Raw genomic sequence first — 144,179 nt, 5'->3', positions numbered from 1 at the left:
CCTCCTTAGTTTCATGTTGTCTCCTTAGTTTCATGTCGTGCCTTCTTAGTTTCATGCAGTGCCTTCTTAGTTTCATGCAGTGCCTCCTTAGTTTCATGTAGTGCCTCCTTAGTTTCATGTAGTGCCTACCTAGTTTCATGTAGTGCCTCCTTAGTTTCATGTAGTGACTCCTTAGTTTTCTGTTGTCTCCTTAGTTTCATGTCATGTATTCATAGTTTCATTTAGGCTCCTTAGTTTCATGTAGTGCCTCCATAGTTTCATGTAGTGCCTCCTTAGTTTCATGTAGTGTCTCCTTAGTTTCATGTAGTGCCTCCTTAGTTTCATGTAGTGCCTCCTTAGTTTCATGTAGTGCCTCCTTAGTTTCATGTAGTGCCTCCTTAGTTTCATGTAGTGCCTCCTTAGTTTCATGTAGTGCCTCCTTCGTTTCATGTAATGCCTCCTTAGTTTCATGTAGTGTCTCCTTAGTTTCATGTAGTCTCCTTAGTTTCATGTAGTGCCTCCTTACTTTCATGTAGTGCCTCCTTAGTTTCATGTAGTGCCTCCTTAGTTTCATGTAGTGCCTCCTTAGTTTCATGTAGTGCCTCCTTAGTTTCTTGTAGTGTCTCCTTAGTTTCTTGTCGTTTCAAGGCAGGTTGACACTCAGGACACAGTCATGGCCTCACTGCAGATGAAACCTTATTTTAGGCTTTGCTCTGTCATTCTCTTCCATCCCATTCAGGCAGACTCCTGCATGGTTTCCCCTTCGCACCATAAAGTCTCTTCCACTTCTTAGTGGAGGTTTAATTGAATTGTTTTATTCCAAAAGAAAAGCATATTTTACCTTAAAGGCGTTCAGAAGTTAATTATTATACCTTGTGACATAATAGTCACATACGAGTGTGTCAGTATACTGCCCAGTGGTTCTCAACAAGGGAATTACACAGTTTATGGGAAACTGATCATTCAGATCAAACATTAACATGATGGGATGCATGACAAGTCCAAGGAAAGAACCAGGCAACCTGTACATGGAAATAACATGACTGGTGGTTCAGATAGAACTCAACAGAGAGGTGCATGTCTTGGCAGGAGACCAGCACGTTTGATAATATAGTCTATGTGCTGGACACGTTTAGATGGTGAATAGTGGATGGGGCAAGAGGAAATGATTCAATCTTTATAGGGCAATTACCACACCAAGAAGAATAACTTGCGATTTACTTGTAGAACTGTCAGCCAGTTCATAACTTCAGAGGGAGTGTGTGTGTGTGAGTGAAAAGAGGTAATACAATAATACAAGTGTGTGTATCAATGTGTGACACATCAGGATGAGAGAGATGATTCATTGCCCCGTTTTGTGTCTGAGTCACTCTAATGGAATCACCCAACGGCTTCCTTTCCTGGACAGTTTGTCTGGAGCTTTTCTTTACAACAACAACAACAACTACAGCCTATGATATAAGAGGACAGAAAACCAACACTGTCATGCCATATTCAAAATCTAATCAACCGTTTATTGGTCGTGTACACAGTTTTGCAGATGTTATTGCAGGTGCAGCGAAATGCTTTTTATTATGAACACACTGATCTCTTTATCAACTAATAAATAAAAAAACAGTCTGTGTATGAACTGGCCCCATATTCCCTTCAGAGCCTCTGGTCAGTTGTAGTGCACTATTGGGGACTGTCCTGTTGAGAGTATTCAACCCAGACCCTACAGAGGCGGACAATCAGCAGCCATCCAGCGCCCTTTTGACCTGCTGGATGTGTTGTGTATGAACTGGCTACAGACAGACAAAGCCAGACAGGTGCGTTAGTGATGCGTGGATCAGCTGTTCACCTGCACCCACTCGCAATTGCTAATAACCCATCCACAACCCATTTGACTATAAAGTGAAAATCTGAGGCCCACTGACCCCATATATCGCAAATATAAAACATGTGCGGTAAAGTCTTCAACATTTCTTCATTTATTTATTGAATATTTAGGCCTATTGAACAGTAGCGTAATGTTTTGCTGAAACAAAACATTTCGAACAATAGCCTAAATTGACAGGCTGCGCATTCTTTTATGAAAAAGGCTTACGCCAGCTAAAACATAATTAAAGAAAAACCTCAATGTGGCCCATAGATATGAATTGCACAATAATTATTACATTTATAGATCAATCTTATTTTTGAAAATATTTGTTTGGGCATTTTTTTGCAAAGCCTTGTAAAGCCCCACCGGCCAAACCCTCACCTAACCCGGATGACCCTGGGCCAATTGTGCACCATCCTATGGGACTCCCGGCCACAGTCGGTTGTGGCACAGCCCGGGAAGTAACCGGATTTGTAGTAATACCTCTAGCACTGCGATAGAGTGCCTCATTTATGAATTTAAGGTATTGTTTTGCCTGCCCGCCAACCATCTGCCCTTCATCCACACAATATTTAAATACCCTAAATCCGCCCGCAGATATAACCGTGTGGACTGCGGGTTATGAGTCAACTAACGTATTACTAGCATGTGTGCGTTTTTGGTCTGTGTCTGTGCACGTGCGGCCGTGCAAGAGTGCGTGTAACAGACCTGGGTTCAAATACAAGTGTAGAGTGCATTTGGAAAGTATTCAGACTTCTTCCCTTTTATCCACATTTTGTTGCCTTTTTCTAAAAATCTATTAAATAAAAAAAATGTCCTCATCAATCTACACACAATACCCCATAACGACAAAGCAAAAACAGTTTTAGACATTATTGTAAATGTATAAAAACACCGAAACAGAAATACCTTATTGACATAAGTATTCAGACCCTTTGCTATGAGACTCGAAATTGAGCTCAGGTGCATCCTGCTTCCATTGATCATCCTTGATGTTTCTACAACTTGATTGGAGTCCACCTGTGTTAAATAAATTGGACATGATTTGGAAAGTCACACACCTGTCTATATAAGGTCCCACAGTTGACAGTGCATGTCAGAGGAAAAACCAAGGAATTGTCCATAGAGCTCCGAAACAGGACTGTGTCGAGACACAGATCTGGGGCAGGGTATCAAAACATTTCTGCAGCATTGAAGGTCCCCAAGAACCCAGTGGCCTCCACCATTCTTAAATGGAAGAAGTTTGGAACCACCAAAACTCCTAGAGTTGGCCTCCCGGCCAAACTGAGCAATCGGGGGAGAAGTCCTTGGTCAGGGAGGTGACCAAGAACACAATGGGTCACTGACAGAGCTACAGAGTTCCTCTGTGGAGATGAGAGAACCTTCCACAAGGACAACCATCTCTGCAGCACTCCACCAATCAGGCCTTTATGGTAGAGTGGCCAGATGGAAGCCACTCCTCAGTAAAAGGCACATGACAGCCTGCTTGGAGTTTACCAAAAGATACCTAAAGGACTCTCAGACCACGAGAAACAATATTCTGTGGTCTGATGAAACCAAGGTTCAACTCTTCTGCCTGAATGCCAAGCATCACGTCTGGAGGAAACCAGGCACCATCCCTACGGTGAAGCATGGCAGTGGCAGCATCATGCTGTGGGGATGTCTTTCAGTGGCAGGGACTGGGACACTAGTCATAGAGGGAAAGATGAATGGAGCAAAGTACAGAGATCCTTGATGAAAACCTGGTCCAGAGCACTCAGGCCATCAGACTGTGACGAAGGTTCATCTTCCAACAGGACAACGACCCTAAGCACACAGCCAAGACAACGCAGGAGTGGCATCGGGACAAGTCTCTGAATGTCCTTGAGTGGCCCAGCCACAGCCCGGATTTGAACCCAATCTAACATCTCAAGAGAGGCCTGAAAATAGCTGTGCAGTGACGCTCCCCGTCCAACCTGACAGAGTTGAGAGGATCTGCAGAGAAGAATGTGAGAAACTCCCCAAATACAGGTGTGCCAAGCTTGTAGTGTCATACCCAAGAAGACAGTAATCGGTGTCAAATAAAATAAATTATCATCAACATTTTCTAAAAACCAGCATTTGCTTTGTCATTACGGGGTATTGTGTGTAGATTGATGAGAATTTTTAATCAATTTTAGAATAAGGCTGTAACGTAACAAATTGTTGAAAAAGTCAAGGGGTCTGAATACTTTCCCAATGCACTCTGAGTGCAATTATATTTTAAATACATTTTTTCCAAATATAAACTCAGCAAAAAAAACATCCCTTTTCCAGGACCCTGTCTTTCAAAAATAATTTGTAAAAAACCAAGTAACTTCAGATCTTCATTGTAAGGGGCTAAAACACTGTTTCCCATGCTTGTTCAATGAACCATAAACAATTAATGAACATCCTGTGGAACAGTTGTTAAGATACTAACAGCTAACAGACGGTAGGCAATTAAGGTCACAGTTATGACAACTTAGGACACTAAAGAGGTCTTTCTGCTGACTCAGAAAAACACCAAAAGAAAGATACCCAGGGTCCCTGCTCATCTGCGTGAACATGCCTTAGGCATGCTGCAAGGAGGCATGAGGACTGCAGATGTGGCCAGGGCAATAAATTGCAATGTCTGTACTGTGAGACTCCTAAGACAGCGCTACAGGAAGACAGGACGGACAGCTGATCATCCTCGCAGTGGCAGACCATGTGTAACACCTGCACAGGATCAGTACATCCAAACATCACACCTGCGGGACAGTTACAGGATGGCAACAACAACTGCCCGAGTTACACCAGGAACGCACAATCCCTCCATCAGTGCTCAGACTGTCCGCAATAGGCTGAGAGAGGCTGGACTGAGGGCTTGTAGGCCTGTTGTAAGGCAGGTCCTCACCAGACATTAACCGGCAACAACGTCACCTATGGGCACAGACCCACCGTCGCTGGACCAGACAGGACTGGCAAAAAGTGCTCTTCACTGACAAGTCTCGGTTTTGTCTCACCAGGGGAGATGGTTGGATTCGCGTTTATTGTCAAAGGAATGAGCGTTACACCGAGGCCTGTACTCTGGAGCGGGATCGATTTGGAGGTGGAGGGTCTGTCATGGTCTGGGGCGGTGTGTCACAGCATCATCGGACTGAGCTTGTTGTCATTGCAGGCAATCTCAACGCTGTGCATTACAGGGAAGGCATCCTCCTCCCTCATGTGGTAGCCTTCCTGCAGGCTCATCCTGACATGACCCTCCAGCATGACAACGCCACCAGCCATACTACTCGTTCTGTGCGTGATTTCCTGCAAGACAGGAATATCAGTGTTCTGCCATGGCCAGCGAACAGCCCGGATCTCAATCCCATTGAGCATGTCTGGGAACTTGCAGGTGCCTTGGTGGAAGAGTGGGGTAACATCTCACAGCAAGAACTGGCAAATCTGGTTCAGTTCGTGAGGAGGAGAGGCAGTGCAGTACTGACTGTTACTTTTGATTTTTAACCCCCCCTTTGTTCAGGGACACAGTATTCCATTTCTGTTAGTCACATGTCTGTGGAACTTGTTCAGTTTATGTCTCAGTTGTTTAATCTTGTTATGTTCATACAAATATTTACACATGTTAAGTTTGCTGCAAATAATCGCAGCTGACAGTGAGAGGAAGTTTATTTTTTTGCTGAGTTTACTATTTCAAATATCCCTAGTACCAAACAGAATTAGGTTTTAAATGTAAATAAAAAACACTTGTCTGTGTACTTGACTTTTTTCAAATACATGCCTATACTTTCCTAGGGTATTTCCAAATATACACGTCAATATTCAACTACTTATATTTTCAAAGAAAAAAATATCCAAGTACTTACTTAGAAACGCCTTTGAAGGAAATTGAAATACCCTAAACAGTATTTGAACCCAGGTCTGGCGTGGCATGTAAGCGCATGCGTACGTGTCTGAGGGAGCGCTCAGTCATTCCAGCATCAGACCCAGGTGCTGTCCTGCCCTCAACAGCACTGTGCTGGGGGGGATTAGCTTGGTGGGCACAGCCGCTGCTGTGACAACAGGTAGAGAGGGATTGGCGGCTTGCGGTCGTATCGAGCACAGCCAGCCTAATGAGTATCGTACCGGACAAGACAACCTATAACATTCTCAGTCTTATCGGAGTTGGGACTTTTAGTCCATTAGTCAAAACACATTTATATACAGCAGATTACAAAACACTTGCTGTCCGTTTTGTCTACCTTCCATTAAAAACCATGACAAAAGCAGTTCAATAAAGGTCTAATATTATGGCAATTAGGGACTTGAGCAATCCAACAAAACAAGGGAGGTCACCTTTAAAAAAATATGATTCCTTTTTCTATTATATTAATTCTATCATGGCGACAACAAGGTATGATACACACCATAGTAGCCGTGTACATCTGAAGATGGTGGATAATATTATAGAGAGAAAGATTTGAGGGTTGGATTTAGGGTTTTGCTAGAGACGCCTGCTGACAGTTGGCATAGAGATGGGACCTGATACCCACTTATCTAAACAGCAGTGCAGTCCCTCCGACTGCAATGTCAACAGTGTACAAAGACAAGGACTCCATGGCAGGCAAGTCAGTGGCATCCCCACTGTGGCTTTGCACTTCTCAATTCAAAACCCATAAAAAGCATACTAGTCAGAAAAGTTATTTATCTTGCGGCGTCATGATTATATATTTTTTTACCATCTGTTAGGGCAGTTATTGTTCAGAATCAGAACAGTTATTATAGAGTTTTGAATAACACAGAAAGGTGCAGTATTACATTGTGTAGCAAAGTTTACAAGTGTTGCCGCTGACTCAAAGCAACCAACGCCAGGCAAGAATATGGTAAAATGACGTAGGCCTAGGTTGTAAAAATGATATGACACCCACCCACGATTCAAACTGTATAGCTATGTCATCAGAAACTTTCACTGGAAAGCACTGTTGCATAGTTAGAGGGAAATAGGTGTAATATTTGCATTTATTTTAATTAACTACACATCAGATTAATACTCTCCATCAACGGAGAGATGACATGACGGGGAGGAAACACACACACACACACACACACACACACACACACACACACACACACACACACACACACACACACACACACTGTTTAGAAGACTATGGGCCTTGCCATATTTTTTTTGGAGAGAGAGGTTTGGTTCTCACCAAAAAAGACAAAACAAGGTTGAGGTATTGGTTTTCATTTGCTGAATGTTGAAACCAAAACCCACTGAGAGATCCACCCAGGGCCATTAAAATGCAACTCTATCGCTCTGATACTCCTAGTAGGTTATTTGGAGAGCCTGGTGGGCAGGATTTGCACTTTTGGGACTACTTCATTAGTCCCATTGTGCCAGACAAGCTAGCTTTGCATGTACTGTCCTCTGAAGAAAACCTAAGAGGTCTCAGTCTCAGATCCCCATTCTAAAGTCCTTGAGTCAAATCTCGCTCTTATCTGTTTCCAGCATCATCACCCTCACCCTCATCACCCTCTCCTCCCCATGCTGGTGACGACTACTCTACGCCTTCACTCCTCCACTCCTCTCCTACTCCACCCTACTCTACTCCCCCTCCCCATGCTGGTGACGACTACTCTACGCCTTCACTCCTCCACTCCTCTCCTACTCCACCCTACTCTACTCCCCCTCCCCATGCTGGTGACGACTACTCTACGCCTTCACTCCTCCACTCCTCTCCTACTCCACCCTACTCTACTCCCCCTCCCCATGCTGGTGACGACTACTCTACGCCTTCACTCCTCCACTCCTCTCCTACTCCACCCTACTCTACTCCCCCTCCCCACGCTGGTGACGACTACTCTATGCCTTCACTCCTCCACTCCTCTCCTACTCCACCCTACTCTACTCCCCCTCCCCATGCTGGTGACGACATCTCTACGCCTTCACTCCTCTCCTACTCCACCCTACTCTACTCCCCCTCACCATGTTGGCGACGGCTACTCTACACTACTCACCATGCTGGTGACGGCTACTCCACTCCTACTCTACACACCATGCTGGTGATGGCTACTCTACTCTACTCACCATGCTGGTGATGGCTACTCTACTCTACTCACCATGCTGGTGATGGCTACTCTACTCTACTCACCATGCTGGTAATGGCTACTCTACTCTACTCACCATTCCGGTTGAGGGCATCTCTACTCTACTCACCATGCTGGTGAGGGCTACTCTACTCTACTTACCATGCTGGTGAGGGCTACTCTACTCACCATGCTGGTGAGGGCTACTCTACTCACCATGCTGGTGAGGGCTACTTCACTCCTACTCTACTCAACATGCTGGTGAGGGCTTCCCTACTCTACTCACCATTCTGGTTGAGGGCTTCTCTACTCTACTCTACTCACCATGCTGGTGAGGGCTTCTCTACTCTACTCTACTCACCATGCTGGTGAGGGCTATTTTACTCTACTCACCATGTTGGTGAGAGCTACTCTACTCTACTCACCATGCTGGTGAGGGCTTCTCTACTCTACTCACCATGCTGGTGAGGGCTACTCTACTCCTACTCTACTCACCATGCTGGTGAGGGCTTCCCTACTCTACTCACCATTCCGGTTGAGGGCATCTCTACTCTACTCACCATGCTGGTGAGGGCTACTCTACTCTACTTACCATGCTGGTGAGGGCTACTCTACTCACCATGCTGGTGAGGGCTACTCTACTCACCATGCTGGTGAGGGCTACTTCACTCCTACTCTACTCAACATGCTGGTGAGGGCTTCCCTACTCTACTCACCATTCTGGTTGAGGGCTTCTCTACTCTACTCTACTCACCATGCTGGTGAGGGCTTCTCTACTCTACTCTACTCACCATGCTGGTGAGGGCTATTTTACTCTACTCACCATGTTGGTGAGAGCTACTCTACTCTACTCACCATGCTGGTGAGGGCTTCTCTACTCTACTCACCATGCTGGTGAGGGCTACTCTACTCCTACTCTACTCACCATGCTGGTGAGGGCTTCCCTACTCTACTCACCATTCCGGTTGAGGGCTTTCTCTTCTCTACTCTACTCACCATACTGGTGAGGGCTACTCTACTCTACTCACCATGCTGGTGAGGGCTACTCTACTCTACTCACCATGCTGGTGAGGGCTATTCTACTCTACTCACCATGTTGATGAGAGCTACTCTACTCTACTCACCATGCTGGTGAGGGCTTCTCTACTCTACTCACCATGCTGGTGAGGGCTTCTCTACTCTATTCACCATTCTGGTTGAGGGCTTCTCTACTCTACTCTACTCACCATGCTGGTGAGGGCTTCTCTACTCTACTCTACTCACCATGCTGGTGAGGGCTATTTTACTCTACTCACCATGTTGGTGAGAGCTACTCTACTCTACTCACCATGCTGGTGAGGGCTTCTCTACTCTACTCACCATGCTGGTGAGGGCTACTCTACTCCTACTCTACTCACCATGCTGGTGAGGGCTTCCCTACTCTACTCACCATTCCGGTTGAGGGCTTTCTCTTCTCTACTCTACTCACCATACTGGTGAGGGCTACTCTACTCTACTCACCATGCTGGTGAGGGCTACTCTACTCTACTCACCATGCTGGTGAGGGCTATTCTACTCTACTCACCATGTTGATGAGAGCTACTCTACTCTACTCACCATGCTGGTGAGGGCTTCTCTACTCTACTCACCATGCTGGTGAGGGCTTCTCTACTCTATTCACCATTCTGGTTGAGGGCTTCTCTACTCTACTCTACTCACCATGCTGGTGAGGGCTATTTTACTCTACTCACCATGTTGGTGAGAGCTACTCTACTCTACTCACCATGCTGGTAACGGCTACTCTACTCTACTCACCATGCTGGTGAGGGCAAATCTACTCTACTCTACTCACCATGCTGGTAACGGCTACTCTACTCTACTCACCATGCTGGTGAGGGCTAATCTACTCTACTCTACTCACCATGCTGGTGAGGGCTACTCTACTCACCATGCTGGTGAGGGCTACTCTACTCACCATGCTGGTGAGGGCTACTTCACTCCTACTCTACTCACCATGCTGGTAAGAGCTTCTCTACTCTACTCAACATGCTGGTGAGGGCTACTCTACTCTACTCACCATGCTGTTGAGGGCTACTCCACTCCTACTCTACTCACCATGCTGGTGAGGGCTTCCCTACTCTACTCACCATTCCGGTTGAGGGCATCTCTACTCTACTCACCATGCTGGTGAGGGCTACTCTACTCTACTTACCATGCTGGTGAGGGCTTCCCTACTCTACTCACCATTCCGGTTGAGGGCTTTCTCTTCTCTACTCTACTCACCATACTGGTGAGGGCTACTCTACTCTACTCACCATGCTGGTGAGGGCTACTCTACTCTACTCACCATGCTGGTGAGGGCTATTCTACTCTACTCACCATGTTGATGAGAGCTACTCTACTCTACTCACCATGCTGGTGAGGGCTTCTCTACTCTACTCACCATGCTGGTGAGGGCTTCTCTACTCTATTCACCATTCTGGTTGAGGGCTTCTCTACTCTACTCTACTCACCATGCTGGTGAGGGCTTCTCTACTCTACTCTACTCACCATGCTGGTGAGGGCTATTTTACTCTACTCACCATGTTGGTGAGAGCTACTCTACTCTACTCACCATGCTGGTGAGGGCTTCTCTACTCTACTCACCATGCTGGTGAGGGCTACTCTACTCCTACTCTACTCACCATGCTGGTGAGGGTTTCCCTACTCTACTCACCATTCCGGTTGAGGGCTTTCTCTTCTCTACTCTACTCACCATACTGGTGAGGGCTACTCTACTCTACTCACCATGCTGGTGAGGGCTACTCTACTCTACTCACCATGCTGGTGAGGGCTATTCTACTCTACTCACCATGTTGATGAGAGCTACTCTACTCTACTCACCATGCTGGTGAGGGCTTCTCTACTCTACTCACCATGCTGGTGAGGGCTTCTCTACTCTATTCACCATTCTGGTTGAGGGCTTCTCTACTCTACTCTACTCACCATGCTGGTGAGGGCTTCTCTACTCTACTCTACTCACCATGCTGGTGAGGGCTATTTTACTCTACTCACCATGTTGGTGAGAGCTACTCTACTCTACTCACCATGCTGGTGAGGGCTTCTCTACTCTACTCACCATGCTGGTGAGGGCTACTCTACTCCTACTCTACTCACCATGCTGGTGAGGGCTTCCCTACTCTACTCACCATTCCGGTTGAGGGCTTTCTCTTCTCTACTCTACTCACCATACTGGTGAGGGCTACTCTACTCTACTCACCATGCTGGTGAGGGCTACTCTACTCTACTCACCATGCTGGTGAGGGCTATTCTACTCTACTCACCATGTTGATGAGAGCTACTCTACTCTACTCACCATGCTGGTGAGGGCTTCTCTACTCTACTCACCATGCTGGTGAGGGCTTCTCTACTCTATTCACCCTGCTGGTGAGGGCTTCTCTACTCTACTCACCATGCTGGTGAGGGCTATTCTACTCTACTCACCATGTTGATGAGAGCTACTCTACTCTACTCACCATGCTGGTGAGGGCTTCTCTACTCTACTCACCATGCTGGTGAGGGCTACTCTACTCTACTCACCATGCTGGTGATGGCTACTCTACTCTACTCACCATGCTGGTGAGGGCTAATCTACTCTACTCTACTCACCATGCTGGTGAGGGCTACTCTACTCTACTCACCATGCTGGTAACGGCTACTCTACTCTACTCACCATGCTGGTGAGGGCAAATCTACTCTACTCTACTCACCATGCTGGTAACGGCTACTCTACTCTACTCACCATGCTGGTGAGGGCTAATCTACTCTACTCTACTCACCATGCTGGTGAGGGCTACTCTACTCACCATGCTGGTGAGGGCTACTCTACTCACCATGCTGGTGAGGGCTATTTCACTCCTACTCTACTCACCATGCTGGTAAGAGCTTCTCTACTCTACTCAACATGCTGGTGAGGGCTACTCTACTCTACTCACCATGCTGTTGAGGGCTACTCCACTCCTACTCTACTCACCATGCTGGTGAGGGCTTCCCTACTCTACTCACCATTCCGGTTGAGGGCATCTCTACTCTACTCACCATGCTGGTGAGGGCTACTCTACTCTACTTACCATGCTGGTGAGGGCTTCCCTACTCTACTCACCATTCCGGTTGAGGGCTTTCTCTTCTCTACTCTACTCACCATACTGGTGAGGGCTTCTCTACTCTACTCACCATGCTGGTGAGGGCTACTCTACTCCTACTCTACTCACCATGCTGGTGAGGGCTTCCCTACTCTACTCACCATTCCGGTTGAGGGCTTTCTCTTCTCTACTCTACTCACCATACTGGTGAGGGCTACTCTACTCTACTCACCATGCTGGTGAGGGCTATTCTACTCTACTCACCATGTTGATGAGAGCTACTCTACTCTACTCACCATGCTGGTGAGGGCTTCTCTACTCTACTCACCATGCTGGTGAGGGCTTCTCTACTCTATTCACCCTGCTGGTGAGGGCTTCTCTACTCTACTCACCATGCTGGTGAGGGCTATTCTACTCTACTCACCATGTTGATGAGAGCTACTCTACTCTACTCACCATGCTGGTGAGGGCTTCTCTGCTCTACTCACCATGCTGGTGAGGGCTACTCTACTCTACTCACCATGCTGGTGATGGCTACTCTACTCTACTCACCATGCTGGTGAGGGCTAATCTACTCTACTCTACTCACCATGCTGGTGAGGGCTACTCTACTCTACTCACCATGCTGGTAACGGCTACTCTACTCTACTCACCATGCTGGTGAGGGCAAATCTACTCTACTCTACTCACCAGGCTGGTAACGGCTACTCTACTCTACTCACCATGCTGGTGAGGGCTAATCTACTCTACTCTACTCACCATGCTGGTGAGGGCTACTCTACTCACCATGCTGGTGAGGGCTACTCTACTCACCATGCTGGTGAGGGCTACTTCACTCCTACTCTACTCACCATGCTGGTAAGAGCTTCTCTACTCTACTCAACATGCTGGTGAGGGCTACTCTACTCTACTCACCATGCTGTTGAGGGCTACTCCACTCCTACTCTACTCACCATGCTGGTGAGGGCTTCCCTACTCTACTCACCATTCCGGTTGAGGGCATCTCTACTCTACTCACCATGCTGGTGAGGGCTATTCTACTCTACTCACCATGTTGATGAGAGCTACTCTACTCTACTCACCATGCTGGTGAGGGCTTCTCTACTCTACTCACCATGCTGGTGAGGGCTTCTCTACTCTATTCACCATTCTGGTTGAGGGCTTCTCTACTCTACTCTACTCACCATGCTGGTGAGGGCTTCTCTACTCTACTCTACTCACCATGCTGGTGAGGGCTATTTTACTCTACTCACCATGTTGGTGAGAGCTACTCTACTCTACTCACCATGCTGGTGAGGGCTTCTCTGCTCTACTCACCATGCTGGTGAGGGCTACTCTACTCTACTCACCATGCTGGTGATGGCTACTCTACTCTACTCACCATGCTGGTGAGGGCTAATCTACTCTACTCTACTCACCATGCTGGTGAGGGCTACTCTACTCTACTCACCATGCTGGTAACGGCTACTCTACTCTACTCACCATGCTGGTGAGGGCAAATCTACTCTACTCTACTCACCATGCTGGTAACGGCTACTCTACTCTACTCACCATGCTGGTGAGGGCTACTCTACTCACCATGCTGGTGAGGGCTACTCTACTCACCATGCTGGTGAGGGCTATTTCACTCCTACTCTACTCACCATGCTGGTAAGAGCTTCTCTACTCTACTCAACATGCTGGTGAGGGCTACTCTACTCTACTCACCATGCTGTTGAGGGCTTCTCTGCTCTACTCACCATGCTGGTGAGGGCAAATCTACTCTACTCTACTCACCATGCTGGTAACGGCTACTCTACTCTACTCACCATGCTGGTGAGGGCTACTCTACTCACCATGCTGGTGAGGGCTATTTCACTCCTACTCTACTCACCATGCTGGTAAGAGCTTCTCTACTCTACTCAACATGCTGGTGAGAGCTACTCTACTCTACTCACCATGCTGGTGAGGGCTTCTCTGCTCTACTCACCATGCTGGTGAGGGCTACTCTACTCTACTCACCATGCTGGTGATGGCTACTCTACTCTACTCACCATGCTGGTGAGGGCTAATCTACTCTACTCTACTCACCATGCTGGTGAGGGCTACTCTACTCTACTCACCATGCTGGTAACGGCTACTCTACTCTACTCACCATGCTGGTGAGGGCAAATCTACTCTACTCTACTCACCATGCTGGTAACGGCTACTCTACTCTACCACCATGCTGGTGAGGGCTAATCTACTCTACTCTACCACCATGCTGGTGAGGGCTACTCTACTCACCATGCTGGTGAGGGCTACTCTACTCACCATGCTGGTGAGGGCTACTTCACTCCTACTCTACTCACCATGCTGGTAAGAGCTTCTCTACTCTACTCAACATGCTGGTGAGGGCTACTCTACTCTACTCACCATGCTGTTGAGGGCTACTCCACTCCTACTCTACTCACCATGCTGGTGAGGGCTTCCCTACTCTACTCACCATTCCGGTTGAGGGCATCTCTACTCTACTCACCATGCTGGTGAGGGCTACTCTACTCTACTTACCATGCTGGTGAGGGCTACTCTACTCACCATGCTGGTGAGGGCTACTCTACTCACCATGCTGGTGAGGGCTACTTCACTCCTACTCTACTCAACATGCTGGTGAGGGCTTCCCTACTCTACTCACCATTCTGGTTGAGGGCTTCTCTACTCTACTCTACTCACCATGCTGGTGAGGGCTTCTCTACTCTACTCTACTCACCATGCTGGTGAGGGCTATTTTACTCTACTCACCATGTTGGTGAGAGCTACTCTACTCTACTCACCATGCTGGTGAGGGCTTCTCTACTCTACTCACCATGCTGGTGAGGGCTACTCTACTCCTACTCTACTCACCATGCTGGTGAGGGCTTCCCTACTCTACTCACCATTCTGGTTGAGGGCTTCTCTACTCTACTCTACTCACCATGCTGGTGAGGGCTTCTCTACTCTACTCTACTCACCATGCTGGTGAGGGCTATTTTACTCTACTCACCATGTTGGTGAGAGCTACTCTACTCTACTCACCATGCTGGTGAGGGCTACTCTACTCACCATGCTGGTGAGGGCTACTCTACTCACCATGCTGGTGAGGGCTATTTCACTCCTACTCTACTCACCATGCTGGTAAGAGCTTCTCTACTCTACTCAACATGCTGGTGAGAGCTACTCTACTCTACTCACCATGCTGGTGAGGGCTTCTCTGCTCTACTCACCATGCTGGTGAGGGCTACTCTACTCTACTCACCATGCTGGTGATGGCTACTCTACTCTACTCACCATGCTGGTGAGGGCTAATCTACTCTACTCTACTCACCATGCTGGTGAGGGCTACTCTACTCTACTCACCATGCTGGTAACGGCTACTCTACTCTACTCACCATGCTGGTGAGGGCAAATCTACTCTACTCTACTCACCATGCTGGTAACGGCTACTCTACTCTACTCACCATGCTGGTGAGGGCTAATCTACTCTACTCTACTCACCATGCTGGTGAGGGCTACTCTACTCACCATGCTGGTGAGGGCTACTCTACTCACCATGCTGGTGAGGGCTACTTCACTCCTACTCTACTCACCATGCTGGTAAGAGCTTCTCTACTCTACTCAACATGCTGGTGAGGGCTACTCTACTCTACTCACCATGCTGTTGAGGGCTACTCCACTCCTACTCTACTCACCATGCTGGTGAGGGCTTCCCTACTCTACTCACCATTCCGGTTGAGGGCATCTCTACTCTACTCACCATGCTGGTGAGGGCTACTCTACTCTACTTACCATGCTGGTGAGGGCTACTCTACTCACCATGCTGGTGAGGGCTACTCTACTCACCATGCTGGTGAGGGCTACTTCACTCCTACTCTACTCAACATGCTGGTGAGGGCTTCCCTACTCTACTCACCATTCTGGTTGAGGGCTTCTCTACTCTACTCTACTCACCATGCTGGTGAGGGCTTCTCTACTCTACTCTACTCACCATGCTGGTGAGGGCTATTTTACTCTACTCACCATGTTGGTGAGAGCTACTCTACTCTACTCACCATGCTGGTGAGGGCTTCTCTACTCTACTCACCATGCTGGTGAGGGCTACTCTACTCCTACTCTACTCACCATGCTGGTGAGGGCTTCCCTACTCTACTCACCATTCCGGTTGAGGGCTTTCTCTTCTCTACTCTACTCACCATACTGGTGAGGGCTACTCTACTCTACTCACCATGCTGGTGAGGGCTACTCTACTCTACTCTACTCACCATGCTGGTGAGGGCTATTCTACTCTACTCACCATGTTGATGAGAGCTACTCTACTCTACTCACCATGCTGGTGAGGGCTTCTCTACTCTATTCACCATTCTGGTTGAGGGCTTCTCTACTCTACTCTACTCACCATGCTGGTGAGGGCTTCTCTACTCTACTCTACTCACCATGCTGGTGAGGGCTATTTTACTCTACTCACCATGTTGGTGAGAGCTACTCTACTCTACTCACCATGCTGGTGAGGGCTTCTCTACTCTACTCACCATGCTGGTGAGGGCTACTCTACTCCTACTCTACTCACCATGCTGGTGAGGGCTTCCCTACTCTACTCACCATTCCGGTTGAGGGCTTTCTCTTCTCTACTCTACTCACCATACTGGTGAGGGCTACTCTACTCTACTCACCATGCTGGTGAGGGCTACTCTACTCTACTCACCATGCTGGTGAGGGCTATTCTACTCTACTCACCATGTTGATGAGAGCTACTCTACTCTACTCACCATGCTGGTGAGGGCTTCTCTCCTCTACTCACCATGCTGGTGAGGGCTTCTCTACTCTACTCACCATGCTGGTGAGGGCTATTCTACTCTACTCACCATGTTGATGAGAGCTACTCTACTCTACTCACCATGCTGGTGAGGGCTACTCTACTCTACTCACCATGCTGGTGATGGCTACTCTACTCTACTCACCATGCTGGTGAGGGCTAATCTACTCTACTCTACTCACCATGCTGGTGAGGGCTACTCTACTCACCATGCTGGTAACGGCTACTCTACTCTACTCACCATGCTGGTGAGGGCAAATCTACTCTACTCTACTCACCATGCTGGTAACGGCTACTCTACTCTACTCACCATGCTGGTGAGGGCTAATCTACTCTACTCTACTCACCATGCTGGTGAGGGCTACTCTACTCACCATGCTGGTGAGGGCTACTCTACTCACCATGCTGGTGAGGGCTACTTCACTCCTACTCTACTCACCATGCTGGTAAGAGCTTCTCTACTCTACTCTACTCACCATGCTGGTGAGGGCTTCTCTACTCTACTCACCATGCTGGTGAGGGCTACTCCACTCCTACTCTACTCACCATGCTGGTGAGGGCTTCTCTACTCTACTCTACTCTACTCACCATGCTGGTGAGGGCTTCTCTACTCTACTCACCATGCTGGTGAGGGCTTCTCTACTCTACTCACCATGCTGGTGAGGGCTACTCTACTCTACTCACCATGCTGTTGAGGGCTACTCCACTCCTACTCTACTCACCATGCTGGTGAGGGCTTCCCTACTCTACTCACCATTCCGGTTGAGGGCATCTCTACTCTACTCACCATGCTGGTGAGGGCTACTCTACTCTACTTACCATGCTGGTGAGGGCTACTCTACTCACCATGCTGGTGAGGGCTACTTCACTCCTACTCTACTCAACATGCTGGTGAGGGCTTCCCTACTCTACTCACCATTCTGGTTGAGGGCTTCTCAACTCTACTCTACTCACCATGCTGGTGAGGGCTTCTCTACTCCTACTCTACTCACCATGCTGGTGAGGGCTACTCTACTCCTACTCTACTCACCATTCCGGTTGAGGGCTTTCTCTTCTCTACTCTACTCACCATACTGGTGAGGGCTACTCTACTCTACTCACCATGCTGGTGAGGGCTATTCTACTCTATTCACCATGTTGATGAGAGCTACTCTACTCTACTCACCATGCTGGTGAGGGCTTCTCTACTCTACTCTACTCACCATGCTGGTGAGGGCTTCTCTACTCAGTTGCTCCTGAAGTGTGAAAAAAAAGAACTAAACAAAATGGCCACCTTCAGGACCCACACACAAACAATGCCGAGCACCCCAGCTGTGAAAACCTCCGGCCACATGAGACGGAGTAAAAGATTCCTTGGAGTCCCATTACTCCCCTTATTGTATTTTTACAACCTGTTGAGCTGCCAGGTCTTGGCTGGCACCATCCTTCAATGCCCCTGCCAGCTTTCAGTCCAGGAAAGCAGAGCCCAGAGTTAATTTGTCTTTAACCAGCAACGCTCTTTTATGACCTCAGTCTACCTTTACTATTGACTGATGGTGGTTTCAGTTTCAGTCGTCTCGACTGGAGATGTTATGAGATGTGATTGAACACATCACCATCACGCAATGTGTGTGTGTGTAATTATTAATAGTAATAATGGTTGGTTATCCCGGTAGTGGTCTCAGTAGTGGTCCCGTTGGATATCCCGGTAGAGGTCTCAGTAGTGGTCCCGTTGGTTATCCCGGTAGTGGTCTCAGTAGTGGTCTCGTTGGTTATCCCGGTAGTGGTCTCAGTAGTGGTCTCGTTGGATATCCCGGTAGAGGTCTCAGTAGTGGTCCCGTTGGTTATCCCAGTAGTGGTCTCGTTGGTTATCCTGGTAGTGGTCTCAGTAGTGGTCCCGTTGGTTACCCGGAGAGTGGTCTCAGAAGTGGTCCTGTTGGTTACCCCGGTAGTTATCCCGGTAGTGGTCCCGGTATTGATCCCGTTGGTTATCCCGGTGGAGGTCCTGGTGGTGGTCCTGTTGGTTATCCCGGTAGTGGTCTCAGTAGTGGTCCTGTTGGTTATCCTGGTAGTGGTCTCAGTAGTGGTCCCGTTGGTTATCCTGGTAGTGGTCTCAGTAGTGGTCCCGTTGGTTATCTCGGTAGAGGTCTCAGTAGTGGTCCCGTTGGTTATCCCGGTAGAGGTCTCAGTAGTGGTCTCAGTAGTGGTCCTGTTGGTTATCCCAGTAGATGTCTCAGTAGTGGTCCCGTTGGTTATCCCGGTAGCGGTCTCAGTAGTGGTCTCAGTAGTGGTCCTGTTGGTTATCCCAGTAGAGGTCTCAGTTGTGGTCCTGTTGGTTATCCCGGTAGTGGTCTTAGTAGTGATCCTGTTGGTTATCCCTGAAGACGTCTCAGTACTGGTCCTGGTGGTGGTCCCGTTGGTTATCCCGGTAGAGGTCTCAGTACTGGCCCTGGTGGGGTTCTTGTTGGTTATCCCAGTAGAGGTCCTGGTGGTGGTCTCGTTGGTTATCCCGGTAGAGGTCTCAGTACTGGTCCTGTTGGAGGTCTCATTGGTTATCCCGGTAGTGGTCTCAGAGGTGGTCCCATTGGTTATCCCGGTAGTGGTCTCAGTAGTGGTATTGTTGGTTATCCCGGAGTGGTCTCAGTAGTGGTCCTGGTGGTGGTCTCATTGGTTATCCTGGTAGAGGTCTCAGTAGTGGTCCAGTTGGTTATCCCGGTAGGGGTCTCAGTACTGGTCCTGGTCTCGTTGGTTATCCCAGTAGAGGTCTCAGTAGTGGTCCTGTTGGTTATCCCGGTAGTGGTCTCAGTACTGGTCCTGGTGGTGGTCTCGTTGGTTATCCCAGTAGTGGTCCTGGTGGTGGTCTCGTTGGTTATCCCGGTAGAGGTCTCAGTAGTGGTCTCGTTGGTTATCCCGGTAGAGGTCTCAGTACTGGCCCTGGTGGTGGTCTCGTTGGTTATTCCGGTAGAGGTCTCAGTACTGGCCCTGGTGGTAGTCTCGTTGGTTATCCCGGTAGAGGTCTCAGTAGTGGTCCCGTTGGTTATCCCGGTAGAGGTCTCAGTAGTGGTCTCGTTGGTTATCCCGGTAGAGGTCTCAGTAGTGGTCCCGTTGGTTATCCCAGTAGTGGTCTCGTTGGTTATCCCGGAGAGTGGTCTCAGAAGTGGTCCTGTTGGTTACCCCGGTAGTTATCCCGGTAGTGGTCCCGGTATTGATCCCGTTGGTTATCCCGGTGGAGGTCCTGGTGGTGGTCCTGTTGGTTATCCCGGTAGTGGTCTCAGTAGTGGTCCTGTTGGTTATCCTGGTTGTGGTCTCAGTAGTGGTCTCAGTAGTGGTCCTGTTGGTTATCCCAGTAGAGGTCTCAGTTGTGGTCCTGTTGGTTATCCCGGTAGTGGTCTTAGTAGTGATCCTGTTGGTTATCCCTGAAGACGTCTCAGTACTGGCTCTGGTGGGGTCTTGTTGGTTATCCCAGTAGAGGTCCTGGTGGTGGGCTCGTTGGTTATCCCGGTAGTGGTCCTGGTGGTGGTCTCATTGGTTATCCCGGTAGAGGTCTCAGTACTGGTCCTGTTGGAGGTCCCATTGGTTATCCCGGTAGTGGTCTCAGTAGTGGTATTGTTGGTTATCCCGGTAGTGGTCTCAGTAGTGGTCCTGGTGGTGGTCTCATTGGTTATCCCGGTAGAGGTCTCAGTAGTGGTCCAGTTGGTTATCCCGGTGGAGGTCCTGGTGGTGGTCCTGTTGGTTATCCCGGTAGTGGTCTCAGTAGTGGTCCTGTTGGTTATCCTGGCAGTGGTCTCAGTAGTGGTCCCGTTGGTTATCCCGGTAGAGGTCTCAGTAGTGGTCCCGTTGGTTATCCCGGTAGAGGTCTTAGTAGTGATCCTGTTGGTTATCCCTGAAGACGTCTCAGTACTGGTCCTGGTGGTGGTCCCGTTGGTTATCCCGGTAGAGGTCTCAGTACTGGCCCTGGTGGGGGTCTTGTTGGTTATCCCAGTAGAGGTCCTGGTGGTGGTCTCGTTGGTTATCCCGGTAGTGGTCCTGGTGGTGGTCTCATTGGTTATCCCGGTAGTCGTCTCAGAGGTGGTCCCATTGGTTATCCCGGTAGTGGTCTCAGTAGTGGTATTGTTGGTTATCCCGGTAGTGGTCTCAGTAGTGGTCCTGGTGGTGGTCTCATTGGTTATCCCGGTAGAGGTCTCAGTAGTGGTCCAGTTGGTTATCCCGGTAGGGGTCTCAGTACTGGTCCTGGTCTCGTTGGTTATCCCAGTAGAGGTCTCAGTAGTGGTCCTGTTGGTTATCCCGGTAGTGGTCTCAGTACTGGTCCTGGTGGTGGTCTCGTTGGTTATCCCAGTAGTTATCCCGTTAGTGGTCCTGGTGGTGGTCTCGTTGGTTATCCAATTTGTAAGTCGCTCTGGATAAGAGCGTCTGCTAAATGACTTAAATGTAAATGTTATCCTGGTAGAGTTCTCAGTAGTGGTCTCGTTGGTTATCCCGGTAGAGGTCTCAGTACTGGCCCTGGTGGTGGTCCCGTTGGTTATCCCGGTAGAGGTCTCAGTAGTGGTCTTGTTGGTTATCCCGGTAGTGGTCTCAGTAGTGGTCTTGTTGGTTATCCCGGTAGTGGTCTCAGTAGTGGTCCTGGTGGTGGTCTCGTTGGTTATCCCGGTAGAGGTCTCAGTAGTGGTCCTGGTGGTGGTCCCGTTGGTTATTTAGGTGGTGGACCCGGTAGCATCGGAGGGAATCTTCCCAGCCATCAAGATGCCCTCCCTGGGGGAGGAGGTGAGACTGGATCTCCAGGCAGAGTGGGACATGGAGGAAGTGAGACTGGACCTCCAGGCAGAGTGGGACATGGAGGAAGTGAGACTGGACCTCCAGGCAGAGTGGGACATGGAGGAAGTGAGACTGGACCTCCAGGCAGAGTGGGACATGGAGGAAGTGAGACTGGACCTCCAGGCAGAGTGGGACATGGAGGAAGTGAGACTGGACCTCCAGGCAGAGTGGGACATGGAGGAGGACGACTGGATGGATGGACAGCCACCAGGCACAGTAAAGTCACCGACACGGTAAAGACAAATACAGAACAGTGTCCTCTGTCATTCCCTCACTTCCTTTTTATAAATGGGTTGTGGAAAAGGGTACACAGCCAACAGAGGACTGACATATGAAAAACATAACCAGCACTCAAAAATTAAATATAGGGAAGTGGTTACAGGGATGGGGATTTGGAAAGAGGGTCTGTTACTAGAAGTGGTTACAGGGATGGGGATTTGAGAAGAGGGTCTGTTACTAGAAGTTGTTACAGGGATGGGGATTTGGGAAGAGGGTCTGTTACTAGAAGTTGTTACAGGGATGGGGATTTGGGAAGAGGGTCTGTTACTAGAAGTTGTTACAGGGATGGGGATTTGGGAAGAGGGTATGTTACTAGAAGTGGTTACAGGGACTGGGATTTGGGAAGAGGGTCTGTTACTAGAAGTGGTTACAGGGACTGGGATTTGGGAAGAGGGTCTGTTACTAGAAGTGGTTACAGGGATGGGGATTTGAGAAGAGGGTCTGTTACTAGAAGTGGTTACAGGGATGGGGATTTGTGAAGAGGGTCTGTTACTAGAAGTGGTTACAGGGACGGGGATTTGGGAAGAGGGTCTGTTACTAGAAGTGGTTACAGGGATGGGGATTTGGGAAGAGGGTCTGTTACTAGAAGTGGTTACAGAGATGGGGATTTGGGAAGAGGGTCTGTTACTAGAAGTGGTTACAGGGATGGGGATTTGGGAAGAGGGTCTGTTACTAGAAGTGGTTACAGGGATGGGGATTTGGGAAGAGGGTCTGTTACTAGAAGTGTTTACAGGGACTGGGATTTGGGAAGAAGGTCTGTTACTGGTTGTGGTTACAGGGATGGGGATTTGGGAAGAGGGTCTGTTACTAGAAGTGTTTACAGGGACTGGGATTTGGGAAGAGGGTCTGTTACTTGTTGTGGTTACAGGATAGATATTTGGGAAGAAGGTCTGTTACTGGTTGTGGTTACAGAGACGGGGATTTTGGAAGAAAGTGGTTACAGGGATGGGGATTTGGGAAGAGAGTCTGTTACTACAAATGGTTACAGAGATGGTGATTTGAGAAGAGAGTCTGTTACTGGAAGTGGTTACAGGGATGGGGATTTCGGAAGAGAGTCTGTTACTGGAAGTGGTTACAGGGATGGGAATTTCGGAAGATAGTCTGTTACTACAAATGTTTACAGGGATGGGGATTTCGGAAGAGAGTCTGTTACTAGAAGTGGTTACAGAGATGGGGATTTCGGGAAGAGAGTCTGTTACTGGTTGTTGGTTACAGGGATGGGGATTTGGGAAGAGGGTCTGTTACTAGAAGTGGTTACAGGGATGGGGATTTGGGAAGAGGGTCTGTTACTAGAAGTGTTTACAGGGACTGGGATTTGGGAAGAAGGTCTGTTACTGGTTGTGGTTACAGGGATGGGGATTTGGGAAGAGGGTCTGTTACTAGAAGTGTTTACAGGGACTGGGATTTGGGAAGAGGGTCTGTTACTTGTTGTGGTTACAGGATAGATATTTGGGAAGAAGGTCTGTTACTGGTTGTGGTTACAGAGACGGGGATTTTGGAAGAAAGTGGTTACAGGGATGGGGATTTGGGAAGAGAGTCTGTTACTACAAATGGTTACAGAGATGGTGATTTGAGAAGAGAGTCTGTTACTGGAAGTGGTTACAGGGATGGGGATTTCGGAAGAGAGTCTGTTACTGGAAGTGGTTACAGGGATGGGAATTTCGGAAGATAGTCTGTTACTACAAATGTTTACAGGGATGGGGATTTCGGAAGAGAGTCTGTTACTAGAAGTGGTTACAGAGATGGGGATTTCGGGAAGAGAGTCTGTTACTGGTTGTTGGTTACAGGGATGGGGATTTCGGAAGAAGTTCAGTTACTGGAAGTGGTTACAGGGATGGGGATTTCGGAAGAAGTTCAGTTACTGGAAGTGGTTACAGGGATGGGGATTTCAGAAGAAGAAGTTCAGTTACTGGAAGTGGTTACAGGGATGGGGATTTTGGGAAGAGGTTTCACCCCGATTATGACTCCCCCTCCTTGCCCTAGCTTCTTGACTCCAGAAGACCTTGTTGGTCTCCCATAAAACTGTGTTAATTAGTGATGTTGTTTGCTGGAATTTTTCTGCATGCATGTGTGCATTTGTGTGCCAAGGTGAAAGAGTAGCAGGGGTCGGGATGGATGTTTCCTGTTGTCTCTGTCAGTTTCCCAGCAGTGTTTAGGAAAGTTAAGAGTAACATCCTGGGCTGTGTTTGGTTTTGGGTACGGAGATCAGACCACCGTCATCTATAATACAGAGAGATTCAAATAATCCAGGTTACAGATGTTGGCACTAGAGACTGAGACGCGCACACACACACACACACACACACACACACACACACACACACACACACACACACACACACACACACACACACACACACACACACACACACACACACACACACACACACACACACACGCACACACACACACAACGCTGCCTTGGGAAGAGGGCATCATCACAGTGGACATAATCACAGTGAACGATACTGTTAGAAATGCTTGTGTTCCTAGCTCCAACAGTGCAGTAATATCTAACAAAACTAATGAATCTAAAATAATGGAATTAAGAAATATATAAATATTAGGATGAGTAATGTTGGAGTCCGGAGTACATACAGCGCATTCAAACTCCTTGACTTTTTCAACATTTTGTTACGTTTCAGCCTTATTCCAAAATGGATAAAAATAATTCTCATCAATCTAAACACAGTACCCCATAATGACAAAGCAAAAACAAGTTCAGATTTTTTTGCAAATGTATTAGAAATAAAACACAGAAATATTAAATTTACATATGTATTCAGATCCTATACTTGGTACTAACTAGGCTGGATGGGGAGCGTCGCTGCACAGCTATTTTCAGGTCTCTCCAGTGATGTCTGATCGGGTTCAAGTTCGGGCTCTGGTTGGGCCATTCAAGGACATTCAGAGACTTGACCCGAAGACACTCCTGTGTTGTCTTGGCTGTAAAATGGTCAAGGGGTCAGAATATTCTCAGAATGCACTGTATATACTATATAAATGAGATGTTCGACGAGCAGGTACACACACACACACACACACACACACACACACACACACACACACACACACACACACACACACACACACACACACACACACACACACACACACACACACACACACACACACACACACACACACACACACACACATAAAAGTATGTGACTGGATGTATATACATTATGGACAGTATGTGGATAGAATATGTAGTATATCTGAAGAATACGTAGATAGTATATATACAGCAATAGTTGAATAGCATGGCCTTGACTGGAATACAGGATATACATATGTAAATGGGTAAAACAGTATGTAAAGTGACCAGTGTTCTATCATTAAAATGACCAGTGCTCCATGTCAATGTACATAGGGCAGCAGCCTCTAAGGTTCAGGGTTGAGTAACCAAGCGGTAGCCGGCTAGTGACGGCGACTAAGTTCAGGACATGATACTGATGGGAGGCCGGCTAGTAATGGCTAATTAACAGTTTGATAGACCTGAGATAGAAGCTGTTTTTCAGTCTCTCGTCACAACTGTGATACACCTGTACTGACCTAAACAGGCCGTGGCTCGGGTGGCTGACATCCTTGATGATTTTCTTGGACTTCCTGTGACACAGATGTAGATGTCCTGGAGTGGGTCCCCGGTTATGCGTTGAGCAGACCGCACCACTCTCTGGAGAGCTCTGCTGTTGTGGACGGTGCAGTTGCCTTGACAGGATGCTCTCAATTGTGCATCTGTAAAAGTTTGTGAGGTTCTTAGGGGCCAAGCCAAATTTCTTCAGCCTCCTGTGGTTGAAGAGGAGCTGTTGCGCCTTCACCACACTGTATGTAGATGGAACACTTCAGATTGTCAGTGGTATGTACTCTGAAGAACTTGAAGCTTTTCTCCTTCTCCACTGTGGCAGTGGGTCTAGGGTGTCGGATAAGGTGGAGGTGATATGATCCTTAACTAGCCTCTCAAAGCACTTCACGATGACAGAAGTGAGTACTACGGGGCGATAGTAATTTTGTTCAATTACCTACGCCTTCTTGGGGACAGGAACAATGGTGGACATCTTGAAGAAAGTGGGGACAGACTGGGATAGGGAGAGATTGAATATGTCCGTAAACACGCCAGCCAGCTGGCCTGAGCATGCTCTGAGGATGTGGGACGGGATGCCGGCAGCCTTGTGAGGGTTAACACGTTTAAATGTCTTACTCACGTTGGCCACGGAGAACGAGAGCTCACAGTCCTCGGGAGCCGCCCAGGTGTGTGCCACAATGCTGATGTTTCACAATTAGATTGTGAAGTAATGAGATGTACAGGCCTAACAGAAAATCAAACAGTCAACAGTTACTCTGAGAGTTTCACTGAGTCACAATTTTAAATGGAAAACTACTGTCAGGAGCTGCTATTAAATCATTGACTTTCCAACCCCAGCCTCTCTCTCTCTCACACACACACCCTGGCTGGCCCTACCTAGCTGTCTACAGCTGGACAGCCCGACCGCCTCCCCAGCGTGCCCACTGCCCTGGGTAACCACCCCACTCTGCCCTCTCAGCCAGCCAGCCAGCCAGCCAGGGAGAGCCAGAACCACAGCTACAGTTAGAGCCAGTGGCCAGCAGGACAAAGCCAAGCAGAATTAGGTGAAAGGTGATCCAGCCCATACAGGAGGGGGTAGTCCTCCTGCGTCTCTGGCTGCTAACCTGTGCAAGTATTTCCCCCTCTCAGGCACACATACAGTAACATCTTTCACACAGACCTACCTGGGTTCAAATCATGCTTCAGTTGTGATGGATTGAGCTGGATTGAACGGAACCAACACGATAGTCCCAAAAGTGCAAATCCCGCACTTTAGGCAAGCTCAAACACATGTTTAAAACAATTACTATTTAAACCAAGATTCTGGCCTGGATCCCGCATGAGTATTCACAGTTTGAAACTGAACACCTTCGGTTATTCACAGTCTGAAACTAAACTCCTTCGGTTTCCTTGAGTGAAAGTCCAGGGCTCATTCTCCTTCTTTCCTATGTACTCCCAGTTCAGTTCAATCTGTAGGCTTTTACTGTACTGGCTGTACTGCACTTGACAGGTTCTACTGACTACATTCGTAGAAGGTACTTTAAAAGGTTATACATGTCTGAATGAAAGATTTACAGATGCACCTGGGCTTAGATAGGCTGATGAAATAGGAATGGAGTTTGAATCGATTGGAATGGAATTCAAATACATCTGTTGAAATAAGTGGAATGCCACAGATCAAAGATGTTCTTCTGCTAGAATCGCAGAGGACAGATAAGCCTAGATTTGAGTACACAGGGGCAGTGTCTGACGGAGGTGAAATGAATCACTTGTGAAAGCGTAATGAGGAAACATGAAGATTCCAGTGACGCATATTCTGACAGGAACATGACCTTTATGGGGAAAGAAAGCTCCCGTACTGTCCATATCTGGGGGAATTTTATAGGATGTGCGTCATGACAACGGAGAATTGATAACGACATCACAAAGTATGGATGTGGAGTTCTTTATTGGTCACTCTAAACTTCTAATATCAAACTAATTGAATCTTACCTGCAGATAGCTATCAGACTCGTATGTGAGAATTATTGTGTTACCCTTTGATGAAGGGGGTTCAGGTTCTGAGAAACTTGCTTGGAAAATGGCCTCCATCTCGCACAAGTACACATCTCACATTGGTCAGGAATATGAGGAACATCACCTTCAACAAACTGTCAGCCCTGACGCTACTGAGAAAAGATTTATGCATAAATTGTGCATATAATTACAGTACACTGCACTGTTAATATTCTCATAGTAGGCTTAGTTGCAAATCAGTTGTGAATACTTGCAGGCGTCGCAAATCCTTGCAGGAGGCTATAGGACTATTATGGTAACACTTTACATACTTAAAAGGATTTATAAAGAGGTTATATGTAGGCCTAACATATAAACTTTCCATAATTATCAACTACATATAAAACCTTTATCCTTAAAGTATACCTAATTTTAAGTGTTACCACAAGTTTGAGCTGCTGTGTTGCTCTTTTCCACTAAACCGGAATGAAAAGAAACCAGTGTCTACCCATTCCTTGAGATCTTGGTAGAGGTTTGTGTGCACAGCCTAGGGCCAGGCAGGATAATGTTTAGTTTCCAACTCTAAAACCCAGGAGAGGAAGTCCATCAAGCTTGCCCAACTTGCCACTAGAAGAATACATGCCACTACTCCTCCTGCCTGCCTCACTTTCACTTCCACATTCAGTCTCATAAATTACCGTGCTGCAACCCTTCTCCCATCCTCTAATTTACAACAGAATGCTAGCAGGCTTTCCTGTGCTAAATCACCAGGACACTTTGTGCAAACTGGGTTGTATGACAGAGAGGAGGGAGCTGTTGGTCAGGCTAGGTTATAGCCTTAGCCTACATATGAGCACATCAGCTGAATAAATGCAGAGCAATATTCTCTGACTCAATTGAATAACAACTGCATCTCAAGCAGCAGAGACCTTCAGCGAGCGATGCCCGCCACTAACCCTCCCTCACACACACACACACACACACACACACACACACACACACACACACACACACACACACACACACACACACACACACACACACACACACACACACACACACACAGTGGGACATTTTTGAGGTAGTGGCTTCACATTGATGAACAGAGACAGCAGGGGGCTCTCAGAGGGAATTTAATATGACTTTTAGAAAATGGTCAGCAATAAGATTCCAGGAGGATAAGATTACTGAGGATGGATGGAAAAGCAATCTTGGGCACGACCATGAATGATGGTATGTAGAGAGAACCCTCTCTCATATTGTGTGTAATCCCCAACATTTCAAAATGAATGATCGGGAGAACCAACATTTTTACTGTTTAAATGCACATAATATTGAAATTCCCTTTAAATGTGAAAAAGATCTGGTTGAGTGGTCGTTGGCTAAATCTTTGGATGCACGAATGACACATCATGGAAAAATACAAAATATGTTTTATTTTACACATACTCCAGGTAGACCATACAATAATAGATTTTTTAAATTTTTTAAATGCAGCAAGGCAGACACACAAAGTTAAGATGATGCCTTTCACTTGTCAGTCTGGTACACACATGATGCTGCCAGTCTAGTTCACACACACGATGCTGCCAGTATAGTACACACATGATGCTGCCAGTCTAGTAGACACATGATGCTGCCAGTCTAGTACACACACACATGATGCTGCCAGTATAGTACACACATGATGCTGCCAGTCTAGTAGACACATGATGCTGCCAGTCTAGTACACACGATGCCCTTCACTCACCAGTCTAGTACACACATGATGCTGCCAGTCTAGTAGACACATGATGCTGCCAGTCTAGTACACACATGATGCTGCCAGTCTAGTACACACGATGCCCTTCACTCACCAGTCTAGTACACACATGATGCTGCCAGTCTAGTAGACACATGATGCTGCCAGTCTAGTACACACACACATGATGCCAGTCTAGTACACACACATGATGCCAGTCTAGTACACACACATGATGCCAGTCTAGTACACACACATGATGCCAGTCTAGTACACACACATGATGCCAGTCTAGTACACACACACACGATGCCCTTCACTCACCAGTCTAGTACAGTCTACCTCCCTGTCATAAGACAGTTTAAGACATGGGCCCTAAACTATGTCCCAAATGGAACCCCATTCCCTACTTTATTGAGCAAAATGTACTTACTACGACCGTGAAATGTGGTTGTCTCACCTAGCTATCGTAAGATGAATGCACTAACTTCGGGGTGGCAGGTAGCCTAGTGGTTAGAGCGTTGGGCCAGTAACCAAAAAGGTTCAAATCAAATCAAATCAAATTGTATTTGTCACATACACATGGTTAGCAGATGTTGATGCGAGTGTAGCGAAATGCTTGTGCTTCTAGTTCCGACAATGCAGTGATAACCAACAAGGTTGCTAGATCGAATACCTGAGCTGACAAAGTAAAAATCTGTCATTCTGCCCCTGACCAAGGCAGTTAACTCACTGTTCCCCGGTAAGCCGTCATTGTAAGGAAGAATTTGTTCTTAACTGACTTGCTTAGTAAAAATAAATATTTAAGTCGCTCTGGCTAAGAGCTTCTGCTAAATTACTAAAAATGTGTATAGAAAAATAGGGTGCCATTTGGGTCGCAGAAGCCCATCTAACCATCTTTTCATAGGACAACCCTGTTTTTATTGAGACAGCATATTGATTTGAGGAACTGTACTTTAAGGCCGAATTCGTGTTTGTGAAGAAACCAAAGCACGCAGATTGACCACATGAAAACTACCACTTGCCAGTCTGCCTCTGTCTGTGACAGTTTAATTCATTGTCATGTGTAACGGATGTGAAATGGCTAGCTAGTTGGCTTGACTGTTGATGTGTGCAGAGGGTCCCTGGCTTGTGCCTGGGTATGGGCGAGGGGAAGGTCTAAAATTATACTGTTACACATGCATGGTAGGCATAACCTCATCCCCAGATAAGGGCACACAGCTTGGGGAGAAACCCTGTTTTTGTTAAGACAGTATATTGATGCATTAGCCCAGTGGTCCCAGCGCTGTAATGCTCTTGCCAATTCTGTTGCTGTCATTTGACAGGCCAAACATGTTTGGAATACAGCGTTAGCCAATCAGCACCTTTATTGTTCTATGCGATGTGCCATTCCAAAATGGCTGCAGTGGCAACCACTACATAGCATGAGGACAAAAAGGGACGTTTCTAGGGGGGAAAAAATGGAGCAGTGTGGATAACCGCAACATTTGAAGTACAGTGGCATATCCCATCCCTGCATCGAGGGATGTAACCATGACTGCGTTCTGACCCCAGTGCAGCTCAGTGTGAACAAGCGTAACGGTAGGGCGGGTATCTTCTGGCAAGCTAGCTGTTCACATCAGACACACTAGCTACTTGCTGTATAGGCACTGCTCTAGCATACCACTATTCTTGTGAAATGCTTACCTTTTGTCCAGTATCTCATTAATTAATTTAGAAAATGCACTTGTGTTCATTAGGCAAGACTCCAAAAAGCTACAGTAGAAAAACTGCAGAAGTATAGCGCTTCCTAGTGACTGTTACGTACAACAACAGAAGTCAGGAAGCAGGTGCAGAAGGTGAGTTTAAAAATGAATAAATGCAGAACAAGAAAAGAATACAGAACGTGAAACAAAACAGTACTACCTAGTGAACCATGGCTACTGAGGGCTAAATAAAGGGAGAGAAATCAAGGAAATAATGATGTCCAGGTGTGGGTAATGATGGTTGCCAGGGCCGGTGGTCAGTTGACCGGCGACGTTGAGCACTACAGTGAGTCATTCATAGCAAGCCATGAGAGAGACTGACAATCTGTTAAACCAATTCCATATCAAAAACATAAAATGTGATCTATAATGAAATAGAATAGGTCAGTCGGTCTGTCTGTCTGTGTACAGAGACCTGTTTCCAGAGGAAAAATGAGTAATCCAGGGAGTGTGGAAAAAGAGAGCCCCCATTGGTCTGGCATGTCTCTTGGATTCTCCTGACAAAACATGTGGAAACAGACTAGCTAGGGCTGTAGCTGTTGTAGCTCACTGATGGGAACATAAGACTGCAGGTGATTTCTGCTCTTAGTGCCAAGATCAATCATCCCTAATAAGAACACCAGGCGGCTGACGACTAAACAAGTTTTCACCAAGTGGGGTTCCCGGAACTATTGACATCTTTCTAAATCCTGTTTTGTGCTCTCTGAAATGATGTCATAATGTTCATGTTGCCTCGTGACAACAATATATAAACACAGAATCTTGTCCTTACAGGATTCTCCTCCATGGTAGTGGTGGAAATGTACCCAATTATCATAAAGGTAAAGATACCTTAATAGAAAATGACTCAAGTTAAAGTGAAAGTAACCTAGTAAAATACTACTTTAGTAAAAGTCTAAAAGTTTTTGTTTTTTTAAATGTACTTAAGTACAGTGGTAGAAAAAAGACTCAATTGTCATAGTTAAGTAAAAGCACAAAATAAAAGTAAATGCTATACATCAAATTCCTGATATCAAGCAAACCAGATGGCACAATATAACTTTTTATATAATTTAGAAACACAGTATTTTTGTTTAGTGAGTCCAACAGATAAGAGGCAGTAGGGATGACAACACATTATATTGACAGGTGTGTGAATTGGACCATATTACGGTTCTGCCTGAGAATTCGAAATGTAATGAGTACTTTTGGGTGTCAGGGAAAATGCGTGGGAGTAAAAGTACATATTTTCTTTAGAAATGTAGTGGAGCAAAAGTAAAAGTTGTCAAAAATATAAATTGTAAAGTACAGATACCCTCCCCAAAACTACTACTTAAGTAGTAATTTAAAGTATTTTTACTTAAGTGCTTTAGGCTACACCATGGTAGTAAGACAAACTACAGCACCCAACACAATGACAAAAATGCTCTATAGATAAGAGTGGATTTTTAACCTATGGAGCTCTAACCCATATAAATAGATGAGTCAATCTAATTCTATGGTCTATTAGAGTCATTCTAATTCTATTGAATCATTCTAATTCTATGGGTACATTAGAGTCATTCTAATTCTATTGAATCATTCTAATTCTATGGGTACATTAGAGTCATTCTAATTCTATTGAATCATTCTAATTCTATGGGTTCATTAGTGTCATTCTAATTCTATTGAATCATTCTAATTATATGGGTTCATTAGAGTCATTCTAATTCTATTGAATCATTCTAATTATATGGGTTCATTAGAGTCATTCTAATTCTATTGAATCATTCTAATTATATGGGTTCATTAGTGTCATTCTAATTCTATTGAATCATTCTAATTCTATGTGCCATCATATGATCCTCCAGCAAAGGCTGGTTTATGCATTATATTGTTGTTTGATGTATTTGGACAAGACCAATAAAATGTACTCTAATATGCATTATACCCCCATCTCTTTTGCTATTCTATGCCTAATATGTGTAAGTGGTATGAAATATGAAGATTTGTGAGTCAGGATGGGTGAGAGTGATCTCTTGAAGATCGCGCCCGTGAAGCAAATGTTGAACGGTTGAATGGATAGATGGATTGCATTATTAGCTGCTGCCTGCCTCAGCCCTTTCTCTATTATGGTCAGTATGTACACTACCATTCAAAAGTTTGGGGTCACTTAGAAATGCCTTTGTTTTTGAAAGAAAATACATTTTTTTGTCCATTAAAATAACATCAAATTGATCAGAAATACAGTGTTGACATTGTTAATGTTGACTATTGTAGCTGGAAACGGCTGATTGTTTATGGACTATCTACATAGGTGTACAGAGGCCCATTATCAGCAACCATCACTCCTGTCTTCCAATGGGACGTTGTGTTAGCTAATCCAAGTTTATAATTTTAAAAGGCTAATTGATCATTAGAAAACCCTTTTTCAACTATGTTATCACAGCTGAAAACTGTTGTTGTGATTAAAGAAGCAATAAAACTGGCCTTCTTTAGACTAGTTGAGTATCTGGAGCATCAGCATTTGTGGGTTCGATTACAGGCTCAAAATGGCCAGAAACAAAGCACTTTCTTCTGCAACTCGTCAGTCTATTCTTGTTCTGAGAAATTAAAGCTATTCCATGCAAGAAATTGACAAGAAACTGAAGATCTCGTACAACGCTGCGTACTATTCCCTTCACAGAACAGCGCAAACTGTCTCTAACCAGAATAGAAAGAGGAGTGGGAGGCCCCGGTGCTTGTTCTCTTGCTCAGTTGTGCACCGGGGCCTCCCACTCCTCTTTCTATTCTGGTTAGAGCCAACTGTGTTGTGAGACAAAACTACACATTTTGGAGTGGCCTTTTATTGTCCCCAGCACAAGGTGCACTTGTGTAATGATCATGCTGTTTAATCAGCTTCTTGATATGCCACACCTGTCAGGTGGATGGATTATCTTGGTAAAGGATAAATGCTCACTAGCAGGATGTAAACAAATTTGTGCACAACATTTGAGAGAAATATTTTTTTTGTGCGTATGGAACATTTCTGGGATCTTTTATTTCAGCTCATGGAACATGGGACCAACACTTTACATATTGTGTTTATATTTTTGTTCAGTGTATAATGTGTTAAATACCCAGTCTGACCATCATCAAGCCCTGTCATCCCTGGTCTCAACGATCACGTTCACTATAGTTTGTCAGGAGGTGGGATAGTCCCCCTGTTGGAGCGATACCAATCCATTCAACATTGTTTGATATGGAAAAAGTTGAGCAAACCAATGGGCTATAGTTATGCACATGCATTACACAAGGTAAGAACAAGATACACCAGCTGCTGAAACATGTTTTTCATGGCAATACACTTTCAGTTTATATTAAAACACTTCTACTTCTGGGAACCTTTCTTGACTAACGTTTGGCACACGTCTAGGTAGATCATTATTACATTGTACTGATAAAATAAGCTATTTGTTTGGTTATTTTAACTTTCTCCTGTACACGGACAGTTCATTATCCTCTCTGCAATTCAATCAACTTTTGTCATTTTAATTTATTTATCAAAGTTATCTTTTTATTTAGTGCCTGTTTTGCAAGATCCAATCAGTACTCTGTATTCTTCTCTGGTCGGGGTTGACAGAGCATTAGAACAAGTCTTATAGTGCTAAACATTGCTACCATGGAAAATATGACCAGAATGGTCTCACAACCAAGTATAATGGGGAGAAGTGTATCTTGCACAATGTATACTGTTTAATGGGGGGAGGGGTTGGGGGGTTGAAAGGAAAAGGTGGGGGAGATTTTGATAATTTCCAAAAGGAAAATAATCCACCCCCACCTCTTCCTCTACTCCCTCTCTGCCTTCCTCTCCCTCATCCTCTCTCTCTCTCTCTCTCTCTCTGAGTCCCAGCCCCTGAAGGTGTCATAACTGTGTTCTCTCTCTCCCTCTCTATCACCGCCTTTCAGATCTTTAAAAGCTGCTGCTTTGCTGTGTCTCGGTCTCCGTTTGTCTCCTCTAGCACTGCAGAGGACTCCTGGCTGTCTTGAGATTAAACCGGCTAAGCATCAAGCAAAGCTGAAGAGACGGAAAGAAGACTGAGAAACAGGAGAGAAGAAATAGCATTAGCCACATTTGACTGAGAGAGGGAGGGAGAAAGAGAGAGTGTGGAGCTGAACCTGAGACCTGGACAGAAAATGCCTCTCCTTTCTAACTTAACGACTATTATCTTGTTGTTGATTGCTCACTGCGGATCTTCGACTCTAGCTAACCGTTTGGGACCCTACAAGGGTTGTTTCTCGTGTAAAGAACCAGGTCGGGCCCCCCGCGACCATGTTGGGCAGGCAGGCAGTACATCAATGTTGGTCCAGGGAGAGCCCTGTGGTGTGTACACCATGAGCTGTGCCAAGGGGCTGCGCTGCGTGCCTCTTCCTCAGGAACACAGCCCTCTCCAGGCTCTGTTGCAGGGCAGGGGCTTCTGCACCAAGCACAGCAGGACCAGTCCCACGGAGAGGCCCCACCCCACAGGTAAGACTGAGACACACACCACCAGCACCTCTAATAGTATTCAATTCAGCTCTGTGTTGTGTGTGTTAGGGCAATTATACTACAGATTAGTTTATTAAGGGGGTAGCTGTGGTAGCATGTAGTAGGACACACAATCTCTCATCATCAGTGTGAATATTGCATGTGATGTTGGCATGCACCAAATAGAAATGCTAGTACTGTATTATCATATGAGTATGACATTTAATGTTAGATGCATGACAAGCACTAAACATGATTTTGAAAGGGCTGCATGATCTTGATTTCTATGCTGCAGTGTCTCTGGAGTCATGTGACTAGGGTTGCACAATTCCGGGAACTTTCCATAAATTCCCTGGTTTTCCAGAATCCTGGTTGGAAGTTTCCTATTTTCCAACTGGGATTTCAGGAAACCAGGGAATTTATTGAAAGTTCACGGAATTTTGCCATCCTACTTGTGATCAAAATCTAATTTGAGGGACTTTGGAACTAGAAGTCTCAAACGTTGCCTTGAGCAGCATATCATCAGTCATGGAATAAATGGAATTTAGTCTACACTATGATGAACAGACATTTGTGAGGATCTGTTAAGGCATATTAGTACGTAGTAGCTTGTGTAAATATGTGTGTGTGTGTAAGTATGTGTGTTTGTGTAGGTATGCCTCATGATACATGTGATGTGTATGGTTATGGTACTGTACATGCATTTCAAAGAGAGGTTGTGATCTGTGCGTGTGCATTTTCTTGACAGCACTGAATGAGTGTCACGCTGTCACCCACATTCAGATTATGCTGCTTTTCATTGCAAGCTCTCCACCTACTGTTCAGACTAAGCCACTGCGATCCCTTAGTGAGGACATACTACAGGAACTATACTCGTGGGAAATATACACCGGTATCCAGTATATGCTTGATGATTCATGTCTTGCAACAGCTTGAAATAAAATACTTCTAACTTATATAATGATATTAGAGATGGGTTAAGGTTCCTAATAATGCCCTGATTTAATGCATTATTGTTAATATGCTGCTCTCTCCTATAGGTCCACATCCTTCGCATAGTGGTGAAATAGAAAAGGTATGTTTTATCCAAGTATGAAGATAATAATGATTTATATGTACACTTACTCACACCTGCTTAAATGTGAGAAAATATGTAGAGCTGATTACATAATGTGTTCATATTCATACAGATAGATACTGTATGATGGAAGGAGCCTGGGAGAGTTAGTTATTACTGAAGCTGCTGTGCTATCTGGGTGATACAGTGACAGCATTCTGCAGCCATATGGGGCATGATGTGTCTGCAGCTGCGTGGCAGAACTAATAAGCCATGATGTGAGTCAGTCAAGTTTAGACTCGACTGTGGTGGCCTTGGATTTTTCACTTTACAAAAGGAGGTTGATCTGCGATCAAACACAACACACAATTTGTTTCTACAATTTAACAAATATAGTGCATTCGGAATGTCATTTTTTCCACATTTTGTTACATTACAGCCTTATTCTAAAATGTATTAAATATTTTTTTTCCCTCACCAATCTACACACAATACCCCCATAATGACAAAGCAAAGAAATGTTATGAATACTTTCCCGAATGCACTGTACTGTCTATATCGTCACAGTTGCTTCAAACCACTGTCACAGTGACCTGAAAAGGCACAGCCTTTGTCTAACAATATCATTATATAATGACATGATAGTATGTGATATATAATATGTTTAGCTTCTGGCTTCATGCTCCATCACTGACATACATGTCCTATGATATCCACACATGTTGTAGCTACTTCAATAGGCTACTTAAGGGCTCTCTGCATTTTCTGTCATTTAATAAGCATTTCTGCTTGTGTAGTTCCTCTATTGACCAATGTGTAGTTACTGTATTGACCAATGTGTAGTTACTGTATTCATCAATGTATAGTTACTGTATTTATCAATGTGCAGTTATCGTATTCATCAAGGCGTAGTTACTGTATTTATCCATGTATAGTTACTGTATTTATCAATGTTTAGTTACTGTATGAATCAATGTGTAGTTACTATTTTTATCAAGGTGTAGTTACTGTGTTTATCAATGTATCCTTGTTTTGTTTAGGCACCCTGCCGTAAGCTGCTCAATAGTGTTCTGCGTGGTGTTGAGCTCACTATCTTCCTGTCTGATCGTGACATCTATATCCCCAATTGTGATACTCTGGGCTTCTACAGGAAAAAGCAGGTAGATACAGGGCGACATGTTTGCTGACGTGAATATTTGCATGTGTATGTATATTTGCCTGTGTATGTGTTTATGCTATCCATCTATTTAATTGCATAATATCTCTCTAATTAGTTGCATGCTATCCCTCTATTTAATTGCATGCTATCTCTTTATTCAGTTGCATGCTATCTCTCTATTCAGTTCAGCCCAAAAATATCTCCACAGCCAGAGGCTCTGGATAAAGAAGACTCTGGGCATGCAGACAATAGTTCTGTGGTGTGATGACATATCATTCTCTCTCCTGTCACACAACACAGTGTCGTTCCTCCAAGGGTATACAGCGTGGCCTCTGTTGGTGTGTGGACGAGCTGGGTACCGCCTTGTCCTCACGTGCCAGCGAAGACGGCACTTTACCATGCGATGGAGATTGAGGGAGGTCTCTGTCCCACAACTTTGAGCCTAGAGGAGGGGAATAGGAGGAGGAGGAGCAGGACATGGAAAGGGGGTGGCTTTAGCTTGTGCTAGACACTGCCTCGACAGGAGAAACCAGGGATTAACCACTTCCTATGGAAATTACCCAAAATTAGGTTACAGTCCTCTAGTCAAGAAACATCTCAACAAAGACACACACCTACAGTACTACAGTAGCAATATCCAGCTTAATGTTCAACAGTTTGCAGCTACAATACCAGTCCTCTGAATCATTCAGTGTGACAATGTGCTATAGTTTACCTAGCTCACATTACCACTTTGTTATTCACTGCCTCAACTAACTGATATCTCAGCTGTATTTCTCCATAATTAATTCCCTGGCTCTTATCCTGGCTTTGTCCGTTCGTTGTAGATGTTCTGTTTTATAGGATAGCTGACACTGCCTGTGTTTGTTATTGACTCAGTAGGCTGAAATACTGTCACGCTGGTGTTGGTGTGACACAATGTTTGAAAACATGTCTACGTCACCATCCTCTCTCCCTCTCTCCAAAGATACACTGACATTATGATATTTAATTAATACAATATAAGAATATTCCTTTTCTATTTAATTTATTTTGGAATATGTAGTACTGCTTGAATTTGACACTTATCCTATAATCGCGTCAGAAAAACAGTGATGTGAAACAGTCCATTGTTGTTGAAAGGACGTTCCGACTGCTCTGATAGCTGATTGTTTGTACATATGTTGGATTTTTGTGGTTGACAGTGTGTTCTGAAGTGGCAGACAAAAGACGCTTATGGCTGTTACGCTTTTCAAGAAGTTGTTAAGCATATTTTTATATACATCAATATAATATTTTATATATAAATTGTTGGTTTATTTAATGAACTACAATGCCATGTATTTTTATATTGTCAGCATTTTTTTCATTTTTCAAAAAACAAAGGTTATTTTATTTCATTGCTAGGGACAACATTGTGCTTTGGCGGCAGTAGTACCCTCATGGCAAAATTCACCACACACATCTGAGCAATTCAACTGTTATGATTTTTACTTCAAGATTTCTATTTTATTTATACTTTGACCATTTAATATTGGAATGTATCATGGTAATGATTTGCTTTTGGCACATCCTATTACAATGCTCATTTTCGTAAATGAAGTTTAAATATGTTACAGTTACTTAATTGTCTTTCCCAAGTCCTCACAAAAAAAACATTAAATTGTGTGATGAACTGTGTGATTAGATGGTGTCTATTTCCCACCAATCTTGTTGTGCCAATCTCTTTGCTGTGATGCTAGGTCCATGCACAGGGGGCCTGTAAGAGCTCAAATCAAATATAATGATATCAAACTGGATAACAATAAATAAATACATATATTAATATAACAGAGCATTACGGTGTGTTTTATTTGTGAGCTCCACCAGTGTAGTGGCTGTAGTGGGATTGGATCGCATTCATTTTACAAAGGTGCTTAGTCATAGTCACAGTTTGAAGCACCACACATTTACATTACATTTAAGTCATTTAGCAGACGCTCTTATCCAGAGCGACTTACAAATTGGTGCTTTCACCTTATGACATCCAGTGGAACAGCCACTTTACAATAGTGCATCTAGGTCTTTTAAGGGGGGGGGGGGGGAGAAGGATTACTTTATCCTATCCTAGGTATTCCTTAAAGTGGTGGGGTTTCAGGTGTCTCCGGAAGGTGGTGATTGACTCCGCTGTCCTGGCGTCGTGAGGGAGTTTGTTCCACCATTGGGGGGCCAGAGCAGCGAACAGTTTTGACTGGGCTGAGCGGGAACTGTACTTCCTCAGTGGTAGGGAGGCGAGCAGGCCAGAGGTGGATGAACGCAGTGCCCTTGTTTGGGTGTAGGGCCTGATCAGAGCCTGGAGGTACTGAGGTGCCGTTCCCCTCACAGCTCCGTAGGCAAGCACCATGGTCTTGTAGCGGATGCGAGCTTCAACTGGAAGCCAGTGGAGAGAGCGGAGGAGCGGGGTGACGTGAGAGAACTTGGGAAGGTTGAACACCAGACGGGCTGCGGCGTTCTGGATGAGTTGTAGGGGTTTAATGGCACAGGCAGGGAGCCCAGCCAACAGCGAGTTGCAGTAATCCAGACGGGAGATGACAAGTGCCTGGATTAGGACCTGCGCCGCTTCCTGTGTGAGGCAGGGTCGTACTCTGCGGATGTTGTAGAGCATGAACCTACAGGAACGGGCCACCGCCTTGATGTTATTTGAGAACGACAGGGTGTTGTCCAGGATCACGCCAAGGTTCTTAGCGCTCTGGGACGAGGACACAATGGAGTTGTCAACCGTGATGGCGAGATCATGGAACGGGCAGTCCTTCCCCGGGAGGAAGAGCAGCTCCGTCTTGCCGAGGTTCAGCTTGAGGTGATGATCCGTCATCCACACTGATATGTCTGCCAGACATGCAGAGATGCGATTCGCCACCTGGTCGTCAGAAGGGGGAAAGGAGAAGATTAATTGTGTGTCGTCTGCATAGCAATGATAGGAGAGACCATGTGAGGTTATGACAGAGCCAAGTGACTTGGTGTATAGCGAGAATAGGAGAGGGCCTAGAACAGAGCCCTGGGGACACCAGTGGTGAGAGCACGTGGTGAGGAGACGGATTCTCGCCACGCCACCTGGTAGGAGCGACCTGTCAGGTAGGACGCAATCCAAGCGTGGGCCGCGCCGGAGATGCCCAACTCGGAGAGGGTGGAGAGGAGGATCTGATGGTTCACAGTATCGAAGGCAGCCGATAGGTCTAGAAGGATGAGAGCAGAGGAGAGAGAGTTAGCTTTAGCAGTGCGGAGCGCCTCCGTGATACAGAGAAGAGCAGTCTCAGTTGAATGACTAGTCTTGAAACCTGACTGATTTGGATCAAGAAGGTCATTCTGAGAGAGATAGCGGGAGAGCTGGCCAAGGACGGCACGTTCAAGAGTTTTGGAGAGAAAAGAAAGAAGGGATACTGGTCTGTAGTTGTTGACATCGGAGGGATCGAGTGTAGGTTTTTTTTCAGAAGGGGTGCAACTCTCGCTCTCTTGAAGACGGGAGGGACGTAGCCAGCGGTCAGGGATGAGTTGATGAGCGAGGTGAGGTAAGGGAGAAGGTCACCGGAGATGGTCTGGAGAAGAGAGGAGGGGATAGGGTCAAGCGGGCAGGTTGTTGGGCGGCCGGCCGTCACAAGACGCGAGATGTCATCTGGAGAGAGAGGGGAGAAAGAGGTCAGAGCACAGGGTAGGGCAGTGTGAGCAGAACCAGCGGTGTCGTTTGACTTAGCAAACGAGGATCGGATGTCGTCGACCTTCTTTTCAAAATGGTTGACGAAGTCATCTGCAGAGAGGGAGGAGGGGGGGGGAGGGGGAGGAGGATTCAAGAGGGAGGAGAAGGTGGCAAAGAGCTTCCTAGGGTTAGAGGCAGATGCTTGGAATTTAGAGTGGTAGAAAGTGGCTTTAGCAGCAGAGACAGAGGAGGAAAATGTAGAGAGGAGGGAGTGAAAGGATGCCAGGTCCGCAGGGAGGCGAGTTTTCCTCCATTTCCGCTCGGCTGCCCGGAGCCCTGTTCTGTTCACATGTGTAGCAGCCAAATGTAGCACAGCATATCTACTCAGCTAGCCACTTTGTTATCTTATGTCAGAGTTGATTTAAAATCATGGCCCTGATTTGAAGTATTTGTTTTCTGTTCAAATTAAGATCTAATAATTGTCTCTCCAAAAATATCTAATAACTGTACCTCCAGATCAAGTTACAAATAAATCAACAGGTTAGGAATTAATAGAATGAATAGGCATCAGTATGATGCAGGTTTTCTACCATGTCTAGGGGATACAAAGGACCATTTTCTCTGGCACTTACAGTACACAAGGACACATGCCTGTTTCCAAGGAAACCGCATAGAATATCCAATTTGTCCATGCATAATAATTTGAAATACAGGTCTCGCAGAAGATGATGCAGGAAAGTAAGCAGCTCCCTTTGTTAAATCACACCACATGTCCTGCTTCTGTATCTAGGATGGTTACATTTGCTATTCGTAGGAGAGTGAATATAGGAGACATCACCTTCTCTGTGCACAGAATCAACTATTTAAAATGTGCTCAGATGGAAGACAGATCAAAATGCTATGCCATTAACATTGCTTGTGGTATATCCTCTATTATAAACCGGGTGGTTCGAGCCCTGAATGCTGATTGGCTGAAAGTTGTGGTATGTAAGATCGTATATACCACGGGTATGAAAAAAAAAAAACTTTTTACTGTTATAATTACATTGGCAATTAGTTTATAAAAGCAATAAGACACCTCTGGGGTTTGTGGTATATGGCTAATGTACCTAGGCTAACGGCTGTAACCAGTCACTCCACGTTGTGCATAATAACAGCTCTTAGCCGTGGTATATTGGCCATATACCACACCCCTTCGTGTCATATTACTTACTAAGAGCAATGCTGGTGCAATGATTTAGATATTAGTGGCCAAGGCATATGAGAGATGGTATGTCAGAAGTGCTAACCGAGAGGAGGGTCTGTGTCTCAAATGGCACCCTATTCCCTAGTGCACTATATATTCTGCCCTGGTCAAAAGTAGTGCACTAAATAGGGAATGGTGTCATTTGGGATGCACACATCTCCCCACTGGGCACATAGTGGTAGAATCAACGTTGTTTCCACGTCATTTCAACCCCCAAAATCTCTTCAATCTAATTTAGCCATAGGTGGTGGCAGTGGTGACCCATCATTAGGGACAGTGATTTAATAAAGCCTCCATACCAACATGGTCTCTTTTTTGCATTCTTGAGTAAGGCAGCTCCAAAATGAAGGTGTTTCAGCCTAACTCAGTGCTTTCTGTGGTGGTGGTGGTGGTGGTGGTGGTGGTGGTGGTGCAACCAGTGGAATATAAGGGGCATAGGGGTTGGTAATGTTCTCTAGTTGCGGCGTGATTGACTCAGTGTTCTGTCACTCATGGGGACTCTACATCACTGCCAAGTCTAAGGGTAGAGCTCGAAAATTCAAGCCCCTTGGATGCTGCCATTGAGTTACATTAGAAGTGCCCATCCAAGAAGGCTCAAGGTCATTGGCTACAGATAAAATGACGTCAAATCACGTTATATCTACAGTAGCTTTGATTGGACTGATCATGTCAACATCACACTTTCAAAATCTTAGCTAGCAGTCATTATCATGAATAAAGTAGACAATCTACTGGCAATCCTTTTTAAACCTTGTCATATGAAGAGAAATAACGAAGAGAAAAGATAGATTAAAATGTATCAGTGCTCATCGGCCATAAACATTACACAACAAGTTGGAAATCGCAAACTCAACAATGAGTGGTTTGGAAGGAATCAGTGGCTAACTGCAAGTATTGCAAAGCAATCACTAGCCTGCTATACAGTGGAGTGGGTGTGTGGTCCCGATTCTCAGTATAAGTTTCTCTTTTGCAAGCTTAAAATTATAAACATTCAACATTGGCCATGCTGTCAATCCAGCATGATTTCTGCCATTGTAAGTCGGGAACTCAGGCCTCTTTCAAGAGCCACGACCTGAAGATCACTGACGTCATTATGATTTGACCTTGTTCATGATTCGACCTCGAGTTCCCATTTGTCTTGAAAGCACCATAAATCCAAAGAAGGCCAGACTTTGATGACAAAGCTTGATTACAAAATGTGCTCACGAAGGACCATCGGGCCACCTTCCTGTTCAAGTGAGCACAGTACAACAAGGTGAGTCCAAAAATGTATTGTATGCTGCTGCATACATGATGTAATATGCCAGGGAGATATGTATACTGTAGCTAAGAAAGTAATACTAAGTGTATGTTGTGTAGTAAGCTGTAGCCAATGTGCCTCTCCCTAATAATCTGATATTTGTTCCCCTCTAATGTTGCCTACTGTTCTGACTTGGTGGTGCACATGTAGCCTATAACCAGTTTTCAGAAATGTAATCATCGAATATTGTAAGAGCTTTCATTGTCTGCTTATATGCCCCCTTTATTTATCATACGGTTCTGACTTGGTGTACAAGGAGAACACTGTAAGAAGAGCCCATGTTCTGAATCCTGTCGCTGTACATTTCAAAAGTGCTGAACAAATAGTTATATTGACTACATCTGTCCTAGCTCGCTCATTAATGTCTTAATCGGAATTATGGGTTGCCTCTTATCCGCTTGTTGCCCGCTTATGCCATAGTTTGTACATATCAATTGTCAGTAGAAACCACATTTGTTTAAGCAAGTCAGCCATATCAGCTATGCTTTTTTTAAAGGCAGGAATTGAGGCTGAATGAACTGTTTCGCTGCCAGACAAGGCTCCACTGACAGCCAGGTGGAGCAGTGGTAAGGTGTTGGGACTGCTGTTGGGACAGCTTTATGTAGGCCCTAACCGTTTATGGGAACTGTTTTTCACCGTTATAGTGCAATTCATGTATTGTTTAGTGTTGTGTTGTGTAGTGGTTTTGCTGGCATGCAACGGCCACATTTTTTCAGGGTTTGCCCCACCAAGATGTACATGCTAAAATCGCCACTGGGTGGTGGCCTATATGGGTTGGCAGAAAGTTCTGCACAAAGCACTGCTTTGAGAGAGGTCGCATGAGGGCTGCAATTCCTCTATGATCAATTAATCAAAAAGTACAATTTTGGCTTCAATGGAATACATTAGATACATGACTTAGCTGACTTACTTTCATAGCCTGCTTTTATTCTCTGCATTGCTACAGTAATAGCAGAAATACTGTGAAAGGATAGTTATAGTAAGTAAGAACTCATGAAAGTGACATTATATTATTTGTAACACATATCTTTGGTTTATCACACCTGGACAGTTGGACTGCATGTCAGTTCCCCATAATTGTTCGAGAATAGCTGGACTGGAATATATATTGAGTAGACAGACTAATTTGAAATCCAAAATGAGTGTTAGAACAAGCACAAATGTTGCCTACAACTAACTTACTAACCTGAATTTAGAAGGAACAGCTACAGGTGTTGCTGAAATTCTGTGCGTGGCACGGTTAACCTTTGATTTGCATTACGCGGTGACGAGGAAGTCAGTTTGCAAAAGATCAGAATCGGGAGAAGAGAAAATAAAGTGAGTTTGCGGAAGATCAGAATCAGGATAATTTTTTTTTTAAGTTCCCAAGCAAGGCAAGCTTCGCGATGGCCTCTATCGGTAACGCTGTTTCCAGTCCAATGGTGATATTGGCCCCAAAAACCAAAACCAAAAAGAAACATTTTGTGCAGCAGAAGGTGAAGGTATTTCGTGCCAGTGACCCAGTCTTGAGCGTTTTTATGTGGGGTGTAAACCATTCGGTGAGTATAACACGTTATGTTGTCATTGTCCGTTTTGATAACGTTAGCTTAGCCTATTAGCTAGCTAACGTTAACCAACCCAGCTAATTTTGACATTCCGTTAGCTAGTTACCAAGCTAACTTATCTAACCTACCTAGCTAACGTTCTTTATCACATGTAAATGCGCATTCAGTAAAAATGTAGCTAATGTTTACGTGAGCTAAACGAACTGTACCGAGAACAAGCTAGATAGCACTAGGAGGCTAAGTAACGTTAGTTAGGTTAATGTTAGCCAACTTGCTGCTGGCTAACTATTATTGACCATTGACTGTCAAGTGTGTGTCACATCATAATGGACTGTGTTATGGGCTTTGTTCATTATATAAAAGTTAGCCAGTGTGGTCTCTAGAAAGCAATGACAGGGCCGTAGACTGCCATACACATGAGATATACTCAGTCCTCAGACTCATCTCCAGCTTGTTTGCTTTCTATCAACTGCATGTTTACACCTTCCATGTACCTCATGATAAGCTATAGACCACACTATCTACCAAGAGAATGATCTATATTATTCATAGCTGTCTTTACAACCACAAACCAATGCTGTCTCTAAGACCGCACTCAACGAGCTGTATAAGCCCATACGTAAACAAGAAAATGCTCATCCAGAAGTGGTGTTCCTATTGGCCGGGGACTTTAATGCAAGCAAACTTAAATTAATTTTTACCTCTTTTCTACCAGCATGTCACATGTGCAACCAGAGATGCGTATAAGCTCTCCCTCGCCATCCATTTTGTAAATCTGACCATAATTGTATCCTCCTGTTTCCTGCTTACAAGCAAAACTAATGTAGGAAGTACCAGTGACTCGCTCAATATGGAAGTGGTCAGATTACATGGACGCTACGCTACAGGACTGTTTTGCTAGCACAGACTGGAATATGTTCCGGCATTCATTCAATGGCATTGAGGAGTATACCACCTCAGTCATCGGCTTCATCAATAAGTGCATCAACGACGTCGTCCCAACAGTGTCCGTACGTACATTTCTCAACCATAAGCCATGGACTGTTAGGCAACATCCGCATCGAGCTAAAGGCTAGAGCTGCCGCTTTCAAGGAGCGGGACACTATTCCAGACGCTTATAAGAAATCAGTTTTTGCCCTCAGACGAACCATCAAACAGGCAAAGCGTCAATACAGGACTAAGATTGAATCCACCGGCTGACAGAGCTTGAAAAATATTACAGACTACAAAGGGAAACCCAGCCGCGCACTGCCCAGAGACGCAAGCCTACCAGACAAGCTAAATGCCTTTTATGCTCGCTTCAAGGCAAGCAACACCGAAGCATGCATGAGCGCACCAGCCGTTCCCGGACGACTGTGTGATCACGCTCTCCGTAGCCGATGTGAGCAAGACCTTTTAAACGGGTCAACATTCATAAAGCTGCGGGGCCAGACGGAGTACTCAAAGCATGCGCGGACCAAATGGCAAGTATCTTCACTGACATTTTCAACTTCTCCCTGACCGAGTCTGTAATACCTACATGTTTCAAACAGACCACCATAGTCCCTGTGCCCAACAAAGCGAAGGGAACCTGTCTAAATTATTACTGCCCCGTAGCACTCACGTCGGTGGCCATGAAGTGCTTTGAAAGGCTGGTAATGGCTCACATCAACACCATCATGCTGAAAACCCTAGACCCACTCCAATTCGCATACTGCACCAACAGATCCAAGGATGACCCATCTCAATCGCACTCCACACTGCCCTTTCCCACCTGGACAAAATAAACACCTATGTGAGGATGTTGTTCATTGACTACAGCTCAGTAGTCAACACCACAGTGCCCACAAATTTCATCACTAAGCTCTAAGGACCCTGGGATTAAACACCTCCCTCTGCAATTGGATCCTGGACTTCCTGACGGGCCACCCCTAGATGGTAAGGGTGGGCAACAACACATACGCCACGCTGATCCTCAACACGGGGGCCCCCCTGTTCACCCATGACTGCAAGCACGACTCCAACACTATCATTAAGTTGGCTGACGACACAAGTGGTAGGCCTGATCGCCGACAACGATGAAACGGCCTATAGGGAGGAGGTCAGAGACCTGGCAGTGTGGTGCCATGACAAAAACCTCTCCCTCAATGCGAGTAAAACAAAGGAGCTGATGATGGACTACAGGAAAAGGAGGGCCAAACAGGCCCCCATTAACATCAACAGGGCTGTAGTGGAGCGGGTCGAGAGCTTCTAGTTCCTTGATGTCCACATCATCAATGAACTATCATGGTCCAAACACACCAAGACAGTTGTGAAGAGGGCACGACAGCACCTTTCCCCTTCAGGAGACTGAAAAGATTTGGTCCCCAGATCCTCAAAAGGTTCTAAAGCTGCACCATTAAGAGCATCCTGACCGGTTGCGTCACGGCCTGTCATGGTAACTGCTCGACATCTGACCACAAGGCGCTACAGAGGCTAGTACATACTTACTGACTTTATTGTCCCCATGGGGAAATTTTGTTGCAGTGTCATTTACACATTTAAAGTGGCATTTAAATACAAAACAAAATTGACAATACAACTTTCATAACAGTCACATAATAATATGGCCCAGTACGTCACTGGGGCCAAGCTTCCTGACATCCAGGACCTATATACTAGGCGGTGTCAGAGGAAGGCCCAAAAAATTGTGAACGACTCCAGTCACATAAATCATAAACTCTTCTTTCTGCTATCGCACGGCAAGCGGTGCCAGAGCGAGCGCTTGCCAAAAGGCTTCTTAACAGCTTCTACTCGCAAGCCATGACTGCTAACCATTTAATCAAAATTACGCTTCACCATCTGGCAGTCCGACGAACAAATCTGGGTTTGGCGGATGCCAGGAGAACGCTACCTGCCCCAATGCATAGTGCCAACTGTAATGTTTGGAGGAGGAATAATGGTCTGGGGCTGTTTTTCATGGGTTGGGCTAGTTTCCTTAGTTCCAGTGAAGGGAAAGAACTTGACTGGCCTGTACAGAGCCCTGAACTCAACCCCATCGAACACCTTTGGGCCTAATCGCCCAACATCAGTTCCCGACCTTTCTAATGCTCTTGTGGCTGAATGAAAGCAAGTCCCCGCAGCAATGTTCCAACATCTAGTTGAAAGCCTTCCCAGAAGAGTGGAGGCTGTTATAGCAGCAAAGGGGGGACCAACTCCATATTAATGCCCATGATTTTGGAATTGGATGTTTGATGAGCTTTTGGTCATGTAATGTACATTGTTTTAAAGCGCACGTTTACAAGTCTGTCACAAATGATAGTTCCAATAGCCCTCTATGGTGAACGACATGTGAACCAGAGACTTGTAGAATCATGACTATTAAGTTTTCAGTTCGTCGGTAGGGGGTGTGCTCTGTGTGCTCTGGGAATTACTGACTCAAATGAAAGAAATGAGTAGATCTGTTCTTTTGACTGAACGAGTCAAATATTTTGTCAGTAAAAAGAGCTGAACTTCCCATCACTAGTTTATAGTTAAAGATGGCAGCCCTGTGTGGCTAATGGCTTATTTGCATATATGCCTGAGGTATCTCTGATTGGCTATGGTGTAGAGTCTGGTCCTGGACAAGACCATCTTTTTATTAGGTTTTATTAACTGCAGTGTCTATTAATTGTCCTAATGCACGGCTGCTTTCCCCCTGTATAATTTTCACATACTCTACGTAATTCCCAAACATTCTATGAATTGAGTGCTCGCTTGTTGCTAAAACACTGTCAGTAACACTTTAAGGTAAGGGTTAGATTTGTGGGTAGGGACTTCCCAAGGGTCCCTGATAGCACTAACCATGATGAAAGTCTTCTAGCTAATGGGAGTACTTATTTCTGCAGATAAATGACCTAAACCAAGTGCCTGTTCCTGTCATGCTATTGCCTGATGACTTCAAAGCCAACACTAAGATCAAAGTCAACAACCACTTCTTCAACAAGTAATGTTTTCGCTCACTCATGTTAATACCTACTCTAAATATACATAATACAATTGGCCTATCTACCAGCAGGTCAATGTTACTACTCTGTTTAAAATGCCAAAACGAATGAGGCTTGGACAGAAGTATGGAGGGAGAGAGGGAGCGATGGAGAAGGAGAGGCTAGTAAACACTGCAAATGTGTGAATTCCATCCCTTTTTTTCACAGAGAGAATCTACCAGGACATTTCAAGTTTAAAGAATACTGTCCTCAGGTGTTCCGGAATCTTAGGGAGCGCTTCGGAATTGAGGATCTCGACTACCAGGTACGAGTGTTGATGTACAGTGCCTTCAGAAAGTATTCAGACCCCTTGACTTTTTCCACATTTTGTTAGGTTACAGCCTTATTCTAAAATTGATTAAAAAAACAAAAAAAAAACAAATTAATCTACACACAATACCCCATAATGACAACGAAAAACAGTTTTTTAAAAATTGTTCAAATGTATTAAATAAAAAAACTGATCACATTTACAAAAGTATTCAGACCCTTTACTCAGTACTTTGTTGAATCACCTTTGGCAGCGATTACAGCTTCGAGTCTTCTTGGATATGATGCTACAAACTTGGCACACCTGTATTTGGGGAGTTTCTCCCTTTCTTCTCTGCAGAGCCTCTCAAGCTCTGTCAGGTTGGATAGGGAGCTTTGCTGCACAGCTATTTTCAGGTCTCTCCAGAGATTTTCAATCGGATTCCAGTCTGGGCTGTGGTTGGGCCACTCGAGGACATTGAGACTTGTCCCGAAGCCACTCCTGCTGTGTGCTTAGGTTTGTTGTCCTGTTGGAAGGTGAATCTTCACCCCAGTCTGAGCACTCTGGAGCAGGTTTTTGTTAAGGATCTCCCTGTACTTTGCTCTGTTCATCTTTGCCTCGATCCTGATTAGTCTCAGGCCAAAGAGTTGAATCTTAGTTTCATCAGACCAGAGAATCTTGTTTCTCATGGTTTGAGAGTCTAGGCGCCTTTTGGCAAACTCCAACCGGGCTGTCATGTGCCTTTTACTGAGGAGTGGCTTTCATCTGGCCACTCTACCCTAAATGCCTGATTGGTGCAGGGCTTTAGAGAGAGTTTTCCTCCTGGAAGTTTCTCCCATCTCCACAGAGGAACTCTAGAGCTCTGTCAGAGTGAACATCGGGTTCTTGTTCACCTCCCTGACCAATGCCCTTGTCCCCCAATTGCTCAGTTTGGCCGGGGGCCAGCTCTAGGTAACTTCTTCCATTTAAGAATGATGGAGGCTACTGTGTTCTTGAGGGCCTTCAATGTTGCAAGTTTTTTGGCACCTGTGCCTTGACACAATTCTGTCTCTGAGCTCTAAGGACAATTCCTTCAACTTCATGGCTTGGTTTTTGCTCTGACATCCTCCGATAACCAAGCCGCACTGCTTCTTAACACAGCGCGCATCCAACCCGGAAGCCAGCCGCACCAATGTGTCGGAGGAAGCACCTGGCAACCTTGGTTGGCGCGCAGTGCGCCCAGCCCGCCACAGGAGTCGCTGGTGCACGATGAGACAAGGATATCACTACCGGCCAAGCCCTCCCTAACCTGGACGACGCCATGCCAATTGTGCGTCGCCCCACGGACCTCCCGGTCGCGGCCGGTTACGACAGAGCCTGGGCGCGAACCCAGAGTCTCTGGTGGCACAGCTGGTGCTGCAGTACAGCGCCCTTAACCACTGCGCCACCCGGGAGGCCTGTAAATGTAAATGTAATCCATTTTAGAATAAAGCTGTAACATAACAAAATTTGGAAAAAGTTTCTGAAGGCACGGAGCATACAAAACATTATTAAGGACACCTTCTCTTTTCATAACAGACTAACCAGGTGAAAGATATGATCTCTTATTGATGTCTCTTGTTAAGTCCACTTCAATCAGTGTAGATGAAGGGGTGGAGACAAAATAAATAACTATTTTAAAGCCTTGAGACATGGATTTTGTATGTTTTTCATTCAGAGGGACAATGGGCAAGACAAAAGATTTAAGTGCCTTTGAGCTGGGTATGGTAGTATGTGCCAGGCGCATCGGTTTGTGTCGAGCTGCACCGCTGCTGAGTTTCATGCTCAATAGTTTCAAAGGTATCAAGAAAGCATTGTATTCAACAGCATCCCTGTAGAAAGCTTTCGACACCTTGTAGAGTCCATGTCCCGACGAATTGAGGCTGTTCTGAGGGCAAAAGGGGGGACGCAACTAACTATTAGAAAGGTGTTCCTAATGTTTGGTTTAGAGGTCGACCGATTATGATTTTTCAACGCAAATACCGATTTTTTTATTTTTATTGGAGGACCAAAAAAGATGATACCGATTAATTGGCCGATATAGAGGACTATTTTCCTCTATACCATTTGTATTTCATTAACCTTTGACTATTATATGTTCTTATAGGCACTTTAGTATTGCCAGTGTAACAGTATAGCTTCCGTCCTTCTCCTCGCTCCTCCCTGGGCTCAAACCAGCAACACAACGACTACAGCCACCATCAAAACAGCGTTACCCATACAGAGCAAGGGGAACAACTACTAGAAGTCTCAAGAGTGAGTGACGTTTGAAACGCTATTAGCGCGCGCTAACTAGCTAGCCATTTCACTTCGGTTACACCAGCCTCATCTCTGGAGTTGATAGGCTTGAAGTCATAAACAGCGCAATGCTTGACACATAACGAAGAGCTGCTGGCAAAACGCAAAGAAAGTGCTGTTTGAATGAATGTTACGTGCCTGTCTCTGCCTACCACCGCTTACTTAGATGCTTGTATGCTCAGTCAGATTATATGCAACGCAGGACACGCTAGATAATATATAGTAATATCATCAACCATGTGTAGTTAACCATGTGTAGAAAAGATCAGTTTAATGCTAGCTAGAAACTTACCTTGGCTTACTGCATTCGCATAACAGCCAGTCTCCTTGTGGAGTGCAACGAGAGAGAGGCAGGTCGTTATTGCGTTTGGACTAGTTAACTGTAAGGTTGCAAGATTGGACCCCCGAGCTGACACGGTGAAAATCTGTCGTTCTGCCCCTGAACGAGGCAGTTAACCCACCGTTCCTAGGCCGTCATTGAAAATAAGAATGTGCTCTTAACTGACTTGCCTAGTTAAATAAAGGTGTGTGTATATATAAACATTTATATATTTTTAATCGGCAAATCGGCCCCCAAAAATACCGATTTCCGATTGTTATGAAAACTTGAAATCGGCCCTAATTACTCGCCCATTCCGATTAATCGGTCGACCTCTAGTTTGGTTATACTAATTTTGTGTGTGTATAAATATATTTGATACATCTTGACACAGCGCATTATTCAAAAGGAGTATTCCTCTTCATCCACTCCCTATGTGCATGTATGGATGCCAGTAATCCATCCAGAGCCAAATGACTACTAAAGCAATAGGTTAAATATTAAGATCGTCATCAACAGAAGAAAACGGACTGATATGGGGTGGGACTTCCTGAACTTTTCCAATCAATCAGGAGTATTTATAAAGCCCTTTTTACATCAGCAGTTGTCACAAAGTGCTTATACTGAATGTAAAACCCCAAAGAGCAAGCAATGCAGATGTAGAAGCATGAAAAAAGGTGCGAACTAATGAATACGACCCTATTTTTCTCTCATCCCTGTAGGTCTCTTTGACCCGTAGCCCTCCTGTAAGAGGTGGGGACGCCCAGGGGGAGGGGATCCTCCTGACCTCCTATGACCGCACGCTGGTCATTAAGCAGATCTCTAGTGAGGACGTGGCAGACATGCACGGCATCCTGTCTGAATACCACCAGGTAATGTAATTACCCCCGGGCTGTGGACAGCTCAATTAACTTCATTTCAAAACCCAATTTATTCATCCCAAAAGGCATATCTCCTTTATAGTGCACTGCTGTTGACCAGAGTCCTATGGGCCCTGGTCAAAATTTGCGCACTACATAGGGAATAGGGTGCAATTTGTAATACAGGCCAAGGGAGGGTAAAGTTACCCTTTTTATAATGGTCAAGTGTTGCAATGCTCTCTAGTACTGCTGGATGAAATGAACAGTGCATTTGATAAACAAAAACATTGATTGGTTGCATCAAAAGCATTAAAGCAACATGGGCTTCCTTGAATTGCAAATTAGCATCTTCTACTGAGTCATATTGTCTGGTCTGTGTACTCTGGCGGAACTAGTGTTAGGTTGTAGTAGTAGGGGGGTATATCATCTAGGACTGTTCATCCATGCCTTGTGTTTTGCATAGCAAGCCGTTCACTAGGCGAGGAGAGAATTTTTTTCAACCTCAATACAGTTTCTATCTTTGGAATGGAGAAAATTGAGTTAATTATACTTTAACACAAATTTAAGTCTCATTGAACTTGGTGTTAATCAATTCGTGTTCATGAGAGGGAAAACATTTTGGCTACATTTGAATTTGAAAGCCTTACATTTACATTTTAGTCATTCAGCGGACGCTCTTATCCAGAGCGACTTACAAGTAGTGCATTCATCTTAAGATGGTTGGGTGAGACAACCACATATCGGTCATAACTATTTTGAGGGATAATGTACTTGCTATCAGCGAAGTCAGTTCTTTTTTTATTTGTTTATTTGTTGGGGTTTGCCGTTAACTTAAAATGATACAACGACTAGGTTCCAGTTTAACAACGTTTACTTCACCGTATTTCCACAGTACATAGTCACCTTCGCACTCCAGCCAGGTCCATCTCCAGTGAGACTACGGAGCAGGCGTACTAATAACAGAGTGATAGCACCGTAATAACAGCAATATAGGGATACTTAAAACATGAACTTACCAATCTCCCACAAATAAAACATCAACAAAATAATTAAATGTCCCAAGTATTATTTAAGTTGGGTTGTGTAACAGTTTTTATTTTTATTTCTCAAGCTGCCACTTTCCATTACTGGGTGCCTTTAGGAGCACAAGACCGGATGCTCCCTTTTTAGTCAGGCAGTCAGACAGCTGCTCCTTTGTGGCCAACCTGGAAAACAGCTTTGAGGTGTGGAATCACAGTTGTAGCAAAGGTCTGTGAGCCCCACCCCCAGATGAAGCCATCGACATGACTGGTAAGTACTCCAGTCACATTGCAGTCTTGATCAAGACAATAGAAGACTGCAGGATCCACTTGTGACATTTTCCCACCTGTACTCAGCATTGTTGCCTTGACTTTGTTGTACCAGTAGAGTGATGCATCTGCCAGGCCAAAGAATAAAAAAAATAAAAGTTTCCACAGTGTCCGGACACGTCGCGTGCACAGGCGTTGCAAAATAAATGTACACGTTATTCAATCATTGCACCCACACTGCTTGCATGCATGTCCATGTTCTCGTGTCCATGTTCTCAGAATCTCCATGTTCTCTGTGTCCATCAGAATCAAATTTGTACATGGACTCAGTGTGTTCTCTTTGTCTAAAATGTTTAAACAATAGCGGCCTGAGGTAGTAAGTTCAAGGGTCACTGGTTGTTTAAACATCACTGCCTTGTGATTTTTTATGTCTAGTACAGCCCCTGCCTTCTTGAGGGAAGCTTTGCTCAAAACTTCTTATGGGTTGGGGGCAGTATTTCGACGTCTGGATGAGAAGCGTGCCCAAAGTAAACTGCCTGTTACTCAGGCCCAGAAGCTAGGATATGCATATAATTAGTAGATTTCAATAGAAAACACTCTAAAGTTTCCAAAACTGTTAAAATAATGTCTGTGAGTATAATTGAACTGATATGGCAGGCGAAAACCTGAGGAAAATCCATCCAGGAAGTGTTTTTTAAATTTTTATGTGGGTATTTTCAATTGAATGCTTATAGAGCTGGCTGGTGTGTTTACGGACATATTCAATCAGGAGGCTGAAGAAATTTGGCTTGTCACCAAAAGCACTCACAAACTTCTACAGGTGCACAATCGAGAGCATCCTGTCGGGCTGTATCACCGCCTGGTACGGAAACTGCTCCGCCCACAACCGTAAGGCTCTCCAGAGGGTAGTGAGGTCTGCACAATGCATCACCGGGTGCAAACTACCTGCCCTCCAGGACACCTACACCACCCGATGTCACAGGAAGGCCATAAAGATCATCAAGGACAACAACCACCCGAGCCACTGCCTGTTCACCCCGCTGTCATCCAGAAGGCGAGGTCAGTACAGGTGCATCAAAGCAGGGACCGAGAGACTGACAAACAGCTTCTATCAATGCCATCAGACTGTTAAACAGCCACCACTAACATTGAGTGACTACTGCCAACATACTGACTCAACTCCAGCCACTTTAATAATGGAAATGTATGGAAATTGATGTAAAAATGTATCACTAGCACTTTAAACAATGCCACTTAATATAATGTTTACATACCCTATATTACTCATCTCATATGTATATACTGTACTCTATCATCTACTCCATCTTTATGTAATACATGTATCACTAGCCACTTTAAACTATGCCACTTTCTTTACATACCCCACATTACTCATCTCATATGTACAGTGGGGCAAAAAAGTATTTAGTCAGCCACCAATTGTGCAAGTTCTCCCACTTAAAAAGATGAGAGAGGCCTGTAATTTTCATCATAGGTACACTTCAACTATGACAGACAAAATGAGAAAAAAAATCCAGAAAATCACATTGTAGGATTTTTTATGAATTTATTTGCAAATTATGGTGGAAAATAAGTATTTGGTCAATAACAAAAGTTTATCTCAATACTTTGTTATATACCCTTTGTTGGCAATGACAGAGGTCAAAAGTTTTCTGTAAGTTTTCACAAGGTTTTCACACACTGTTGCTGGTATTTTGGCCCATTCCTCCATGCAGCTCTAGAGCAGTGATGTTTTGGGGCTGTTGCTGGGCAACACGGACTTTCAACTCCCTCCAAAGATTTTCTATGGGGTTGAGATCGGGAGACTGGCTAGGCCACTCCAGGACCTTGAAATGCTTCTTACGAAGTCACTCCTTCGTTGTCCGGGTGGTGTGTTTGGGATCATTGTCATGCTGAAAGACCCAGCCACGTTTCATCTTCAATGCCCTTGCTGATGGTCTTCCCAGCCTGGTGCAGGTCTACAATTCTGTTTCTGGTGTCCTTTGACAGCTCTTTGGTCTTGGCCATAGTGGAGTTTGGAGTGTGACTGTTTGAGGTTGTGGACAGGAGTCTTTTTATACTGATAACAAGTTTAAACAGGTGCCATTAATGCAGGTAACGAGTGGAGGAGAGAGGAGCCTCTTAAAGAAGTTACAGGTCTGTGAGAGCCAGAAATCTTGCATGTTTGTAGGTGACCAAATACTTATTTTCCACCATAATTTGCAAATAAATTCATTAAAAATCCTACAATGGGATTTTCTGGATTTTTTTTCTCTCATTTTGTCTGTCATGGTTGAAGTGTACCTATGATGAAAATGACAGGCCTCTCTCATCTTTTTTAAGTGGGAGAACTTGCACAATTTTTTTGCCCCACTGTATATACTGTACTCAATACCATCCACTGCATCTTGCCTCATCTGTTCTGTACCATCACTCATTCATATCTTTATGTACAAATTATTTATCCCCATAAACTTGTGTGTGTGTGTATAAGGTTGTAGTTGTGGAATTGTTAGGTTAGATTACTCGTTGGTTATTACTGCATTGTCGGAACTAGAAGCACAAGCATTTCGCTACACTCGCATTAATATCTACTAACCATGTGTATGTGACAAATAACATTTGATTTGATTTAGAGTATCTAATGGGTTCGGACCCAGATTGCAGTTCCTATAGCTTCCACTAGATGTCAAGTCTTTAGACATTGTTCCGGCTTGTTTTCTGAAAAATTAAGAAGAATGAGACCTTTCTGTCAGTGGAGTGTAGAATCATGTATTGCTGGTTTGCGCGCGTGACCGATTACCCCCCTTCGTTGTTTTTCCTTTTAATTGAATACGCTATTGTCCGGTTGAAATATTATCTATTATTTAGACAATTAACAACCTGAGGATTAATTATAAACATAATTTGATATGTTTTGACGAACTTTACCGGTACTATTAGGATGTATTCATCTGCATGTTTTGACCGGCTTTGAGCCAGTGGATTACTGAATGAAACGCGCCAACAAAACAGAGTTTTTGAGATATAAAGAGGGACTTTATCGAACAAAACAAAAATGTATTGTGTAGCTGGGACTCTTGTGACTGCAACCATATGAAGTTCTTCAAAGGTAAGTGATTAATGTTATCGCTATTTCTGACTTTTATAATTCCTAAAATGTTTGTATGCTTTTGTAAGCCGTGCGCTGTCCTCAGATAATCGCATGGTATGCTTTCGCCGTAAATCCTTTTTGGATTCTGACAAAGCGGCTGGATTAACAAGAAGTTCATCTTTAAACTGATGCATAACACTTGTATTTTTTATGAATGTTTATTATGACTTTTGAATTTGGCACTCTGCAATTTCACCAGATGTTGTCGAGGTGGGTCGCTAGCGGAACGCCTGCGCCAGAAAGGTTAATAGTAAGGAGATATCTGCAGGGACCACCTCTGTTTCAATTTGACACTTGGTCTGACACATTTTTGATCAGACTAAGTGGGGACATATTTGTAACCTGGAAAGAGCGAAAGAGCAAGATAAAGAGAAAATGTAAGCGCAAGTAATTCGTTTCCAGTGTAGAAAAATGTTTCATTTTCATATTCAACCAGAGGTGAAAGGAGTCATGTGAATGTATAGTACTGATGTGTTCCAGATGGCATCCTATTCCACATAGAAGCATTTCCCGGACGCTTTATGAGAAGTTGTGAGCGCGGTTTGGAATCAAAAAGCTCTGTTTACCTAGCAGTGGATATGATCACGTGCAACTTCAAATGCAGCTCATTCAAGTTAACAAACATGTAATCAGATACATCACAGATTTCATCAGAGGTTTGATTACCTACTGTAGCAAGCCAGCCAGGCAAGGTAAAATATCACAAATAGAGATGGGTATAGCCAGAAGAATAATATACTTGTTGAACAGAGCTATAGCCGTCAGTCTTGCATGTTTTTATTTTTTAATCACTCACTCACTATTAGTCAAGGTCTCGACTTAAGCGTTAGCTATCCTGCTACAGAGGTTTTTGGTGTGGGATGCGTGTGCATCCCTCAAACGTGACGTTTGCTTGTAATTTTTTTAAATGGCTCTATGATGCACTACTTTTGACCAGGGCCCTTGGAGTAATTTCAGACACAATCACAGTCTATTCGCCATTAATTTGTCCCCCTCTTCTCCCTGGCTGCAGCACATAGTGAAGTGTCACGGCAGCACTCTGCTGCCCCAGTTCCTGGGGATGTACCGTGTGGGTGTAGAGAATGAGGAGACCTACCTGATCGTCATGAGGAACATGTTCAGCCACAGACTGGTGGTGCACAGGAAGTACGACCTTAAGGTGAGACTGAACGAAAAACACAAACGCGTACACACACACACACACACAGTACTACCTCCAGATGAGAGAGAGACACACCTAGGGTTGCAAAATTCCTGTTACTTACTGAAAATCCCCAGGTTTTCCAGGAATCCTGATTGGAGGATTTATTTCTTAAATACTTTTGGGGAAAGTTACTGGAATTTTGCAACTCTAGTCACCTGTTGTATAATGCTTGTACACCTGTAGTGTTCTGTAATGCTTGTTCCTTACGCTACTTCATGATTTACACTCGTATAATCCCTGACCTTGCCTATTAAACTCTAATCTTATTGATACTCAGGGCTCTCTGGTGTCTCGTGAAGCAAGTGACAAAGAGCGGGTAAGCCAACTAAGAATGTCTATGTCTATGTCTCACCCAACCAACCATGCATGTGAAAATTGCCTTAAGGACTAGTTCTGTTAGGCACCCACAGTAGTGTTGCACGGTATACCGAAAGTGCTGAACTTTTTATATCCTATAACATTTAAAAAACAGTTTGGTACTAGAATTTGTTACTTTCGGTACTTCTATCATACGCGTTTCACTTTGTCTACTGACTGAGAAAGGATCAAGTCTGTAGACAATATCACCTTATGGCCCGAGAGCACCGTGCCTGCTCCAGTTATCCATTGCTAGATCTAGCCTGTATTGAGGAACCACTGAACTCACTGGGAGTCTGGGATGCATCATGTTAGCTCCCCTCTCATGCTGTACAGAAGCAAACAGTTGAATAATGTAGAAATGTTGCAACTGTTAATTACTGTTCGCAAAGCAATGTCCTTTACAGGCTAGAACACTTTACAATGCAAGAACAGAACATACCAGTAGCTTCCAACTTTTTTTGCTATCTTACAGATGACGCTAACATCAATTCACTACCATAGTACTTTGTTTGTGGTACCATAATGCAAAATGTGCTGATTGTCACCAAAAAAACATAATCATTAACCAGGTTTCCATCCAATCTTTTAATGTCGACAAAACAAAATACGCCAGACAAGGTGGGATCTTTTTGGGTTGGTATTGATATAATAACCATCATATTGAATTAAACTTAGTCACGTGATAACCTGTTCTGTGGTCCTCCCTCTACGACTCATCGGGAAAGCATGCAGTTTATTAGGGTACAGAGGAACTAAATTATGAGCTAAACAGGGTGGTGAAAGTGCAAGGTGATGAGCTTGATGCCCCTTTCCAATAAATATCAAGGGCCTTATTTTGGTGACATGATAATCGATGCTTGGCTACCATTCTTACTATTTTGTCCATAATATAATCTCGCTATATAAAACAATGTTTTGTGAGAAACATCATTAGAGTTGAAAATACGATGGAAACCCATTTAACGATGAGACAGCCTATACGGAGGAGGCCAGAGACCTGACCATGTGGTGCAAGGACAACAACCTCTCCTTCAACGTGATCAAGACAAAGGAGATGATTGTGGACTACAGGAAAAGGAGGACGAAGCACGCCCCCATTCTCTTCGACGGGGTTGTAGTGGAGAAGGTTGAGAGCTTCAAGTTCCTTGGTGTCCACATCACCAACAAACTAACATGGTCCAAGCACACCAAGAGAGTCGTGAAGAGGACACGATAAAACCTATTCCCCCTCAGGAGACTGAAAAGATTTGTCATGGGTCCTCAGATCCTCAAAAGGTTTTACAGCTGCACCATCGAGAGCATTTGACGGGTTGCATCACTGCCTGGTATGACAACTACTCGGCCTCCGACTGTTAAACTCCAGCCACTTTAGTCATAAACTGTTCTCTCTGCTACCGCACGGCAAACAGTACCGGAGTGCCAAGTCTAGATCCAAGAGGCTCCTAAATAGCTTCTACCCCAAGCCATAAGACTCCTGAACATCTAATCAAATGGCTACCCAGATGATTTGCATTGCCCCTCTCCTCCCGCGAGAACAATTGCTACTCTCTTATCTATGCATAGTCACTTTAATAACTCTATCTACATGTACTTATTACCTCAACACCGGTGCCCCCTGTATATAGCCCTGCTATTGTTATCTACTGCTGCTCTTTAATTATTTGTTATTCTTACTTTTATTTATTTTTTGTATTTTCTTAACTTCATTGTTGGTTAAGGGCTTGTAAGTAAGAATTTCTATACCTATACCTTCTATAGTAAAATAAATTCACTGTATGGTCTACCTACACCTGTTGTATTCGGCGCACGTGACAAATAAACTTTGATTTGATGATAAAAGGCTGCACGTGACATAATACCTAAAAATTCTGTACCAAATGTAAATACATGTTAAATCAAATTTTATATGTCACATGTGCCAAATACAACAGGTGTAGGTACATTTACATTTACATTTAAGTCATTTAGCAGACGCTCTTATCCAGAGCGACTTTTGGTATTAAGACATCCAGTGGAACAGCCACTTTACAATAGTGCATCTAAATCTTTTAAAGAAGGATTACTTTATCCTATCCTAGGTATTCCTTAAAGAGGTGGGGTTTCAGGTGTCTCCGGAAGGTGGTGATTGACTCCGCTGTCCTGGCGTCGTGAGGGAGTTTGTTCCACCATTGGGGGCCAGAGCAGCGAACAGTTTTGACTGGGCTGCGCGGAACTGTACTTCCTCAGTGGTAGGGAGGCGAGCAGGCCAGAGGTGGATAAACGCAGTGCCCTTGTTTGGGTGTAGGGCCTGATCAGAGCCTGAAGGTACTGAGGTGCCGTTCCCCTCACAGCTCCGTAGGCAAGCACCATGGTCTTGTAGCGGATGCGAGCTTCAACTGGAAGCCAGTGGAGAGAGCGGAGGAGCAGGGTGACGTGAGAGAACTTGGGAAGGTTGAACACCAGACGGGCTGCGGCGTTCTGGATGAGTTGTAGGGGTTTAATGGCACAGGCAGGGAGCCCAGCCAACAGCGAGTTGCAGTAATCCAGACGGGAGATGACAAGTGCCTGGATTAGGACCTGCGCTGCTTCCTGTGTGAGGCAGGGTCGTACTCTGCGGATGTTGTAGAGCATGAACCTACAAGAACGGGCCACCGCCTTGATGTTAGTTGAGAACGACAGGGTGTTGTCCAGGATCACGCCAAGGTTCTTAGCGCTCTGGGAGGAGGACACAATGGAGTTGTCAACCGTGATGGCGAGATCATGGAACGGGCAGTCCTTCCCCGGGAGGAAGAGCAGCTCCGTCTTGCCGAGGTTCAGCTTGAGGTGGTGATCCGTCATCCACACTGATATGTCTGCCAGTGAATTTATTTTACTAGGCAAGTAATTTAAGAACAAATTCTTATTTTCAATGACGGCCTAGGAACAGTGGGTTAACTGCCTGTTCAGGGGCAGAACGACAGATTTTGTACCTTGTCAGCTCGGAGATTTGAATTTGCAACCTTTCGGTTACTAGGCCAATGCTCTAACCACTAGGCTACCCTGCCGCCCAGGGTAGCCTAGGCTCTAACCTATAGTGCAAAAAGTAAATGTGATAGAAACACATCTCTGGTGGGAAAATGTGCATATAGTTGTTATACAGATTTTTTAAATATTCGCATGAAAATCTGTCGCCAATTGGATGGAAACCTAGCCATTCCCAAAATCTTTATTAATTCACTTTGTGTCCCTTGCCATAGTCACATCTCTCCAGTCTTTTTCACTGTGTGTGTGTGTGAATGATGTCATTAGCTCATAGATATAGAGCATGCATTTATAAAAGAAGGCATTGCTGCTTTTATGCAAATGTTGTTGATTCCTCTGTAGCCCCATAAAATCAGCCAAAACAAGCTCAAAACATCAATGCATGCATACACTCTTATTGAATATGCATTCACCTGTGTTGTGAATAGGCCTATATCGTGATATACCTGGTTTATCAATAGATATAGCATTCAAATAAATGATTACCATTATGTTATGTAGCTACATTGGTAAAAATGAAGTCAAATTGATTGTATGATGCAATTAATTCATTAATACAGCGTTTCCCGAACTCTGTCCTCAGGAAACCAAGGGGTGCATGTTTTGTTTTTTCCCGTTAAGACTGCACAGCTGATTCAAATGATCAAAGCTTGACTATTTGAATTAGCTATGTAGTGCTAGAGCAAAAAACAAAATGTGCACCCCTTGGGGTCCCGAGGACAGAGTTTTGGATTCTGCATTAATGCATACATGGCTGTCTCTGAAAAATGTGATGAGTGTAATGAGTTTGAGCTCAAAACATTTGTCTGGATCAAGTGCCATTCTGTGACTTTGGCTAATACACCTTCTTTTGCCATGGTATCGTTCTGGTATCGAGCATCGTGATACTAAACCTGCTATTGGAATTAAAGTCAAAATTCTGGTATTGTGACACTAACCCACAATACATGTGACCCACCACCTTGACTCGGTCTTATGTAGCAAAAAAAAATTTTTTTATTTTTTATTTTGGGATAAAAGTAAAGACTCAGCGATTATAAAGTTGTATATCATACACTGCAGTTGAGGAACAATGGGAAAGTAATTCTGCATTGAAAGTTGTATATTGTATATACTGTATCCTACATGATTGCATCTTAGCCACTCTGTCACTGCTGATCCATATATTTTAAACTTATATATTCTTATCCCATTCCTTTACTAGATTGTGTGTATTAGGTTTTTCTGTGGAATTTGTTAGATATTACCTGTTAGATACTCCTGCACTGTCAGATCTAGAAGCATAAACATTTTGCTAAACTCACAATAACATATGCTAACCATGTGTTTGTGACCAATAAGATTTTATTTGAAGAGTAAGTTAGTTGTTTTTTTCCTCATGAGGTTGTGGCAATCTACTGGTGGCGACTAGAAACAATTGCAAAATATTACAAATTGATGATCCTTGAAAAATTACAAAAATGTAGTGGAATGGTCTTCGAGGTCCAGAGTTTAGTTTTAGGGGCCACTTGACATGCTTGGGAAAGTTCTCATGCGTTTGTTTCATAACGGTTCCTCAGGTGAAAGAGCTGCCCACCTACAAGGACATGGACTTCAGAAACAACATGCAGAAGGTGTATGTGAACGAGGAGCAGAAGGAGAAGGTCATGGAGAAACTCAACAGAGATGTGGAGGTAATGTGACCTCCACAGATTTAGAACTAGAATTCAGTCTATTTCTATGTTGACCTCTCAAGTTCTAGAAACTGTCATCCTATTCTAACACAAGGTGGCAGTAGAAACATTCTCGCTGTTTGTTGCCATTATACCACCATCTCCATTCATAGTAATCATCTGGTGTGTGTGTCCTGTTCTATAGTTTCTTGTCAAGCTAAAGATTATGGACTACAGCCTACTCCTGGGTATCCATGACTTGGGGCGGGCTGAGCGGGAAGAGGAGGAGGGAGAGGAACCCTCTATTGAGGAGGATGGGGAGACTGAGAATGGCCTGATGCAGGTCCCTAACGCGTGCTCCTACAGCACGTCTCCTGAGGGCATCGCTGGCTACATGGCCTCCTGCAAGCCCCTGGGGCCCGGGGAGTTTGACCCCTATGTGGATGTGTATGCCATAAGGAGTGCCCCTGGTAGGTTCAAGGGAAGTTGGGAAATTACAGGGTTTGGATCAAGTCAATAATTTTAAGCCATTGGATTCTCAATTTCCCTACTGAATTGAATGATTTTTAAATGGAATTGACTCTATTCCTGGATTTTAAGTTACACTGGAAGTTGGGTCATTTGGGTTTTTAAGCAGTGACTTTATTCAGCATCTGGTCTTTCCCCCCCCCCCCCCAGGAGCCCCTCAGAAGGAGGTGTACTTCATGGGTCTGATAGACGTTCTAACACAGTACGACACCAAGAAGAAAGCCGCTCACGCAGCCAAAACTGTCAAGCATGGGGTGAGTGAAAAGGGCGAAGGGATGAGATACTCAGTGCATACTGTAATGTTAACCTTTATTTAGCTAGGCAAGTCAGTTACGAACAAATTCTTATTTACAATGACGGCCTGCACCGACCAAACCCAGACGTCGCTGGGCCAATTGTGCGCCACCCTATGGGACTCCCCATCATGTGATACAGCCTGGTGCATACTGTGCATTTATTGCTTTTTCTAACATCATTCCCTATTAATCGATAATTGAAAGTGACCTATTCCCAATGCAATTTCTTGTTTTCCCTGGTTTCAATGTTGTGCTGATCACATCTTTGAAATAAGAGGGTTAAGGCTCTCCCATTAGATTACAGGGCCTTCAGAAAGTATTTACACCCCTTGACTTTTTCCACATTTTGTTGTTACGTCCTGAATTTAAAACGAATTACATGTATATTGTTGGTCATTGGCCTACACACAATACCCCATAATGTTAGCATAATTTGTTTTTGAACATTTGACTAATTAATAAAAAATGAAAGTTAGACTCAAGTATTTAATCCCTTTGTTAGGGCCCAAAAATGTGGCTTAACAAGTCACGTAATAAGCTCACTCTGTGTGCAATAATAGTGTTTAACATGATTTTTGAACGGCTACCTTGTCTCTGTACCTCACACATACAATTATATGTAAGTTCCCTCTATCAAGCAGTAAATTTCAAACACCAATTCAACCACAAAGACCAGAGAGGTTTTCCAATGCCTTGCGAAGAAGGGCACCTATTGGTAGATGGGTAAACACAAATTATCCCTTTGAGCATCAAGTTATTAATTACACTTCGGATGGTGTATCATTACTCCCAGTCACTACATGTTTAGTCGTCCTTCCTATCTCTGTTGCCGGAGAGGAAGGAAACCGCTCAGGGATTTCACCATGAGGCCAATGGTGACTTTATAACAGTTACAGAGTTTAACTGGCTATGGCTGTGATAGGAGAGAACTGAGGATGGATTAATAACATTGTATACTGAACAAAAATATAAACATAACATCCAACTGCGTTACCGTTCATATAAGGAAATCAGTCAATTGAAATAAGTCCATTAGGTCCTAGTCTATGGATTTCACATGACTGGAAATACAGCTATGCATCTGTTGGTCACATACCTTAAAAAAAGGTAGAGCCGTGGATCAGAAAACCAGTCGGTATCTGTTGTGACCACCATGCTGCGTGACACATCTCCTTCGCATAGAGTTGATCAGGCTGTTGATTGTAGCCTGTGGAATGTTGTCCCACTCCTTCAATGGCTGTGCGAAGTTGCTGGATATTGACGGGAACTGTAACATGCTGTCGTACACGTCAATCCAGAGCATCCCAAACATGCTTAATGGGTGACTTGTCTGGTGAGTATGCAGGCAATGGAAGAACTGGGACACTTTCAGCTTCCAGGAATTGTGTACAAATCCTTGCGACATGGGGCCGTGCATTATCATGCTGAAACATGAGGTGATGGTGGTGGATGAATGGCACAACAATTGGCCTCCCAAGATCTCGTCACGTTATCTCTGGTCATTCAAATTGCTATTGATAAAATGCAGTTGTGTTTGTTGTCTGTAGCTTATGCCTGCCCATACATAACCTGATTGCCACCATGGGGCACTCTGTTCACGTTGACATCAGCTAACGCTCGCCCACACGACACCATACACGTGTGCTGCGGTTGTGAGGCCGGTTGGAGGCACTGCCAAATTCTCTAAAACGACGTTGGAGGCGGCTTATGGTAGAGAAATGAACATAACGTTCTCTGACAACAGCTCTGGTGGACATTCCTGCAGTCAGCATGCCAATTGTACGCTCCCTCAAAACTTGAGACATCTGTGGTGTTGTGACAACTACACATTTTAGAGGGGCCTTTTGTCCCCAGCACAAGGTGCACTTGTGTAATAATCATGCTGTTTAATCAGCTTCTTGATTTTCCACACATGTCAGGTGGTTGGATTATCTTGGTGAAATGCTCACTAACAGGGATGTAAACAAATTTGTGCTAAATGTTTATGGAACAATTCTGGTATCTTTTATTTCAGCTCATGAAACAAGGGACCAACCCTTTATATGTTGTTTATATTTTTGTTCAGCGTATTTACTACACAATACAAACTTAATTGACTGATTTGAAAAAAAGGCTGTACAGAATAAAACATATTCCAAACCATGCACCAAACCTGTTTGCAACAAGGCACTAAAGTAATACTGAAAAATATACCTTAATATACAGCCTGGTCTAATAAACTAATAACATATTAAAAATACATCCGGGACAATCAAAATAGTATATGTTATGTTTGGTATGGTTACATAAGACGGATGGTTGCTTAAGGCAAAAACTAAAGTAGGGTGGTTTGTCGGGATGGGTGGGCATATAACGTGAACGTCTAGCAACCCAAAGGTTGCGAGTTTGAATTTCATCATGGACAACTTCAGCATTTTAGCTAATTAGTAACTTTTCAACTTCTTGCTATTTTTTAGTTACTTTGCAGCTACTTAGCATGTTAGCTAACCTTAAACCTTTTAGCTAAATCTAACCCTTTAACCTAAATCTAACCCTTTAACCTAACTTCTAAACTTAACCCCTAGCCTAGCTAACATGGCCACCTAGCTAGAATCTGTAATATATTGTACATTTTACAAATTCGTAATGTATAATATGGATTGTAATTCGAAAAATATCATACAAAATAGGACATCCAAAAATTAATACATACCAAGTGGAGGTATTGGATTTATGTACAGAATAATACAAAATGCTCTGAGACAAGGTTTGAATACAAAGTATTATGTTTGGGTCAAACCCAATATAACACATTACTGAGTACCACTTTCCATATTTTCAAGCATAGTGGTGGCTGCATCATGTTATGGGTATGCTTGTGATTGTTAAGGACTGGAGAGTTTTGCAGGATAAGAAAGAAATGGAATTGCACTAAGCACAGGCAAAATCCTAGAGGAAAACCTGGTTAATTTTGCTTTCCACCAGACATTGGGAGATTAATTCACCTTTCAGCCGGACAATAACCTAAAACACAAGGCCAAATCTTCGTTGCAGTTGCTTACCAAGAAGACGGTGAATGTTCCTGAGTGGCCGAGTTAGTTTAGACCTAAATCTACTTGAAAATCTATGGCAAGACCTGAAAATTGTTGATCAACAACAAATTTGACAGTGCTTAAAGACAAACAAAATGTGGAATTAGTCAAGAGGTATGAATACTTCCTGTAGGCACTATCTTATTTGTTTAACTTTTATCCGGAAAATGAGCATTTCATTGACGCTTTTCATTCCCATTTATATGAGCTACTCGGTCTGACGTGTACCCTTCTCTATGCCTCTGTCTTCAGGCTGGTGCTGAAATCTCCACTGTCCACCCAGAACAGTACGCCAAGCGATTTCGTGATTTCATCGCCAACATCTTTGCATAGCAGGACATTATAACCACCACTGATACAACCAACCTTTTCCCATTTAGATTGGATGGTTTGTATTGTTCTTTTGTTCTTTCTCTTTTACTTTTGTTCTGGGACTTTCTGCCTTGTTTTTCTTCTGATGTACATTTATATCATGAAACATTGACCCAAAAAATCTAAACACACAGATCATGTTATTTTGATCTCACACTTTACTGTTTCCATTGTTGTAATGTATTACTGACTGATACATATTTATTTTTAAATTGATAAGATGAATGTGATTCCATATTGATAAGCACTCTTGACTGACTTTGTAGCAAAAGGCTACTTAGGCTAATACTGTTGCTTTGTGTCCTCAGAGAGATGTTACACTGAAAAGGATAGAATAGACTTAAAGGGACAACCTGGGATTGATATATCGACCACTTTGTTGTTTGTTTGAATCCCAGATTGCCCCTATAACTCAGTCAGTTGAAATCCTGGGTCGTGTCCATTAAGCACCAAACAGAAGGAAGCGGCGGGAAACTGGGAGGTGCTGTACTACCAATGACTAACTACCTGAACTTGTCCAATAAGAAATCATGGTTATTTACGGGCTACTGAACACAACCTTGGATTGGTCTGATGTACTGAATATACTAATATAACTGGACATAGGAACATATCATTGTAGTGAACCCTACAGTAAATATCAGAGCAATTTGTCTCTGTCTTCTGGGATTTGCCATGAACGTCCCTCATCATCTCACATTGGATCATGTGTAGCATTATGCTATCATGAGTGGACTTGGAACCAGACCCTGTTGTTGGACTGACAGTGTCCTTTTGAATACCTTTTGGTGCCTCAAACTGAGTCATTTTTAAAGGACTTCTCAAGATCATTGTTATGGGGAATATAAGTATAATCATTCCAACTCCCTCTCACACATTGTCATGCCAAACATGTTTTCTTGACAATGACAGCAATGGACCAAGGTAGAATAAAAGATGAGTAGAGGTAGACGATGGTCTATGCTTGGTCAGATTTGACGACGACTATTATTATGACATTTGAAGAGACTCCACAGAAGAGCTAGCTTGGGTATTATGTGTCACTCATAGAATATAGCATTACATTTCAGCTGCTTTATGCAATTTGATTGCCTTAAAGATGTGATGAGTTTTCTAGTATAGAAGTTGAATACATTGACGGGCTGAATAGTTACAGTATGAGTAAGTGAAGCCTTGTAACCATTGTGATTGCACATCTTGTATTTTTGCAAATCAGCTTTTGGATCAAAAATATATTTTACAAAGATTTTCTGAAATTGTTTTTTTTTTATATAGATTTTACATTATAGCAGTCACACACACATCTCTCTTTGTGTGTGGTTAGTGGTACAGTTGATATGGTTGTGAGTTTGGTATTTTATTAGGATCTCCATTAGCTGTTGCTTTCGCAACAGCTACTCTTCCTGGGGTCCACATAAAACATGGAACATGACATAATACAGAACATTAATAGACAAGAGCAGCTCAAGGACAGAACTACAGTACATACATTTCAAAATGGCACACAGCCTACAAATCAATACAATATCTAGGTCACGTAGGGGAGCGAGGCATTGCTTTTTTGTGTTAGTTTGGTTAACGTTACAGTTGATAGGGGAGTTTGGTTAGCGTTACAGTTGATAGGGGGGTTTGGTTAGCGGTACAGTTGATAGGGGAGTTTGGTTAGCGTTACAGTTGATAGGGGGTTTGGTTAGCGTTACAGTTGATAGGGGGTTTGGTTAGCGTTACAGTTGATAGGGGGTTTGGTTAGCGTTACAGTTGATAGGGGTTTGGTTAGCGGTACAGTTGATAGGGGTTTGGTTAGCGGTACAGTTGATAGGGGGATTTGGTTAGCGGTACAGTTGATAGGGGGATTTGGTTAGCGGTACAGTTGATAGGGGGGTTTGGTTAGCGTTACAGTTGATAGGGGGATTTGGTTAGCGGTACAGTTGATAGGGGGGTTTGGTTAGTGTTACAGTTGATAGAGGGGTTTGGTTAGCGGTACAGTTGATAGGGGGATTTGGTTAGCGGTACAGTTGATAGGGGGTTAGTTTGGTTAGCGGTACAGTTGATAGGGGGTTAGTTTGGTTAGCGTTACAGTTGATAGGGGGTTAGTTTGGTTAGCGTTACAGTTGATAGGGGGGTTAGTTTGGTTAGTACTACCACTAGGGTTATTTGAGTATTACGCTGGCCACAGATAACAGGCTGAGCCCAACACGTGGACTGGAGGAGGTCAGGAGGCATAATTCTGCTGACAGACCTCTTCCTGTTGCTTTGGGAAAAGAGAGGAATTGACAACTCTTAACAAAGGGACGTAAGCAGGATGGGCAGACTCGGGAGATAAAAAAATATCAGCCTTAAACTAACAGAAATGCTGACAACCCGGAGAGCGGTGGAAGTTGAAACACTGCGTTCAGAACATGTCCCATGAGCCTCGGCCAACACAAATGTCTTCCCTGTGCTGCTCCTTATCACGCCGACCCCTGGAAGGCTGTGGTGGCTGTTGCCACTTGAACTCTTCAACAGAACAATAGTGCTGACTGCTCATTCATTTAGTTTGATTTATTTAGCCAGGATAGTCCACTCATTGACAATAGCCAGTGCTTTACAGGGAGCCCTGGGTCCCATAAAATCAATGAAAACAAACAAATTACACAGATATTAAATGGAGCTGGTGGTGAGAACTGGAGTTATATTACATCAAAAAAGCACCAAATAAGTTGATGTAATGCTATGCCAATGATGTCAAGTGGTTTCCAAATGCTGATATCATGTCCTTTGCTTTGTCACCTAACCTGACAGGTGTTGACGACTTAATGATCTGACTCACTATTTCAATAGGAAAACTGACTAGGGGTGATTCCCGCCCAAATTCATAGCACTAAAGTTCATAGATCGGCCAAAGGATGATGTTAATGCTACGGAGCTTTCAGGAAATACACCCCTTCCAAGGTAGATGAAACAATCCATTGACATGTTGTAAGTAAAATAATTGCCTACAACTGGCTGTACAGAGTGGCTGCCAAGCTACTGTAGTTGAAGTAGTGATTTCAAAGTGAGTGCTGAGACGAACATCACGGACCGGGAGAGATGGAGGGGGGTTCAGATTAAAGGGCTCTCTCACGCCAGTGAGGTTTGATGCTTCCAATATCCCCCTACTCTGCTATTCATCACTCCTCTATGGCTAAAGGGGCTTCCTGGGATTGTCTTATGTTAAGCGGCTGTTTTTTTTGGTTTATCACACAGCCCCTTCATACCAACTAAGCTGTGTTTTTACTGAAGTTTCATCTTAGAAGACAATTGGTAGAATTATAGAATTGTTGTTCGCCGCAGAATAACTGGACAGAGAAGTTCAGAAAGTATTCAGACCCCTTAACTTTTTTCACATTTTGTTTTACGTTACAGCCTTATTATTATAATTTTTTAATTCCTCAATCTACACACACTACCCCATAATGGCAAAGCAAAAACAACAAACTGAAATATCACATTTACATAAGTATTCAGACCCTTTACTCAATACTTTGGGGCGGCAGGTAGCCTAGTGGTTAGGGCGTTGGACTAGTAACCGAAAGGTTGCGAGATCAAATCCATGAGCTAACAAGGTAAAAATCTGTCTTCTGCTCCTGAACAAGACAGTTAACCCACTGTTCCTAGGCCGTCATTGAAAATAATAATTTGTTATTAACTGACTTGCCCAGTCAAATAAAGGTAAAATAAAAAACCGTTGAAGCACCTTTGTCAGCGATTACAGCCTCAAGTCTTCTTGGGTATGATTCTATAAGCTTGGCACACTTGTATTTGGGGAGTTTTTCACCTTCTCTGCAGATCCTCTCAAGCTCTGTCAGGTTGGATGGGGAGTGTTGCTGCACAACTATTTTCAGGTCTCTCCAGAGATGTTTGATCGGGTTCAAATCCGGGCTCTGGCTGGGCCACTCAAGGACATTCAGAGACTTGTTCCCGAAGCCACTCCTGCGTTGCCTTGGCTGTTGTTGTCCTGTTGGAAGGTGAACCTTCGCCCCAGTCTGAGGTCCTGAGCACTCTGGAGCAGGTTTTCATTAAATCAAGTTTTTGTCACGTGCTGAATACAACAGCGTGAAATGCTTACTTACAAGCCCTTAACTTTATTGAACTGCATTGTTGGTTAAGAAAATATTTAAAAAATAAAATTAAACACAATTAAATAAAAATAACGAGGCTATACACAAGGGGTACCGGTTAGTCAAGGTAATTTTGTACATGTAGGTAGGGTTAAAGTGACTATGCATAGATAATAAACAGTGAGTAGCAGCAGTGTAAAAACAAATGGGTGGGGTGTCAATGTAAATAGTCCAGGTGGCCATTTGATTAATTGTTCAGCAGTCTTATAGCTTGGGGTAGACTCTATTAAGGAGCCTTTTGGACCTAGACTTGGCACACTGGTACCGTATGACCTGTGTGACTGGAGTCTTTGACAATGTTTTGGACCTTCCTCTGAAACTGCTTAGCATATATGTCTTGGATGGTAGGAAGCTTGGCCCCAGTGATGTACTGGGCCGTACGCACTACCCTCGCGCCTTTCGGGCGGATGCCGAGCAGTTGCCATACCAGGCGGTGATGCAACCGGTCAGGATGGTCTCGATGGTGCAGCTGTAGAACTTTTTGAGGATCTCAGGACCCATGCCAAATCCTTTCAGTCTCCTGACTGGTAAAAGGTGTTGTCGTGTCCTCTTCACAACTGTCTTGGTGTGTTTGGACCATGATCGTTTGTTGGTGATGTGGACAACAAGGAACTTCAGCCCGTAGATGTTAATGGGGGCCTGTTTGGCCCTCCCTTTCCTGTAGTCCATGATCAGCTCCTTGGTTTTGCTCACGTTGAGAGAGGTTGTTGTCATGGCACCACACTGCCAGGTCTCTGATCTCCTCCATATAGGCTGTCTCATCGTTGTCGGTGATCAGGCCTACAACCTGTTGTGTCATCAGCAAACGTAATGATGGTGTTGGAGTTATGCTTGGCCACACAGTCGTGGGGTGAACAGGGAGTACAGGAGAGGACTAAGCACGCACCCCTGAGGGGCCCCCGTGTTGAGGATCACCGTGGCAGATGTGTTGTTGCTTACCCTTACCACCTGGGGACGGCCGTCAGGAAGTTCAGGATCCAGTTGCAGAGGGAAGGTGTTTAGTCCCAGGGTCCTTAGCTTAGTGATGAGCTTTGTGGTCACTATGGTGTTGACCACTGAGCTGTTGTCAATGATCAGCATTCTCACATAGGTGTTCCTTTTGTCCAGGTGGGAAAGGGCAGTGTGGAGTGGGATTTGAGATTGCGTATTATGCGGATCTGTTAGGGCTGTATGCGAATTGGAGTGGGTCTAGGGTTTCCGGGATGATTGTGTTGTGACCCATGACCAGCCTTTCAAAGCACTCCATGGCTTTGAAAGGAAACATGCTACGGTTCTGTGGTGATTTAGGCAGGTTACCTTCGGTTTCTTGGTCACAGTGATTATGGTGGTCTATTTTTTTTTATTTGACCTTTTATTTAACTAGGCAAGTCAATTCTTAATTTCAATGACAGCCTAGGAACAGTGGGTTAACTGCCTTGTTCAGGGGCAGAACGACATATTTTTACCTTGTCAGCTCGGGTATTCAATCTTGCAACCTTTCGGTTACTAGTCCATTGCCCTAACCACTAGGCTACCTGCCGCACCCCGTCTGCTTGAAGCATGTAGGTATTACAGACTTGGTGAGGGAGAGGTTGAAATTGTCAGTGAAGTGAGTACACGTCCTGGTAATCCGTCTGGCCTTGTGAAAGGTGAACTGTTTAAAGGTCTTGCTCACATCGGCTACGGAGAGCGTGATCACACAGTCGTCTGGAACTGCTGGTGCTCTCCGTGCATGCTTCAGTGTTGCTTGCCTTGAAGCGAGCATAAAAGGCATTTAGCTTGTCTGGTAGCTCGCGTCACTGGGCAGCTCGCGGCTGGGTTTCTCTTTGTAGTCCGTAATAGTTGCATGCCCTGCCACATCCGACAAGCGTCAGAGCCGGTGTCGTAGGATTCAATCTTAGTACTGTATTGACGTATTGCCTGTTTGAGGGCATAGCAGGATTTATTATAAGCGTCTGGATCAAGTATCTCTGTACTTTCCTCCGTTGACTAGTCTACCAGTCCCTGCCGCTGAATAACATCCCCACAGCATGATGCTGCCACCACCAAGCTTCACCATAGGGATGGTGCCAGGTTTCCTCCAGACGTGACTCTTGGCATTCAGGCCAAAGAGTTCAATCTTGGTTTCATCAGACCAGAGAATCTTGTTTCTCTTGGTCTGAATGTTCTTTAGGTGCCTTTTGGCAAACTCCAAGTGGGCTGTCAAGTGCCTTTTACTGAGGAGTGACTTCCGTCTGGCCTACCATAATGGCCTGATTGGTGGAGGGTTGCAGAGATGGTTGCCCTTCTGGAATATTCTCCCATCTCCACAGAGGAACTCTGGAGCTCTGTCAGAGTGACCATCGGGATCTTGGTCACCTCCCTGACCAAGGCCCTTCTCCACCGATTGCTCAGTTTGGCCGGGCGGTCAGCTCTAGGAAGGGTCTTGGTGGTTCCAAACTTCTTCCATTTAAGAATGATGGGGACCACTGTGTTCTCTGGGACCTTCAATGCTGCAGAATTATTTTGGTACCATTCCCCAGATCTGTGCCTTGACACAATCCTGTCACGGAGCTCTTTGGACAATTCCTTTGACCTCATGGCTTGGTTTTTTCTCTGTCAACTGTCAACTGTGGGACCTTATATAGACAGGTGTGTGCCTTTCCAAATCATGTTACCACAGGTGGACTCCAATCAAGTTGTAGAAACATCTCAAGGATGATCAATGGAAACAGGATGTACCTGAGCTCAATTTTGTGTCTCATAGCAAACGGTCTGAATACTTATGTAAATAAGGAATTTGTTTTTTATATTTAATACATTTGCAAATCTGTTTCCGCTTCATCATTATGGGGTATTGTGTGTAGATTGATAAGAAAAACATTTATTTAATCAATGTTTGATTTAACAAAATGTGGAAAAAGGCAAGGGGTCTGAAAACTTTCCAAATGCACTGTATTTACCACTTACTTTATATGTGAAGGAAATATAAGGGTTGATAGAGGAGCATACAATATGTGTGATGTACTAAGCAACAATGTTAAGTTTGCAGCTGTTATGGAGGTAATGGTAGAGATTCTAGATAGGCTGCATTCCCTGTTTCACCCAGTCACACTGACCCCGTAACAGCTTTTCAAATGGCACCGTATTACCTATATAATGCATTAGTTTTAAACAAGGCAATAAAAAGTACTCCACTAAATTGGGAATGGGGAGCTATTTGGGACACAAGCCAGTATTTCCCCCCTGGCAGCTCCACAGTCAAGGCTTTCCTGCTCTTCACACTACCAACCCCCACCCCCCTTCTTAGGATGTCCTGTCAACTCTGGCACTGAGAAGACAGGACGGGGGAGGAGAGGGCTTTGTCTGTCAGCCTGAACTAAGCACAGATTCTCCAGGACCCCAGAGTCAGTCCAGCCTCCTCGCTCCTCCAAGCCTCAGCTAACTCCCCAGGCAGGCAGACCACCAGAACCCCCTGCCCTGAGGGACCTTTCCTAACCACTCATCATCTATCACCAGGTTCTCTTCGCCACAGCACATCAAGGTACTGTATGTATCACAACAGTACGGCTTCCTGCTGTTCTTCACCTCTAGTAAAATTTAACGATTTGAGTTTAGACTTGATACACTAAGAGTGAAAAATGAAAAACTTAATTTGTGAATATTTAATTACCTCATGATCTACATAAAGTAATTTATTCATGCATTGTTTGGCTGTATTATTATGATAAGAGGAAAACTGGGGGGAGAACAGCAAATTAGGATTATCTCAAATTAGCTGGTGTACACATACGCCATAGTGTCTGACTTTGTCTCAGGTTGATTAAAAAAATAAACTATATATATATTCTTCATGACAATTCTCTGGTGTGAAATGCTCCTCACATTTCATCTTGCAGCTCAGAACCAGACAGAAATGCATGTTTCACCACTGCACGTCCTCCACTGCTTACATTACAGTCTGATTTTAATCTGATTATACCAATTCTGAACTCCTAACACGGCTAACAATTTCCTCTGCTTTCAATAGACAATGAACGAATTTGACTTGCACAACTCCTCGTTAAATTTCTTCAATGGCACGCCCTGGTTCGTCTACGAGTGCACCCTCAATCTGGATAAGGACTATCAGCGGATCGCCTTGTTCCTGCTCTACCTGCTGCTGTTCATGGTGGGGCTGGCTGAAAACACCCTGGTGGTCTGGGTCAATTGGCGCCGGCGCCACTCGGCCAACGGCGTCTTGTTCTGCGTCATCAACGTGAGCTTGTCGGACCTGATGGTGGTTCTGATGTTGCCCTTCTACATGCTGGAGGTGACCATGGACAAGGTATGGCTGTGGGGCCGCTTCCTATGTAAAGTCACCCACCTCATCTACGTGATTAACTTCTATAGCAGCTCCTTCTTCCTGGCCTTCATGACCCTGGAGCGCTACCTGTCCCTGTCCAGGCCCTCGTCTCCTGCCTGCTTCCCCGTAGCCAGACGTCGCCGCTGGCTACTCTGCGGTGGTCTCTGGCTCCTCTCCCTGTTCCTGGCTCTGCTGGAGAACGTCCATATGGACCTGCTGGAGTGGGACGAGCCGGGCTGCTACATGCTGCCAGAGAACAACTACACTGAGTGGTTTGTCTCCGTCTCCTTCCTCTGCCTCATCTTCCAGTTCCTTGGCCCGGCCTCCATCATCGTCACCTGTAACATCTTGATCGCCCGAGCGGTGCGCTCCGCTCCAGACGTGCAGGGAAAACGGGACGTCTGGCTGGTGCATGTGTACTCCCTGGTGTTTGTCCTCTGCTGGCTGCCGTACCACATCGTCTTGTTCCTGATGATGGTGGATGATCTGGACCCTCACGTGTTCAGCTGCAACACAGTGGAGGTGCTCTACAACTCCTATGGTGTGGTTGAGGGCCTGTCGCTCTTCCACTGCATCGCCAACCCTATCCTTTACAACTTCCTCAGCAAGAGCTTCCGTTCCAACCTGATCAACGCTGTGGTCCACTATGTACCCAGGGAGTTCCCAGGAGGGTCGAATCCCCAAGAAACTGCACCCAACGCAGGAGGACCAGACACTAGGAAGAAGGAATGCAAGCTTAGCAACATGAGCACCAGTCACTCTGATGTTGCTGGGTTGTAGAAAAAGGAAGCACCACAGTGTTACATTGAGACTTAACTAGCCATCATCACCGAAGGACAATGGAGGAAAGGGGAACTTGAAAGCTGTTACTGAAGCGTGTGCTGCCTTCACAGGCTAGACATGTCACAAGACAAGGTTTCTTAGTCTGACTCTCTTGGGTCCAGATTGTTCACCCTTCTCCCAAAGTGCACACTTGCACACTTTCATTTCAAAGTATTTGATTGGTGTAAGCATTGGCTGAAGGGAGTTTCTTACATTATAAAACAAAAGAAAACATAACCAGCAGTGTGCAAGTACACATTTATGGAGAATTGTGGAGAATCAGGATTCAGCCTTGGTCACTAAGAAATAGTCATGTAAATGATGGGCTCTCTGTCCCTCTCATCTGTCTCCCATTTTTCTCTTTCAGCGCATCAATAATGTTGTAAACAGAGGAAGGAAGGAAACGCTTTCGGAATTTTTTCTTTGAACTTCCACAGGAACTTGTGGCACCAATATCTAGGAACTTCTGGAGGACAGAATTAGTCATTACATCGCTGGGTGAAGAGAAGCTTCCTCGCAAATAAACATTTTCCTCTGTGTAACAGATGAGATTTAAAACTTATAACTATTGAGTATAAACAACTTGTAAAATTGAAATGCAACTGCTAAATGTAAAACATTTTGATTACACAAACATATAAACAGATCTTAATTTCCACAGCAACTTTCTTTTTCTGCTGAATTTGTAAATGTGTTGAATAAAAGTATTTCAAACAGGATGATTGTGTTAATATCAAAATCAACTTCCCCTTTTGATTATTTTTCCCTATTGTAAATAAAGGCAAGATTATGAATAGCTCCCATAGTAGGAGGCAGGTAGCCTAGTGTTGAGCCAGTAACCAAAAGGTCGCTGGTTCAAATATCTGAGCCAACAAGGTGCAATTAACTGTTAACGTGCCCTTGAGTAAGGCACTTAACCCTAATTTGCTACGGGCTGCCTTACTACTATGACTGACCTTTTAAAACATCACATTTCACTGCACCTATCTGGTGTGTAACAATGCAACATCTTTACATTTTTGATGGGCTGGTTTCCCAGAGATTAAGCATAGTCCTGGACTAAATAGCACTTTCAATGGATATTCTCCATTACGGTAAATAAACTTTTCAGTCCAGGACTAGGTTTAATCTGTATCTGGAAAACATCTCTTAAAATGGTATAACTTTTATTTTATGCAGACCTGGGTAAAATTATATTTGATTAGTTACTTAAATACTTATTTTCTGTTTGAGTATTTTCAAATCTGTCCCAAATCAACAGTGAAAGTATTTTAAATTTCCTATAAATAGCCTACTATTTTTAAGGACTTATTTTCAAATGCATGGGTTATTAAATGCATGTTAGTGTGAGTATTTCCAAATACATTCCAATATTCAACTACTTGTCTTTTCAAATAAATATCTAAATACTTCCAAATGTCTGAAAGTAATATAAAAAAATACCCTGAGTATTATTTCAACACAGGTCTGATTGTACAAAATCAGTCCTCATTTTTTAGTTGAATACTTGCCTAAGTTTGCTTTCACTGGGAAGTCCGGAAGGAATTTTATGTTGGTTTAACGATGTTGACATGGTAATAAGAGGGAGAAAGGCTTAGGTTTCACTTCACATACAGCACAATGGGAGGAAGCAGCATACCAAGAACAGAACAGCATTACAGGTTCAAAGGTCACCAGTCCCTACAGCAGGATCTAGATAAACACGCAAATTGTGCATAAATGCATATGCATCATTAAAATGCAATGATGAATGTATTCTGTGGCAGCAAACATAACAGATCAAATACAATAAAGAAAAAACAAAGCATTAGGGTTAGGAGCGAAAAGTAACTAGACAGTGAGATCAACATTTGTTATATTTACTTTATTCTTTCCAGAACTAGAAACGAGATATATAAAGGCCAACGTTCATAGTTCTCATTAAAAAAAAGTACATAAAATAATAAATATAATAAATAGTTTAATCCGACTGATGAGGTGAGACACCAAATAGTTGTTTAAATGTCATCATGCCCAAAGTGAGCACTTGAAGGACCACAAGTCTACAAAACACAATACTCATAACGTAGTGCCTTTGAAATGCTGAGACAAGGCAGACATGATTTCCTGTGACTTTTAAAACTCTCGCGTGACTAACTGGCACTCTGGTTGGAAACTACCGTTCATACCATCTGATCAGTAACACATATGAACTACTATATAATGTCTGCATTATAGTCTATCACTACATAAATGCTTTGAGGAAGATGTACCTAAATGGTTTCCTAGGGAACAGATACAACAAGGCCTCATTCATCCTCCCATTCTTCAGTTACAAAGTATGATGGGTCAGGTACACTTAACCCATGTTAATGGGTACATATGCTTGGTGCAGCGTGGCAAATATTGTTTCACTCAGACATACATGAATGGTCTGTCACATGTTTAATATAAAAATGGATGTACACATAACTGACAAAATGCGTACAGTGATAGAAAAATGTAATTCATTTTTTGTAAAACTGAGTAATAAGACACTTAAGACCACGTTTGACTGCAACTTAGGAAAAGCCAATGGACTTGCGTTGAAAACAGTCAGTAAACAGTAGCACGTCCTTCCTTCCATAGACCACAATAGATATACTGCCACCAAGTGGCTAAGCTTCTTCCAAGAAAAGATGACCTTTCCGGCTACACTATGCTACAAAACAGGTCTCTTCGATCCATAATACCATCTGAAATACAGACATAAAACAAGTGAAATACATTCTACACGGCTATAGATATGGTCCACAACCAGAAAGAGGTATTGAAAGCGAGTGGAAAAGAGGAAGAGAATGGGCGAGAGACAGGCAGACAAAGAGACGGAGGGAAGAAAAGGAAGTGAAAGACAGACACCAGAGGAGTAGCTGATCAGGTGTCCAGGGCGGGGAGGGGTTCTTTGGAGTGGTCGTTGTACATGAAGGTCTGCTCTATGTTGAAGTCTGGAGGCAGGTGGTCCTTGTGGATGTCCATGTGGGAGGACACAAGCTTGAGCGTGGAAAAGTAGAGGCCGCAAATGGTGCAGCGGTACATGAGTGCCCCGGCGTGGGTCTTCAGGTGGCAGATCATGGTGGAGCGCCCTCGGAAGAACCTCAGGCACACCTTGCACTGGTACGGCTTCTCCCCAGTGTGGATGCGCAGGTGGTAGGTGAACTCGCCAGAGTGGGCAAAGCGTTTGCCGCAGAAGCGACAGCGGTACCATTTCTCCCGGGGGATGGTGCCACCCAAGGAGTTCCCATTGGACAGGAGGCCTGTGGGAAAGCCAGCTGCCACGGCCCCCTGGAGCAGCTTGTCTGAGAGGCTGAAGGAGCCCAGGCCGAAGCCCATGTTGCCCAGCTTCCCCAGGCTGCCTGCCTCCAGGGGGGAGGAGGAGGAGCAGGAGGAAGGGTACTCTATCTGGTCAGCCTTTCGTTTCCCTGCCCACCCCTGGCTGCCCTGGGCCTCGTTGGTGTGAAAGCTCAGGTGGTACTGGAAAGCTGAGGCAGAGCGGAAGGTCTGTGGGCATAAGAAGCAACGCAGCTCCTCCTCTCCCTCTGGTCCGGCTGCTTTATGAGCCCTCATGGCCTCTCTGTCAGTGGCGGCCTCCTCAGCATGCAGGAACATGTGTCTGTCCAGCAGAGGGCGATCTAGGAAGCCGCAGGCGCAGAGCGGGCAGGAGTAGACTGGCAGGGAGAGGTGGGTGAGGGCGTGCCACAGCAGGGCACATAGGGAGGGCTGGGGCAGCTGGCACACACCACAGCTCAGTGACTGGATGGACACGTGACTCAGCAGGTGATCCCTGATGACCTGGGGGAAGGAGAGAGACAGTATGTCAACAATACAAGGAGGGAAAATAGATGTCTTAGCCACCTCGATGCAATAGGTGTGCTCGAGTTCAATGAATTTGATGGAGCTATGTCAATCTATATATTTTACCGTCGCTATTAGCCAAAACGCAAAATCACTCAGGAAAAATGGAGCAAACCAAACTGACCTGGAAGTCCTTGGTGAGGGCTTTGTTACAGACAGCACACTGCAGCTCCCCGTTGTGCCCCTGGGTAGCGTTGTGGAGCTGACTGGGGAGGGTGTACCTGGCTGCAGCTTGGCGCCGGTGGCGTACCAACTTGGCCTGGCTGTTGAACTGGAGATGACACATGTCACAAGAGAACACCACATGGGACAAGGCGTGGGTGATGCTGGCGCCACGGTCTCCGGGGAAAGATGCCCCACACACCCTGCAGGCCCCTGTCTCAGTGAGGTGGGTCTCTGCGTGGGCCCTCAGGGAAGCAGAGTCGGCCAACAGTGCCATTCCACAGGCTTTACACGCCATTATACCCTGCACCGATGACACCTGGCCAGTGTTCACACCCCCTGCACTGACCGCTGCTCCGTTCTCCACACACACCAAGTCCTCGTCTTCATCCTCCTCCTCATCTTCCTCCTCCATGTAGTTCTCACCATCGCTCAACTCGATGATCTCTCCAGCCAGCTGTCTCCACTGGTCCACTCCTCCATCAGTCCCTTCTTCATCTCCCTGCAAATGCTCTCTCTCTTCCTCGTTCTCTTCATCATCGTCTTCATCATCCTCCCCCCCCCCAAAGATGACCCCTGCATGGTCAGAGCTCACACCTCCCACCCCAGCCTCCACCACTCCCATCTGCAGGCTGTCCAGGGGGTCTCCAGAGGAGGACGAAGGGGCCTCCCTCACCCCACAGATATCCCCTCCCAGCTGGGCTGACGAGTCTGGGTAGGAGCAGGAGTCAGATACACATGGAGGTACAGAACCAGCCCTACTCCCACTAACTACCATCTGTTCCTCCTCACCGTTATCAACCCCGTCTCCCACCACCACCTCCTCAGTCTTCAGCTGCAGGGGAGGTCCAGGTGTAGCCTCAACAGCTACAGTGGACATGTCTACTGAACTCTGCTGATCTCCTGTCAGCTGTACCCGTTTGTCTTCGGCCATCTGTCCATAGCCCAGGTGAGACTGGACGTCCTCTGCTTTGAGGGACAGGGACAGAGGGGCTGTGTGTCCACCACCCCGGCCCAGCCTGGCCACCCTGCTGCCCTGGGGGAGAGGTGAGGGGGCCGCCGCTGGAGTAGGAGCAGCCGAGGGACCAGCAGATGATGACAGGGAGGAACAAGACGCTGCAGAGGATGAGCACACGGATGACCCAGCAGCAGTAGCTGCAGCAGCAACCATGTCAGGGTCCAGGTCTCCATCCACCACACAGTCTGCAGAGCCAGAGCCCGGTTGCTGCAGGTCAGGGAAGGTAGCGTGACAGGCCCTCACCAGCTCTCTCACCCCCAGCCTCTCTGCCAGCTCATACAGCACTCCTACATCTATCAGGTCTGTGAAGATCTCTCCAGTGTAGATGAAAGTCAGCACCTTCTCAAAATTGGCCGGGGACACAAAATCCAGAGTGTACGTTGTCGTGGCTCCTGAGGTTCCGATCTGGGTCCCCCTGCCCGAGAACATGCTGCGGAAGTGGGTTCCGGCGCACGCGAGCACGGCGCGGTGCGCTGCAAAGGCGCGGCTCCCCACCTGGAGGATGACATCACAGAAGAGGCGGGACAGACGGCAGTGGTTGAGCTCGGCAAGGAGGCCAGCGGCGTGGCCTGAGCCCTGCAGCCGAATCCTCATCGCTCCCTGGCGGTGTTACTCAAATCCCAACTAGGAGAAGAGACAAGGGGAAGCCAACAGCGTCATTGTCTAGCCTAAATCAGTCCGCAATAACATAATCCAGTATCAAGCGCCATTGATTGATTGTGAGATTAAGGGGAGTGCAGCTTTGTCGAGTGCCATGCTTGTAAAACAAATATATAATACTTATTGAACTAACAGATAGTTATTAGAGCTCGAATACATAATAAACTAGGGAAACATTGTAACATTTCAAGTTTCATTGAATGCTAATTTGTTAGGCTATCTAGCTTGCCAGCTAACGCTAGCTGCTCATCAGTTTTCTACGTTTGCCATGATCCAATTCCAAACTCTACAAAATGCAAACCTATAAACACCTTTCTACGAGGATAGACAAAGTCTTTCATAAATCATGTTGATATTATATTCTTTACCAATAGAAGGCAGTATGTTCGACCATTTAGTCAACGTTTTCAATAGCTTCCTTTTTTATTATCGGTCGTTTCCAGTCGCACAGCAATGACGTAAAACAAAATAATGCCTGGAAGGCTGCTTGAAAACCAAATATTTGGCAGTATTGCCCCCCAGCGGTTGGATGACAGTGGCACACAGGAGCCAGAGGGCCATAAAAACAGACTTTTGGAGATATTTTATTTATTTTACTTACGGTTCATAAAGTTTCAAATAGAAACAGTGAGAAAAATAGATGACAAATAGATACATTGTAACAAATAACAAACAGAAAATGGTTGAAAGTATACAGTCAGATAAAATCCTATGGTCTATTGATAAAGTACTCTGAAAATCAAAGAAAACAATTGCAGTCAATTTTGTTGAATTGTAAATGTTACCCTGCATGGCTACAAACAAGTCTTAGATGTTCCAGCAGGCAGAATTACATAAAAGTACAGTATATATTACTGATTTGATTTGATTTGAAAATCATTATAATCGGTCATTGTATGTCAGTATGACTTCTCAATATTGTAAAACAGGCAAATGTATTATCTAAACAGATATAGTTTGTTACAGATTTAACCCACATATTTTCTCATTTGTTTTGTATTTGTAAACAGACAACCATTGACAATTTCAGCAATATATTTGCCTTTAAAAATTGAATGAATATTGCTTTTTTAGTTGCTTGATATGTTCTCTTTCTGTGCTTTACTTTTGTAAGTGGAGTACTTTCTTTATATTCTTGTTACCTTCCTCACTTTCAAAACCACATCCATAGAAGCTTTTTTCACCAGCCTTTGTGTGCTACCATGGCCGTTAAAGATACGAAACCCTCTTCCTGGAATTGGTATGAGCCAGGCTGCTGAGGCTGGAAGTGCTAAGTCTACGGGAGACACCAAGTGTGGGTCAATTAGGTGAGACCTCGTTAGGGCAGCCATGTTGCAGGAGGATGTCAGCACACTCTTTGCTCCCAGTTTTTCTAGCCATGGTCATGGCTGTCCGGCCCTGAGGATCCCTGGCCTTCACATCACTTCCATACTGCAGGGAGGGAGAGATTGAACAATTCACCATTTACATTCTGTATAAAATTACCCCAAAATATAATCATTGAGAATATGTGAATTAATTAATTAATTATTTTAATGTGACAACATTTGACTTGGGCTAAAGGCCAACAATTTGTGTTTGGGGAAGATCATCATCAACAAATAATTTGTCGAGACCAGGGCCTTACCCAGACTAGCAGCTGTGTCATTACGACATCACCCAGCTGACAGGCAGCGTGCAGGGAGGTGTGAGGCTGTGGCTGTGAGGGTGTTCCTCCGTTGGCCAGGGCAGTGTTGATCTGCTCCTTGTTGCTGTGGGCCAGGAGCAGTAGGAGCCTGGGCAAATCCCTCTCTGTCACCGCGGAGAGCAGGCACACAGACATCGCAGTGTCCGCTGGGCCTGTGGGGCTTGGAGCAGGCAGGGGTGCCACAAACACACGCTGCTCGTATTTTGCACGGATCCATGATTCTCTCTCCTCTCTGTGAGAGAGACACAAGCATACAGTTGAGTTACCACGGAAACTGCTCATGGATCAAGAGAGAGATCTCTGTGGCAACATACAGTATCTTCCAGGACGTGTGCTCCGGGCATGGGCTGACCAACTGGAAGGTATCTTCACTGACATTTTCAACATGTCCCTGATTGAGTCTGTAATACCAACATGTTTCAAGCAGACCACCATAGTCCCTGTTCCCAAGAACACGAAGGCAATCTGCCTAAATTACCACAGACCCGTAGCACTCACGTCCGTAGCCATGAAGTTCTTTGAAAGGCCGGTAATGGCTCACATCAACAACATTATCCCAGAAACCCTAGACCCACTCCAATTTGCATACCGCCCAAACAGATCCACAGATGATGCAATCTCTATTGCACTCCACACTGCCTTTTCCCACCTGGACAAAAGGAACACCTATGTGAGAATGTTATTCATTGACTACAGCTCAGCGTTCAACACCATAGTACCCTCAAAGCTCATCACTAAGCTAAGGATCCTGGGACTAAACACCTCCCTCTGCAACTGGATCCTGGACTTCCTGACGGGCCAACCCCAGATGGTGAGGGTAGGTAGCAACACATCTGCCACGCTGATCCTCAACACAGGAGACCCCCAGGGGTGCGTGCTCAGTCCCCTCCTGTACTCCCTGTTCACCCTAGACTGAGTGGCCAGGCACGACTCCAACACCATCATTAAGTTTGCAGACGACACAACAGTGGTAGGCCTGATCACCGACAACGAAGAGACTGCCTATAGGGAGGAGGTCAGAGACCTGGCCGGTGCCAGAATAACAACATATCCCTCAACGTAACCAAGACTAAGGAGATGATTGTGTACTACAGGAAAAGGAGGACCGAGCACGCCCCCATTCTCATCAACGGGTCTGTAGTGGAGCAGGTTGAGAGCTTCAAGTTCCTTGGTGTCCACATCACCAACAAACTAGAATGGTCCAAACACACCAAGACAGTCGTGAAGAGGGCATGACAAAGCATATTCCCCCTCAGGAAACTAAAAAGATTTGGCATGTGTCCTGAGATCCTCAAAAGGTTCTACAGCGGCAACATCGAGAGCATCTGACTGACTGGTTGCATCACTGCCTGGTACGGCAATTGCTCAGTCTCCGACCGCAAGGCACTACAGAGGGTAGTGCATACGGCCCAGTACATCATTGAGGCTAAGCTGCCTGCCATCCAGGACCTCTACACCAGGCGGTGTCAGAGGAAGGCCCTAAAAATTGTCAAAGACCCCAGCCACCTCAGTCATAGACTGTTCTCTTTACTACCGCATGGCAAGCGGTACCGGAGTGCCAAGTCTAGGACAAAAAGGCTTCTCAACAGTTTTTACCCCCAAGCCATAAGACTCCTGAACAGGTGATCAAATGGCTACCCGGACTATTTGCACTGTGTGCCCCCTCCCAACCCCTCTTTTACACTGCTGCTCCTCTCTGTTTATCATATATGCACAGTCACTTTAACTATACATTCATGTACATACAACCTCAATTGGCCCGACCAACCAGTGCTCCCACACATTGGCTAACCGGGCTATCTGAATTGTGTCCCGCCACCCACCACCCGCCAACCCCTCTTTTACGCTACTGCTACTCTCTGTTCATCATATATGCATTGTCACTTTAACCATATCTACATGTACATACCACCTCAATCAGCCTGACTAACCGGTGTCTGTGTGTAGCCTCGCTACTTTCATAGCCTCGCTACTGTATATAGTCTTTTCACTGTTGTTTTTATTTATTTTCTCACCTATTGTTCGCCTAATACTTTTTTTGCACTATTGGTTAGAGCCTGTAAGTAAGCATTTCACTGTTGTATTTGGCGCACATGACAAATAAACTTTGATTTGATTTGATAATCTACAACACATTCTTGGATTCAACTATTTAAATCTTATTCTAGTCAAATAATGGTCTTCATTGGACAAAAATATTGGCTTTTCTTTTGAACTCTCACGAAACAGGTGACCATAAATAAAGCATCCAGATGTTTCCTATCTATTACACTGAACCAGGACCCTCACCGTGTGGAGTTGGGTGTAGGTTTGTGTCTGCCCTGGGTGTGGCATTCCCAGATGCTATTGGCCAAGTGGTTGCCGATGGCAGTCAGGACCTGTGTCAGCTCCCTGGGCCAGTCATCCAGGTCCAGAGAGCGGACGCGGGACAGGTGTGTCCCAAGATTACGGTGGATCCCTGAACACTCAATGCAGATCAACGCCCCCAGGTTGAGGCTGGCCCAAGTGGGGTCTGGAGAGGACATCCAAACCAGAGCAGAGGGATTGAGATCGAGAGTAAGGGATTGAGTAAAATAAAGGCTGCTTCTAACGTAATCAATCATTTTGCACTAATGACTCCTTTTTCATTACTACTGAAAAAAATGAATGGCTGTATCTGGTACATAGTATAATACTGACCTCTTTGCACATGCATGGACATTGAATAGAAAACGTTTTTAACTAGAGAGTTAGAGATATATATAAAGAGAGTGAGAGAGGAGGTCAAGTCTAGAAACCCACTTGGTGCTTCACAGTCCACACAGAAGCTGTTGCCCTTGGCATTGCGAATGGCCTGTATGGCCACCGCCTCACTCTGGCTGCTCCTCCGTGCCTATGAAAGAACACATAGTTGACATTTCACAAGTATGAAGTGGATGTGCATTGTGACTGAATACGTCTCTAAGGAATCAGCAACTTGGACCGCAACGCCTGTCAGTACACAGCCAATCAGCATTATCTTCACTCCCCAGTAGGGTTCCACAGGGAACATATATACATGTTATATACTATAAAACATTCAAAACTATTTCAACTATTTCCATTTATATAGTCTATTATAAGAAATCAACTTTGAATACTATTTTTAAACAGTACATATTTCCACACATCCCAGGCTGCTGCCCACTCAGTTCCTTGCCTTGTTCCTGAGGCTCTCACAGGATTGCAGGCTGGATAGTATCTGGCTCTCTATGGCCGTCACCCAGGCATCTCTGTCCTCCAGACTCTGGGCCTCAAAGTGCCACGTCTGTCCGGTGCTGGACACGATGATGAAGCCAGTATTCTCCTCATCTACAAAGACACGTTGAAAATGTAATACCATTAGTCCGCCATACTTCTTTACAGTACATCCACAAAAAGCACATGTAACCAGCATAAACACAGACTCACTTCATCACCATGAGATGTTCGCTGATCATTTTAAAAAAGGACACCGAGCAGGCAGACATTGTGCATGATGCAAAAAGTTGAAAAAGGGTGATTGAGAGAAAGAAAGTAACAAAAACCAACAACAAACCTTACAAATCACAGGTCAATCCAAAATGTCTAATACACTTGCTAGGTAGACAGACAAACAGACAAACAGGCATGAAACAACAGGTAGATTCAGTGAGCCAGTCAGCTCCTCACTGTTCCTTGTTGTTACCTGTCTTGTTATTGTTTCTCAAGGTACCAAAGCTTTTTCATTTCCACATTTTGTGCTTGGCTGCAGGGCAACAGTTTAGCCCAGATTAGCAGGAGATTAGGGAAAATAACAGCAAAATAGATTTATATAGAGTGCAAAATAATCTGGTAGAGATACAGTAGGAGGCCCAGTGCTCACCTTCAGCCTGTCCAATAGCTGTGTCGCCTTTCTGGTTCATACTCTTCTTCCTTGTTTTCTTCCTTTTGTCCATCATTGGAGAGGATTGACCATCTTTTCCAAAAGGGGGACTGGTTGCTCCTTCAATAGCATCTGACATTGGGGTACAAAGATGAATAAAACACTGTTTGTTATGTGTTGAGGGAACTTGCAGCTCTGGTCTATCATGCTCCAAAGCCCACATTGACATACTGTATATTAGAAACGTATTATTATTACATTTCTGACATACCAGCACTATGTGACTTGCTGGACAGTGTTGATGGACAACGTTTTACTCCTCTATCTCTGGGAGAAGACAATGCACCAGGCTGTTCTTCAACAGGCACAAGGCTTGGTGGTAATAATGGGGCACTGGCGCTCTCTGTGGGTGCAGCATCCTTGGCCACACCGTTCAGGCCAGGGAAGGGCCCATAAGGGGGGACTGCCCTTGGTGGGCGTTTCCCTGGAACCTTCACTGTGACACGCAGTAGGTCGATCTCTTTAGCGTGAGAATTCTGTATATAGTCCTGAAACCACCAAGATTATACCTGTTAAACTAGATTGTTTTGCTACATTTCGCGAGACTAGAAATGAAATGTTTGTTTTTTACTGTGTATTACAGTTCTCAGCACAGTGAATTCTCACATCAAAATAGATTTCAACTAATTTAACATCATAAAAAATATATATACAGTGGGGCAAAAAAGTATTTAGTCAGCCTCCAATTGTGCAAGTTCTCCCACTTAAAAAGATGAGAGAGGCCTGTAATTTTCATCATTGGTACACTTCAACTATGACAGACAAAACGAGGGGAAAAAATCCAGAAAATCACATTGTAGGATTTTTAATGAATTTATTTGCAAATTATGGTGGAAAATAAGTATTTGGTCAATAACAAAAGTTTATCTCAATACTTTGTTATATACCCTTTGTTGGAAATGACAGAGGTCAAAAGTTTTCTGTAAGTTTTCACAAGGTTTTCACACACTGTTGCTGGTATTTTGGCCCATTCCTCCATCCAGATCTCCTCTAGAGCAGTGATGTTTTGGGGCTGTTGCTGGGCAACACGGACTTTCAACTCCCTCCAAAGATGTCCTATGGGGTTGAGATCTGGAGACTGGCTAGGCCACTCCAGGACCTTGAAATGCTTCTTACGAAGTCACTTCTTCGTTGCCCGGGCGGTGTGTTTGGGATCATTGTCATGCTGAAAGACCCAGCCACGTTTCATCTTCAATGCCCTTGCTGATGGAAGGAGGTTTTCACTCAAAATCTCACGATACAAGGCCCCATTCATTCTTTCCTTTACACGGATCAGTCGTCCTGGTCCCTTTGCATAAAAACAGCCCCAAAGCATGATGTTTCCACCCCCATGCTTCACAGTAGGTATGGTGTTCTTTGGATGCAACTCAGAATTCTTTGTCCTCCAAACACGACGAGTTGAGTTTTTACCAAAAAGTTATATTTTGGTTTCATCTGACCATATGACATTCTCCCAATCTGCTTCTGGATCATCCAAATGCTCTCTAGCAAACTTCAGACGGGCCTGGACATGTACTGGCTTAAGCAGGGGGACACGTCTGGCACTGCAGGATTTGAGTCCCTGGCGGCGTAGTGTGTTACTGATGGTAGGCTTTGTTACTTTGGTCCCAGCTCTCTGCAGGTCATTCACTAGGTCCCCCCTTGTGGTTCTGGGATTTTTGCTCACCGTTCTTGTGATAATTTTGACCCCACATGGTGAGATCTTGCGTGGAGCCCCAGATCGAGGGAGATTATCAGTGGTCTTGTATGTCTTCCATTTCCTAATAATTGCTCCCACAGTTGATTTCTTCAAACCAAGCTGCTTACCTATTGCATATTCAGTCTTCCCAGCCTGGTGCAGGTCTACAATTTTGTTTCTGGTGTCCTTTGACAGCTGAAGTGTACCTATGATGAAAATTACAGGCCTCTCTCATCTTTTTAAGTGGGAGAACTTGCACAATTGGTGGCTGACTAAATAAGTTTTTGCCCCATTGTATACAGTACTAGTCAAAAGTTTGGACACACCTACCCATTCAAGGGTTTTTCTTTATTTTTTAAACAATTTTCTACATTGTAGAATTATAGTGAAGACATCAAATCTAAGAAATAACACATATGGAATCATGTAGTAACCAAAATGTGTTAAACAAATCAAAATCTATTTGAGATTTTAAGGTTCTTCAAAGTAGCTGTCACGACTTCCTCCGAAGTCGGTCCCTCTCCTTGTTGGGGCGACGTTCGGCGGTCGACGTCACCGGTCTTATAGCCATTGCCGATCCACCTTTCATTTTCCATTTGTTTTGTCTTGTCTTCCCACACACCTGGTTTCAATTCCATCAATTACATGTTGTGTATTTAACCCTCTGTTCCCCCCATGTCCTTGTCCAGTATTGTTTATTGTAAGTGCTTGTGCACGTTATGTCTGGTGTGCGTCGGGTTTTGTACCCATTTATTGATGGTTCTGGTTTCCGGTGGGTTTTTATTATTAAACCGCTCTGTTGGAAACACAGTTTTTGCTCTCCTGCGTCTGACTTCTCTGCCGCCAGTATGCACCCCTTACAGTAGTCACATTTCCTTGATGACAGCCTTGCACATGCTTGGCATTCTCTCAACCAGCTTCACCTTGAATGCTTTTCCAACAGCCTTGAAGGAGTTCCCACATATGCTGAGCACTTGTTGGCAGCTTTTCCTTCACTCTGCGATCCAACTCATCCTAAACCATCTCAATTGGGTTGAGGCCAGGTCATCTGACGCAGCATTCCATCACTCTCCTTCTTGGTCAAATAGCCCTTACACAGCCTGGAGGTGTGTTGGGTCATTGTCCTGTTGAAAAACAAATGATAGTCCCACTAAGTGTAAACCAGATGGGATGGCGTATCGCATTAGAATGCTGTGGTAGCCATGCTGGTTAAGTGTGCCTTGAATTCTAAATAAATCACCCACAGTGTCACCAGCAAAGCAGCCCCACATCATCACACCTCCTCCTCCATGCTTCACAGTGGGGACTACATATGTGGAAATCATCCGTTCACCTACTCTGCATCTCACAAAAATCTCAAATTTGGACTCATCAAACCAAAGGACAGATCTCCACCGGTCTAATGTCCATTGCCCGTGTTTCTTGGCCTAAGCAAGTTTCTTATTATTATTGGTGTCCTTTAGTGGTGGTTTCTTTGCAGCAATTCGTCCATGAAGGCCTGATTCACAGTCTCCTCTGAACAGCTGATGTTGAGATGTGGCTATTACTTGAACTCTGTGAAGCATTTATTTGGCCTCATTCTGAGGCTGGTAACTCTAATGAACTTATCCTCTGCAGCAGAGGTAACTCTGGGTCTTCCTTTCCAGTGGCGGTCCTCGTGAGAGCCAGTTTCATCATAGCACTTGATGTTTTTTGCGACTGCACTGGAAGAAACTCTCAAAGTTATTGAAATGTTCCGGATTGACTGACCTTCGTGTCTTAAGGTAATGATGGACTGTCATTTCTCTTTGCTTATTTGAACTGTTCTTGCCATGGTATTTTACCAAATAGGGCTATCTTCTGCATACCACCGCTACCATGTCACAACACAACTGATTGGCTCAAACGCATTAAGAAGGAAAGAAATTCCACAAATGAACTTTTAACAAGGCACACTAGTTAATTGATATGCATTCCAGGCGACTACCTCATGAAGCTGGTTGAGAGAATGCCAAGAGTGTGCAAAGTTGCCATCAAGGCAAAGGGTGGCTACTTTGAAGAATCTAACATCTAAAATATATTTAGTTTTGTTTAACACTTTTTTGGTTATTACATGATTCCATGTGTGTTATTTCATAGTTTTGATGTCATTACTATTATTATACAATGTAGAAAATAGTAAAAATAAAGAAAACCCCTCGAATGAGTAGGTGTGTCCAAACTTTTGACTGGTTTTGTATCTGATAACTAAGATGAGATCATGTTACTGGTGTTGGTCTGGTTGATTGTGGTGTGACTTACATTGTGGCTGGGGTGATAGACCAGTGAGCCGTTGTTGGACAGAGTGACATATTTCTTCTTCCACTCTTTGTTCAGTGAGCTCCCACTCCGCTTTGACAGGATACTCTGTTACAAACAATGGGTTTAATGTCATTAGGTTCCCTTCCATGACTGAAGAACTGAAACTAATCTATTCATTATACACAATATCCAGTGTGTGTCACACTGACCTGTTTGATAGCGATGGCCCGGCCACTGCCCACTTCACCTTTAGGGTCAACAGTCTTTTCACTGCCACTGCCTCGACGGTTCTGAGAGAAGTTGTATCAACATTATAGGGTTAGAGATGAGAGTGTGACAGGTATAAATATGGACTGACACAAGTGTACAGGACAGATGCGAAACGGTGTGACTATTACTGTATGTTAAACTGTACATTTATTTTAGCTCTGTTTTTAAATCAGCTTGTTTTAATCATATGGCTCTTTGGAACATTGTTCCGCTGATGAAAGATTCCAATAATTTGATCACCAGAGATTCTGAGAACAGTAACTGACCTTGAACAGAGACGTCCGCCGTTGAGGGATGTTTCTCATGGACCCTGAGGAGGTGATACTGCCACCCCCCTCTACCGCTGCCACCGCCCCTGCCCCGCCCCGCAGCTCTCTGTGGCTGATCACAGGGGTGGAGGGTAGGGAGGAGGGGTAGCCACTATTCAGTCCTCCATTACTGGCCTGAGAAGGAGAGAGAGGGGAGGACAGGGCGACAGACAGGGGGACAGACAGGGCGACAGACAGGGGGACAGACAGGGGGATGGACAAGAGGGCAGACGGAGAGTGGCACAAGGAATACAGAGAGAGGATGGGGACAAATGAGATGAAACAGAGAAAACTAGACAAACGGACAAGACAACATGCTCTTTCTCCTGAATACATTTGGTATCTACTAGACTAAATCCTACATCTGTGGTTCCCAAACTTTTTGAACCATTCTTTGAATCCATCAAGGTCCTCTTTTAAGCCCCCAGATGAACAAAAAACTCCTGCCTTGGGCCAATCAGTATAATTTTGTAAATGTCGGATCTCTATGGAAAGATACATAATTCATCCAAGTTTAATCGAAATTGGACCAGTGGTGTCTGAAATATCACGTGGGTTAGCTAGACTCATATTCCTGAGCATGTGTGCCAAATGTCCTCTCTGAGTCCAACAGATCAAGAGATATAAACCTAGTGTCTGTTATAGCGCCATCGTGTGGTCAACATGAATGTTCTTGCATATGTTGAATCTTCACAGTGTTTGCAACATGTGAACCAACTTTTGATACAATACGAATATCCTTGACTGATTTGCATTTATGTGCATAGAATACGCCCTCGTGAATGTTTATTGGTCAATATTGGCTATGATGTTTTAGGTGCTAGTCTAGAAAATATTGCGTTGAGACATCTTTGTCCATAGCTGCCACGTAACAAGATTTGTCCTGATCGGTCATTCGGTGCCGAAAGAGTAGCCTTTTATGTGTTTTTCACAAAATTCGAAAAGGTGGAAAATCCATCATTGTGGACCTTGTGGGTCCCTGAGACAAATTTGGTCCTTGTGAGGAGAGTGACCTATGTACCAAATGTCATGACTAGGTCAAATTGGGTGAGGGGTGTGACCTTTCAAAGTTTGCATTTTAAATCTGTTGTGATAGCACAACCATCTAACCAATCAGTGTAATTGTATAAATGGCAGCTCTCTATGGCAAGACGCATCATTCACCCAAGTTTTGTCAAAATCAGGCCAGTGCTGTCTGAGATATCGTACTAATGCAGGAGACAGATCCACAGTCCCCTCCCAGATTTTATTGTGGGTGACAACAATGTATCTAGCCACAGCTCAAGGTTTAGGCCTATAGGAGGAGCTTCAGTACTGTAGCTGGTATCCACCTGTGGGTCCCACTGCACTACAGTATTCATTTTATGTCAACAACACAGAAGAGATAAGCCTGGGAAAAAGACAGATGTGAACAGTGTGAGGCATGTTACCTGTCCAGGGAAGGATGCTGACCCCGATGTGGAGCCCCCAGAGTGACTGGGGGAGTTAGGAAGAGACTTGCAGGAGGCCAGGAATGCAGACTGTTTCTTCTGTGTGACTATTTTCTGGGCAGCTGAGAGGAGAGAGAAATACTGCACTAGTGAGATGGCACTAATCGCTCATTACTTCAGGATGTGAATTGTAGGTGTCAGGTAAGTAAGTACAGCTGTGCATCTCTGGTCAAACAATGATATAATCCTTTATGTAGAATGACATTGCTTTGAAATGATTTGTGAAGCATTTGTGTATAGTGCGACCGGAATGATTTATTGTTTTAAAACAATGGTAATGTGTCTGTACCTTTGGGTCCCCAGCTCTGACACCAATGCTCGACTTCAGTTAACTCACCCTCCTGAAAAACCCGGTCTATGTTGAGCCCATAGGTGGCACAGGTCTCATAGAACACACAGTGCCTCACATCAACACATAGCTGCCTGGCACGCATGTCCTCAATCACACGTGGGTTGGTACTGCTGATTTTGTCTATAGAAAGAGGACAGCGGAGACCGTGGGGCTTCAGACACTGAGATGAAGTCATATAGGCTACAGTAGCTTGTACAGTATATGCTCACTCTCTTCCATCTAATTATATAAAATAAGGCTGATGGTTCTGTAGATGCTATCCATCTGCCCTCTTACATTTCCCTGAACATATCCATCCATTTTTATTCCTCCATGTTCCGTACCTTGTGTCCCAACCACAACAAGTGGGATGTCAGCACGGCTGCGGTGTGTGTTGAGCTGGCTGTACAGCTGGTACACATCCTGGAAGCTGGCCTCATTCTCCAGACTGAACACAAGGACCACTGCATCTACCCAGTTGCTGAACTACAGACAGAGATTTGGTAGGAGAGGGAAGAGAAGCGGGAGGCGAGAGGCGAGAGGGAGACAAGTGCCAGATGGGTCAGGATAAGGATTAAGATGAATTGGTTAGATTGTAACTCTGTAATTATTTCTCAACTCATCATTGTGCATCAACAACGATGCAACAAGGTATACAGTGCATTCGGAAAGTATTCAGACCACTTTCCTTATAGCCTTATTCTAAAATGTATTAAATAAAAAAAATGTTTTCATCAATCTACAGACAATACACCATAACGACAAAGTGAAAACAAGCTTTTAAGATATTTTTGCAAATTTATAAAAAATAAAAAACAGAAATACCTTATTTACACAAGTATTCAGATCCTTTGTTACGAGACTGGAAATTGAGTTCAGGGGCATCCTGTTTACGTTGATCAGATCCTCTCTGACCAAGGCCCTTCTCCGTTTCTCAGTTTGGCCGGGTTTCTAAACTTTTTCCATTTAAAAATTATGGAGGCCACTGTGTTCTTGCGGACCTAAAATGCTGCAGAATTGTTTGTACCTTTCCCCAGATCTGTGCCTGGATACAATCCTGTCTTGGAGCTCTATGGACAATTCCTTCTACCTCATGGCTGGGTTTTCGCTCTGACATGCACTGTCTAATGTGTGACCTTTTAAAGACAGGTGTGTGCCTGTCCAAATCATGTCCAATAAATTGAACTTACCACAGGTGGACTCCAATCAAGTTGTTTTATTTTTATTTAACCTTTATTTAACCAGGAAAGCAGGCCATTATGTTAGAGTGGCCAGACGGAAGCCACTCCTCAGTAAAAGCCACAACAGCCTGCTTGGAGTTTGCCAAAAGGCACCTAAAGGACTCTCAGACCATGAGAAGCAAGATTCTCTGGTCTGATGAAACCAAGATTGAACTCTTTGGCTAGAATGCCAAGCGTCCCGTCTGGAGGAAACCTGACACCATCCCTACAGTGAAGCATGGTGGTGGCAGCATCATGCTGTGGGGATGTTTTTCAGTGGTGGGGACTGGGAGACTAGTCAGGATCAAGGGAAAGATGAATGGAGCAAAGTACGGAGAGATCCTTGATGAAAACTTGCTCCAGAGCACCTGTTCCAGAGTGCAGGACCTCAGAATTGGAAAACAGGACAACACAGCAGGACAACATAGCTAAGACAATGCAGGAGTGGCTTCGGGACAAGTCTCTGAATGTCCTTGAGTGACCCAGCCAGAGCCAGGACTTGAACCCGATCGAACATCTCTGAAGAGACCTGAAAATAGCTGTGCAGCGACGCTCCCCATCCAACCTGACAGAGCTTGAGAGGATCAGCAGAGAGGAATGGGAGAAACTCCCCAAATACAGGTGTGCCAAGCTTGTAGTGTCAAACCCAAGACGACTCGAGGCTGTAATCGCTGCCAAAGGTGCTTCAACAAAGTACAGAGTAAAGGGTCTGAATACTTATGTAAATGTGATATTTCTGTTTTTTTTTATACAATTGAAAAAATGAATAAAAATCTGTTTTTGCTTTGTCATTATGCGGTTTTGTGTGTAAATTAGTAAGGAGAAAAAACTATTTAATCCATTTTAGAATATGGCTGTAATGTAACATAATGTGGAATAGCTCAAGGGTTCTGAATACTTTCTGAATGCACTGTACACACACTCCAGCAAATACACTAGTACATTTACACACACCTGTGCATCAGGAGTAACTGCCTCCTCTCTGATTAGCAATAGATGACTCTGTCCATCTACCAATACCTCCTTCTTATATCTCCCCCCTGACAATGGAACAGCAGAGCAGAGGTTAGTTATTGTGTGTCAGAGAGCCACTATGAAAGATAAAATGGTAGCGCAAGAAAAGTGTTTTTCATGCTTACCTTCAATCTTCTCTAGTGGAAGATAACTGCCTGTTATGTATCTGTTTATCAGCGCTGACCTGCCACTTCGAAGACTTCCCAGCACCCCCTGCACAGATTAAAGAAGTTAGACAACACACACACAGCCTACTGTACACACACACACACATCTTCACTCATGGTAGCTTCCCTGAATAGAGTGTGAAAAGAGATGAAGCTCCATCTAACTTTTCTTTCAATTCATATTTAATATGGATGCTTTGTCTTACCACACGGAGCTCAGGGATGGATCGACTCAGGGTCCACTCTTGACTATTTGCACAAGCCGCTGCTTGGGAGAAAGGGACAGAGGAAATCATAATTTTGATAATTCAAGGGGAACAACAACCAGAATGGCCTTGGAAAGGACTCGCGATAAATGACTGCTATGTGAATTGGTTGTGTGGCAGTCAGGCACTCTTGATCAAAATAACCTTTCACGACAACATAAATGAGTCTACTAGACTAGGCTAGTTTGTCCAATGCACTGTTCATCCACTGTACCCCCAAGAGGCCTACCATACATATTTTGTGTCGTTCTCTGAGAACATCCTTCACATGATGTAGCTGCCATTCAAAGGCAGCTGTAGGGGGGAGGGGGTGGGGGGGGGCAACAACTCCCTTCGCTTTGTGTGTTGCTAGGCAGTAGAATGCTCTGCGCAATCCCAGTGGAACATACACACCAACACTGTTACTGTCAGGGATGGTACAGCACCAACACTGTTACTGTCAGGGATGGAACAGCACCAACACTGTTACTGTCAGGGATGGAACAGCACCAACACTGTTACTGTCAGGGATGGAACAGCACCAACACTGTTACTGTCAGGGATGGAACAGCACCAACACTGTTACTGTCAGGGATGGTACAGCACCAACACTGTCACTGTCAGGGATGGTACAGCACCAACACTGTTACTGTCAGGGAGGGAACAGCACCAACACTGTCACTGTCAGGGATGGAACAGCACCAACACTGTTACTGTCAGGGATGGAACAGCACCAACACTGTTACTGTCAGGGATGGAACAGCACCAACACTGTTACTGTCAGGGATGGAACAGCACCAACACTGTTACTGTCAGGGATGGAACAGCACCAACACTGTCACTGTCAGGGATGGTACAGCACCAACACTGTCACTGTCAGGGATGGAACAGCACCAACACTGTTACTGTCAGGGATGGAACAGCACCAACACTGTTACTGTCAGGGATGGAACAGCACCAACACTGTCACTGTCAGGGATGGTACAGCACCAACACTGTCACTGTCAGGGATGGAACAGCACCAACACTGGGTCTCGACCCCGCCCTGTGCAACTGGGTACTGGGCTTCCTGACCGGCCGCCCCCAGGTGGTGAGGTTAGGTAACAACATCTCCACCCCGCTGATCCTCAACACTGGGGCCCACACAAGGGTGCGTTCTGAGCCCTCTCCTGTACTCCCTGTTCACCCACGACTGCGTAGCCATGCACGCCTCCAACTCAATCATCAAGTTTGCAGACAACACTGCAGTGGTGGGCTTGATTACTAAAATCGACGAGACGGCCTACAGGGAGGAGGTTAGGGCCCTCGGAGTGTGGTGTCAGGAAAAGAACCTCACACTCAACGTCAACAAAACAAATGAGATGATCGTAGTCTTCAGGAAACAGCAGAGGGAGCACCCTCTATCCACATCGACGGGACAGTAGTGGAGAGGGTAGTAAGTTTTAAGTTCCTCGGCATACACATCACGGACAAACTGAATTGGTTCACCCACACAGACAGCATGGTGAAGAAGGCGCAGCAGCACCAACACTGTTACTGTCAGGGATGGAACAGCACCAACACTGTCACTGTCAGGGATGGAACAGCACCAACACTGTTACTGTCAGGGATGGTACAGCACCAACACTGTTACTGTCAGGGATGGAACAGCACCAACACTGTTACTGTCAGGGATGGTACAGCACCAACACTGTTACTGTCAGGGATGGTACAGCACCAACACTGTTACTGTCAGGGATGGTACAGCACCAACACTGTCACTGTCAGGGATGGTACAGCACCAACACTGTCACTGTCAGGGATGGAACAGCACCAACACTGTTACTGTCAGGGATGGTACAGCACCAACACTGTTACTGTCAGGGATGGTACAGCACCAACACTGTCACTGTCAGGGATGGAACAGCACCAACACTGGTGTGGGACTTCACTTGGCCTCCTTGACATCCCTTGGCTCCCGAAGGCTGGTCACCGGGCTGGCCAACAGGCTGTGTGTATTCAGCAGGGATTCCGGACCCTGACCAGGCGTGCGTACAGGGATATTGCTCCTGGTCGGGGTGTGGTTGGGGTCGACTGCTACCACCACAGGTGTCCAGCTTTGTGGTGTAGTTGTGCTGCATGTTACAGTTTTTCTCAGTCGCTTCGGTGCATTTCTTAGATCAAAAGTGCAATTCTTGAAACTACTTGTACAAATTCCAAATCATCTAGTCACTTGAGCACATCATTAAAGCAATTTCTTATTCCTTTTGAACAAATTGCAATTGATAATGTACACGTGTCAGCTTTTTTCCACATTATCAATTGCTCATGTCATGTTGATCAAAATGTAGTAGATGGTTCTCTGTTGAATAGTCTTACCCCTCAAAACATCTAGGCATTAGTTCCTTGCATAAGCCATTACATGCAAAATTGTTGAACTAGTTGTCATAAACTGTCAAGCATAGTTTTACACATTTCTATTAGACCTTTTGTACAAAAACGTGAATTGATGAATCGTGCAGGTGAAATTGACCCTCACTCATGAAGGAATGTAAAGTGTTAGTTCAACCAACAATCAACCAGTTGTCTAAATTTCTCAAAGGTGCATCTCATGAAGAATCATTTGGCAATATATAGACAGACCAAAAACACAGAGTTGCAATTTTCCAATAATGGATGGACCAGGAAATGAACAGGGTCAACAGCCAAGAGGAGGAGGAAGAAGAGGAGCAAGGATGCATGGTGGCAAAACAGAGGAAGAGGCAGAAGAGGACATAGGCTCCACCCGGCACAGCCAGAAGAGGACTGGCCACCCCTCATAGCCTGGTTCCTCTCTAGGTTTCTTCCTAGGTTTTTGCCTTTCTAGGGAGTTTTTCCTAGCCACCGTGCTTCTACACCTGCATTGCTTGCTGTTTGGGGTTTTAGGCTGGGTTTCTGTACAGCACTTTGAGATATCACAGTTACATTGACAACATGCCTAAACATTTTGACGTCCTTGTTCGTGAACAATGACTCAATGACTTATCATTCTGATGACACTGACATGATCATTGGCATGAATATTTACTTTTGAGAGATGTACTAAGGATTTTTAGTGACTGACTAGCTTTAGAAACATATCTATTGTATATTGCAATTTGTACAAATTGTTCTGAGAAATGCACTTATTATTTTGCACATGTTAGGAATGATGTGAAAAATGCACCAAAGCGACTGAGAAAAACTGTATTACTTTTGAGGTGACTGTTGTTGTCTGGTTGTCCTCTTTCTCCCCTGCTGCATTATTCTCCACACAGTAACATGTCAGTCTTCACATTGTCAACAGTGGAGGAGATAATGACATTGTCACTTGCCACTTTCTTTGGGAAGAACATCGCCACACAAGGTGCCTTGTCACTCAAGGGTGATTTCCTCTCCTCTAGTTTGAGTTCACTACCTTTCCCACCCTCCAGGAAAGAAACATCTTCCTGGTTCTCCTGTGTACTGAGGGTCTGTCCCTTCTCTGACCCATCCCCTTAACCAGGGTGAGGGAGATGAGGTAGGTGGTGCCCTGGTGCAGTGTGTCGGCTCGGCTCATGTGATCAGGCTCCGGTAGACACACCGTAGACAGATACATTCAGAAAGAGCTGACACTGACATGGATGGATGACTGACAAACTTTGAAATCCTAATCCTCAAAAGAATATGACAGCAGGTGGGAGCAAACTTAGATAGAGAACAAGTGAGAGAGAGGGAGCTGAAGAGAGAGAGAGAGAGAGAGACAGAGAGAGAGAGAGAGAGAGAGAGAGAGAGAGAGAGAGAGAGAGAGAGAGAGAGAGAGAGAGAGAGAGAGAGAGAGAGAGACAGAGAGAGAGAGAGAGAGAGAGAGAGAGAGAGAGAGAGAGAGAGAGACAGAGAGAGAGAGAGAGAGAGAGAGAGAGAGAGAGAGACAGAGAGAGAGAGACAGGGGGAGAGAGAGAGAGAGAGAGAGAGAGAGAGAGACAGAGACAGAGACAGAGAGAGAGAGAGAGAGAGAGAGAGAGAGAGAGAGAGAGAGAGAGAGAGAGAGAAAGAGAGAAAGAGAGAGAGAGAGGGAGATAGAGAGAGAGAGGGAGAGAGAGAGAGAGAGAGAGAGAGAGAGAGTGTGAGAGAGAGAGAGAGAGAGAGAGAGAGAGAAAGAGAGAAAGAGAGAGAGAGAGGGAGATAGAGAGAGAGAGGTGGAGAGAGAGAGAGACAGAGAGACAGAGAGAGAGAGAGAGACAGAGAGAGAGAGAGAGAGAGAGAGAGAGAGAGAGAGCTGAAGTATCTCCTCATGGGATTAGAACAGAACTGCTATACCTGCTCTAAGATGTATTTATTCCTTTACTTCACTTCCCTCTTCACCTCTTCAATGCTTTTAGATTTAGGATTCCAGTCATCCATTGTCAGTGTTTCAATTCAACTTCCATTAATTTTGTTGCAATGTACAAAAATACCATCTTCTGCCACAAATATCAAAAGAAACTGAAATCCATTTAGTAGCGTCCAGTTGTGTTAAAACATCCTATAGTAAAAACATCTGGATTAAAGTGAGTATAAAATCAGCTGTATAACATGGTTTCAATTATTAACTTGTTGTATTTGTGTTGTGTTGCCGCTCCCCCATCTCCAATAGTGTTCAACTTCCTGTCAACTTCCTGTCCCATATTCTATGCAAAACTCAAATCAAAAGTTTAAAAAAATCACATTTCACTGAAACTGTCGATCAGGAGTGTCAGGAAAATCTAAAGGATTTCAATACTGCCATGTTGAAAAAAAAATTTTTGTACGGTATCAGAAAATATCCTCACAGAGTGCCGTTCAGACTATGGGTTATCCTCTTCAGCCATGTGTTCTGACAGCAACCTCTACTCAGAGAAAGGTCTGAGCAAGAGACAGACGGGACAGTGATTAGGTTTGATGTGGATCAGGAAGAAAAAGCCACTACGATCCAATCGCAGGCAGAGATCTGGAGATGCATGACCGAGTCACAGCGCCCGGCCACCATCACATTTACATTTACATTTAAGTCATTTAGCAGACGCTCTTATCCAGAGCGACTTACAAATTGGTGCATTCACCTTATGACATCCAGTGGAACAGTAGTGCATCTAAATATTTTAAGGGGGGGGTGAGAGGGATTACTTTATCCTATCGTCAGTTCCTGTGTCCTTCAATCGTGTCAGGCATTGTGCATGTCAATAGGGCCACCGGTCTGTGAGGCTGAGCCAAGCCTCTGCAATGAACACTGAACAGCTCTGGCTCTGAATCTTTCTGCTATACAGACAACAGGTACGACATGAGTACAAAACCCAGTCGCACAGCTGGTACCTGAGAGTATGTTTACGGAGAGAGAATCTTCGCAAGCCCTCCTCTAGATCCCCTTCTTGTGTGAGTGCCAAACCAAACAGAGAAGGAAAACCCTGTTTCTCTTATTCCCCCCTCACTCTTTTTTTTTACCTCTCTGCCTCTCAGCATACAGACTGTGCACTGTCCCAGCTCTTCATTGCTCCTCCCCCCTCATCACCCTCTCTCTCGCTCTTGCTCTCACGCTCTCTCCTTGTTGTAAAGAGGGAGCTGATGAGGTATAGAGGAAATGACTACTAAATCTGTAAACCATATTATGTCATAATGGACCCATGTATTTGTAATGAATACAATGGGAGACAGAGAGCTGGTTTCAATTGCAGGGCGCAGCAGGTGTTTATTTGGAAAGGACCACAGGAGGAGGCAGGTAGCTGGGTCCAGGGGCAGGCAGAAGGTCATACACAGGGCATCCAAAAAGGCAACAGTACAGGCAGGGAAAAGGCTAGTACCATAGTCCAGGAGATCAGGCAAGATGTTGATGACAGGAAATCTGATAGGCAAAAGTACAGGCAGGGAATAGTCAAAAAGGCATTGTTAGTGAGGATGGCCAAAAACTATGATACACAGGAGGACTAATATGGAAATAAACAGAGCTCTGAATAGAATGTGTACTTAAACAAACAATACCTCACAATGATGGGGTGCAAAGAACTGAACTAAATTGTGTGTGTAAATGACATACAGGTGTGTGAACAGGTGATCAGAATTCAGGTGGTTGGGATCTGGAGAGTGAGCTCCGTTCAGGGGATCTATGTGTTTGAGAGTGTGAGCTGGAAAGTGGGCTGGAAAGTGAGCTGTGTTCAGGGGATCTATGTGTTTGAGAGTGTGAGCTGGAAAAAGGGCTGAAAAGTGAGCTGCTTTCAGGGGATCTACGTGTTTGTGAGTGTGAGTTGGAAGCAGACATTACAGTATTGATGTGAAAACTGAATTGCATTTATATGAACTATTATGATTGTAAAATGTGAACTTAGATTTTTTTTAAATAAAGATTAAAAAATAAAGATGACAAAAAACATAAAGATTCTAAAAAATAAAGATGACAAAAAACATAAAGATTCTAAAAACGAAAGTAAAAAGGGCTGGTGGTAAAAGCATAGAAACAAGCTGGTGCAAGAAGGAAGGAAAGACACACCAAAGGAAGACAGATCAGAGAGAGAGAGAGAAAGAGAGAGAGGGGATGAGAGAATAATGAACGAGGAAGGAGGCGTGGAGAGGGTAATGAAGAGTGACAGTGGAACAGAACGAGGGCGAGTGGAGAGGAAGAAAAATAGAGACTGACTTCACATTCTCCTCTACCTTGTCTGTTCTTCTTATACCACAGCTGTCTGAAGATCCGTCATCACAGCCACTCAGTGTTATGGTTATCATCAGCTTCCCCCTCAGGCTTTACTCAAGATGCTGACCTGGCTGACCTGGCTACTAAGGTGCTAGGATCTTCCCAGCTCCAGTGGGTGAACAATTGTCCTTTCTCCTCTCATACTCTTTCACCAAAGGATCTGTGTGTGTGTGTGTGTGTGTGTGTGTGTGTGTCTGTCTGTCTGTCTGTCTGTCTGTCTGTCTGTCTGTCTGTCTGTCTGTCTGTCTGTCTGTCTGTCTGTCTGTCTGTCTGTCTGTCTGTCTGTCTGTTTGCGTGTGTGTGTCTGCTTGTGTGTATGTGAGTGACGATCCCTGTGTGAATGTGCTGATCTGTAGCATCTATACCACATACAGGATGTGTTCATTAGCAGTGTGAGAAGGTGAGAACTTAATCCACATCAAAAAGATCATTTCAAGCTAAATTCATTCCAAAAAAAATAATGCTTTTAAATCAAATGTTCTATAATAGACTCATTAATGCCGTAGTACATCTCTATGACACATTTAATCTATTTTCTACACACATTTTATGGGTTTCCTTTGTAAAAACCTGTTGTTTACGAACAGTTTTGTGAGGGTTGTATATGTTTAGAATCTTCACATACACTAGACAGATCAGTCTCTCCCTGCTGACATCCTGATACACAGCATCCAACTACCCACCTTTCTCACCCCTACTCTCCCCCCATCTAGCCCTCTCACTGTCGCTGAGGGAGCCATGACCACACGGAATAGAAAAGATTCTGACAGCGTTTCAGTTACAGGGGGGAAACGCAACCTAGAAACAACATGACTACAGTCTCAAACACAGAGGAAGTGAATTAATGTGACTAATGCAACATGTTATTTTTGGAAAGCAGGTCAATTTATGTGTAAACATCCTGCAGAACATCTAAAACAGGAACAACTGCCATGTGTCCGTATAAAATCCTATTTTTTGTGTTGAATTACTCACTCTGAATTACCTCTTGTACAGAGGTTTATGTCTATTTCTGTTCTGTTTCTTGATTAATCAAATTAATCTGATATAGACACCCCCAGATTTGAGATGGAAGAATCCAGTTGTCCAAGGCAAGAAATATCAGAGATGTGTGCGCTTCCTCTCTCTCTTTTCTCTCCCGCTGTCTCTCACACACGCGCACACACACACAGAGAAAGAGAGAGAGAGTGAGAGAGATAGAGAGAGAGAGAGAAAGAAAGAGAGAGAGCGAGAGAGAGAGACAGAGAAAGAGAGATAGAGAGAGAGAGAGACAGAGACAGAGACAGCGACAGAGACAGAGAAAGAGAATGAAAGAGAGATAGAGAGAGAGGGAGAGAGAGAGAGAGAGAGAGAGTGAGAGAGAGAGAGAGAGACGGAGATGGAGATGGAGAGAGAGAGAAAGAAAGAGAGAGAGCGAGAGAGAGACAGAGAAAGAAAGAGAGATAGAGAGAGAGAGAGACAGAGACAGAGACAAAGACAGAGACAGAGAATGAAAGAGAGAGAGAGAGAGAGAGAGAGAGAGAGAGAGAGACGGAGATGGAGAGAGAGAGAGACAGAAACAGAGAGAGAGCGAGTCAGATGGACACTGACCGAGGGCAGTGTTCAGGCTGTGATTGTTCATATTATTTCATCTTTGCTGGGAACCATCCCTGGTCCTCTTTAATTAGTTTTCTCTACAGATATCTCCCGCCCTCCCACTCGCTTGGCATGCTGCAGTGAACAGAGCTGCTGTATGTGACAGATCCCAATTCAAATGGCTTCATTCTGCACCCCGGAGCATCACTTCTTCTCCCCACTCTTTCGACTCACTAGCATTCAATTCCTAACAGAAACGCCCATCTTTCCACCAGTGTACTCCACACTATGTAAGCATCCCAAATGGTATCTATCTGAGATGGACATTCTTTGATCATGGCTGCCATTGAACTTTTGATAGCCAAACTTATGAATTACAGAGCCTTCAGAAAGTATATCCTTTGACTCATATCCTTTGACTCATTTCACATTTTGTTGTGTTACTGCCTGAATTCAAAACGGATTAAATATAATTTTTTCTCGACCATCTACACACAATTCCCCATAATGATGAAGTGAAAACATGTTTTTTGACATTTTTGCAAATGTATTGAAAATTAAATACAGAAATATCTCATTTACAGCAGTAATCACACCCCTGAGTCAATACATGATAGGATCACCATTGGCAGCGATTACAGCTATGAGTCTTTCTGGGTAAGTCTCTAAGAGCTTTGCAAACCTGGATTTGCACATTATTCTTTAAATAATTCTTCAAGCTCTGTCAATTTGGTTGTTGATCATTGCCATTTCTAGACAGACATTTTCAAGTATTTCCATAGATTTTCACGCCGATTTAAGTCAAAACTGTATCTAAGCCACTCAGGAACATTCAATGTCGTCTTAGTAAGCAACTCCAGTGTATTTTTGGCCTTGTGTTTTAGGTTATTGTCCTGCTGAAAGGTGAATTTGAACCAGGTTTCCTCTAGGACTTTGCCTGTTCTTAGCTATATTCTGTTTATTTTTTGTTAAAAAAAACTCCCTAGTCCTGGCAGATGACAAGCATAGCCACAACATGATGCAGCCACCACCAAGCTTGAAAATATGAGGAGTGGGACTCAGTGTTGTGTTGTGTTGGATTTGCTCCAAACATAACACTCTGGATTCAGGACATGAAGTTCATTTCTTTGCCACAATTTTTTTCCAGTTTTACTTTAGTTCCTTATTGTAAACAGGATGCAAGTTTTGGAATATTTCTATTCTTTACAGGCTTCCTTTTTTTCACTCTGTCATTTAGATTTGTATTGTGGAGTAACTACAATGTTATTGATCCATCCTCAGTTCTCTCCTATCACAGCCACTAAACTCTGTAACTGTTATAAAGTCACCATTGGCCTCATGGTGAAATCCCTGAGCGGCTTCCTTCCTCTCCGGCAACAGAGATAGGAAGGACACCTGTGTCTTTGTAGAGACTGGGTGTGTTGATACACCATCCAAAGTGTAAACAACTTCACCATGCTCCAAGGGATATTCAATGTCTGCTTCTTTTTTTACCCATTAGGTGCCCTTCTTTGCGAGGCGTTGGAAAACCTCCCACGTCTTTGTGGTTGAATCGGTGTTTGAGATTCACTGCTCGACTGAGGGACCTTACAGATAATTGTATGTGTGAGGTACAGAGATGAAGTTGTCATTCTAAATCATGTTAAACACTATTATTGCACACAGAGTGAGTCCATGCAACTTATTATGTGAATTCTTAAGCACATTTTAAATCCTGAACTTGTTTAGACTTGCCATAACAAGGGAGTTGAATACTTATTGACTCAAGACATTTCCGTTTTTTTTAATTGACTTTGTACAAATTTCAATAAAAAAAATTCTACTTTGACATTATGGGGTATTGTGTGTAGAGACACAACATCTCAATTTAATACATTTTTAATTCAGGCTGTAACACAACAAAATGTGGAAAAAGTCAAGGGGTGTGAATACTTTCTGAAGGCACTGTATGTAAAATAAATGTTTGAATGTATATTAGGCATATATCTCTAAGGCCATGCAGAGGTCTGGCAGATCAGACAAATCTACTCAAAACGTGTCAACACATTTTGTGTCCCAGACGGAACCGTATTTCCTGTACATTTGCACTACTTTCGACCATAGCCCTTCACACTTTATTTTTTCATCCAGGTCTTATCTTATTTGTGTAAATATTTGCAGCATTTTGAGGGGGTGAACCCTTCGGTTGGGGTGGGTGAGGGAGTGGTTGTGGGAGGGCCATAGAAAGAAATAGAAATACTAGAAGGGGAAAAGGCTCCAGAGTGGTGCAGCAGTCTAAAGCAATGCATCTCAGTGCAAGAGGTGTCACTACAGTTCTTGGTTCGATTCCAGGCTGTATCACATCTGGTCGTGATTGGGAGTCCAATAGGGCGGTGCACAATTGTCCCAGGGCTGTCTGGGTATGGTTAGGGGAGGCTGTCATTGTAAATAAGAACGTGTTCTTAACTGACTTGCCTAGTTAAATAATAATAACATGTGCAGTATGAAGACAATAGGGTCCCATTTGGGACGCAGACACAGAGTAGTAAAGCACCAGTGGCTCTCAACTATTCTAGTGACTTTTGTCTCGTCCGTCAAACAGGAAAGTGAATAGCTCTCCTTTATTAAATCATACATTCATGATCCACAAAGCAAATGGTTAACCAATTACTTTATGTCATTTAATCTCATTCACTTGTTAAACAGAGACTAACAATGAGAATGAGGATGAGAGTAATACATTGTGTCTCTGTGAAGTCAAGAAAATAACTAAACAACTGTGGGTGAAGGAAGTGACGAAAGTGACATAATTCACATGCAAACTATGGTGCTGAGAAACTGTCCTGGTCTGAGAGGAAGTGGCTTTGAGAGCAACAGAAGAATAAGAAGAGTGGCAGACAGACAGGAAGTAGGCTAGAAGCCCAGAGTTCTGGGTTGAACAAACCTGCTGCCATGGCAATGACCACAGAGACAGGTTAGTTACAATTGTTGTCACTTAACTGATAGAGAGGATGTGTGGAAGAAAGAGTCCCCACCTCAGTCAAACACAGGAAGCTACAAGAGGTTGATCTTATCAGGATCTGAAGTCAGTTGTTTTTTCTAATACACTCACAAGGGACAAACAGACTGGACCACTAAGTAACTGTACAATAGTAGATGGGATAAGAAAGACCTCACATTGGCTCATCGAAAACAAGAGAGAGCATAGCTAGAAACTCATTTATAACATAAAACTGCATAAATCACGTGTGAATGCTATATGACAAGTTCAGTTCAGTAACACCATGGTATAGGTCACAGCAATTGAAAATGGAATATTCTAATTTGAAGTGAAACACAGCTTGCCCATGTTGTAATGAGAGGAGAGCTTACCTTGAATACTGTGGAGGTAAACCTTAAGGCCAGAGCGGAGCTGCTGATCACCAACCCTCTCAAACTGCTTAAACAGTTTGTTGATTGTATTCTGAACGGATTCATGCCGTTTTACCTCTGCTCTTATGGCACTTGACTGAGACAATTTATTGCTGCTATTCATCTTGAAGTATGTAGATTGAAATAAACTGGGTAAATAATCCAGTTTGCTTCAGCCCATTTGAACTCCTCTCTTTTTCATTCCACAACTGTTCATTCCGTTAAAATGCAAAAAAAAATATACTCCAAGAGAAAGTTACACTCAATAGTTTAGATCGCAGGACACCAGAGCTCTCATTGCAACGTTTTTCAATTTCCTCTGACGGCTTTGAAATCACTTCCTTATTTCAAATGATGTTTTTTACTGTGTGGTTGCTTGCTTTTTGTTAAAGGAGAGTCTTCTGTGCACCAGGGCTAGTCTACACATTGTAAAGGTCCCTACGGCTGATTCAAAAATCACTCTATTTTCTCACCAATGTTTAGAATTTACATGATTATACAATTTCATGTATAATATGTATGTAAACTGTTGGTGTTTATTGAGCTACATGTATTAACAATAGGACTGCATTGTTGGTTAAGGGCTTGTAAGTAAGCATTTCACGGTAAGGTCTACTACTGTTGTATTCGGCACATGTGACAAATAAAAACATATTTGATTTGAAATAACATGAGAGCCTCTGTCCCTAGATGGTGAAGCTTGGATCTGAAATGGGGTGTCATGGCTCATAATGTCAATCACAGTGATGCATAGTAGGTTCATGTTTACATAATAATCATCAGCCTCCTCTCTCAATTCAATTGAATTCAAAGGGCTTTATTGGCATGTGAAACATTTTTACATTGCCAAAGCAAGTTAAATAGATAATAAGCAAAAGTGAAATAAACAATTAGAAATGAACAGTAAACGTTACACTCAAAAAAAGTTTCAACAGAATGGAGATATTTCAAATGTTACATTATGGCTATGTACAGTGTTGTATGAAAGGGAAGATCTCTCTCTCTCTCTCTCACCCATATTTCTCTGAACCATGTTGCTTAATCCTTGTCAAGGCTTGTCAAAGTAGCCAACCTACTGCATTGAATTATATTCTATTAAAAAATGATGACATTTGGAACATTTTGCACATTTTCTCTTTTAAATACTCTAAACACAGAGATAGCAGACTTGATGATTTTATGTCTTGTGAATACGTCATGACACCTCCCTCTTTTCACTTGTGTGCAGGGGCATCTTAAACGGAAGCTGATACCCAGAAACGGGGAGGGACCTACCTGAATTTGTCAAATAGAAACTCTTGTTTTAGTTGCAACTGTTTGGACAAGTTAGGAGGTTCGATTAATCTAGCCCAGGCGCCTGTGTTTCACAACAGCTGAAAGCTGCCTCCCGGGCATGAGCCAGGTGCCCTGTTCTGTACAACAAAAGCGGCGTAATTAAGCATGTGTAGTAATAAGTAGGATTCTGTGTTTTCACACGCAAAAGTAATTACTTTTGATGAAAATGCTTTATCTGCCCTCCCAATGAAAACTAATTTGAAAATTCCTATTTGAACTTCTGGAAAAGAGATGTTGTATGCTTCTGGATGATGCACCATGTTGCCTTGTTTGAGAAAGGAGGGAAGATGGCAGAAGCTGATGTTCTGTTCGAAACTGATGCTGAGAGTAGTCGTGAAAAAGAAAGGAAACAAAATCAATAAAGTTGTGATGGAAACTAAGAAATAACTAGATAGAATAATTTATAGACGGAGTGAGGGTTTTGGATCAATGTTACCTGGGGGATCGGTTCAACGTCATAAAGAGTATCATGAATGCGTTGGGTGAGGTGGCGTCGGTGAGAGTCACACGAGCTGGTCTTATTACGTTTTTTTGTGTGTCTGCGGAACAGAAGAAGTGTGCTTTGCCCCTCAAAAAATATTTTTGAATGGAAGGTTTTGCGTATGGATTTCCTAAGCAGGGCGCCTGTCAAGGGGGTTATTTCAGATGATATACCTGAGGAAGTATACTTCCAGGTAACCTATTGGTTAGAGTGGTTGGACTAGGAACCAAAAGGTTGCAGGATCAAATCCCTGAGCTGACAAGGTAAAAATCTGTCCTTCTGCCCCTGAACAAGGGAGTTAACCAACTATTCATGTTCTATTGGGAATAAGAATTTTTTGACTTGTCTCGTAAAATCAAAAATACTGAGTAAAGACAGTTTCAGGACAGACATTTACCTGTCGTTTTCCTTAAGGCCACCAACAGCAGTTAGGGACCATCAACATAGTGACAAATCAAATGTTTCAAATTCCAATAGCTCTTGACCATTACTCCTAAACCGTTCAAAACTGGTTGTAGCTAAAACCCGATGGCATAGGCACGCATTGCACACACTTTGTTTTGTTGATTTACATCTCGCACTATTTTAAATTATTTATTTTTATTTTTATTTCAATAGCTCAATGGTCATGTGACCTAATGACTTCAAACAAGATTCAGAATGTCCACTCAGTGGGCCTACATATTGCACACACTTTAGTTTGTCCATTTTAATCTCACAAGATTTTACATTAATTTTTCAAAATGTAAAATTTAAATCTCTCCTTGGTCATGAGACCTACTGACTTCAAACAAGGTTCAAAATGTCCACTGACTATACCTTCATATCACACACTCTGATGTTTGTCTACTTTCATCTCATGCTATTAGACTTAAATCTGTAAGCTTTGCAGGCCTTCATTTCACATGGGTGTAACAACATTTTTTTTAAACTTCAAATGTTCCCGCCTCGCAATCACTATCTTTCACATGGACACTGAAATGATCCGCAAATGTCTGTATATGGAATGGATCAGGGACAGGAGAGGTGTTCAAACAGAGGTGCTTAAAGGAAGATGCACAGGTAGGCCTCATGAAAAACAGTGTTTCGTATACTCTTTTTAATCACAGTAATAGGCAGGGATTTGTCAGTCAGCGTGAGCTTGATAACATGAAATAATAAATCAAGAAGATGAAAAAGTAGATTGTTGAAAGGGTGTATCTGTCACGACTTCCGCCGAGGTTGGCTCTCCTGCCCGTTCGGGCGGTGCTCGGCGGTCGTCGTCACCGTCCTACTAGCCACTACCGATCCCTTTTCGTGTATCTGTTGGTTTAGTCTGATTGGTTTCACCTGTGTGTTGTTTAGTTTATTAGTGTCTGTATATATAGTAGGTTGTCCCGCCCTTGTTTTGTGCGGGATTGTTTATTTGTCATCTATGTCTGTCGGTGTATCTTGTGTTCTATTTCTCCGGTTCGTCTTTTATCCTGTGTTGGATTGTTCACCCTGTGTGTATTGGGTTGACCGTGTTTCTTGTTCACCGGAGAATAAACTTTCATATCGCTATCTGCTCTCTGCGCCTGATTCCACCCACCTTGATTAGACGTGACAGTATCACGTCCTGTGCTGGCCCCATTGTCATATCCATTCTGAATTCTGACTGGTAAAATCACAGCTGAAAAATGCCTCTATGTGTGTGTGTATACCGTATGTGGGAATGTCTTATGACCGTCCTACATGTAGTGTTGGTACATGGAATATTCCTCAACTACATATATCATCAATTCCTCAACTGCATATATCATAAATTCCTCAACTGCATATATCATAAACAATTATTCAACTGCATATATCATAAACAATTATTCAACTGCATATATCATAAATTGCCATTGCAAATATAAGTATTATGTTCATTAACTGACATTTTCAGATATTATTTTCACAAACACACTTTAACACACTTTGGTGCTTACAATTAATTCTCTATTGTCATAGATTTGGTGGGCACTGTCATCTGTGATCTTTGTGATATGACTTTCTTTAAGCACATACTGATGAAACTGTCACTTAATATTTATTTCTTAAATTCTACAAACGCTCTACATTTATTCACTCTGTGATAGGGTTGAAGAGAATCTAAAATGTACATCAACCAGGGATAAAGAGAAAATGAACACTGAAATGTTTCGTACTTATTTGAAGTAAAGTGTCTGACATGTTGGAAAAGATTAAATGTCTACAATTTCTGTTTAATTTTTCAATATACATTTTTTATTAATTGATATACTGGCCACCATTACTGTGGTTACATGTTCAGTATATGTATTGACCAGCCTACCTCACCAGCTCACTCCATCCCTGCTATGGACAATTAATAGCATGACTCTCGTACTTTGCCCTTTTCCTTTATGGTTGATATTAACGATGAAAGGAGATATTATCTGTCTCTCTCCTATTGTGTACCACTGTTAAATAGCGTGGGGGAAAAAACATGGAAAATAAGTACTTAGAACTACCAATTATTATAGATAAGTATTAAAGAAAAGGGTAAACACAACACTGGACTGAACCCCCTAATTGTCAAACTAATATTAATGTACAACAATATAGAAGATACATGACTAGAGGTTATGCAATATGGGTGTATATCCACTACATGCTTCTTAGGTGTGTAATTGACATGACCAAGGAGCTATTGCAATTTAAAACAATGAAAAATGTACGTTACACGGTGTAGTTTTACAGTACACTCTGCACCTTGTTTGAAGTCCCTAGGTCACATGACCAAGGGGCTATTGAAATGTGTCATTTTTAAAAATTCATGTAAAATCTTGAGATGAAAATGGATGAACTAAAGGGTGTGCAATGTGTAGGCCCACTGAGTGGACATTCTGAGCCTTAGTTGAAGTCCCTAGGTCACATGACCAAGGGGCTATTGAAATGTGTCATTTTTAAAAATTCATGTAAAATCTTGAGATGAAAATGGATGAACTAAAGGGTGTGCAATGTGTAGGCCCACTGAGTGGACATTCTGAGCCTTAGTTGAAGTCCCTAGGTCACATGACCAAGGAGCTATTGAAATTTTACATTAGAAAAATTCCTGTAAAATCATGTGAGATGAAAATGGACAAACTAAAGGGTGTGCAATGTGTAGGCCCAGGGGGGTGGACATTAAGAACCTTGTTTGAAGTCAGTTCACATGCCCAAGGAGCTATGGAAATTAAAATGTGAAAAAAGTTTATACTTTTTACTAATTCAACTTGGAATACAAAATGCTGCTCACATTTCCAAAGCTAATGTTTATTAGCTTTGGAAAGCGAATTAATGTCCAAATCATGAAAATATTTTTTTTTCCAACATCATGACACTTATTTGGAGTCTGTGGCTCAAGTGGTTGTAAAGCTATTGAGGTTTGAAAGCGTGAATATCCATCGAATATCCAACTTGAAACCGTCTTTACCTCGGTAACAAAAATATAAACGCAACATGTAAAGTGCTGGTCCCATCTTTCATGAGCTGAAATAAAGATACCAGAAAGTTTCTATATTGGCACAAAATGTGTATTCATCCCTGTTAGTGAGCATTTATCCTTTGTCAAGATAATCCATCCACCTGACAAGTGTGGCATATCAAGAAGCTGATTAAACAGCATGATCATTACACAGGTGCACTTTGTGCTAGGGGACAATTAAAGGCCACTCTAAAATGTGCAGTTTTGTCAGGACCCGGTTACGAACTGTGTCTCCGGTGTGATAAACAGTCACTTAGTAAACTGAGCCACTAATAGTCGGCAAAACCCAGAAGATGAGGCAGACACAGCAGTACTAGAGATGGTGATTTAATAAAGAAAAAATGTATATCCTCCAAGACACAAGGAAAATCCACAAAGTGGTAAGAACAGCAGGGAAAAAAACAAACCTCAAAAGAATAAAAAATAAACAAGAACAAAACCAGAGTACCTCAAGAAAATCCAACTACATTTAACATTACATTTAAGTCATTTAGCAGACGCTCTTATCCAGAGCGACTTACAAATTGGTGCATTCACCTTATGACATCCAGTGGAACAGTAGTGCATCTATATCTTTTAGGGGGGGGGGTGAGAGGGATTACTTTATCCTATCCTAGGTATTCCTTAAAGAGGTGGGGTTTCAGGTGTCTCCGGAAGGTGGTGATTGACTCCGCTGTCCTGGCGTCGTGAGGGAGTTTGTTCCACCATTGGGGGCCAGAGCAGCGAACAGTTTTGACTGGGCTGAGCGGGAACTGTACTTCCTCAGTGGTAGGGAGGCGAGCAGGCCAGAGGTGGATGAACGCAGTGCCCTTGTTTGGGTGTAGGGCCTGATCAGAGCCTGGAGGTACTGAGGTGCCGTTCCCCTCACAGCTCCGTAGGCAAGCACCATGGTCTTGTAGCGGATGCGAGCTTCAACTGGAAGCCAGTGGAGAGAGCGGAGGAGCGGGGTGACGTGAGAGAACTTGGGAAGGTTGAACACCAGACGGGCTGCGGCGTTCTGGATGAGTTGTAGGGGTTTAATGGCACAGGCAGGGGAGCCCAGCCAACAGCGAGTTGCAGTAATCCAGACGGGAGATGACAAGTGCCTGGATTAGGACCTGCGCCGCTTCCTGTGTGAGGCAGGGTCGTACTCTGCGGATGTTGTAGAGCATGAACCTACAGGAACGGGCCACCGCCTTGATGTTAGTTAAGAACGACAGGGTGTTGTCCAGGATCACGCCAAGGTTCTTAGCGCTCTGGGAGGAGGACACAATGGAGTTGTCAACCGTGATGGCGAGATCATGGAACGGGCAGTCCTTCCCCGGGAGGAAGAGCAGCTCCGTCTTGCCGAGGTTCAGCTTGTGGTGATCCGTCATCCACACTGATATGTCTGCCAGACATGCAGAGATGCGATTCGCCACCTGGTCATCAGAAGGGGGAAAGGAGAAGATGAATTGTGTGTCGTCTGCATAGCAATGATAGGAGAGACCATGTGAGGTTATGACAGAGCCAAGTGACTTGGTGTATAGCGAGAATAGGAGAGGGCCTAGAACAGAGCCCTGGGGGACACCAGTGGTGAGAGCACGTGGTGTGGAGACAGATTCTCGCCACGCCACCTGGTAGGAGCGACCTGTCAGGTAGGACGCAATCCAAGCGTGGGCCGCGCCGGAGATGCCCAACTCGGAGAGGGTGGAGAGGAGGATCTGATGGTTCACAGTATCGAAGGCAGCCGATAGGTCTAGAAGGATGAGAGCAGAGGAGAGAGAGTTAGCTTTAGCAGTGCGGAGCGCCTCCGTGATACAGAGAAGAGCAGTCTCAGTTGAATGACTAGTCTTGAAACCTGACTGATTTGGATCAAGAAGGTCATTCTGAGAGAGATAGCGGGAGAGCTGGCCAAGGACGGCACGTTCAAGAGTTTTGGAGAGAAAAGAAAGGGATACTGGTCTGTAGTTGTTGACATCGGAGGGATCGAGTGTAGGTTTTTTCAGAAGGGGTGCAACTCTCGCTCTCTTGAAGACGGAAGGGACGTAGCCAGCGGTCAGGGATGAGTTGATGAGCGAGGTGAGGTAAGGGAGAAGGTCTCCGGAAATGGTCTGGAGAAGAGAGGAGGGGATCGGGTCAAGCGGGCAGGTTGTTGGGCGGCCGGCCGTCACAAGACGCAAGATTTCATCTGGAGAGAGAGGGGAGAAAGAGGTCAGAGCACAGGGTAGGGCAGTGAGCAGAACCAGCGGTGTCGTTTGACTTAGCAAACGAGGATCGGATGTCGTCGACCTTCTTTTCAAAATGGTTGACGAAGTCATCTGCAGAGAGGGAGGAGGGGGGGAAGGGGGAGGAGGATTCAGGAGGGAGGAGAAGGTGGCAAAGAGCTTCCTAGGGTTAGAGGCAGATGCTTGGAATTTAGAGTGGTAGAAAGTGGCTTTAGCAGCAGAGACAGAAGAGGAAAATGTAGAGAGGAGGGAGTGAAAGGATGCCAGGTCCGCAGGGAGGCGAGTTTTCCTGCCCGGAGCCCTGTTCTGTGAGCTCGCAATGAGTCGTCGAGCCACGGAGCGGGAGGGGAGGACCGAGCCGGCCTGGAGGATAGGGGACATAGAGAGTCAAAGGATGCAGAAAGGGAGGAGAGGAGGGTTGAGGAGGCAGAATCAGGAGATAGGTTGGAGAAGGTTTGAGCAGAGGGAAGAGATGATAGGATGGAAGAGGAGAGAGTAGCGGGGGAGAGAGAGCGAAGGTTGGGACGGCGCGATACCATCCGAGTAGGGGCAGTGTGGGAAGTGTTGGATGAGAGCGAGAGGGAAAAGGATACAAGGTAGTGGTCGGAGACTTGGAGGGGAGTTGCAATGAGGTTAGTGGAAGAACAGCATCTAGTAAAGATGAGGTTGAGCGTATTTCCTGCCTTGTGAGTAGGGGGAAGGTGAGAGGGTGAGGTCAAAAGAGGAGAGGAGTGGAAAGAAGGAGGCAGAGAGGAATGAGTCAAAGGTAGACGTGGGGAGGTTAAAGTCGCCCAGAACTGTGAGAGGTGAGCCGTCCTCAGGAAAGGAGCTTATCAAGGCATCAAGCTCATTGATGAACTCTCCGAGGAACCTGGAGGGCGATAAATGATAAGGATGTTAAGCTTGAAAGGGCTGGTAACTGTGACAGCATGGAATTCAAAGGAGGCGATAGACAGATGGGTAAGGGAGAAAGAGAGAATGACCACTTGGGAGAGATGAGGATCCCGGTGCCACCACCCCGCTGACCAGAAGCTCTCGGGTGTGCGAGAACACGTGGGCGGACGAAGAGAGAGCAGTAGGAGTAGCGGTGTTATCTGTGGTGATCCATGTTTCCGTCAGTGCCAAGAAGTCGAGGGACTGGAGGGAGGCATAGGCTGAGATGAACTCTGCCTTGTTGGCCGCAGATCGGCAGTTCCAGAGGCTACCGGAGACCTGGAACTCCACGTGGGTTGTGCGCGCTGGGACCACCAGATTAGGGTGGCCGCGGCCACGCGGTGTGGAGCGTTTGTATGGTCTGTGCAGAGAGGAGAGAACAGGGATAGACAGACACATAGTTGACAGGCTACACAAGAGGCTACGCTAATGCAAAGGAGATTGGAATGACAAGTGGACTACACGTCTCGAGTGTTCAGAAAGTTAAGCTTACGTAGCAAGAATCTTATTGACTAAAATTATTAAAATGATACAGTACTGCTGAAGTAGGCTAGCCGTCAGAGGCTGCGTTGTTGACTATGTAGGCTAGCTGGCAGTGGCTGCGTTGTTGACACTACACTAATCAAGTCGTTCCGTTGAGTGTAATAGTTTCTACTGTGCTGCTATTCGGGGCTAGCTGGCTAGCTAGCAGTGTTGATTACGTTACGTTGCGTTAAAAGAACGACAATAGCTGGCTAGCTAACCTAGGAAATCGCTCTAGACTACACAATTATCTTTGATACAAAGACGGCTATGTAGCTAGCTATGTAGCTAGCTACGATCAAACAAATCAAGCCGTTGTACTGTAATGAAATGAAATGAAAAATGTGATACTACCTGTGGAGCGAAGCGAAATGCGACCGGATTGTTGAGTGCGGAAGTTCTGTTCGGTAGACGTTGGCTAGCTGTTGGCTAGCTAGCAGTGTCTCCTACGTTAAGGACGACAAATAGCTGGCTAGCTAACCTCGGTAAATTAAGATAATCACTCTAAAACTACACTCTAAACTACATAATTATCTTGGATACGAAGACAGCAAAGACAACTATGTAGCTAGCTAACACTACACTAATCAAGTCGTTCAGTTGAGTGTAGTAGTTGTGCTGCTAATCGGTAGACGGTGGACGTTAGCTAGCTGGCTAGCTGCAGGGCAGATAGCAGATAGCAGTGTAGACTGCGTTAGGACGACGAAATACAATAATTACGCAATTATCTATGATACAAAGACGGCTATGTAGCTAGCTAAGAAGAAATTGCTAAGATTAGACAAATCAAACCGTTGTACTATAATGAAATGTAATGAAATGTAATACTACCTGCGGACCGAGTGCGGACCGAGTGCAGATGCGACCGCTCGCTCCAACCCGGAAGGAGTGGACCTGTACCTGTACAGAGGGAGAGAAACAAGTATTCACAGCATGGCTGGGTGCTAACATACAAACACAGAGCAAAGAACTGACAAAAACTAAGGGTTTAAATACGATCAAGGGAAACGAGGCACAGGTGCAAATAATAACTGGGAACAAGGGAAAACAAAAGTGTCAAAAAGCACAATGGGGGCATCTAGTGACCAAAACCGGAACAACCCTGGCCAAATCCTGACAGTTTTGTCACACAACACAATGCTACAGATGTCTCGAGTTTTGTGGGAACGTGCAAATGCTTATAATTTTTGGGGGGAATAGTTTACCACCCATACAGTAGGTGGCGGCATGCACCTCTAAAGCTTGTTTGCGGACCACCATAATACCATAGATGAAGAAGATTAATCGAAAGTGTTTGTAAGTGGGATGCACTTTTGAGCGTTACATTCCAAGGGGTTTGTGCTGATTGTACGGAGATTGTGACAGCTGGTTAAATGGTGTCCCTTGAGCAGGCAAGAACAAGATTTATGTCAGGAGAAGAGTAATATTATCATAAGGAGAATATGGAGGAATGGAAGGAAGAGGAGAGGCAGAGTAGGTCTAAGAGAGAGAAGGAGGAAGACGGTGAACTTGAGTCTGTTAAAAATCGCTAGAAAAAGGGAGATGGTTTGTTAAAGAGAAATTGTATCATTGTGTGAGCAAGGTGAGCTGAAGGCAGGAGGAGAAATGGAAGTGAATGAGGGCAAAATATCGGAGGTGGTAGGTGTGGTGAAGAGGGCCAGGATAAAGATGAGTCTGTGACAGTAGGAGTGATGTTTTTGGAAAAAGTGGACCCTTGCCTTTTGGCTAATACATTTATGGTTTCAGGGTGGGTGAAAACACAGTTGGGTGCTGTGGAATCGGTGAGGGTAACCAGAAGTGGTCTTGTGATAATTGTTTGTGTTTCTGCTGGTCAGAGGGAGCAGGTGCTCTGTGTTAAACAAATGGGGGCAACAGATGTGAATTGTTTTGCTCTCAAGAAAAGGGCGCCACGGAAAGGAGTGATTACTGAGGTAGCGGTAAATGTAAAAGTTGACCAACTGAAGGGGAAGATTCCCGGTGTTCGGGATGCTCGTCGTTTGGTGCAACGCAGACAGGGTGGCGTGAGTGGTGAAACAAAAGAGTCGTTTTCTGTTCTTTTGAGTTTTGATGTTGATTCTTTGCCCAACAAAGTGATGTTAGGATATATAAGGTATCCTGTACGAGCTTTGTGCCGAATACATTACGTTGTTACAGGTGTCAAGCTTATGGGCATCTGACAGCAGTGTGCAGAAGTCAGGTTCCTTGGTGTGCAGAAGGGCATGAGACAAAGGAATGTGTAGCATTGGGGAAAGTAGTGGTATGTGTTAATTGAAGGGGTGCCTATGGGGCTGGGGATCAGAAATGTCCCGTGCGAGAGAGGCAGGTTGAGGTTTCTAGGATTAGAGAAGTGTGGAAGTTGTCAGATGCTGAGGCAGTGAAGAAAGCAGATAGATGGGTCAAGGGGGAGGGATCCAGAGAGCAGTGGTGTGAGTAGTAGATCTGTACCTGTACAGAGGGAGGGATCCAGAGAGCAGTGGTGTGAGTAGTAGATCTGTACCTGTACAGAGGGAGGGATCCAGAGAGCAGTGGTGTGAGTAGTAGATCTGTACCTGTACAGAGGGAGGGATCCAGAGAGCAGTGGTGTGAGTAGTAGATCTGTACCTGTACAGAGGGAGGGATCCAGAGAGCAGTGGTGTGAGTAGTAGATCTGTACCTGTACAGAGGGAGGGATCCAGAGAGCAGTGGTGTGAGTAGTAGATCTGTACCTGTACAGAGGAGGGATCAGAGAGCAGTGGTGTGAGTAGTAGATCTGTACCTGTACAGAGGGAGGGATCCAGAGAGCAGTGGTGTGAGTAGTAGATCTGTACCAGTACAGAGGGAGGGATCCAGAGAGCAGTGGTGTGAGTAGTAGATCTGTACCTGTACAGAGGGAGGGATCCAGAGAGCAGTGGTGTGAGTAGTAGATCTGTACCTGTACAGAGGAGGGATCCAGAGAGCAGTGGTGTGAGTAGTAGATCTGTACCAGTACAGAGGGAGGGATCAGAGAGCAGTGGTGTGAGTAGTAGATCTGTACCTGTACAGAGGGAGGGATCCAGAGAGCAGTGGTGTGAGTAGTAGATCTGTACCTGTACAGAGGGAGAGATCCAGAGAGCAGTGGTGTGAGTAGTAGATCTGTACCTGTACAGAGGGAGGGATCCAGAGAGCAGTGGTGTGAGTAGTAGATCTGTACCTGTACAGAGGGAGGGATCCAGAGAGCAGTGGTGTGAGTAGTAGATCTGTACCTGTACAGAGGAGGGATCCAGAGAGCAGTGGTGTGAGTAGTAGATCTGTACCTGTACAGAGGAGGGATCCAGAGAGCAGTGGTGTGAGTAGTAGATCTGTACCTGTACAGAGGGAGGGATCCAGAGAGCAGTGGTGTGAGTAGTAGATCTGTACCTGTACAGAGGGAGGGATCCAGAGAGCAGTGGTGTGAGTAGTAGATCTGTACCTGTACAGAGGGAGGGATCCAGAGAGCAGTGGTGTGAGTAGTAGATCTGTACCAGTACAGAGGGAGGGATCCAGAGAGCAGTGGTGTGAGTAGTAGATCTGTACCTGTACAGAGGGAGGGATCCAGAGAGCAGTGGTGTGAGTAGTAGATCTGTACCTGTACAGAGGGAGGGATCCAGAGAGCAGTGGTGTGAGTAGTAGATCTGTACCAGTACAGAGGGAGGGATCCAGAGAGCAGTGGTGTGAGTAGTAGATCTGTACCTGTACAGAGGGAGGGATCCAGAGAGCAGTGGTGTGAGTAGTAGATCTGTACCTGTACAGAGGGAGAGATCCAGAGAGCAGTGGTGTGAGTAGTAGATCTGTACCTGTACAGAGGGAGGGATCCAGAGAGCAGTGGTGTGAGTAGTAGATCTGTACCTGTACAGAGGGAGGGATCCAGAGAGCAGTGGTGTGAGTAGTAGATCTGTACCTGTACAGAGGGAGGGATCCAGAGAGCAGTGGTGTGAGTAGTAGATCTGTACCTGTACAGAGGGAGGGATCCAGAGAGCAGTGGTGTGAGTAGTAGATCTGTACCAGTACAGAGGGAGGGATCCAGAGAGCAGTGGTGTGAGTAGTAGATCTGTACCTGTACAGAGGGAGGGATCCAGAGAGCAGTGGTGTGAGTAGTAGATCTGTACTTGTACAGAGGGAAAGGGCAACAAGTCATATACAGAACCAGTCAAAAGTTTACACACCTACTCATTCAAGGGTTGTTCTTTATTTTTACTATTTTCTACATTGTAGAATAATAGTGAAGACAATACTATGAAATAACACACATGGAATCATGTAGTAATCAAAAAAGAGTTAAACAAATCAAAATATATTTTATATTTGAGATTCTTCAAAGTAGCCACCATGTGTGTCATATGTGTTATTTCATAGTTTTGACTCATCACTATTATTCTACAATAGTAGAATAATAGTAGAACAGTAGAATGAGTAGGTGTGTCCAAACTTTTGACTTTTACTGTCTGTTTCAGTAAGATTGGATTTGTAGTATTTATAGTAATGGTTATCAACTGTACTGCAGCAATGGGGCGGAAAGGTTGCAAGTTCAGTCCTACCACTAAAAACAAAAAACATTTGTCACTAGAAATTTGCTCCGTGGTGTACAGAAAATACCCGCGCCCTGAAGCAACCTTCCAGAAAATTGGAACAGATATGGCGCTCCAATAAACTGGAAGTCTTCCGACTAGCTTGGAAAGACAGTACCGTGCAATATCAAAGAGCCCTCACTGCTGCTCGATCATCCTATTTTTCCAACCCAATTGAGGAGAATAAGAACAATCCAACATTTATTTTTAATACTGTCACAAAGCTAACTAAAAAGCAGCATTCAACAATAGAGGATGGCTTTCACTTCAGCAGTGATGAATTCATGAACTTCTTAGATGAAAAGATCATGATCATTAGAAAGCAAATTACGGACTCCTCTTTGAATCTGCGTATTTTTCCAAAGCTCAGTTGTCCTGAGTCTGCACAACTCTGCCAGGACCTAGGATCAAGGGAGACACTCAAGTTTTTAATCCTGTATCTCTTGACACAATCATGAAAATAGTCATGGCCTCTAAACCTTCAACCTGCATACTGGACCCTATTCCAACTAAACTACTGAAAAAGATACTTCCTGTGCTTGGCCCTCCTATGTTGAACATAATAAATGTCTCCCTATCCACTGGATGTGTACCAAACTCACTAAAAGTAATAAAGCCTCTCTTGAAAAAGCCAAACCTTGACCCTGATTTTTTTTTTAAACGATCGGCCTATATCGAATCTCCCATTCCTCTAAATTAACAAAAAGCTGTTGCACAGCAACTCAATGCCTTCCTGAAGACACATAATGTATATGAAATGATTCAGTCTGGTTTTAGACCCCATCATAGCACTGAGACTGCACTCATAAATGTGGTAAATTACATTTTAATGGGGTCAAATCAAGGCTCTGCATCTGTTCTCGTGCTCCTAGACCTTAGTGCTGCTTTTGACACCATCGATCACCACATTCTTTTGGAGAGATTAGAAACCCTAATTGTTCTACACGGATAAGTTCTTGCCTGGTTTAGCTCTTATCTGTCGGAAAGATATCAGTTTGTATCTGTGGATGGTTTGCCCTCTGACAAATAAATTGTACGTTTCAGCGTTCCTCAAGGTTCCGTTTTAGGACCACTATTGTTTTCACTATATATTCTACCTCTTGGTGATGTCAATCGGAAACACAATGTCAACTTTCATTGCTATCAAATCAAATCAAATTGATTTATAAAGCCCTTCTTACTTCAGCTGATATCTCAAAGTGCTGTACAGAAACCCAGCCTAGAACCCCAAACAGCAAACAATGCAGGTGTAGATGCACGGTGGCTAGGAAAAACTCCTTAGAAAGGCCGGAACCTAGGAAGAAACCTAGAGAGGAACCAGGCTATGAGGGGTGGCCAGTCCTCTTCTGGCTGTGCCAGGTGGAGATTATAACAGAACACGGCCAAGATGTTCAAATGTTCATAAATGACCAGCAGGGTCAAATAATAATAATCACAGTGGATGTCGAAGGTGCAACAGGTCAGCATCTCAGGAGTAAATGTCAGTTGGCTTTTCATAGCCGATCATTCAGAATATCTCTACCGGTCCTGCTGTCTCTAGAGATTTGAAAACAGCAGGTCTGGGGCAGGTAGCACATCCGGTGAACAGGTCAGGATTCCATAGCCGCAGGCAGAACAGTTGAAACTGAAGCCGCAGCACAGCCAGGTGGACTGGGGACAGCAAGCAAGTCATCAGTCCAGATAGTCCTGAGGCATGGTCCTAGAGCTCAGGTTCTCTGAGAGAGAGAAAGAAAGAATGAGAGAAAGAAAGAAAGAGTTAGAGAGAGCATACTTAAATTCACACAGGACAGCGAATAAGACAGGAGAAATACTCCAGATATAACAGACTGGCCCTAGCCCCCCGACACAAACTACTTCAGCATAAATACTGGAGGCTGAGACAGGAGGGGTCAGGAGACACTGTGGCCCCATGCTATGCGGACGACACACAGTTGTAAATTTCGATGAAACGTGGTGAAGCCCCAAAATTGCCTACCCTGGAAGACTGTGTTTCAGACATAAGGAACAATCTTGATGGTTGTACAGTCATTTCAAATAAAACTGTGAAGAACCTTGGCGTTACTCTGGACCCTGATCTCTCTTTTGATGAATATATCAGGGATGTTTCAGGGACCGCTTTTTTCCATCTTCCTAACATTGCAAAAATCAGAACCTTTTTGACCAACAATGATGCAGAAAAGCTTATCCATGCTTTTGTCACTTCTACATTAGACTACTCTAATGCTCTACTCTATGGCTCCCCAGATAAAGCACTAAATAAACTTAAACAATTTGTGCTTTCAAGGTTTTACTGATAACTTACAAAGCATTCCATGGGCTTGTTCCTACCTATCTCTCCGAGTTGGTCCTTCCATACATACCTACATGTACGCTATGGTCACAAGACGCAGGCCTCCTAATTGTCCCTAGAATGACTAAGCAAACAGCTAGAGGCAGGGCTTTCTCCTGTGGAGCTCCATTTTTATGGAATGGTCTACCTATCCATGTGAGAGACGCAGACTCGGTCTCAACCTTTAAGTCTTTACTGAAGACTCATCTCTTCAGTAGGTCATATGATTGTGTATGGTCTGGCCCAGGGGTGCGAAGGTGAACTGCAAGGTACTGGAGCGACGAACCGCCCTTGCTGTCTCTGCCTGACCGGTTCCCCTCTCTCCACTGGGATTCTTTGCCCCTGACCCTATTATGGGGGCTGAGTCACTGGCTTACTGGTGCTCTTTCATGCCGTCCCTAGGAGGGGTGCTTCACTTGAGTGGGTTGAGTCACAGACGTGATCTTCCTGACCGGTTTTGCGCCCTCTCGTGCTTGTGCGGTGGAGTAGACCTTCGTGGGCTATACTCAGTCTTGTCTCAGGGTAGTAAGTTGGTGGTCTGTTGATATCCCTCTAGTGGTGTGGGCGCTATGCTTTGGCAAAGTGGGTGGGGTTATATCCTGCCTGGTTGGCCCTGTCCGGGAGTATTGGCGGACAGGGCCACAGTGTCCCACGACCCACCCCTGTTTCAGTCTCCAGTATCTATGCTGCAAAAGGGGGCTAAGGTCAATCTGTATAGTTCCTACTATTCTACAATGTAGAAAATAGTAAAAATAAAGAAAAACCCTTGAGTGAGTAGGTGTGTCCAAACTTTTGACTGGTACTGTGTGTGTGTGTGTGTGTGTGTGTGTGTGTGTGTGTGTGTGTGTGTGTGTGTGTGTGTGTGTGTGTGTGTGTGTGTGTGTGTGTGTGTGTGTGTGTGTGAATGCATTATATTAACTATGTGCCTTATAGACCATGTACCCTACTGTAAACCCTCCGTGTACTTGTTATCCCAATTGTACCTGATCTGGAGTTTATGAGACTTACATTTCCAAATAAAAATCACAAGATGAGAGAAATGTTTTACATTGACTTATCTGAGACTCACTTCTGGGCAGGAAATGATCTCAATTCACATTTTAGTAATTATTGTGTAATAAATTATTATTAGTAATTATTGTGTAATTTTATCCCTGGCCAGCTAAGAATTAGCTTGTTTTTACAATGTGCACCTCTATCTATGTACCACACGGTGGCAGCACAGCACTTATACCAATTCAACTGCATAACATCCATATTCACTTGTCTAAAAGGAGCGGAGAGGAACTATACTGACCAAAAATATAAACGCATCATATAAAGTGTTGGTCCCATGTTTCATGAGATTAACTAAAAGATCCCAGAAATGTTCCATACACACAATAAGCTTATTTCTCTCAAATTCTGTCCACAAATTTGAGCATTTCTCCTTTGCCAAGATAATGCATCCGCTTGACATGGAAAGGGAAAGGGAAAGGGGGATACCTAGTCAGTTGCACAACTGAATGCATTCAACTGAAATGTGTCTTCCACATTTAACCCAACCCCTCTGAATCAGAGAGATGCCATAATCGTCATCCACATCTTCGGCATCCTGGGAACAGTGGGTTAACTGCCTTGCTCAAATAAAATAAAATGTTATTGGTCACATACACATGGTAAGCAGATGTTAAAGTGAGTGCAGCGAAATGCTTGTGCTTCTAGTTACCTTGTCAGCTCGGGGATTCGATCCAGCAACCTTTCGGTTACTGGCCCACACAGGTGTGGCATATCAAGAAGCTGATTAAACAACATGATCATTACACAGGTGTACCTTGTGCTGGGGGACAATAAATCGCAGTCTATAATGTGCAGTTTTGTCACACATCACAATGCCACAGATGTATCAAGTTTTGAGGGAGTGTGCAATTAGCATGCTAACTACATGAATATCCACCAGAGCTGTTACCAGAGAATTGAATGTTCATTTCTCTGCCATAAGCCTCCATTGTCGTTTTAGTGAATTTCACAGTACATCCAACCGGCCTCACAACCACAGACCAAGTGTAACCACACCAGCCCAGGACCTCCACATCTGGCTTTTTCACCTGTGGGATCATCTGAGACCAGCCACCCGGACATCTAATGAAACTGAGGAGCATTTCTGTCTGTAATAAATACCCTTTGTGGGGAAAAACTGATTCTGATTGGCTGCTCCTGGCTTCCCAGTGGGTGGGGCTATGCCCTCCAAGGCCCACCCATGGCTGCACCCCTGCCCAGTCATGTGAAATCCATAGATTAGGGCCTACTGAATTTATTTAAATGGATTGATTTCCTTATTTGAACTGTAACTCAGTAAAATTGTTGAAATTGTTGCATGTTGCATTTATATTTTTGTTCAATATAGACTTGATAGCAATATATTCCTGGGAGATCAGCTGACTAACTCACATTCACACAGCAATCAAATCAAATCAAATTGTATTTGTCACATACGCCGAATATAGCAAGTGTAGACTTTACCGTGAAATGCTTAATTACAAACCCTTAACCAACAGCGCAGTTCAAGAAGAGTTAAGAAAATATTTACCAAGTAGACTAAAAAATGAAAAGAATAAAAAGTAACAGAATAACAATAACGAGGCTATATAAAGGGGACACCGGTACCGAGTGAGTGTTAAGGTCATTTGTACATGTAGGTGGGGGTGAAGTGACTGTGCACAGATAATAAACAGCGAGTAGCAGCAAATTAAAAATGTAAATTGTCAGGTGGCGATTTTATTAATTGTTCAGCAGTGTCAAGGCTTGGGGGTAGAAGCTGTTCAGGAGCCGACCCCCCCCCCCTTCTATTTGGGTCTGCAAGTGACATTTACTCCTGAGGTACTGAACTGTGATTAGAATACTTTTTGATGACCTATCATGCCCGCCGATGTGTGCCACAGGAAGTATTAGACTCTAGTCACAAAAGGAAGTGGTTATTTCAGCAGCAATAGTTTTCAGAGCCCTCTACCCTTCTTTCTACCCATCACCCATCACATCTGCTTTTCCCTCTTGCGGTTTTTCCTACATTTTTTTTACTTTTTCTGTTTTAGTTTTTAAGAATGTAGGTACAGTAGTAATAATGAAATAATAATAACAATAATAAATAAAAAATGTGTACTCTGGGTGAAAAATACAATTCAAATATATAAGTCAAGATGAGTGCAGAGGAAAGAGGGTAAACTAGATCCCAACTCTCTCGGCCCATATACGGTTTGAGGTCTCGAAGGGAAATACGCGTGAATCATATAGAGGAGACTCGTCGGATCCCTAATAAAATAAAATCAGCAGCCTCCACAGACACCACACCAGCGTCCTCCACCTCCACAACCACCAGACCAGCAGGTGCAGCCTCCACAGACACCACACCAGCGTCCTCCACCTCCACAACCACCAGACCAGCAGGTGCAGCCTCCACAGACACCACACCAGCGTCCTCCACCTCCACAACCACCACACCAGCTACTGATATAAACAAATGTATGTATGTAATCTTGTCAGGTTGATCCATTTATATATCTCAGTACACTTGCAGGCACATTTGTTCCAGGTGTTGCACCAAATGCCATACAGATTTATTCAAACAAATGTATGTTCCATCTGTAATCTTGAACAGGCAGTCAACTGAGCAGCTTTCTACATTGACACCTTTAAAATGACTGGCATTTGGGGGAGCAAGAATATTGACATATTGAACAATCTTATGATTAGTTGCACCATAGCTCATGCTAATTTTCAACACCCGCCCTTAGATGGGTTATTTTAAGTGTAACCAAATCACATGGCGTTTTTTTAATAGTCTATGTATACAACTTGGCTGGGTGGTCTACCCGGGTCTATCCCCTGGGGTGTAGTAGGAACATTAATGAAAGTGAAATGTGCCTAGTAAGGGCTTTGGGTCCTCTAAGTTTCCTGTGTGCGTACAGCAGTGTGGTTTAGACACCTTGCTGTGTGTGTGTGTGTGTGTGTGTGTGTGTGTGTGTGTGTGTGTGTGTGTGTGTGTGTGTGTGTGTGTGTGTGTGTGTGTGTGTGTGTGTGTGTGTGTGTGTGTGTGTGTGTGTGTGTGTGTGTGTGTGTGTGTGTGTGTGAGTGTGTGTGTGTGTGTGGGGGGGGTTCGGACACCTAGCTGGTCCCCATCATCCCCATCCTGTCAGCGTGCTCTCCTGCGGGCCCTCTGCCAGTCCATGTTACAAATGGCACTCTATTCCCTATTTAGGGCCCTACTGTTGACCAGGGTTCATAGGGCCAGCCCATAGTGTGCACTATATAGTGAATAGGGTGCCATTTGGGAAGAAGCCCTGTCCCTACCCTGTGATGAATGTCCATATGCCGGGAGTATTAACGTGGAGGAGCTGTGGAGATTCACACCAACAGGGACGACCATCTGGGCCCATACAGATATAGCATAGAGCTCTGCAAGGCAGCACACAAAGGAAGACCAAAGATAAAACACACATTTTGCATTATGTGGAAATGACTGAATATACTGTAGTCAACCATTTTATGTGGCTGTGTTGTGTGCTGTACAATGCCTTTGCAAAGCTTGAAGTAAGGAATATCATATGCATCCTGTGTTAAAATTATAGATTATATTATAGATCTGATTACATGGCCGTTTATTTGTCAATTATTATAATATACATCAATACCCACATAAAAGTAACTGATATTTCTCTATTATACTGAGCTCTTCAAATAACAGAAGGAAGAATGATGTTAAAACCATAGAAATAGAATGATAAGAATGTAATTCACACTATTTCTATAGATGAAACCATGCGACCATGAGACAAGAGATAACAACGATGTGTCTGGATTTAGATGTAGACTTCTCTCAGGCACGATGCAGCCAGGACCAACAGGAGAGGAAATCATTGTCATCGGTTCAGTAAGAGGAGACAAACAGCTCAACAAGCCTATCAATAATGTAACAGACCAACTGGGTACGTTGGTGGGTGGGTGGATGTTGTTAGTGCTCATAAAGAGAAGAGGGCTGCTCTGCTACATCTGGCACTATGGGAGGGAGGATAGCTTGCACTAACCAGCCTAGCACTGTGTTAATGTACGAGACAGGATGCTCCTAAAGAGGGCTTTGTCCTGATACGCCTGGTACTGGCAGTATGGGAGACGATATCCTGTAGTGATCATTCTTCCTCCATGGCGATGGTGGTGGCTGATTGTAAGAGGGCTCATTAAAGACAGGCCTGCTCTGCTTGGCAGTATGGGAGAGAGGAAGGATATCTTGTGATCCCATCATTATATTACAGTATGAATCACATCCCATAGAGCCATTGGTAGGAATGGTACATTAAGTGATCATATGGGGGCAGGTGATGAGTCGGGGTGGGGCAGGGTATTTGTGAGTCACTGAAACGACCTCAAATTACTGTAAGGGGTTTTTGTGTAGGAATACAGAAAGCAAATATGATCTTAGCTCTGGTCCAGGGCTTTAGTGAGCATAGAGGAACTACCTGGACCAGAGCTAATATGATCTGTGAGAGGCAATGAGAATTATGGTAATAATGGTATGTAAAATAAACATCCACATATCATAAATACCTAACATAGTTCCAATACAGTATCAGCTTCCTCCACCATTTATGGAGACTTCACATAGCACTGCCTCTCAAGCCAGGCTCCATGTCGAAAAATGTACAAGTGCAAAGAGTATGTGTGAAAAATCCATTCCAATCAATTCTGTGCAGGGTGGCAGGGCATTGCTATGGGTTCAGAATGTTGAATGTAGGGGCCGGCCAGTGGTCAAACAACCACCAATAATTGAGTGTGTGTGTGTGTGGCTTTCTCAGTAGTTTTTCCGTCACCATGACACTATTAATCTCAAATCAAATCAAATCAAATTGTATTTGTCACATACACATGGTTAGCAGATGTTAATGCGAATGTAGTGAAATGCTTGTGCTTCTAGTTTCCGACAGTGCAGTAACATTACAGAGAAAGAAAGAAAGAAAGAAAGAAAGAAAGAAAGAAAGAAAGAAAGAAAGAAAGAAAGAAAGAAAGAAAGAAAGAAAGAAACGCTCAGACAGGCATCGCCCTTTATATTTCCCGGGCGTGTAGTAGTCCATGTGTCACTGTGACTGTATACGTCACTAGGCGAGATCAGCACCTTGGACAGCGACAGCGTCTCCTGTCACTACAACAGCCGAACGAAATCTGCCCTCCCCATCCCTAACTACAGGGATACAGAGAGGGTGCATCCATATCATACAGAGGAAACAGACTAATGACTGTAGAGTAGAAAATGGGAAGTGTCATACAGTTTTTCATTCTAGAAGGCTAGAATTAATTCCGGAAGTATAGGTCCTGCGTTGATTCATTATCAAAGTCGACCATTTCGAGGAGAAATCAGGCAGCGAAATCGAGCAGTAGGCTATCATCCTCATCGTCACCATCTGAAAGGCTAGCCTACCATATCAACGGCATTACTGCTGTAATTGCCCTCTCGGATGTGTAGACATCTCTATCTATGCGTCTGTAATTAAAATATTGCAGCAACTGTTGTTTTGAATTCTGGTCTGTTATTCTGAAATTTCGGTGCACCATATTTTCAACGCAAAGATAAAAGACACAGAAGAGAAATGCTGATGGGTATCGAATGAAGATGAGATGTATCGCTGTTCTGGGTGGCTGTATTTACAGCTACTTAACATGCAAATGCACTGGATTGTAAATTGGATCCACTCTGTGTGGACGTCGGGTGCAATGGGGTGGATCATTCTTGATGGATCAATCCGAAACATTACCGAGGAATAGAATATAAAATAATTATCATGATCTGACCCCTGGGATGCTACTTAAGAACAATAAAAAGACGATATAATCACACGCCTTCACCTAACTTCCATGACATCGTCTTTCGGCACCCTTTTGGATTATGATTCTTGACAACAGTCTCAGATATGACTGTGTGACTGGTAATGGAATGTTTTTCACACCTCGCTCTACATTCTATTATGGCTCTACGTCACCCCGTTCTACATTTTATTATGGCTCTATGTTGCTCTCTCATCCGCTAGTCATACTCTGTCTGTCTTCTGCTTTGGGTAGCAAAACATGGATTTTTGCTGCAAACCCCAAGTGCAATGCATTTGACGATGTGTAGAATTTAGACCGATAGTGCAAGCAATGGACTCTGACATTGTACGTTATAGGCCTGTCACGCAATTGTGGTGGTAGGGGTGGAAGAAACATCTCACTAGACTGCATTCGCAGAGTTGTTCGGTAATGAATATTGAGAGTGTCTCGAGCTTCTCAAGAGAAAAATCTCCCATCCGCATTGTTTTAGACACACATGCCATCAGAGACAACAACCAAGACGTGGTCATTTATGTCTTACCATTTGACAGCACATTTACAGTAGGGTAGGCCTAACCTACAAGTTTGTTAAGCTCATCGGTAATGTTATTCAGAAGATGTATTGGTGAACATTTGTCATAGTTTATGTAGTAAAATAATTGGCTAAAAATAATAATACCAAAATTAATAATACCAATAACCACAATATTATTATAATTAACAATAATAACATTTCTAAATCAACGGCATATTTTATATTTGATTGAGACCACATTATTGTCAAATAGGTTTCATTCCCTTCCGAAGAATTCATGTAGCCAAAAATGTTCAAATATCGGATCCGAATGTTTTTCAACGAACTGAAAGTGCTGGTTTTTATGCGAGACGATTCGAGACAGCCCGACAGATCCGACGCAGATAGACCGTCCAGCATGCGGGGTCTTGGGATGGGCGGCTGCGGCTGGCCTCCCTTTGTGGACTGCTCCTCCCGGGATGACGAGGAGGAGTATTACGGGACGGAACCTCGACCTCGGAGCCTGGGCTTTGAGGAGAAGGACCCCAAACTGCAAGTGGGCATGGACACCGTGTCGCTCACCAGCACCGCAAGCAGCCTGCGCTGTCGTATCTGCTTCCAGGGCCCAGAACAGGTACTGTCCGAGATAGATACATGCTCCTTCACGTTGTCCTGCTTTTCGCGCCACAACACAACACTGCTCAATTGAACCATAGGCAATAGCCCTATGCTGTCCATGGTGCTGAATGTTAGTGCACCTATAGGCCTATAGTTAAACCTAAATGCCCTGGCTATATTTTGACCAGTTGCGAGTTGGTGTGTTCTGTGTTGACAAATTGATTTGGTTGAGAAAATACTGACAACTATTATTTGTATTGTAGTACTCATTGTGGATTATTGCATGACTGATGTCACGGTCCACGTGTAAACTTGAATAATAATTGGCCTGGCAATGAACTTGTAACGAATGGCAGAAGAGCATAAAAAGACTGGCACGCAGGCTTGTTTGTGGGCCTATAAGCCAAGGAAAGTATAGGCATGCAGCACAATGAACGAATCTTTGGTCCTCAGCCAAAACTTGACACAACAGATGTGCATAACCAGTACAGCCTGGCTGAGCTGGATAATCATGGTCTTGAGATAATTATATATGGTGTACGTGCCACTGGAGCACAGATGGAAATCACCACTTAATCACTTTATAAGATTTGATGTTTGTCATAGTGTTAATACAATATACAGTAGGTGCTAATTTATAGCATCTGTAAATTCAATGGGATGTTGCATAAAAAAGAACAGGCCGTTTTTTTACACCTGTAATTGAACCTTAAAGGCCCAGTGATTTATATATACACTGAGGGTACAAAACAGTAAGAACACCTGCTCTTTACATGACAGACTGACCAGGTGAATTCAATATTAGGAAGATGTTCCTAATGTTTTATACACTCAGTTTATTTCCACACTTATGATCATGCTCTTTTAGTGTAAGAGCTGTTTGAAAAGACTGCTTGAAATTTCAGTCTGTTTTGGTGGGATGACATGTGGGCCTGCCTGTTGACATCACCAGTCAATTAATTACTTAATGGACCAATAAGAAAGAGAGTTCCAAACCTCTCTGCCAATAACAGCACATTTTCTATTAACCCCTCCCCACTCAGACCCCTCCCAGACAGTCCTATAGCAAAATTCTTGCTTGAGAAATTGCTCTTTGCTAAGAAGCTGTTTTTGTTTCTTTTCACCATTTTAATTGAAAACAATCACAGTAAGTACTATATTGTTACCCAAGAATGATTTGATATTGAGAAAAAAACGTCTTTAAGTATTAAAGACACATTTATCTGTTACCTGGCTCTGGCCAGTTGTACCACCTTGTCTGGTTCTCAGGCTAGTTGATAGGGCCTTCAGTGAATAGACTATGAAGCACAGGCAAACAAACATATTCAGAAAACATTTAAAAGTGATTTAAAAGTAGCATCAATCTTCTTTAGATTGACATGATATTAACCTCTCTTTCAGAACCGCTTTCTACCACTTCGATTGAATGATTACTTGAAGGATCACTGGAAAGTCCATGATCAGATGAATTGAGGCTTTTCTGAGAGCAAACTCCATATTAGGAAGGAGTATGTTAAAAGCACTGTGTGTGTAAGCACTGTGTGTTCCACTGCATTTTTTTAGTAAGATGCCCAAATAATAATTTCTAGGTGAATGAGACAAGATGAGCTAATTTTAAGTTGAATTTTTGCCTACATTTTCTCAAGTTAGAGATTGGGCCAACTATTTTTGTTGTTGTTCAGGTAACCGAAGTTGAGTAAACATTAAAAAAGGATGTGGAACCAGTTACTTAATAATAATTAGTTGAAACAACTAGATCATTTTTTTTACAGTGATGACCTATTATCTTAGACCCAGCAACTTTGTCATTTAATTGTTATTTCATTATTTAAGTGGTCACAACAGGGGACAGAGTCTGGGTAGCCATTTGATTAGATGTTCAGGAGTCTTATGGCTTGGGGTTAGAAGCTGTTTAGAAGCCTCTTGGACGTAGACATGGTGCTCCGGTACCACTTGCTATATGGTAGCAGAGAGAACAGTCTATGACTAGAGTGGCTGGAGTCTTTGACCATTTTTAGGGCCTTCCTCTGAAACCACCTGGTATAGAGGTCCTGGATAGGAGGAAGCTTAGCCCCAGTGATGTACTGGGCCGTACGCACTACCCTCTGTAGTGCCTTACGGTCGGAGGCCGAGCAGTTGTCATACCAGGCAGTGATGCAAGCAGTCAGATGCTCTCGATGGTGCAGCTGTAGAAACTTTTGAGGATCTGAGGACCCATGCCAAATCTTTTCAGCCTCCTGAGGGGGAATAGGTTTTGTCGTGCCCTCTTCACGACTGTCTTGGTGTGTTTGGACCATGTTAGTTTGTTGGTGATGTGGACACCAAGTAACTTGAAGCTCTCAACCTGCTCCACTACAGCCCTGCCGATGAGAATGGGGGCATGCTTGGTCCTTCTTTTCCTGTAGTCTACAATCATCTCATTTGTCTTGATCACGTTGAGGGGGAGGTTGTTGTCCTGGCACCACACGGCCAGGTCTCTGACCTCCTCCCTATAGACTGTTTCGTTGTTGTCGGTGATCAGGCCTACCACTGTTGTGTCATTGGCAAACTTAATGATGGTGTTGGAGTTGTGCCTGGCCGTGCAGTCATGAGTGAAGGGGGCTGAGCACGTACCCATGAGGGGCTCCCGTCTTGAGGATCAACGTGGCGGATGTGTTGTTACCTACCCTTACCACCTGGCGGCGACCCGTCAGGAAGTCCAGGATCCAGTTGCAGAGGGAGGTGTTTAGTCCCAGGGTCCTTAGCTTAGTAATGAACTTTGAGGGCTCTATGGTGTTGAAAGCAGAGCTGTAGTCAATGAATACCATTCTCTCATAGAAATTCCCATTCAAGTCAATATGGGTGATGGGTGAAGGGGTATGAGGCATAGAAATATAATCTAGTTCTGTGGTCTGAGGAGCTATGCCCGTTCTAGTAATTCTATTTCTATGTGTGCACCACCACCAACCATTCCACTTGACTCACTGGTGTACACAGCTAGCTTCAGTATTGGCTGTGTCAGAGCCTTATATTTAGAATAGAAGCCAAATGTAAGGCTCTGGGCAAAGCCTGGCAGCATTTGCTTCAAACTGGATGGGTACCTGGATGGATGGGTTGGGTGTGGTGTGTGGGTGGGAGGATGGATGGATGAATGGGTGGTTCGGCATACTGGATTACTTTTACCTGGATTGACGTTTTCTTTATAATGTCAGCCCAGTTCTTATAACTTCTTTATAATGTCAGCCCAGTTCTTATAACTTCTTTATAATGTCAGCCCAGTTCTTATAACTTCTATATAATGTCAGCCCAGTTATTATAACGTCTTTATAATATCAGCCCAATTATTATAATGTATTTATAATGTCAGCCCAGTTATTATAATGTTTTTATAATGTCAGCCCAGTTATTATAACATCTTTATAATGTCAGGCCAGTTATTATAACTTCTTTATAATGTCAGACCAGTTATTATAACTTCTTTATAATGTCAGCCCAGTTATTATAACGTCTTTATAATGTCAGCCCAGTTATTATAAATTCTTTATAATGTCAGTCCAGTTATTATAACTTCTTTATCATGTCAGCCCAGTTATTATAAATTCTTTATAATGTCAGTCCAGTTATTATAACTTCTTTATCATGTCAGCCCAGTTATTATAAATTCTTTATAATGTCAGTCCAGTTATTATAACTTCTTTATCATGTCAGCCCAGTTATTATAACGTCTTTATAATGTCAGCCCAGTTATTGTAATTTCTTTATAATGTCAGCCCAGTTATTATAACGTCTTCATAATGTCATCCCAGTTATGACAACGTCTTTATAATGTCAGCCCAGTTATTATAACTTCTTTATAATGTCTTCCCAGTTATTTAACTTCTATTCAATGTCGGCCCAGTTATTATAACGTCTTCATAATGTCATCCCAGTTAGGACAACGTCTTTATAATGTCAGCCCAGTTATTCTAACGTCTTTATAATGTCAGCCCAGTTATTATAACATCTTTATAATGTCAGCCCAGTTATTATAACTTCTTTATAATGTCAGCCCAGTTATTATAACTTCTTTATAATGTCAGCCCAGTTATTATAACGTATTTATAATATCAGCCCAGTTATTATAATGTATTTATAATGTCAGCCCAGTTATTATGACGTCTTTATAATGTCAGCCCAGTTATTATAAATTCTTTATAATGTCAGTCCAGTTATTATAACTTCTTTATCATGTCAGCCCAGTTATTATAAATTCTTTATAATGTCAGTCCAGTTATTATAACTTCTTTATCATGTCAGCCCAGTTATTATAAATTCTTTATAATGTCAGTCCAGTTATTATAACTTCTTTATCATGTCAGCCCAGTTATTATAACGTCTTTATAATGTCAGCCCAGTTATTGTAATTTTTTATAATGTCAGCCCAGTTATTATAATGTTTTTATAATGTCAGCCCAGTTATTATAACATCTTTATAATGTCAGGCCAGTTATTATAACTTCTTTATAATGTCAGCCCAGTTATTATAACTTCTTTATAATGTCAGCCCAGTTATTATAACTTCTTTATAATGTCAGCCCAGTTATTATAACTTCTTTATAATGTCAGCCCAGTTATTATAACTTCTTTATAATGTCAGCCCAGTTATTATAACTTCTTTATAATGTCAGCCCAGTTATTATAACTTCTTTATAATGTCAGCCCAGTTATTATAATTTCTTTATAATGTCAGCCCAGTTATTATAACTTCTTTATCATGTCAGCCCAGTTATTATAACTTCTTTATAATGTCAGCCCAGTTATTATAACTTCTTTATAATGTCAGCCCAGTTATTATAACTTCTTTATAATGTCAGCCCAGTTATTATAACTTCTTTATAATGTCAGCCCAGTTATTATAACTCTTTATAATGTCAGCCCAGTTATTATAACGTCTTTATAATGTCAGCCCAGTTATTATTAACATCTTTATAATGTCAGCCCAGTTATTATAACTTTATAATGTCTTTATAATGTCAGCCCAGTTATTATAACATCTTTATAATGTCAGCCCAGTTATTCTAACTTAATGTCTTTATAATGTCAGGCCCCAGTTATTATAACATCTTTATAATGTCAGCCCAGTTATTATAACATCTTTATAATGTCAGCCAAGTTATTATAACATCTTTATAATGTCAGCCCAGTTATTATAACTTCTTTATAATGTCAGCCCAGTTATTATAACTTCTTTATAATGTCAGCCCAGTTATTATAACTTCTTTATAATGTCAGCCCAGTTATTATAACTTCTTTATAATGTCAGCCCAGTTATTATAATTCTTTATAATGTTATTATATTATTTTAAATGTCAGCTTATATAATGTCAGCCCAGTTATTATAACTTCTTTATAATGTCAGCCCAGTTATTATAACTTCTTTATAATGTCAGCCCAGTTATTATAACTTCTTTATAATGTCAGCCCAGTTATTATAACTACTTTATAATGTCTTCCCAGTTATTATAACTTCTTTATCATGTCATCCAAGTTATTATAACCTCTTTATAATGTCAGCCCAGTTATTATAACATCTTTATAATGTCAGCCCAGTTATTATAACTTCTTTATAATGTCAGCCCAGTTATTATAACTTCTTTATAATGTCAGCCCAGTTATTATAATGTTTTTATAATGTCAGCCCAGTTATGCCATAACATCTCTTTATAATGTCTAACGTCTTTTATAATGTCAGCCCAGTTATTATAACATCTTTATAATGTCAGCCCAGTTATTGTAATTTTTTATAATGTCAGCCCAGTTATTATAACTTCTTTATAATGTCAGCCCAGTTATTATAACTTCTTTATAATGTCAGCCCAGTTATTATAACTTCTTTATAATGTCAGCCCAGTTATTATAACTTCTTTATAATGTCAGCCCAGTTATTATAACTTCTTTATAATGTCAGCCCAGTTATTATAACTTCTTTATAATGTCAGCCCAGTTATTATAACTTCTTTATAATGTCAGCCCAGTTATTATAACGTCTTTATAATGTCAGCCCAGTTATTATAACGTCTTTATAATGTCAGCCCAGTTATTATAACGTCTTTATAATGTCAGCCCAGTTATTATAACATCTTTATAATGTCAGCCCAGTTATTCTAACTTCTTTATAATGTCAGGCCTGTTATTATAACATCTTTATAATGTCAGCCCAGTTATTATAACATCTTTATAATGTCAGCCCAGTTATTATAACTTCTTTATAATGTCAGCCCAGTTATTATAACTTCTTTATAATGTCAGCCCAGTTATTTTAACTTCTTTATAATGTCAGCCCAGTTATTATAACTTCTTTATAATGTCAGCCCAGTTATTATAACGTATTTATAATGTCAGCCAAGTTATTATAACTTCTTTATAATGTCATCCCAGTTATTATAATGTCTTTATAATGTCAGCCCAATTATTATAATGTCTTTATAATGTCAGCCCAGTTATTATAACTTCTTTATAATGTCAGCCCAGTTATTATAACTTCTTTATAATGTCAGCCCAGTTATTATAACTTCTTTATAATGTCAGCCCAGTTATTATAATGTCTTTATATAATTATAACTTCTTTATAATGTCAGCCCAGTTATTATAACATCTTTATAATGTCAGCCCAATTATTATAATGTATTTATAATATCAGCCCAGTTATTATAATGTTTTTATGTCAGCCCAGTTATTATAACATCTTTATAATGTCAGCCCAATTATTATAATGTCTTTATAATGTCAGCCCAGTTATTATAACGTCTTTATAATGTCAGCCCAGTTATTATAACTTCTTTATAATGTCAGCCCAGTTATTATAACTTCTTTATAATGTCAGCCCAGTTATTATAACTTCTTTATAATGTCAGCCCAGTTATTATAACTTCTTTATAATGTCAGCCCAGTTATTATAACTTCTTTATAATGTCAGCCCAGTTATTATAACTTCTTTATAATGTCAGCCCAGTTATTATAACTTCTTTATAATGTCAGCCCAGTTATTATAAATTCTTTATAATGTCAGTCAGCCCAGTTATTATAACTTCTTTATAATGTCAGCCCAGTTATTATAACTTCTTTATAATGTCATCCCAGTTATTATAATGTATTTATAATGTCAGCCCAATTATTATAATGTCTTTATAATGTCAGCCCAGTTATTACAACGTCTTTATAATGTCAGCCCAGTTATTGTAATTTTTTATAATGTCAGCCCAGTTATTATAACTTCTTTATAATGTCAGCCAAGTTATTATAACTTTTTATAATGTCAGCCCAGTTATTATAACTTCTTTATAATGTCAGCCCAGTTATTATAACTTCTTTATAATGTCAGCCCAGTTATGACAACGTCTTTATAATGTCAGCCCAGTTATTATTTATAATGTCAGCCCAGTTATTATAACATAATTATAATGTCAGCCCAGTTATTATAACTTCTTTATAATGTCAGCCCAGTTATTATAACTTCTTTATAATGTCAGCCCAGTTATTATAACTTCTTTATAATGTCAGCCCAGTTATTATAACTTTTTATAATGTCAGCCCAGTTATTATAACTTTTTATAATGTCAGCCCAGTTATTATAACTTCTTTATAATGTCAGCCCAGTTATTATAACTTCTTTATAATGTCAGCCCAGTTATTATTATTATAACTTCTTTATAATGTCATCCCAGTTATTATAATGTCTTAACAATGCCAGCCCAATTATTATAACGTATTTATAATATCAGCCCAGTTATTATAATGTTTTTATGTCAGCCCAGTTATTATAATGTTTTATAATGTCAGCCCAGTTATTATAACTTCTTTATAATGTCAGCCAAGTTATTATAACTTCTTTATAATGTCAGCCCAGTTATTATAACGTTTTATAATGTCAGCCCAGTTATTATAACTTCTTTATAATGTCAGCCCAGTTATTATAACGTTTTATAATGTCAGCCCAGTTATTATAACTTCTTTATAATGTCATCCCAGTTATTATAACATCTTTATAATGTCAGCCCAGTTATTATAACTTCTTTATAATGTCAGCCCAGTTATTATAACTTCTTTATAATGTCAGCCCAGTTATTATAACTTCTTTATAATGTCAGCCCAGTTATTATAACTTCTTTATAATGTCAGCCCAGTTATTATAATGTTTTTATAATGTCAGCCCAGTTATTATAACTTCTTTATAATGTCAGCCCAGTTATTATAACTTCTTTATAATGTCAGCCCAGTTATTATAACTTCTTTATAATGTCAGCCCAGTTATTATAACTTCTTTATAATGTCAGCCCAGTTATTATAATGTTTTTATAATGTCAGCCCAGTTATTATAACTTCTTTATAATGTCAGCCCAGTTATTATAATGTCAGCCCAGTTATTATAACGTCTTTATAATGTCAGCCCAGTTATTATAACTTCTTTATAATGTCAGCCCAGTTATTATAACTTCTTTATAATGTCAGGCCAGTTATTATAACTTCTTTATAATGTCTGCCCAGTTATTATAACATCTTTATAATGTCAGCCCAGTTATTATAACTTCTTTATAATGTCAGCCCAGTTATTATAACATTATAACTTCTTTATAATGTCAGCCCAGTTATTATAACATCTTTATAATGTCAGCCCAGTTATTATAACGTCTTTATAATGTCAGCCCAGTTATTATAACGTCTTTATAATGTCAGCCCAGTTATTATAACATCTTTATAATGTCAGCCCAGTTATTCTAACTTCTTTATAATGTCAGCCCAGTTATTATAATATCTTTATAATGCCAGACCAGTTATTATAACTTCTTTATCATGTCAGCCCAGTTATTATAATGTTTTTATAATGTCAGCCCAGTTATTATAACTTCTTTATAATGTCAGCGCAGTTATTATAACTTTTTTATAATGTCAGCCCAGTTATTTTAACTTCTTTATAATGTCAGCCCAGTTATTATAACTTCTTTATAATGTCAGCCCAGTTATTATAACGTCTTTATAATGATAGCCCAGTTATTATAACATCTTTATAATGTCAGCCCAGTTATTATAACTTCTTTATAATGTCAGCCCAGTTATTATAATATCTTTATAATGTCAGCCCAGTTATTATAACGTCTTTATAATGTCAGCCCAGTTATTATAACTCTTTATAATGTCAGCCCATTTAACTTTTAACTATTATAACTTTTTATAATGTTGATAATGTCGGCCCAGTTATTATAACTTCTTTATAATGCCAGACCAGTTATTATAACTTCTTTATCATGTCAGCCCAGTTATTATAACTTCTTTATAATGTCAGCCCAGTTATTATAACTTCTGTATAATATCAGCCCAGTTATTATAAGTTATTTATAATGTCAGCCCAGTTATTATAACTTCTTTATAATGTCAGCCCAGTTATTTTAACTTCTTTATAATGTCAGCCCAGTTATTATAACTTCTTTATAATGTCAGCCCAGTTATTATAACTTCTTTATAATGTCAGCCCAGTTATTATAACTTCTTTATAATGTCAGCCCAGTTATTATAACTTCTTTATAATGTCAGCCCAGTTATTATAACTTCTTTATAATGTCAGCCCAGTTATTATAACTTCTTTATAATGTCAGCCCAGTTATTATAACTTCTTTATAATGTCAGCCCAGTTATTATAACTTCTTTATAATGTCAGCCCAGTTATTATAACTTCTTTATAATGTCAGCCCAGTTATTATAACTTCTTTATAATGTCAGCCCAGTTATTATAACTTCTTTATAATGTCAGCCCAGTTATTATAACGTCTTTATAATGTCAGCCCAGTTATTATAACTTCTTTATAATGTCAGCCCAGTTATTATAACTTCTTTATAATGTCAGCCCAGTTATTATAATTTTTTATAATGTCAGCCCAGTTATTATAACTTCTTTATAATGTCAGCCCAGTTATTATAATTTTTTATAATGTCAGCCCAGTTATTATAACTTCTTTATAATGTCAGCCCAGTTATTATAACTTCTTTATAATGTCAGCCCAGTTATTATAACTTCTTTATAATGTCAGCCCAGTTATTATAACTTCTTTATAATGTCAGCCCAGTTATTATAATGTTTTATAATGTCAGCCCAGTTATTATAACTTCTTTATAATGTCAGCCCAGTTATTATAACTTCTTTATCATGTCAGCCAAGTTATTATAACAGTTATTATAACTTTTTATAATGTCTTTATAATGTCAGCCCAGTTATTATAACTTCTTTATAATGTCAGCCCAGTTATTATAACTTCTTTATAATGTCAGCCCAGTTATTATAACATCTTTATAATGTCAGCCCAGTTATTATAACGTCTTTATAATGTCAGCCCAGTTATTATAACGTCTTTATAATGTCAGCCCAGTTATTATAACATCTTTATAATGTCAGCCCAGTTATTATAACTTCTTTATAATGTCAGCCCAGTTATTATAATATCTTTATAATGTCAGACCAGTTATTATAACTTCTTTATAATGTCAGCCCAGTTATTATAACTTCTTTATAATGTCAGCCCAGTTATTATAACTTCTTTATAATGTCAGCCCAGTTATTATAACTTTTTTATAATGTCAGCCCAGTTATTATAACTTCTTTATAATGTCAGCCCAGTTATTATAACTTCTTTATAATGTCAGCCCAGTTATTATAACTTCTTTATAATGTCAGCCCAGTTATTATAACTTCTTTATAATGTCAGCCCAGTTATTATAACTTCTTTATAATGTCAGCCCAGTTATTATAACTTCTTTATAATGTCAGCCCAGTTATTTTAACTTCTTGATAATGTCGGCCCAGTTATTATAACTTCTTTATAATGCCAGACCAGTTATTATAACTTCTTTATCATGTCAGCCCAGTTATTATAACTTCTTTATAATGTCAGCCCAGTTATTATAACTTCTTTATAATGTCAGCCCAGTTATTATAACTTCTTTATAATGTCAGCCCAGTTATTATAACTTCTTTATAATGTCAGCCCAGTTATTATAACTTCTTTATAATGTCAGCCCAGTTATTATAACTTCTTTATAATGTCAGCCCAGTTATTATAATGTTTTTAGAAAGTCAGCCCAGTTATTATAACTTCTTTATAATGTCAGCCCAGTTATTATAATGTTTTTATAATGTCAGCCCAGTTA

The 144,179-nt window shown here is 43.5% G+C and overlaps 6 protein-coding genes and 1 long non-coding RNA gene across 10 annotated transcripts in view; 5 read left to right on the top strand and 2 right to left on the bottom strand.

The window, feature by feature from the left end:
- The first annotated feature begins 34,873 nt into the window (after positions 1-34,873).
- On the top strand, positions 34,874-38,063 carry LOC115120539 (insulin-like growth factor-binding protein 5). The gene is made up of 4 exons (XM_029649495.2): positions 34,874-35,385; positions 36,426-36,460; positions 37,483-37,602; positions 37,902-38,063. The coding sequence occupies exons 1-4, from the start codon at positions 35,055-35,057 to the stop codon at positions 38,013-38,015; spliced, it is 600 nt and encodes a 199-aa protein (XP_029505355.1). The 5' UTR covers positions 34,874-35,054; the 3' UTR covers positions 38,016-38,063.
- Positions 38,064-44,989: 6,926 nt separating this feature from the next.
- On the top strand, positions 44,990-77,977 carry LOC115120537 (phosphatidylinositol 5-phosphate 4-kinase type-2 gamma-like). Of its 3 annotated transcripts, XR_003862169.2 has the most exons (12): positions 44,990-45,334; positions 49,186-49,283; positions 49,492-49,588; positions 52,931-53,080; positions 58,524-58,670; positions 58,993-59,031; positions 63,635-63,748; positions 63,933-64,197; positions 64,406-64,509; positions 67,875-68,010; positions 75,402-75,635; positions 77,626-77,977. XR_003862169.2 is itself a non-coding variant. In XM_029649493.2 (10 exons), exons 1-10 carry the CDS (start codon positions 45,182-45,184, stop codon positions 67,953-67,955), a joined length of 1,248 nt encoding a protein of 415 aa, XP_029505353.1. In that variant the 5' UTR covers positions 44,991-45,181; the 3' UTR covers positions 67,956-69,243. The 3 variants fall into 3 exon arrangements, 1 of the variants encoding a protein (XP_029505353.1); XR_003862170.2 differs by lacking the exons at positions 75,402-75,635; positions 77,626-77,977 and adding an exon at positions 68,303-69,243; XM_029649493.2 differs by lacking the exons at positions 75,402-75,635; positions 77,626-77,977 and having other exon boundaries at positions 44,991-45,334; positions 67,875-69,243.
- On the top strand, positions 75,551-77,977 carry LOC115120538 (G-protein coupled receptor 182-like). Its single transcript, XM_029649494.2, has 2 exons — positions 75,551-75,640; positions 76,122-77,977. Exon 2 carries the CDS (start codon positions 76,125-76,127, stop codon positions 77,214-77,216), a length of 1,092 nt encoding a protein of 363 aa, XP_029505354.1. The 5' UTR covers positions 75,551-75,640; positions 76,122-76,124; the 3' UTR covers positions 77,217-77,977.
- A 1,130-nt stretch (positions 77,978-79,107) lies between these two features.
- LOC115120535 (zinc finger and BTB domain-containing protein 39-like) lies at positions 79,108-83,442 on the bottom strand. Its single transcript, XM_029649490.2, has 3 exons — positions 83,337-83,442; positions 81,253-82,932; positions 79,108-81,065 (listed from the first exon to the last, which is right to left on the bottom strand). The coding sequence occupies exons 2-3, from the start codon at positions 82,900-82,902 to the stop codon at positions 80,151-80,153; spliced, it is 2,565 nt and encodes an 854-aa protein (XP_029505350.1). The 5' UTR covers positions 82,903-82,932; positions 83,337-83,442; the 3' UTR covers positions 79,108-80,150.
- A 94-nt stretch (positions 83,443-83,536) lies between these two features.
- LOC115120536 (arf-GAP with GTPase, ANK repeat and PH domain-containing protein 2-like) lies at positions 83,537-109,562 on the bottom strand. Of its 2 annotated transcripts, none has more exons than XM_065020847.1 (17): positions 109,186-109,562; positions 97,542-97,603; positions 97,294-97,381; positions 97,109-97,194; positions 95,279-95,420; positions 94,941-95,075; positions 94,544-94,665; positions 93,072-93,248; positions 92,745-92,825; positions 92,536-92,640; positions 88,789-89,065; positions 88,518-88,649; positions 87,834-87,985; positions 87,437-87,527; positions 86,945-87,167; positions 84,596-84,887; positions 83,537-84,399 (listed from the first exon to the last, which is right to left on the bottom strand). In XM_065020847.1, exons 1-17 carry the CDS (start codon positions 109,346-109,348, stop codon positions 84,268-84,270), a joined length of 2,460 nt encoding a protein of 819 aa, XP_064876919.1. In that variant the 5' UTR covers positions 109,349-109,562; the 3' UTR covers positions 83,537-84,267. The 2 variants fall into 2 exon arrangements, with proteins under 2 accessions (XP_064876919.1, XP_064876920.1); XM_065020848.1 differs by having other exon boundaries at positions 97,542-97,600.
- Positions 104,170-107,662, top strand: LOC135572578 (uncharacterized). The gene is made up of 2 exons (XR_010464420.1): positions 104,170-104,370; positions 106,419-107,662. It is a non-coding gene; the product is annotated as an uncharacterized LOC135572578 (long non-coding RNA).
- Positions 109,563-132,290: 22,728 nt separating the features above from the next.
- The window catches only part of LOC115132857 (E3 ubiquitin-protein ligase MARCHF9-like), a 25,130-nt gene continuing 13,241 nt past the window's right edge, over positions 132,291-144,179 (top strand). Inside the window, exon 1 of the mRNA XM_065020050.1 lies at positions 132,291-133,041. Within this exon, the coding sequence (XP_064876122.1) occupies positions 132,718-133,041 (324 nt within the window). The 5' untranslated portion in view covers positions 132,291-132,717. The remainder of the gene's footprint in view (positions 133,042-144,179) is intronic.

This window comes from Oncorhynchus nerka, linkage group LG7, assembly GCF_034236695.1.
Source record: "Oncorhynchus nerka isolate Pitt River linkage group LG7, Oner_Uvic_2.0, whole genome shotgun sequence".
Classification (NCBI taxonomy): domain Eukaryota; kingdom Metazoa; phylum Chordata; class Actinopteri; order Salmoniformes; family Salmonidae; genus Oncorhynchus; species Oncorhynchus nerka.
This window is presented reverse-complemented; position numbering and strand designations above follow the sequence as displayed.

Coding starts and splice junctions, on each gene's coding strand:
- LOC115120536 (XM_065020847.1), bottom strand. CDS start 109,348: ATGAATAGCAGCAATAAATTGTCTCAGTCAAGTGCCATAAGAGCAGAG. Junction 97,382..97,541: donor CCATCCCTGAGCTCCGTGTG/GTAAGACAAAGC, acceptor TAATCTGTGCAG/GGGGTGCTGGGAAGTCTTCG. Junction 97,195..97,293: donor TCCACTAGAGAAGATTGAAG/GTAAGCATGAAA, acceptor TTCCATTGTCAG/GGGGGAGATATAAGAAGGAG.
- LOC115120538 (XM_029649494.2), top strand. CDS start 76,125: ATGAACGAATTTGACTTGCACAACTCCTCGTTAAATTTCTTCAATGGC.
- LOC115120539 (XM_029649495.2), top strand. CDS start 35,055: ATGCCTCTCCTTTCTAACTTAACGACTATTATCTTGTTGTTGATTGCT. Junction 35,386..36,425: donor GGAGAGGCCCCACCCCACAG/GTAAGACTGAGA, acceptor TCTCTCCTATAG/GTCCACATCCTTCGCATAGT. Junction 37,603..37,901: donor GCTTCTACAGGAAAAAGCAG/GTAGATACAGGG, acceptor CACACAACACAG/TGTCGTTCCTCCAAGGGTAT.
- LOC115120537 (XM_029649493.2), top strand. CDS start 45,182: ATGGCCTCTATCGGTAACGCTGTTTCCAGTCCAATGGTGATATTGGCC. Junction 45,335..49,185: donor TGTGGGGTGTAAACCATTCG/GTGAGTATAACA, acceptor TTATTTCTGCAG/ATAAATGACCTAAACCAAGT. Junction 64,198..64,405: donor TGCCATAAGGAGTGCCCCTG/GTAGGTTCAAGG, acceptor CCCCCCCCCCAG/GAGCCCCTCAGAAGGAGGTG.
- LOC115120535 (XM_029649490.2), bottom strand. CDS start 82,902: ATGAGGATTCGGCTGCAGGGCTCAGGCCACGCCGCTGGCCTCCTTGCC. Junction 81,066..81,252: donor CCCTCACCAAGGACTTCCAG/GTCAGTTTGGTT, acceptor TCCTTCCCCCAG/GTCATCAGGGATCACCTGCT.